Below are 144,179 nucleotides of genomic sequence, written 5' to 3'. Positions count from 1 at the left end.
TCTTGTCAGGGCTGACAAAGACTTTCTCACACAGAGCTCTCCGCACATGAGAAGGAGGAACGATACCTCAGCTTTCATTATAACTTTATACAGTATATATATATACACATACACAATTATAGAGATATATATATATATATATATATATATACACATATCCACACATAGACCCTCCTGTCAGGAACAGCCAGAGTCCCCAGTGACGTCTTTAATGTGCACTACTCATGTACTGAATGCTCTTTTTTTTATTGGCGGATCTAATCAGGAAACATTATGGTCGACATAGGAAACAGTATCCGTGTCGAAATCAGGGAGTAGTAACAGGGCAAAATAAATTTTTTGCGACCCCAAGGGGTCTGAGGCAAATATAGCTATGAACAGTGGCGGAACAAGCAAGCGGTGGGCCCAGGTGCGACAAAATGATTTGGGCCCCCCCCATCCCATCCAAGTCCACCCCATGGGCAGTGCGCGCCGTAGGCACGCGCAAAAATATATACTGGCGTGGCTTCGTGGGGAAGGGGTGTGTCCACAAAATAATACCAATTCATAAAACGGTGCACAGTAGTCTCCATTCTTCAAATTACGCCGCACAGTAGCACCACTACACCAGGTAGAGACCCTTTTACACCTTACAGCGAACAGATTCCCCTTTTTACACATAACGGCAGACAGCGTGCACTTTTTACACATAACGGCAGACAGCGTGCCCTCGTTACACATAGCGGCAGACAGCGTGCACTTTTTACACATTACGGCAGACAGCGTCCCCATTTTACACATTACGGCAGACAGCATACACTTTTTACACATAATGGCAGACAGCGTGCCCTCGTTACACATAGCGGCAGACAGCATCCCCTTTTTACACATTATGGCAGACAGCATACACTTTTTACACATAATGGCAGACAGCGTGCCCTCATTACACATAGCGGCAGACAGCGTGCCCTCGTTACACATAGCGGCAGACAGCGTGCACTTTTTACACATTACGGTAGACAGCGTCCCCATTTTACACATTACGGCAGACAGCATACACTTTTTACACATAACGGCAGACAGCATCCCCATTTTACACATTACGGCAGACAGCATACACTTTTTACACATAACGGCAGACAGCGTGCCCTTTTTACACATTACGGCAGGCAGATTCTACCTTTTTACACATAGCGGCAGGCAGATTCCCCATTTTTATACATAGCGGCAGGCAGATTCCCCATTTTTACACATTGCGGAAGGCAGATTCCCCATTTTTACATTGCGGCAGGCAGATTCCCCCTTTTTACACATTGCGGCAGGCAGATTCCCCATTTTTATACATAGCGGCAGGCAGATTCCCCATTTTTATACATAGCGGCAGGCAGATTCCCCATTTTTATACATAGCGGCAGGCAGTCCCCCCTTTTTACACATTGCGGCAGGCTGATTCCCCCTTTTTACACATTGCGGCAGGCAGTCCCAACAAATAAAAAAAGAAAGAGAAAGAAAGAAAGAAAGAAAGAAAGAAAGAAAGAAAGAAAGAAAGAAAGAAAGAAAGAAAGAAAGAAAGAAAGAAAAATTATACTTACCCTCTCTGTTGGCTCAGGCTCCTTGTGCAGCTTCCCAGGCAGTGGGAGAAGAAGGAGGAGGGAGGTGGAGGAGGGAGCCGGAGCAGCGCTGTGTTATTGGTGGAGGCGCTGCTGCTGCTGCCCCTCTGCTTCACTATAGGCTGTTCTCAGAGACAGCCTATAGTGAAGCAGAGGAGCAGCAGCAGCAGCGCCTCCACCAGTAACAAAGCTCTGCTGCGGCTCCCTCCTTCACCTCCGTCCTCCACCTTACCCCGTACCGCTGCAGTGCGCGCCGCTCCTCTCCTCTCTCTCCGGGCGGCTGTGCGCTGCGGGCAGCGGTTGCCCGCAGCGCACAGCGGCATGTAATGAGTCAGTTGGACTCATTACATGCTTGGGCCCCTGAACAGAGGCGGGCCCCAGTGCAACGCACTGCTTGCACTGCCGGTAGTTCCGCCTCTGGCTATGAACATGACACCCTCCATAGATATTTCTACGTCTGTGTTTGGGACACAGAGTTATGTAGCATTACTATATATATATATATATATATATATATATACACATATATATACCCTTTCTGATATGCAAATTTTTACCCAGTCAGATATTGGTGGTGCCTACATGGCCACCCACACACATCTGTGTCCGCAATATCGTTTTCTCTTGGGAAAAACATTCAGCCACCAACGTGTTGACACACATGTACCAAGTACGACAGGGTCACTCCCACAGCCGTTTGAGGGAGGAGCACTCAGCCTCAGACATGCCGACACACATGTACCAAACACCCTCCGAAACACTGGGCATATAGGGGACAGACTCACAGTAAAGTCTGTCAGAGAGACACAGAGGAAGATTGCAAGCCCACAACCCAGCGCCTAATCACCGGTTCTGAAACACTAAGGAATGTCCCAGACCTGCAGCGCTTTAATTGCACCAATATTTCTGTGCCCCCCCCCCTCCATTTTGCACCCTGATATTTATTCAGAAGTAGAGATGCGCGGGTTCGGTTCCGTGGAACCCGAACCCCCCAAACTTCACCCATTTTACATGGGTCCGAGGCAGACTCGAATCCTCTCGCCTTGCTCTGTTAACCCGAGCGCACCCGAACATCATCATCCTGCTGTCGGATTCTAGCGAGATTCGTATTCTATATAAGGAGCCGCGCGTTGCCGCCATTTTTCACTCGTGCATTGGAGATGATAGTGAGTGGACGTGGCTGGCGTTCTCTCAGTTTCTGTGTTCAGTGTGCTGCAAATATCTGTGCTCAGTGTGCTGCAAATATCTGTGCTCAGTGTGCTGCAAATATCTGTGCTCAGTGTGCTGCAAATATCTACGTTCTCTGCCTGAAAAACGCTCCATATCTGTGCTCAGTGTGCTGCAAATATCTGTGCTCAGTGTGCTTTATTGTGGGGACAGGGGACCACCAGTATTATATAGTAGGAGGACAGTGCAGAGTTTTGCTGACCAGTGACCACCAGTATTATACGTTCTCTGCCTGAAAAACGCTCCAAATCTGTGCTGCATTGTAGTATATAGTAGGAGGACAGTGCATAATTTTGCTGACCAGTGACCACCAGTATATAATATATAGCAGTATGGTACAGTAGGCCACTGCTCTACCTACCTCTGTGTCGTCAAGTATACTATCCATCCATACCTGTGGTGCATTTTAGTTGTTGTGCGCAGTAGTAGGAGGACAGTGCATAATTTTGCTGACCACCAGTATATAATATATAGCAGTACGGTAAAGTTGGCCACTGCTCTACCTACCTCTGTGTCGTCAAGTATACTATCCATCCATACCTGTGGTGCATTTAAGTTGTGCGCAGTATATATATAGTAGTAGGACAGTGCATAATTTTGCTGACCACCAGTATATAATATAAAGCAGTACGGTACAGTAGGCCACTGCTCTACCTACCTCTGTATCATCAAGTATACTATCCATCCATACCTGTGGTGCATTTAAGTTGTGCACAGTATATATATAGCAGTAGGACAGTGCATAATTTTGCTGACCACCAGTATATAATATATAGCAGTACGGTACAGTAGGCCACTGCTCTACCTACCTCTGTGTCATCAAGTATACTATCCATCCATAACTGTGGTGCATTTAAGTTGTGCGCAGTTTATATATAGTAGTAGGACAGTGCATAATTCTGCTGACCACCAGTATATAATATATAGCAGGACGGTACAGTAGGTCACTGCTCTACCTACCTCTGTGTCGTCAAGTATACTATCCATCCATACCTGTGGTGCATTTAAGTTGTGCGCAGTATATATATAGTAGTAGGACAGTGCATAATTTTGCTGACCACCAGTATATAATATACAGCAGTATAGTGCAGTAGGTCACTGCTCTACCTACCTCTGTGTCGTCAAGTAAACTATCCATCCATACCTGTGGTGCATTTAAGTTGTGCGCAGTATATATATAGTAGTAGGACAGTGCATAATTTTGCTGACCACCATTATATTATATATAGCAGTACGGTACAGTAGGCGACTGCTCTACCTACCTCTGTGTCGTCAAGTATACTATCCATCCATACCTGTGGTGCATTTAAGTTGTGCGCAGTATATATATAGTAGTAGGACAGTGCATAATTTTGCTGACCACCAGTATATAATATACAGCAGTACGGTACAGTAGGCCACTGCTCTACCTACCTCTGTGTCGTCAAGTATACTATCCATCCATACCTGTGGTGCATTTAAGTTGTGCGCAGTATATATATAGTAGTAGGACAGTGCATAATTTTGCTGACCACCATTATATTATATATAGCAGTACGGTACAGTAGGCGACTGCTCTACCTACCTCTGTGTCGTCAAGTATACTATCCATCCATACCTGTGGTGCATTTAAGTTGTGCGCAGTATATATATAGTAGTAGGACAGTGCATAATTTTGCTGACCACCAGTATATAATATATAGCAGTACGGTACAGTAGGCCACTGCTCTACCTACCTCTGTGTCGTCAAGTATACTATCCATCCATACCTGTGGTGCATATTCGTTGTACGCAGTATATGTATAGTAGTAGGACAGTGCATAATTTTGCTGACCACCTGTATATAATATATAGCAGTACGGTACAGTAGGCCACTGCTCTACCTACCTCTGTGTCGTCAAGTATACTATCCATCCATACCTGTGGTGCATTTAAGTTGTGCGCAGTATATATATAGTAGTAGGACAGTGCATAATTTTGCTGACCTCCATTATATTATATATAGCAGTACGGTACAGTAGGCCACTGCTCTACCTACCTCTGTGTCGTCAAGTATACTATCCTACCATAACTGTGGTGCATTTAAGTTGTGCGCAGTTTATATATATTAGTAGGACAGTGCATAATTTTGCTGACCACCAGTATATAATATATAGCAGTACGGTACAGTAGGCCACTGCTCTACCTACCTCTGTGTCGTCAAGTATACTATCCATCCATACCTGTGGTGCATATTAGTTGTACGCAGTATATATATAGTAGTAGGACAGTGCATAATTTTGCTGACCACCTGTATATAATATATAGCAGTACGGTACAGTAGGCCACTGCTCTACCTACCTCTGTGTCGTCAAGTATACTATCCATCCATACCTGTGGTGCATTTAAGTTGTGCGCAGTATATATATAGTAGTAGGACAGTGCATAATTTTGCTGACCACCAGTATATAATATATAGCAGTACGGTACAGTAGGCCACTGCTCTACCTACCTCTGTGTCGTCAAGTATACTATCCATCCATACCTGTGGTGCATTTAAGTTGTGCGCAGTATATATATAGTAGTAGGACAGTGCATAATTTTGCTGACCACCAGTATATAATATATAGCAGTACGGTACAGTAGGCCACTGCTCTACCTACCTCTGTGTCGTCAAGTATACTATCCATCCATACCTGTGGTGCATATTAGTTGTGCGCAGTCAGTATATATATAGTAGTAGGAAAGTGCATAATTTTGCTGACCACCAGTATATAATATATAGCAGTACGGTACAGTGGGCCACTGCTCTACCTACCTCTATTTCGTCAAGTATACTATCCATCCATACCTGTGGTGCATTTAAGTTGTGCGCAGTATATATATAGTAGTAGGACAGTGCATAATTTTGCTGACCACCAGTATATAATATATAGCAGTATGGTACAGTAGGCCACTGCTCTACCTACCTCTGTGTCGTCAAGTATACTATCCATCCATACCTGTGGTGCATTTAAGTTTTGAGCAGTATATATAGTATTAGGCCATTGCTATTGATATATTACTGGCATATTATTCCACACATTAAAAAATGGAGAACAAAAATGTGGAGGGTAAAATAGGGAAAGATCAAGATCCACTTCCACCTCGTGCTGAAGCTACTGCCACTAGTCATGGCCGAGATGATGAAATGCCATCAACGTCGTCTGCCAAGGCCGATGCCCAATGTCATAGTAGAGAGCATGTAAAATCCAAAAAACTAAAGTTCAGTAAAATGACCCAAAAATCGAAATTAAAAGCGTCTGAGGAGAAGCGTAAACTTGCCAATATGCCATTTATGACACGGAGTGGCAATGAGTGGCTGAGGCCCTGGCCTATGTCCATGGCTAGTGGTTCAGCTTCACATGAGGATGGAAGCACTCATCCTCCCACTAGAAAAATGAAAAGACTTAAGCTGGCAAAAGCACAACAAAGAACTGTGCATTCTTCTAAATCACAAATCCCCAAGGAGAGTCCAATTGTGTTGGTTGCGATGCCTGCCCATCCCAACACTGGACGGGAAGAGGTGGCGCCTTCCACCATTTGCACGCCCCCTGAAATTGCTGGAAGGAGCACCCGCAGTCCAGTTCCTGATAGTCAAATTGAAGATGTCACTGTTAAAGTACACCAGGATGAGGATATGGGTGTTGCTGGTGCTGAGGAGGAAATTGACAAGAAGGATTCTGATGGTGAGGTGGTTTGTTTAAGTCAGGCACCCGGGGAGACACCTGTTGTCCGTGGGACGAATATGGCCATTGACATGCCTGGTCAATTTACAAAAAAAATCACCTCTTCGGTGTGGAATTATTTCAACAGAAATGCGGACAACAGGTGTCAAGCCGTGTGTTGCCTTTGTCAAGCTGTAATAAGTAGGGGTAAGGACGTTAACCACCTAGGAACATCCTCCCTTATACATCACCTGGAGTGCATTCATCAGAAGTCATTGACAAGTTCAAAAACTTTGGGTGACAGCAGGAGCAGTCCACTGCCAACTAAATCCCTTCCTTTTGTAACCAAGCTCCTGCAAACCACACCACCAACTCCCTCAGTGTCAATTTCCTCCTTAGACTGGAAAGCCAATAGTCCTGCAGGCCATGTCACTGTCAAGTCTGACGAGTCCTCTCCTGCCTGGGATTCCTCCGATGCATCATTGAGTGTAACGCCTACTGCTGCTGGTGCTGCTGTTTTTGCTGCTGGGAGTCGATCGTCATCCCAGAGGGGAAGTCGGAAGACCACTTGTACTACTTCCAGTAAGCAATTGACTGTCCTACAGTCCTTTGCGAGGAAGATGAAATATCACAGCAGTCATCCTGCTGCAAAGCGGATAACTCAGGCCTTGGCAGCCTGGGTTGTGTTAAATGTGTTTCCGGTATCCACCGTTAATTCACAGGAAACTAGAGATTTGCTTAAGGTACTGTGTCCCCGGTACCTAATACCATCTAGGTTCCATTTCTCTAGGCAGGCGATACCGAGAATGTACACAGACCTCAGAAAAAGAGTCACCAGTGTCCTAAAAAATGCAGTTGTACCCAATGTCCACTTAACCACGGACATGTGGACAAGTGGAGCAGGGCAGACTCAGGACTGCCTCCCGCAGCAAGAACAGCAGCGGCGGCACCAGTAGCAGCATCTCGCAAACGCCAACTCGTTCCTAGGCAGGCTACGCTTTGTATCACCGCTTTCCATAAGAGGCACACAGCTGACAACCTCTTACGGAAACTGAGGAACATCATCGCAGAATGGCTAACCCCAATTGGACTCTCCTGGGGATTTGTGACATCGGACAACGCCACCAATATTGTGCGGGCATTACATGTGGGCAAATTCCAGCACGTCCCATGTTTTGCACATACATTGATTTTGGTGGTGCAGAATTATTTAAAAAATGACAGGGGCGTGCAAGAGATGCTGTCGGTGGCCCGAAGAATTGCGGTCCACTTTCGGCATTCCGCCACCGTGTGCCGAAGACTGGAGCACCAGCAAACACTCCTGAACCTGCCCTGCCATCATCTGAAGCAAGAGGTGGTAACGAGGTGGAATTCAACCCTCTATGTGCTTCAGAGGATGGAGGAGCAGCAAAAGGCCATTTAAGCCTATACAGCTACCTACGATATAGGCAAAGGAGGGGGAATGCACCTGACTCAAGCGCAGTGGAGAATGATTTCAACGTTGTGCAAGGTTCTGCAACCCTTTGAACTTGCCACATGTGAAGTCAGTTCAGACACTGCCAGCCTGAGTCAGGTCATTCCCCTCATCAGGCTTTTGCAGAAGAAGCTGGAGAGATTGAAGGAGGAGCTAGAACAGAGAGATTCCGCTAGGCATGTGGGACTTGTGGATGGAGCCCTTAATTCGCTTAACCAGGATTCACGGGTGGTCAATCTGTTGAAATCAGAGCACTGCATTTTGGCCACCGTGCTCGATCCTAGATTTAAAACCTATGTTGGATCTCTCTTTCCGGCAGACACAAGTCTTCAGAGGTTCAAAGACCTGCTGGTGAGAAAATTGTCAAGTCAAGCGGAACGTGATCCGTCAACAGCTCCTCCTTCACATTCTCATGCAACTGGGGCTGCAAGGAAAAGGCTAAGAATTGAAAGCCCACCCGCTGGCGGTGATGCAGGGCAGTCTGGAGCGAGTGCTGACATCTGGTTCGGACTGAAGGACCTGCCAACAATTACTGACATGTCGTCTACTGTCACTGCATATGATTCTGTCACCATTGAAAGAATGGTGGAGAATTATATGAGTGACCGCATCCAAGTAGGCATGTAAGACAGTCCGTACGTATACTGGCAGGAAAAAGAGGCAATTTGGAGGCCCTTGCACAAACTGGCTTTATTTTACCTAAGTTGCCCCCCCTCCAGTGTGTACTCCGAAAGAGAGTTTAGTGCAGCCACTCACCTTGTCAGCAATCGGCGTACGAGGTTACTTCCAGAAAATGTGGAGGTGATGTTCATCAAAATTAATTATAATCAATTCCTCCGTGGAGACATTCACCAGCAATTGCCTCCAGAAAGTACACAGGGACCTGAGATGGTGGATTCCAGTTGGGACGAATTAATAATCTGTGAGGAGGGGATGTAGACAGTGAAAGGGGTAAGGAATCGGACGATGAGGAGGAGGTGGACATCTTGCCTCTGTAGAGCCAGTTTGTGCAAGGAGAGATTGATTGCTTCTTTTTTGGTGGGGGCCCAAACCAACCAGTCATTTCAGTCACAGTTGTGTGGCAGACCCTGTCGCTGAAATGATGGGTTTGTTAAAGTGTGCATGTCCTGTTTATACAACATAAGGGTGGGTGGGAGGGCCCAAGCACAATTCCATCTTGCACCTCTTTTTTCTTTCATTTTTCTTTGCATCATGTGCTGTTTGGGGACTATTTTTTTGAAGTGCCATCCTGCCTGACACTGCAGTGCCACTCCTAGATGGGCCAGGTGTTTGTGTCGGCCACTTGTGTCGCTTAGCTTAGCCATCCAGCGACCTTGGTGCACCTCTTTTTTTCTTTGCCTCATGTGCTGTTTGGGGACTATTTTTTTTAAGTGCCATCCTGTCTGACACTGCAGTGCCACTCCTAGATGGGCCAGGTGTTTGTGTCGGCCACTTGGGTCGCTTAGCTTAGTCACACAGCTACCTCATTGCGCCTCTTTTTTTCTTTGCATCATGTGCTGTTTGGGGACTATTTTTTTGAAGTGCCATCCTGTCTGACACTGCAGTGCCACTCCTAGATGGGCCAGGTGTTTGTGTCGGCCACTTGGGTCGCTTAGCTTAGTCATCCAGCGACCTCGGTGCAAATTTTAGTACTAAAAATAATATTGTGAGGTGTGAGGTTTTCAGAATAGACTGAAAATGAGTGGAAATTAGGGTTATTGAGGTTAATAATACTATGGGATCAAATTCTATGATTTAAGCTGTTTTTGAGGGGTTTTTGTAAAAAAAAACCACCCGAATCCAAAACACACCCGAATTCGACAAATTTTTTTAAACTTGTGTCTGCCGGAAAGAGAGATACAACGTAGGTTTTAAATTTAGGATCGAGCACGGTGGCCAAAAAGTTCAAAGGGTTGCAGAACCTTGCACGACGTTGAAATCATTCTCCACTGCGCTTGAGTCAGGTGCATTCCCCCTCCTTTGCCTATATCGTAGGCAGATGTATAGGCTTGAATGGCCTTTTGCTGCTCCTCCATCCTCTGAAGCATATAGAGTGTTGAATTCCACCTCATTACCACCTCTTGCTTCAGATGATGGCAGGGCAGGTTCAGGACTGTTTGCTGGTGCTCCAGTCTTCGGCACGTGGTGGCTGAATGGTGAAAGTGGCCCGCATTCTTCGGGCCACCGACAGCATCTCTTGCACGCCCCTGTCGTTTTTTAAATAATTCTGCACCACCAAATTCAATGTATGTGCAAAACATGGGACGTGCTGGAATTTGCCCACATGTAATGCACGCACAATATTGCTGGCGTTGTCCAGTGTCACAAATCCCCAGGAGAGTCCATTTGGGGTAAGCCATTCTGCGATGATGTTCCTCAGTTTCCGTAAGAGGTTGTTAGCTGTGTGCCTCTTCTGGAAAGCGGTGATACAAAGCGTAGCCTGCCTAGGAACGAGTTGGCGTTTGCGAGATGCTGCTACTGGTGCCGCCGCTGCTGTTCTTGCTGCGGGAGGCAATACATCTACCCAGTGGGCTGTCACAGTCATATAGTCCTGAGTCTGCCCTGCTCCACTTGTCCACATGTCCGTGGTTAAGTGGACATTGGGTACAACTGCATTTTTTAGGACACTGGTTACTTTTCTGAGGTCTGTGTACATTTTCGGTATCGCCTGCCTAGAGAAATGGAACCTAGATGGTATTTGGTACCGGGGACACAGTACCTTAATCAAGTCTGTAGTTGCCTGTGAATTAACGGAGGATAACGGAAACTCGTTTCTCACCGCCCAGGCTGCCAAGGCCTGAGTTATCCGCTTTGCAGCAGGATGACTGCTGTGATATTTCATCTTCCTCGCAAAGGACTGTTGGACAGTCAATTGCTTACTGGAAGTAGTACAAGTGGTCTTCCGACTTCCCCTCTGGGATGACGATCGACTCCCAGCAGCAACAACAGCAGCATCAGCAGCAGTAGGCGTTACACTCAAGGATGCATCGGAGGAATCCCAGGCAGGAGAGGACTCGTCAGACTTGACAGTGACATGGCCTGCAGGACTATTGGCTTTCCTGTGTAAGGAGGAAATTGACACTGAGGGAGTTGGTGGTGTGGTTTGCAGGAGCTTGGTTACAAGAGGAAGGGTTTTAGTTGTCAGTAGACTGCTTCCGCTGTCATCCAAAGTTTTTGAACTTGTCACTGACTTATGATGAATGCGCTGCAGGTGACGTATAAGGGAGGATGTTCCAAGGTGGTTAATGTCCTTACCCCTACTTATTACAGCTCGACAAAGGTAACACACGGCTTGACACCTGTTGTCCGCATTTCTGTTAAAATAATTCCACACCGAAGAGGTGATTTTTTTTGTAATTTGACCAGACATGTCAATGGCCATATTCGTCCCACGGACAACAGGTGTCTCCCCGGGTGCCTGACTTAAACAAACCACCTCACCATCAGAATCCTCCTTGTCAATTTCCTCCTCAGCGCCAGCAACACCCATATCCTCCTCCTGGTGTACTTCAACATTGACATCTTCAATTTGACTATCAGGAACTGGACTGCGGGTGCTCCTTCCAGCACTTGCAGGAGGCGTGCAAATGGTGGAAGGCACCACCTCTTCCCGTCCAGTGTTGGGAAGGTCAGGCATCGCAGCCGACACAATTGGACTCTCCTTGGGGATTTGTATTTAGAAGAACGCACAGTTCTTTGCTGTGCTTTTGCCAGCTTAAGTCTTTTCCTTTTTCTAGCGAGAGGATGAGTGCTTCCATCCTCATGTGAAGCTGTACCACTAGCCATGAACATAGGCCAGGGCCTCAGCCGTTCCTTGCCACTCCGTGTTGTAAATGGCATATTGGCAAGTTTACGCTTCTCCTCAGACACTTTTAATTTTGATTTTTAGGTAATTTTACTGAACTTTTGTGTTTTGGATTTTAAATGCTCTCTACTATGACATTGGGCATCGGCCTTGGCAGACGACGTTGATAGCATTTCATCGTCTCGGCCATGACTAGTGGCAGCAGCTTCAGCACGAGGTGGAAGTGGATCTTGATCTTTCCCTATTTTACCCTCCACATTTTTGTTCTACATTTTTTAATGTGTGGAATTATATGCCAGTATCAATAGCAATGGCCTACTACTATATATACTGCGCACAACTGAAATGCACCACTTGACGACACAGAGGTAGGTAGAGCAGTGGCCTACTGTACCATACTGCTATATATTATATACTGGTGGTCAGCAAACTGTGCAAAACTGAAATGCACCAGAGGTATGGATGGATAGTATAATTGACGACACAGAGGAAGGTAGAGCAGTGGCCTACTGTACCGTACTGCTATATATTATATACTGGTGGTCAGCAAACTGTGCAAAACTGAAATAAACCACAGGTATGGATGGATATGTCAAAGTCGAAAAATATTGTAATACATATGCCTTGTACTAACCCTATGCACATGCCCGCTGCGCGTGCACTCGCTCTGCCGTGCGTGCGCATATCCGCAATTTGCGTAACGGAGCTTTCCACGGCCATGCGCTTCAGCGCGTGGTATGCGCATTTACGGTAGAGTTTGTGAGCGCATAGAGGGTTATTAGAACATTACGTATTTAACCCAAATAGTGTACATTGTAGATATAGTTCCCCTAGACCATGTCAGCGAGTATTATTATTTTAAACAGTTCCTTGACAGAGAGATTCGCCTTTACATGATAGGAAGGGTCAGGTAAAGGTTGGAGGGTGATGTCTAGTATCCAGCTGTAGGGTATTTTGAGGGTAACATTCCAGTGTTAGTTAGAGAAAGATCGCTTGTTCCTGCGTATAGTTATGTACAAAAGTAGAATATGAACATTAACTGTATTTACTGTATTTTATGTATGCGGCGGGAATCCAGAGGATACCACCCACAAGAGCAGTTGGGGAAAGACATCGCCCACCTATTCAAATCCACCTATGACCTTTTCTGTAATGTGGAGACACATCCCTGTGTCCAATGGACAATGAGATTACAGTGACCATTGTATTGTGTATGCATGTTGTTTATAAAAAGACCATTGTTGCCTGGCCGGTCAGAAGACTCTAAACGCTATCTGTATGACCAGCGGAGGACCGAGCCGGGTTGCGCTTGCGAACATTCTCACGTATGTATATTCTCTGTAGCCATTATTCTGTTTAGATTTACATGTTAGTCTGTAGTGTATGATTTGTATTGTTTTTACCTTTTGGAATTAATCCACTGAGGCCTTAGAACCCTGTGGTTGCAACTACAAATCAGAGTTGTGTTTTCACTTTCCTGCATGGGCTTTTAAAGTAGATTTATCTGTTTAAGGTGTATAGCATTGATAAGGTGTACGCACTGCGGGTACTTTGTATCGCCAGTGCTACATAAGGTTTAAAGGTATAACATCATTGCAGTACTTTACTGTTTAGGGTTTAAAGTGTAAGCATATCATTACATTGTATCATTAACAAAGTTTAAAGGTTATCAATTGTGTGTGCGCTCGCTGTGTACGCCAAGTGCGTACCACGTGCAGGACTCTGTACGCAAATAGCGTACAAAGTGCGTAGCCTGTGCATGCAGTCTAGCGGCCATAGCGGCTCAACGGTAAAAGTGTATTTAGAGGTATAGCTTTGCTGTCTAAGATAATATCAACATTATCAATTGGTAGCTCGTCCGGTTCCTTCTCATACCCGCAGCCTAGGAGAGTTTTCGCAGACTTTATCTATCAGCAAAGGGCGGAGAGGTATCCCCTGTAAACCTTCTCTTGGTCGGGGAATATAATAAGTGCTGATTAGATAAGCGTCTGCCCTGCATGGTTTGAAGGGATGCTGGAGGGATCCGTAAGGTAAGAACGCAAAAGCTATTTTTCTTTTTAAAATCTGTAAATTTCTGTTTTGGCACCAAATGCGCACGCAACACACGCACACACCTGTATTTTGTACTTTGCATATCTGCTCACACTATTGCCATAATCACTGATTACTAGATTTATTTTGACCTGTACTGGAAAATTTGTTGCTATTTAGTTAACATATAGAGTTAATATTTAAGGGAGTAAGTGTAAGACGCACACGCAGCCTGGCCTAGTTGTAAAGGTTTATACAGTAAAAACTGTGTGTGTGTTAAGTAAGTGATTATAGTTAAATATCGCTTACATTTATAGAAGTGTTGGATTTGTAGTACTGCGGACGTACGGCCTTTGTACACGTGTCTCGGACAACGTTCGGGACTGCGTACGCAACGTAAAGGCCTACACACGTGGCGTATTTACGCAACGTGCGTACAGGTACGCCCACTAAATACAAATCACACAATAGCATTGTTCCAGTTTAGGCGATACGGTAGCCACGCGATAATAGCACAAATTTGTTCAGTTTCCAATATTTAGTTTAAAAGAACCTTCTCTTACTGTGTCACCTCTCGGACTAAGGCTATTTTATCTGAATGAAAGTTAATTTTCTGTACAGAAAAACCAAAGTGTATATGAGTGAACGAGCGTGAGTGTGCAAACAATAAAGGTTTTGTGGACCCAGGGAATTCGGGATCACGTAGGAGACCACATCAGGTGAGTGGACACTTGGTGGCGTGGGAGTGGCTTTCTCACGTTAACACTGATTAAGGTATAAAGGAGCAATTAGTATAACAGCAGACCAAGAGGTCAGCAAAGTCAGAAATCCGCTGACAAAGTCAAGCGAAGCTCTGAATACCGTGGCCTAAAAGGTCAGTGGTGAGTTGTATAGAGAGCGCAGCCCCGGGGGTTAGCGTAGTACCCATATAGGCCTGTTCTGAAAAGCTCCGGCTGAGGTTTCGCAGCCTGAAAAACGATTCCATTGGTCATATAGCGGATAAGTAACAGTTACTTATACGCCGTACGATTGTACCGTGCGTTAGTTTGTGCAATATTTAGTTCAACATGATACCCATTACGCCATTTGCGTAAAATCGCGGGATCATAGACGCTAATTGTAGCACACGCAATGTGATTTGTGTAACAGTTTTTTTATTTTAAGGGAGTTTCGCTGGTCACTCAGGAAATCTCCAACGACCAATATTTACTGGAAAGGGTAAGTCACTCCCACACACTCTCAGTAAATAGAGGTTACATAGGGCTCTAGGTTGGGTACGACCGGTGCTGAGGACAGTGCTTAGGTGTATTGGCCAACGTGGGCGTGAGTGGGTGAGAGCGCTCTGAGAACTTTCATCGTTGCCTTACCGCTGAGTATTTTGGTTTTTTGTAGGAATTAGCTGAGAAGGCAATACCTGCAAAAGAATGGGGGCCAGTTGCTCAAGTAAGGGACGATCAACCCAGGGTTCAGGTTGGTATTCCGTGGCCCAAAGGGTCGGCGAGGTACATAATGTGTGAGAAATATGGATCACACGCAGAGGTTTTATGCAATGAATGGGAACGTATGACTGCGTAAGATAGGGAACCATTCCCTAAGGTAGGCAGTTTTAGTCCAGAGGTGTTGCAAAATTTAAGGAGAAGGATATGTCTAATAAAATCCAGTAAAACAAAGGATTAGACATACAGATTGTTTACATTTATGGCAGCAGGAGGGTGATATGCAAAGGGGATTAGCTCAAACAGCTGGTTCCAACCCTAGCAGGAAACTGATAGCAACTGCACCACCACCACCGTACAATACAGGAGAGAAAGTGGCTACAGAGAATGGCATACTAATATATGATAAGAGTAAACTTGATAAATGTATTAATACTAACCCGTGCAAGTTGTATCCCATCTTAAACTTACCTCAGGACTACGACCAAGAAGATGAGCCCGCACGATATCGGCACTCTCTCTAGCAGCCACCATACAAGACACACAAGTAGGCACGGCCCAACCAGTAAGAGCAGTAGCAAAGGCCCCTAGCGGAGGGACAGGTGAGGTCGTGTCCACAGGTAAGTACGGTATGCAGAGTCAATTGCACCTCACATTGTAGAAGCAACCCAGAATGATGTAATTGAACTAAATCCTGTCAGGGTGATCGCAGTCCCCAATGGGAAGACTGACGCTCAGGGAATCACTCCCGTCAGGAACATTGCTATGCATTGTCCCTGGTCCCGGACAGAATTGAGAACAATTATGTCTGAATTTCCCGATCCCAGGAAGGATCTAGCCTCATGTCAGAGGTTTATTAGAGAACTAGGTAACACCACCGAACCCACAAACAAAGATTGGCGGACAGTACTACGGGCATGTTTGCCCTCTAATATTGACCCTGTTAAATTCATTGCTGACTGTAAATTAGACGCAGAGGTACCTCTCACTGATGAATACACTCAGGAGAATGTACGACAGATCAATCTGCAATTAGGAGTATACTTCCCAACTGTTGTCAATTGGAATAAAATTTTCTCCATTAGACAAAAAGAAGGTGAAACTGCTTCTGAATATTTCCATCGAGCACTGCAGGAAATGGCTAGATACACGTGGGTCGAGGATATTAAGGAAAATGTACATCATAGGGAGGTAGCGGTGTCTGTATTAATGGACGGTTTAAAAGAAACGTTGAGAACAAGGGTACAAACCACTCAACCAAATTGGAGAGGTATCTCGGTGGCTGCATTAAGAGAGTCCGCTATTGATCATGATCGGAACATCATTAGGCACAGGGAGTCACAGGTGGATAAGCTGATGACAGTAAGTATAAAAGCCCTGACAACGAAGCCACATCAGCCAAAACCCCAGACCCCTGATGGTAAGTCGTATGTGGTAAAATGGTATAAATGTCAGAGGGAAGGACATTACGCACGGAACTGTAATTTTAAAGACCCACATAAGGTATATCGACCCCCTAGACCAGAACATGACTCACAGTATGACACACGTAATTGGGATCATGGACCGCATAGGAGGAATTACGAGCCACATGCAGGGTAAACAAGGAGGTACCCACCTAGGAAGGACTGGCAGACCTCTGGAAATTCTCAGCCACCCCCCTCACATATTGTAGCTGCCAGCGCGCTGCGGGAGGGTCACAACATACAATAGGGGCTAGGCCACACCTGTAGTTTGCAGCCAGTAAAGTTGATTGCTAGCCTTGGAAATGAACCCGAGGTTACAGTTGATATAGCTGGTAGATCACTACCTTTCCTTGTAGATACATGGGCGGCCAGGTCAGTGTTAAATTCAACGGTAGGTATGAAGACCACGGGTAAAACAATTTCAGCAATGGGGGTAACAGGAGTAGTGCAACAATACCCTTTAAGTAGACCAGCAGAGATTACGATAGGGCCTTTGCAAACCAAGCATTCCTTTTTGCTAGCTGCATTGGCACCGACTAATCTACTTGGGAGAGATTTACTGTGTAAGATGGGGTGTGTCATATATTGTACTCCTGAGGGTGTCTTCTTAGATATACCCGAGAATCATGTTCAGGAAGTGCAGGATATGTTAGACACCCCACAAAGGTTGATGTCACACTCTGCTGTTATAGACAGGTGTCCATCCAAGGTAGAGGAAATGATCTCCCAAATACCGGAATCCCTCTGGACCAAAGATGGACAAGACACTGGATTGATGGCAAACGTAGCTCCTGTAGTAGTGCAAATAAAAGATGGTAGGATAGCTCCAAAAATCCCACAGTATCCTCTGAAGCCAGAGGTGGAATTAGGAGTGTACCCACCCAGTCATAGAGCGCTTGCTACAACAGGGCAGCCTAGTTAGGACGTCCAGCACTGCCAATAGTCCCATCTTCAATGTAAAAAAGAGTGGGGGGAGGGGTTACAGGCTAGTTCAGGATCTAAGGGGGATAAACAAGATAGTTGAGAGCCAATTCCCCGTAGTGCCAAATCCAGCTGTCATCCTCATGCAAATTCCCCCTACTGCGAAGTTTTTCACTGTCATTGACCTCTGTTCTGCTTTCTTTTCGGTCCCCCGCTCCCTGACAGCCAATACTTGTTTGCATTTACATACAGAGGAGTACAGTACACCTGGACTCGCTTACCCCAAGGTTTCATTGACAGCCCAAGTGTTTTCTCCCAGTCTTTGCATGACTGTTTACAATCCTTTCAACCTGAGAGCGGATCAGTACTAATACAGTATGTAGATGACTTACTGCTGTGTTCTGATTCACTCGAATCGTCCTTGAAAGACACGAAACAGCTTCTGTTTCACCTTTCTAATACGGGACACAAGGTTTCAAAGGATAAGTTACAGTTATGCCAGACCAAGGTGAAATATTTGGGACATTGCTTAACACAAGGACTGAGACACCTCACCGCTGATAGAATACAGGCGATTCGCGACATGACTCTGCCACAAACCCAGCAACAGATCTGCACTTTCCTAGGAATGTGTGGGTACTGCCGAAACTGGATCCTAGGGTTCTCCATACTGGCTTTACCTTTGCAAGAGATGGTCTCTTCAAACAAACCAGATCGGATTTCGCACACAGATGAGTCCGAACTGGCATTTGAGAGACTCAAACAGTGCCTATCACTGGCACCTGCATTAGGTATGCCAGATTATGGGAAACCCTTTGAATTATAAGGTACGGAGAGGGCTGGGTGTGCGGCAGCTGTTCTAACCCAGAGACATGGTGATGCCAGCAGGCCGGTAGCTAACTAAAGTGCACAGTTGGACACCGTAGCACGGTCTCTCCCCACATGCTTGCGAAGTGTTGCAGCGATGGCTTTGCTAGTGAGTAAAAGCGAAGATGTAGTGTTAGGACACAACCTGACCATCCATACACCTCATGCAGTGTCAGCCTTACTGAATTCTGCCCAAACCAGACATGTCTCATCAGCACGGTTTACAAGGTGGGAATTAGCACTAATGGCCCCTGTAAACATCACCATAAAGAGATGTAGTGCACTAAATCCTGCAACGTATCTCCCAGGTGTGCCTGGACAGGCACAAAGGGTGGAGGATGAGAGTGATGGTGAAGGAGGATTTAGCACAGACACTGACACACATGATTGTATGGAATATCTGAACCAAACTTTCACTGCAAGACCCGACATTAGTGACAACCCACTGGAAGGCGTAGATTTTATTTTTTACACTGACGGTAGTTGCCAGTCTTAGATGACAAAGGTATCATAGAAGCTGAACCCCTGGGCCCACCGCACTCAGCACAAGTTGCTGAGCTGGTCGCCCTAAACCAGAGCGTGTGAATTGGCTAAGGGTAAATCAGCCAATATCTACACAGATTCTAGGTATGCCTTTGGAGTAGTGCATGATTTCGGGGCCCTATGGCGCCTCAGAAATTTCATGACGGCAGCTGGCACACCCGTGGCGCATGCGACCCACATAAAAAGACTTCTAACAGCGATACAGGAACCTGACAGAGTGGCTGTTATCAAGTGCAAAGCCCACACTTACAGTCAAGACCCAGTGTCACTTGGTAACAGCCGGGCAGACGAAGCTGCTAAATCAGCAGCCAGCACCCCCATGCAGACAGACATCACACAACTGATGGTATTCAATACCGTCAACACACAAAAATTAAGTGAAATGCAAAATTTGTGTTCTCCACAGGAAAAGGCAGTCTGGAGGTCAAAAGGATATGGCCAGGAGTCCTCGGGACTCTGGACAGATGGACAGGGTAAGCCAGTAGCCCCCAGAGCATACCTTCCAAGTTTAGCTGAGGCGGCACACGGTCTGACTCATCTAGGCAAGGAGGGTATGTGTAAGCTGGTGAGAGCCTACTGGTTTGCGCCTGGATTCTCTTCTCATGTGGGTAAGAGAGCAATGACATGTTTTACCTGCCTGAGGAAGAATATTGGAAAGTCAATACCTACAGAACCATCCCATATCCCGCCAACAGACTGCCCTTTTCAGGTAATACAAATTGATTTCATACAGTTGCCACCCTGCAGAAATTTAAAGTATGTGTTAGTTTGTATTGACGTATTTTCAAATTGGGTAGAAGCGTTCCCCGCTGCCACAAATACTGCTACGTTCACTGCAAAGAAGATCGTGCAGGAATTTGTGTGCAGATATGGTATCCCTAGGATAATTGAAAGCGATAGGGGTACCCATTTTACAGGTGAAGTCTTTTAGGTTATGTGCAAATTAATGGGAATTAATAGTAAGCTGCATACTCCGTACCGCCCACAGGCGAGTGCGAAGGTAGAAAGAGTAAACAGCACTATTAAGAACAAGCTGAGCAAAGTGATGGCTGAAACTGGATTGTTGGGGCCAGAAGCTTTGCCACTTGTATTGTACAGCATCAGAACCACTCCCAGGTCCCCCCTTAACCTATCACCCTTTGAGATTCTTTTTGGTTGACAACCCCATGTAATGATTGACCCCCAGGATGATTTGAAATGCAATAATGAAGTAACTGTAAAATATTTGGTTAAGATGAGCAAGCAGTTGAGGAATCAAAACAGCAATCTAAAGCTGGTGATTCCTGACCTACCAAACAGTAATTGTCATGACATTGAACCTGGGGATTATGTAATGATTCAAAATTTTCTACGCTCAGGTTGCCTTATTGACCGGTGGGAAGGACCGTACCAAGTCTTACTAACCAGCACAACAGCATTGAAGGTTGCCGAGAGAGAGACTTGGGTCCACTCGTCCCACTGTAAGAAGGTCGCTGACCCAGAGAAAGCCCGTGACAAAGAGCAGAGTGTGGAGGAAATCGTATCACTGGAGTGTCTGTTCCGGGAAGGTTGAGAGGCAGGACTGTTGTCACGGCACCTGAGCACAGAGAACTACAAGACCAGAGGCGGTTGTCGCACCAAATTTCTTTTTCCTTTTTATTATTTTCTCCATCTCCCATTACTCTCTTTTCCCCCTTCCTTGCTCCTTTTTCTCTCCCCTTAGCAAGATGGACTTACCCCAAGAGACTGCATTCCGGGTTTTCCTGTTGACCCTGTTGTTGACCAGAGCAGTCTGTTTCGGTGAGAGTACCAGAGAGGTCGAGAAAGGATCTGGAATGGGTTCTGATGGCAAGGACGGATTTGTAGAATTCCAAGAGCAACACATTCACCGAGCAAAGGCGAGTATCAGAAAACGATCTGGCAGTCAAGAAACTAGGAGGCACTGTGAAGGGTTATTGGCTGAGGAAAATTGTATTTGTAGAAACTGTGAAAACATAGTTGAGGACGGGTGCATCCAGAGATGTCAGTCCAGTCTTAACATCAACATGGACTGTCATCCATTGAGTGACTATCACTCATTAGTGAGTAAGGTTTTAAACCAAACAGAATGCTGGGTGTGCTCACAAGTACCTCAAGGGCAGAGCAAGTCAGGACTAGTACTGTATCCCTTAACAATAGATGAGGTACTTGAATTAAGGGGTGGGAGACCGGTGGACAAGAAATTTAATATTTCTAGGCCCCCTAGTTTGAAGCTCCACCAATATCATGTGGATAGATCCTTAGTATGTTTCAACATTTCCAATCCCCGAAAGCCGGGAAATTGGGAAGTGACATGGAATAACCAAACCATGGCATTTTCACACAGAGCCGATAGAATTCCTGTAGACACTGAACTTATACGCCAAATAGCCGACGGTGGGAGGTATTTTCGGTACAGGTATACCCTAGGAAGTAGGACCATGCGGGTTGGAGAAGTATCTCCAGGGTACTGTGCGCATATCATACAGCCTAATACGTGTACTGAACGGGTTCACTACGATCTGCCGGCGGCCAGCCTCCCGGCGACCAGCATACCGGCGCCGGGAGGCCGGCCGCCGGCTTACCGACAGTGTGGCGAGCGCAAATGAGCCCCTTGCGGGCTCGCTGCGCTCGCCACGCTAAGGAGAAGGTGGCGTGCTACGCACGCCACACTATTTTATTCTCCCTCCAGGGGGGTCGTGAACCCCCACGAGGGAGAATAAGTGTCGGTATGCCGGCTGTCGGGATCCCGGTGCCGGTATGATGGTCGCCGGGAGCCCGACCGCCGGCATACTGAAGACCACCTGTACTGAACAGATGAGAGAGTTAGGGATAGGATTTTTCACCTGGAAGGTTTGCAATATGGTGATGTCATATTCTGTCCCATGTGTTCTCCCTGATGATGCATATTTCATATGCGGGAGGAAGGCGTATAAGTGGCTTGCCCAAAACTCAGAGGGATTGTGTTACATTGGAAGAGTGTTGCCAGAAGTTATGACCATAACCCATAATAAGATGAAAGACGTTCACCGCAATGCTCAAGCTCCTTACACTCACACTCACTATGAACACATCATTAAGAGACACCTTATAGATAGGACAGAGCACGCAGCCTCTGATTTGATCCACGAATCCACCGGGATTAAATTCCTACTCGCGTTAGATATCACCCGTACCACCAGAGGAATTATAAATTTTAGGTATATTCATGTGCTAGCAAACCTGATAGATAATATCACCGAGATGTATGATGACACCTTCAGGTATACAGGGAGGGAATTGCAAGCTTACAAAACGGAACTGATCCAGCACAGGATGGTTCTCAATTATATCACAGCGGTGACAGGCGGGTACTGTGTCACCTTAGCAACTCAGTACGGTGTAAAGTGCTGCACGTACATTACAAACAGCACTGATGACCCAACCGAGGTCATAGATCAAAAGATGGACGATATCTTGCAATTGAAATGGGAGTTCCGAAACGACACACAACCTTACCCTTACTGCTGTGAGTAATGAACTGACCGGCTGGGTCTCATGGTTGAACCCACGCAATTGGTTCTCAGGTTTAGGAGAATGGGCTCAAAATGTTATTGTGAGTGTAGGAAAGTTTCTCCTTTGTATCCTGGGAGTCATTTAATGATTGGTTTGATATTTAGATGTGTTCGATTTTTAACGCGGCGCAAGCGCAGTACCAAACTGATGAGTTTGAGGAGCGGGGGCATTGTTACAACAACTGATTTAATTTATGACCCATCAATTGAGACAATGTTGTGATAAGACGTGACTCCACGATCCGTTTCTTTCACCCGTTTCTCCTTTGTTTCTCCCTCAAGCAAAAATACATCCATTCGGAAGAAACTTTGATGAACTATACATCCATTCGAAAAAGACTTTGATGGACATTCTAAAGACTTTTATGGACACTCTAAAGACTTTTATGGACACTGACTTTTATGGACACTCTAAAGACTTTGATTAACACCCACAGCAAGAATACACCCATCCGGACAAGACTTCAACCAACACCCAAGAATGATTGCACAAATGTTATGTGAATGTATTTGTGTTACGTGTCTTTTCTTCATCTCTACAACCTTCAGGTAGTATCACACATAGTCGACAGGTGATATCCACATATTAGCATTCACATATGTTCCCCCTCCATGTATCATCAACTAAATGTGCACCCCATTTGTTGGAACAAGAAGCCAAAAAGAGCTCGGTAGTGTTTGTTGGCCCACTTACAGACCCTTAATACGGGATAAGAAGGATTTAATGTATACTTCGCAATACCCCGAAGCTTATCTAGAACATTTACGGCACGATGATACATGCCCCTCAGACATGGATTTCATACATACATGCTTTTACTATCCCACTAGGCCATACATTTCCCACCTACACCTCTCCTCTTACCATCCAATTATTTTATAGATATTGTATTGTATATTTTTCTGTTTAATGTTTAGATAGTGGCAGTTTTTATTGACTGCCAAAGGGTGGACTGTCAAAGTCGAAAAATATTGTAATACATATGCCTTGTACTAACCCCATGCACATGTCTGCTGCGCGTGCACTCGCTCTGCCGTGCGTGCGCATATCCGCAATTTGCGTAACAGAGCTTTCCACGGCCATGCGCCTCAGCGCGTGGTATGTGCATTTACGGTAGAGTTTGTGAGCGCATAGAGGGTTATTAGAACATTATGTATTTAACCCAAATAGTGTACATTGTAGATATAGTTCCCCTAGATCATGTCAGCGAGTATTATTATTTTTAACAGTTCCTGGACAGAGAGATTCGCCTTTACATGATAGGAAGGGTCAGGTAAAGGTTGGAGGGTGATGTCTAGTATCCAGCTGTAGGGTATTTTGAGGGTAACATTCCAGTGTTAGTTAGAGAAAGATCGCTTGTTCCTGCGTATAGTTATGTACAAAAGTAGAATATGAACATTAACTGTATTTACTGTATTTTATGTATGCGGCGGGAATCCAGAGGATACCACCCACAAGAGCAGTTGGGGAAAGACATCGCCCACCTATTCAAATCCACCTATGACCTTTTCTGTAATGTGGAGACACATCCCTGTGTCCAATGGACAATGATATTACAGTGACCATTGTATTGTGTATGCATGTTGTGTATAAAAAGACCATTGTTGCCTGGCCGGTCAGAAGACTCTAAACGCTATCTGTATGACCAGCGGAGGACCGAGCCGGGTTGCGCTTGCGAACATTCTCACGTATGTATATTCTCTGTAGCCATTATTCTGTTTAGATTTACTTGTTAGCCTGTAGTGTATGATTTGTATTGTTTTTACCTTTTGGAATTAATCCACTGAGGCCTTAGAACCCTGTGGTTGCAACTACAAATCAGAGTTGTGTTTTCACTTTCCTGCATGGGCTTTTAAAGTAGATTTATCTGTATAAGGTGTATAGCATTGATAAGGTGTACGCACTGCGGGTACTTTGTATCGCCAGCGCTACATAAGGTTTAAAGGTATAACATCATTGCAGTACTTTACTGTTAAGGGTTTAAAGTGTAAGCATATCATTACATTGTATCAGTAACAAAGTTTAAAGGTTATCAATTGTGTGTGCGCTCGCTGTGTGTACTCCGTACACTCAGCGCGGCGTGTGTACGCCAAGTGCGTGCCACGTGCAGGACTCTGTATGCAAATAGCGTACAAAGTGCGTAGCCCATGCATGCAGTCTAGCGGCCATAGCGGCACAACGGTAAAAGTGTATTTAGAGGTATAGCTTTGCGGTCTAAGATAATATCAACATTATCAGATAGTATACTTGACGACACCGAGGTAGGTAGAGCAGTGGCCTTCTGTACCGTACTCCTATATATTATATACTGGTGGTCAGCAAAATTATGCACTGTACGCCTACTATATACTACAATGCAGCACAGATATGGAGCGTTTTTCAGGCAGAGAACGTATAATACTGGTGGTCACTGGTCAGCAAAACTCTGCACTGTACTCCTCCTATATAATACTGCTGGTCCCCAGTCCCCACAATAAAGCAGTGTGAGCACAGATTTATGCAGCACACTGAGCACAGATATGGAGCATTTTTCAGGCAGAGAACGTATAATACTGGTGGTCACTGGTCAGCAGAACTCTGCACTGTACTCCTCCTATATAATACTGCTGGTCCCCAGTCCCCACAATATAGCAGTGTGAGCACAGATATATGCAGCACAATGAGCACAGATATGGAGCGTTTTTCAGGCAGAGAACGTATAATACTGGTGGTCACTGGTCAGCAAAACTCTGCACTATACTCCTCCTATAATACTGCTGGTCCCCAGAATAAAGATATTTGCAGCCCCCTGAAAGTTCTGAAACAAAGTGAGAGGACGCCAGCCACGTCCTCTCACTATCATTTCCAATGCACGAGTGAAAAATGGTGGCGACGCGCGGCTCCTTGTATAGAATCCGAATCTCTCGAGAATCCGACAACTGGATGATGACGTTCGGGCGCGCTCGGGTCAACCGAGCAATACTGGAGTTTCCGAGTATGCCTCGGACCCGTGTAAAATGGGTGAAGTTCGGGGGGGTTCGGATTCCGAGGAACCGAACCCGCTCATCACTAGATGGCATATCAGCGTTTCACAGCTGGGTTGTTGTTGATCTATGGCAGTCTCTTCCTGAGTGGCATCTATTATTGTCTATGTGTGTTTTGGTGTGCCATCACAAGAATGTCAAAACTTGAATTAGATCAACAAACAAACATTAAGGGGGAATCCAATTGTTTGAAAAGTTAGTTGGGTGCCTGTTTTTTCCTGTCTATTAGATAGGCAAAAACAGACACCAAACTGACTTTTCAAACAATTGAATACCACCCTAAATGTTAAACTTGGTAAGAGTCATTGGCGTTTCTATAATGGGTGCAATGGGTGCGGTGCACATGGGCCCCTGGGTCCAGGGGGAGCCCACACCGCACCCATTGTGCCCATTTTAATACTTTCCTTTCAAGAGTCCAGCACCAGGAGCTGTGATCGCACCGGAAATCACAGCCAAAATGGCCGTCACGCATGCCAAATTGGTCTTCGGATCATGGCAGGCACCATGTTTTTGGAGACCTGCGCATGCGCAGTAGACTCCAGCACAATGCCGGAGTCTATAGCGCCATGCAGAGGATGGGGCCCACCCAGAGATGCACACAGTCCCCCTCCTTTGTAGAAACGCCCCTGGTAAGAGTGGAAGCAAAATCATAGAGAGCTGTTATTGCAAGTTTTCGGGGGTAAAGCTATGAAGAAAACAGCAGTTTATAGGTGGGTTAAATGTTTTTCTGAGTTAAGAGAAAGTGTCCCTGACAATGAGAGATCAGGTCGGGCAGTGTGTGAAAATTGTCGACTGACTGTCAGGAGCATAGCAGAACAATGAACATCAACCAAGTTTCCTATTTGGAATTACTGAAAAGGCTGCGTGAAAAAGTTAGACGGAAATGACCCAAAGTTTTACCGACAACTGATGAATCTTGCATCACGACAGTGGCGGATTTAGGGGGGGGGCACCAAGGCACGTGCCCCCCCTGTCATTTTTAGTGTAGACTGACATGCGGACGAGTGTCCGCATGTCAGTCTGCGGTCTCGTTTCGTCCCCTGTTGTTAGGAGGGACACGGAGGGCACAGTGCGCGCCTCTCCTGTGTCCCTCCTGTGTCTCCGGCGGCCGCTGGTCTCATAAAGGAAGTGCCGTTCGTGAGCACTTCCTTTATTACAGTGGTGTGGATGTTTAGACAATAGATGTACAGGCGCTAACTCTATGTCCTAAATGTATGCTGTGGACTTCCCTTAATTGTTGTATTTCAAAGCGGTGTACAGTTCCTCCAGGGATTTTTCTCAAGGAAATCTTCTATCGGAATCAGCTCCAATGTTCCTCGAGTTCACGTGTAAAGAAAAATGAGAACCATATGGTGTAGTATGCAAAGATAATGGTCAAGAGTTATATGGAGAAATTCCTCTTCCCAAAAGTACACCCGAACAGTGGTATATTAGACAGAATCACTGGCCTAATTACCAGATTTTGTGGACTCAAAGAAACGTATAACAGTTATCCTTTCAGTTGGTTTCGGTGTGTACTCCACACAGACCGAACCTGGTGATTTGGTACTTCAGACCTCTCTCCCAGATATCCCCATAAATATGGCACAAAGGTAGAATTAGCCTAATTACCGGACTCAGATGTGAATTCAGCATATATCCTCGTCCTTTGTGTTGTTAATGGAACAAAATTCATCAACAGACCGACTCCAATGTACCATGGATTCACATAAATAAAAATATAAAAAACCGCATAGCATAATACGTTTTTTTATTTTTTGATTAAAGTTAAAAATAACTAGTGTAAAAATTCCATACTGGAATCCGAATGCAAAATATAAACAATTACCAGATGCAATTTGTATAATAAACAATGTAAACAATGTAAAAACTTAAAAGTCCACTTCTTAGACCAAGCTCATTGGGTGACTTAGGTAACAATAGAATTGGATCAATTACCAGAAACCCAGAGTATGAAAAACTCTGAGGGGTGAGGGGAAAGATGTACTTCCAGTTTGCGCTCCGGATCGCTCCCTGTACTCCTCACCTGTCCTGGCTGTTGAAAGCAAAGACCGTGTCACCGCAGTCGTCCCTCCACCAACGCGTTTCAACCCGCACTCGGGTCTTCCTCAAGGTGATGAGCCTGTCCCCTCCTCGTCCTGTATTTAAACTCCCTTCACCCAATTGGTGGCCATCCTTATCAGCGGAGACTCAGTTCAGCTGTGCATGTCCCTGCCCCTCCCACCCGTTACCATGGAGCCTAACTTCAAACTTCCGGTTGTGTGGGTACTAGAAAATGACTTCCTGTTTTCTAGTTCCCATGGTGATGGCTCTCTGTAGTCTCTGTGCTTCCGGCGCCGATGTCATCAATCCACTCTTTGTTTCCGGGCGGCGATTGTATCTGAGTTTCTTCTTTGCTTCTGTTCGCTTGCCGTAGTCCTCCGATTCGTCACTTCCGGTTTAGCTATCACTATGGTAACCGTCCCGTGTATTGAAAGTAGTTCTCTGTCTTTACTCGCGGTTTCCATGGAGACCATGCGGCGCTGCTTTCTCCTTCATAGTGTATAGCTGTCGGTTCCCGTTTCTTTAGGAATACCGTTCATTTAGCGAGCAGGTTGTCCTTTTTGTGGATTAATTCCGGCGCATATTTCTTCATTTAAACTGTAGTTCTTTTTCATGTGAATTTAACCCTCAAAAGCAAGATGAAAAATAAAAATTAAAATTAGGGTGGAGGGTACAATCTGACAACTGAGTCTATTCTTATATGTAGTGCATATAATCTATATGAAATATCAAGTCTGAAAATGCTGATCTATGAATCAAGTGTCCATGTGATTATATGGAGTCACAAGAACCACTTAAGTTCAAAGTCTAGGTTGAGTCCATGTGGTTTTAATGTGTCCAGTTCATAAATGAGTTTCATCTCCGCTTTGGCGAGTTGTGTACCTATACCCTTTTGCCGTATATGTCCCTCAATAAGTTTGATTCCGACAAACTGTTTAATGTGATTAGTTGAACAGTTATGTGTGTTTTTAAAATGATTTGACAGGGAGTGTGTCTCTAACAGTGACGTGCGGTGAGGTCAATGGCTGGTGAGGCACTGGCAAATAACAGTGTCGGAATTACACCAACGTACAGTGTATGAACTAGAGATGTGCACCGGAAATTTTTCAGGTTTTGTGTTTTGGTTTTGGGTTCGGTTCCGTGGCCGTGTTTTGGGTTCGAACGCGTTTTGGCAAAACCTCACCGAATTTTTTTTGTCGGATTCGGGTGTGTTTTGGATTCGGGTGTTTTTTTCAAAAAACTCTGAAAAACAGCTTAAATCATAGAATTTGGGGGTCATTTTGATCCCAAAGTATTATTAACCTCAATAACCATAATTTCCACTCATTTTCAGTCTATTCTGAACACCTCACACCTCACAATATTATTTTTAGTTCTAAAATTTGCACCGAGGTCGCTGGATGACTAAGCTCAGCGACCCAAGTGGCCGACACAAACACCTGGCCCATCTAGGAGTGGCACTGCAGTGTCACGCAGGATGGCCCTTCCAAAAAACACTCCCAAAACAGCACATGACGCAAATAAAAATGAAAGAAAAAAGAGGTGCAAGATGGAATTGTCCTTGGGCCCTCTCACCCACCCTTATGTTGTATAAACAGGACATGCACACTTTAACCAACCCATCATTTCAGTGACAGGGTCTGCCACACGACTGTGACTGAAATGACGGGTTGGTTTGGACCCCCACCAAAAAAGAAGCAATTAATCTCTCCTTGCACAAACTGGCTCTACAGAGGCAAGATGTCCACCTCATCATCATCCTCCGATTCATCACCGTGTACATCCCCCTCCTCACAGATTATCAATTCGTCCCCACTGGAATCCACCATCACAGCTCCCTGTGTACTTTGTGGAGGCAATTGCTGCTGGTGAATGTCTCCACGGAGGAATTGATTATAATTCATTTTAATGAACATCATCTTCTCCACATTTTCTGGAAGTAACCTCGTACGCCGATTGCTGACAAGGTGAGCGGCGGCACTAAACACTCTTTCGGAGTACACACTTGTGGGAGGGCAACTTAGGTAGAATAAAGCCAGTTTGTGCAAGAGCCTCCAAATTGCCTCTTTTTCCTGCCAGTATACGTACGGACTGTCTGACGTGCCTACTTGGATGCGGTCACTCATATAATCCTCCACCATTCTTTCAAAGGTGAGAGAATCATATGCAGTGACAGTAGACGACATGTCCGTAATCGTTGGCAGGTCCTTCAGTCCGGACCAGATGTCAGCATCAGCAGTCGCTCCAGACTGCCCTGCATCACCGCCAGCGGGTGGGCTCGGAATTCTGAGCCTTTTCCTCGCACCCCCAGTTGCGGGAGAATGTGAAGGAGGAGATGTTGACAGGTCGCGTTCCGCTTGACTTGACAATTTTCTCACCAGCAGTTCTTTGAACCCCTGCAGACTTGTGTCTGCCGGAAAGAGAGATACAACGTAGGTTTTAAATCTAGGATCGAGCACGGTGGCCAAAATGTAGTGCTCTGATTTCAACAGATTGACCACCCGTGAATCCTTGTTAAGCGAATTAAGGGCTCCATCCACAAGTCCCACATGCCTAGCGGAATCGCTCTGTGTTAGCTCCTCCTTCAATGTCTCCAGCTTCTTCTGCAAAAGCCTGATGAGGGGAATGACCTGACTCAGGCTGGTGGTGTCTGAACTGACTTCACGTGTGGCAAGTTCAAAAGGTTGCAGAACCTTGCACAACGTTGAAATCATTCTCCACTGCGCTTGAGACAGGTGCATTCCACCTCCTATATCGTGGTCAGTTGTATAGGCTTGAATGGCCTTTTGCTGCTCCTCCAACCTCTGAAGCATATAGAGGGATGAATTCCACCTCGTTACCACTTCTTGCTTCAGATGATGGCAGGGCATGTTCAGGCGTTTTTGGTGTTGCTCCAGTCTTCTGTACGTGGTGCCTGTACGCCGAAAGTGTCCCGCAATTCTTCTGGCCACCGACAGCATCTCTTGCACGCCCCTGTCGTTTTTTAAATAATTCTGCACCACCAAATTCAAGGTATGTGCAAAACATGGGACGTGCTGGAATTTGCCCAGATTTAATGCACACACAATATTGCTGGCGTTGTCCGATGCCACAAATCCACAGGAGAGTCCAATTGGGGTAAGCCATTCTGCGATGATCTTCCTCAGTTGCCGTAAGAGGTTTTCAGCTGTGTGCGTATTCTGGAAAGCGGTGATACAAAGCGTAGCCTGCCTAGGAAAGAGTTGGCGTTTGCGAGATGCTGCTACTGGTGCCGCCGCTGCTGTTCTTGCGGCGGGAGTCAATACATCTACCCAGTGGGCTGTCACAGTCATATAGTCCTGAGTCTGCCCTGCTCCACTTGTCCACATGTCCGTGGTTAAGTGGACATTGGGTACAACTGCATTTTTTAGGACACTGGTGAGTCTTTTTCTGAGGTCTGTGTACATTTTCGGTATCGCCTGCCTAGAGAAATGGAACCTAGATGGTATTTGGTACCGGGGACACAGTACCTCAAACAAGTCTATAGTTGGCTCTGCAGTAATGATGGATACCGGAACCACGTTTCTCACCGCCCAGGATGCCAAGGCCTCAGTTATCCACTTTGCAGCAGGATGACTGCTGTGATATTTCATCTTCCTCGCAAAGGATTGTTGGACAGTCAATTGCTTGGTGGAAGTAGTAAAAGTGGTCTTACGACTTCCCCTCTGGGATAACCATCGACTCCCAGCAGCAACAACAGCAGCGCCAGCAGCAGTAGGCGTTACACTCAAGGATGCATCGGAGGAATCCCAGGCAGGAGAGGACTCGTCAGAATTGCCAGTGACATGGCCTGCAGGACTATTGGCATTCCTGGGGAAGGAGGAAATTGACACTGAGGGAGTTGGTGGGGTGGTTTGCGTGAGCTTGGTTACAAGAGGAAGGGATTTACTGGTCAGTGGACTGCTTCCGCTGTCGCCCAAAGTTTTTGAACTTGTCACTGACTTATGATGAATGCGCTGCAGGTGACGTATAAGGGAGGATGTTCCGAGGTGGTTAACGTCCTTACCCCTACTTATTACAGCTTGACAAAGGCAACACACGGCTTGACACCTGTTGTCCGCATTTCTGTTGAAATACTTCCACACCGAAGAGCTGATTTTTTTGGTATTTTCACCAGGCATGTCAATGGCCATATTCCTCCCACGGACAACAGGTGTCTCCCCGGGTGCCTGACTTAAACAAACCACCTCACCATCAGAATCCTCCTTGTCAATTTCCTCCCCAGCGCCAGCAACACCCATATCCTCCTCATCCTGGTGTACTTCAACACTGACATCTTCAATCTGACTATCAGGAACTGGACTGCGGGTGCTCCTTCCAGCACTTGCAGGGGGCGTGCAAATGGTGGAAGGCGCATGCTCTTCACGTCCAGTGTTGGGAAGGTCAGGCATCGCAACCGACACAATTGGACTCTCCTTGTGGATTTGTGATTTCGAAGAACGCACAGTTCTTTGCTGTGCTTTTGCCAGCTTAAGTCTTTTCATTTTTCTAGCGAGAGGCTGAGTGCTTCCATCCTCATATGAAGCTGAACCACTAGCCATGAACATAGGCCAGGGCCTCAGCCGTTCCTTGCCACTCCGTGTGGTAAATGGCATATTGGCAAGTTTACGCTTCTCCTCCGACGATTTTATTTTAGATTTTTGAGTCCTTTTTTTACTGATATTTTGTGTTTTGGATTTGACATGCTCTGTACTATGACATTGGGCATCGGCCTTGGCAGACGACGTTGATGGAATGTCATCGTCTCGGCCATGACTAGTGGCAGCAGCTTCAGCACGAGGTGGAAGTGGATCTTGATCTTTCCCTATTTTTGGAACCTCAACATTTTTGTTCTCCATATTTTAATAGGCACAACTAAAAGGCACCTCATGTAAACAATGGAGATGGATGGATACTAGTATACTTATGGATGACGAGTGACTGACGACACAGAGGTAGCTACAGCCGTGGACTACCGTACTGCGTCTGCTAGTATAGAGATGATAATGATATAAAAAATATATATATATCACTACTGCAGGTATATATAATATAATGACGGACCTGCTGGACACTGTCAGCAGACTCCTACTACTAGTATGAAGAAGATAGGAAAAAAAAACCACCACAGGTAGGTATACAATTATGGACGAGCACTGACGACACAGAGGTAGCTACAGCCGTGGACTACCGTACTGCGTCTGCTAGTATAGAGATGATAATGATATAAAAAATATATATATATCACTACTGCAGGTATATATAATATAATGACGGACCTGCTGGACACTGTCAGCAGACTCCTAAACTACTAGTATGAAGAAGATAGAAAAAAAAACCCCACCACAGGTAGGTATACAATTATGGACGAGCACTGACGACACAGAGGTAGCTACAGCCATGGACTACCGTACTGCGTCTGCTAGTATAGAGATGATAATGATATAAAAAATATATATATATCACTACTGCAGGTATATATAATATAATGACGGACCTGCTGGACACTGTCAGCAGATTCCTAAACTACTAGTATGAAGAAGATAGAAAAAAAAACCCCACCACAGGTAGGTATACAATTATGGACGAGCACTGACGACACAGAGGTAGCCACAGCCGTGGACTACCGTACTGCGTCTGCTAATATAGAGATGATAAAGATGATAGAGATGAACAAAAAAAATATAACACTACTGCAGGTAAATATTTATATAATATAATGAATGACGGACCTGCTGGACACTGTCAGCAGAATGCGTTTATAGAATTAAAAAAAAAAACACCACAGGAGTGTTTGTTTAACTTTTTCAGGCAGACAATATACTGGTGGTCACTGGTCAGTCACACTGGCAGCAAAAGTGTGCACTGTACTCCTGCTATAACTGCACCCCAGTCTCCCCCACAATTCAGCTGTGTGAGCAGTGAGCACTCAGCACAGTCAGATATACATAGATGATATTATCATGCAGCACACTGAGGCTTAGCACAGATATGGTATGTGACTGTGTATCGTTTTTTTTCAGGCAGAGAACGGATTATATTAAATAATAAATAAAACTGGTGGTGGTCACTAGTAACTATCAGCAAAACTCTGCACTCTGAGTACACTTAATGCTCCCCAAAATTACTAAGTTAGTAGTAAATCAACTCAAGTGTCTCTATCTATTCTAACGGAGAGGACGCCAGCCACGTCCTCTCCCTATCAATCTCAATGCACGTGTGAAAATGGCGGCGACGCGCGGCTCCTTATATAGAATCCGAGTCTCGCGATAGAATCCGAGCCTCGCGAGAATCCGACAGCGGGATGATGACGTTCGGGCGCGCTCGGGTTAACCGAGCAAGGCGGGAAGATCCGAGTCTGCCTCGGATCCGTGTAAAAAGGCTGAAGTTCGGGGGGGTTCGGATTCCGAGTAACCGAACCCGCTCATCTCTAGTATGAACCCGATGGTTCTGTGGGCATTATATAAAGGTACAACAGTATCTACTGTATACAAAAGCTGTGCCTATGGAGGGCAATCCCAGGCGTATTTTTCAATCCCGGGGTACCCGGGATTGGCTAGGGTAAAAAAAGGAATAAGAAATACTCACTCTCCTCAGGTTCAGCTGTCGGCGAGTCTGGTCGGTGGTGCTGTCAGCAGGTTCGGGTGGCAGTGCTGTCAGCAAGTCTGGGCTGCAGGCGGTGGGTGACTTCTAACATCACTATGCAGTGCGCACAAATGGGGGCAGGGGGAGCTGGGCAGCATCTGAGCCATATGCTGTACCAGCTCAGACACTGCCCAGCATTAAATAAAAGCATTGGCCTGAATCCCGTTATTGGAAGCTCATACCACATGGTATGAGCCGAAATTCACATTATAACCCACAGAATGAGCCAAAACTCACATTATACCACATGGTATGAGCCGAAATTCACATTATACCACATGGTATGAGCCAAAATTCACATTATACCACATGGTATGAGCCAAAATTCACATTATACCACACGGTATGAGCCAAAATTCACATTATAGCACACGGTATGAGCCGAAATTCACATTCTAGCACACGGAATGAGCCGAAATTCATATTATAGCACACAGAATGAGCCGAAATTCATATTGTAGCACACGGTGTGAGCCAAAATTCACATTATAGCACAGAATGAGCCGAAATTCACATTATACCACATGGTATGAGCCAAAATTCACATTATAGCACAAAGAATGAGCCGAAATTCACATTATAGCACACGGTAAGAGCCGAAATTCACATTATAGCACACGGAATGAGCCGAAATTCATATTATAGCACACGGTATGAGACGAAATTCACATTTGAGCACACGGTATGAGCCGAAATTCACACTATGCCACATGGAATGAGACAAAATTCAGGGAGAGTGACAGCAGGGACATAGGGACAGGAAGAGTGACAGAGAGAGAGAAAGCAAGGGCATGCAGCAGGGTTCATCTCTGCACATGCTGAGGGCCGCCCAGCATATGTTTGGCCTCCTCCCAATGCGTCCGCAATTTAATTGCGGACGCATCAGATCTAGGGTGACGTCACGCAGCCGTCCCGAAAATGGTCCCGGTCCACCCCCGTTCGCCTCATTGCTGCTCCAAACGCTCGCCGCTGTTAATCACACGGCATTGTGTATACCTGAGCAGCCACTGTGCAGTCGCTGCGCATGTGCAATTTGTGCCATGAGCAAACTGCGCTGCGAACCGCTATTGCGGCCGGGTCTGAATGACCCCCTATATTTTTTACATTTACATCATACTGGATGGGGAACAACTAGATATATAAACATAGACTATAATTAAAACTTACTGTAGACGTGCATCCAGGAAGACAGTGGGCTGCAGGGGACGTCAGACAACTGAGCATCCATAAACGAGATTCATCTCTGGAAGCAGCAGGGAGTCTTGGATAGTGGAGGGAGGGGAAGTGGAGATCAGAGGGCGCAGCAGCTACAGGACACAGAGCTGCACAAGCCGCAAGTCTTTGGGGAAAGGGGCGGAGCCTAATGTCAAGTGGGCGGGGCTTAAATCTCGGCTGTGGAATGCAGCATGAAAATGCTAGACACCCCCCTGCATGTGACACAGAGGAGGGGCCAGTGTGTGAGCACCCTCATCTCTCCTGTCACACTGGCTGTTGCCACACACTCAGCCTCCTCCTGCACTCCGGGACTCGCACTGTACAGCTGGCCTGTTTCCCACCATAGCAGGCAGAAACAATGTGTAAGCTATATATGAGAACCGAGTATCAACACTGTGACAGCTGGCTGCAGTCACAGCTCAGCACTGCCCAATCACATCTGCTTCCCTGACAGGGGCGTGCCTTGATGTGGGCTGAAGGCACGTCCCTGTCACTGAGAGGCAGATGTGCTAGTGCCGCTTTGCCTCATTTTTTTCAATGGGCTTTTCCAGCCTGCAGCTTGGCCCCGCCTCCTGCCCGCCCCCAGCCTTAGCTAGCTTTGGGTTATCAGCGTGAGGCACGGCTCTCGCTGCCTCCCATCAACTCTTGGTTGTGTTTTCTCAGCAGAAATAGTACTAAAAAATACAAAGCAGAAATCTATAACACAGAATCTGTGTTATAAATAGCTTCTTTGTATTATTTTAATCTCTATGACAGGGGAGGCACTGCCTCCCCTGCCTCCCCTGACTGCACGTCCCTGGTCTCTAATCCCTTCCTTATGTTACGGAGATGCTCCCCCAAACGGGTTTTCAATGGCCTAGTGGTCCTACCCACATAGAATAGATTGCAAGAGCATTCAATTGCATATACTATGTTGCAGCTGTTACATGTAATGAATTCGTCGATTCGGTGCTGAGTCCCATTGATTTTCACCTCTTCTATTTTCCTCTGGTCGCTCTTTATGTTCCTGCATCCCAAACATGTACCGCATCGATGAAATCCTTTGGTGCGGATACTTCTTTTGATTTGTGGACCAGAGTGTAAACTTCTCACCAATTTGGTACCCAAATTAGCTGCTCTTTTGTAGATGAAGACCGGTTTCTCCGGTATTGCTACTCCCAATACTGGGTCCTTTTTCAAAATCTCCCAATGTTTCCGGAAGGTTTTTTCCACTGCTTTATGCTGTGCTGTATAGCTCGTAATGAATGCCCATTGGAATTTGGTCTGTTCTTGTTGTCCATCGTCAATTTGATTTTCCAATAATGTGTTCCTAGGGACGACAGAACCACAAGGACAAGATTAGAGGACACATACACCAATTATAACGGAAGAAATTTCAACAATAGATTTGCTCCCCTAGCCAACTACAGGGAAAGATCTCCTTTTTTAGGGATACGAGACAGAAGACCCCCATACAGGGCCTAAAAACAATAAGGAACAAAACCAAAAGAGGGAAAAGAGGAGGAGTTGAGAATAAAAAGATTAAACAAAAAATGAGGAGGAACCAACATAAAAGGACTCGAGGTAACATTATCCCCATAGAACACGGGACAGCACAGGAGATCCCCAATAAAGGAAAAGTTGAGAGTGTGAAAATCTTCAACATCAGCAAACACGTGTTAACAGAGGTTGAGACCGGCCTGTTGGGTAAAGGACTTAAATATGCACCGACTGCTACTATAAACAAATTCACGTTGTTTGTAGATATTAATAAATACATACGAAAATTGTGCATAAGAAAATTCTTCTTATTAAAAGAGGGGGAATCAACGGATACAGACAACAAGCAGGTCAGCACCTTCAGGCCGAAGTCCATTTTTTATCCCACCCATATAAAGGGAAGTCATATTGACACCTTTTATACCATGGTACATGATGATATTAAAAAAATTGAAAACAAAGGAGTAAAGCAGAATTTATCCAATAGAGAACGGAAAGCCCTTAAAGAACTCCAATCCAACACTGATCTAGTTATCAAGCCGGCCGATAAGGGGGGCGGAGTGGTCTTGATGGATAAAAGTTGGTATGAGGGGGAAGTACTACGGCAATTAAATGACGGGACTACTTACCAAAAATTGAGATGTGACCCCACGAAAAGGATCATGGGAGAATTGCAAAATCTAATTCATAATTACCAACAGAAGGGAATATTGGAAGAGGGAGAGGCAAAATTCCTATGGAACCCGGAACCCACAACACCAGTGATTTATGTTCTCTCAAAAATACATAAAGATCCCTTACAGCCACCAGGGAGACCAATAGTGGCAGGTATTAATTCCATTTCCGCCAACCTTTCTGAGTATATAGACCATCACCTCCAACCTCTAGTACTCACGAATAAATCCCATATAAAGGATACGAGAGATATACTCCAGCTATTATCCAAAGTCTCATGGAAGGAAGAATGGATTTTGGTCACAGGAGATGTTAAATCCCTTTATACGATAATAGACCACACGTCAGGGGTGTCGGCAGTTGGAAAATTCCTGGAGTGCAGTGATATGGAGAAAGGATTACAGGACCTCATCATTGAAGGTATTACCTTCATTCTCAACAACAACTACTTCATGTTTATGGGAGATTTCTTCCTACAGAAGGTAGGCACAGCGATGGGCACCAGGTTCGCCCCAAGCTATGCCAATATATTCATGGGCCAATGGGAATTGGACCATATATGGAACAACAACCCATTTGGGGCGGACCTGGTGACCTGGGTTCGCTACATTGATGATGTGCTTTTCATTTGGAGAGGGGGCAAAGATCGTCTCGACGAATTTCTAGAATATCTGAACACCAATGTGCTGAATATACAGTTCACTTTTGATATCAGTTCACTATCAGTGAATTTTCTAGATCTCACTATCTACATTGAAAGTGGGGTAACAAAAACGAGGACGTACACAAAACCGACGGACTCCCAAGCCTACATCCACTCTACCAGTTGTCATCATAGCAATTGGCTCAGTTCCATACCATGTGGACAACTGAAACGAATTAGACGCAATTGCACAGATGACACTGTTTATCACCAACAAGCAGAGACACTGATACAGAAATTCACTAAAAGTGGTTATGCTCCGAGTGCCATAGAAAAAGCAGTCGATAAAGTGAAGATCATCCCTAGGAACACATTATTGGAAAATCAAATTGACGATGGACAACAAGAACAGACCAAATTCCAATGGGCATTCATTACGAGCTATACAGCACAGCATAAAGCAGTGGAAAAAACCTTCCGGAAACATTGGGAGATTTTGAAAAAGGACCCAGTATTGGGAGGAGCAATACCGGAGAAACCGGTCTTCATCTACAAAAGAGCAGCTAATTTGGGTACCAAATTGGTGAGAAGTTTACACTCTGGTCCACAAATCAAAAGAAGTATCCGCACCAAAGGATTTCATCGATGCGGTACATGTTTGGGATGCAGGAACATAAAGAGCGACCAGAGGAAAATAGAAGAGGTGAAAATCAATGGGACTCAGCACCGAATCGACGAATTCATTACATGTAACAGCTGCAACATAGTATATGCAATTGAATGCTCTTGCAATCTATTCTATGTGGGTAGGACCACTAGGCCATTGAAAACCCGTTTGGGGGAGCATCTCCGTAACATAAGGAAGGGATTAGAGACACACTCCCTGTCAAATCATTTTAAAAACACACATAACTGTTCAACTAATCACATTAAACAGTTTGTCGGAATCAAACTTATTGAGGGACATATACGGCAAAAGGGTATAGGTACACAACTCGCCAAAGCGGAGATGAAACTCATTTATGAACTGGACACATTAAAACCACATGGACTCAACCTAGACTTTGAACTTAAGTGGTTCTTGTGACTCCATATAATCACATGGACACTTGATTCATAGATCAGCATTTTCAGACTTGATATTTCATATAGATTATATGCACTACATATAAGAATAGACTCAGTTGTCAGATTGTACCCTCCACCCTAATTTTAATTTTTATTTTTCATCTTGCTTTTGAGGGTTAAATTCACATGAAAAAGAACTACAGTTTAAATGAAGAAATATGCGCCGGAATTAATCCACAAAAAGGACAACCTGCTCGCTAAATGAACGGTATTCCTAAAGAAACGGGAACCGACAGCTATACACTATGAAGGAGAAAGCAGCGCCGCATGGTCTCCATGGAAACCGCGAGTAAAGACAGAGAACTACTTTCAATACACGGGACGGTTACCATAGTGATAGCTAAACCGGAAGTGACGAATCGGAGGACTACGGCAAGCGAACAGAAGCAAAGAAGAAACTCAGATACAATCGCCGCCCGGAAACAAAGAGTGGATTGATGACATCGGCGCCGGAAGCACAGAGACTACAGAGAGCCATCACCATGGGAACTAGAAAACAGGAAGTCATTTTCTAGTACCCACACAACCGGAAGTTTGAAGTTAGGCTCCATGGTAACGGGTGGGAGGGGCAGGGACATGCACAGCTGAACTGAGTCTCCGCTGATAAGGATGGCCACCAATTGGGTGAAGGGAGTTTAAATACAGGACGAGGAGGGGACAGGCTCATCACCTTGAGGAAGACCCGCAACCCGCACTGGGTTGAAACGCGTTGGTGGAGGGACGACTGCGGTGACACGGTCTTTGCTTTCAACAGCCAGGACAGGTGAGGAGTACAGGGAGCGATCCGGAGCGCAAACTGGAAGTACATCTTTCCCCTCACCCCTCAGAGTTTTTCATACTCTGGGTTTCTGGTAATTGATCCAATTCTATTGTTACCTAAGTCACCCAATGAGCTTGGTCTAAGAAGTGGACTTTTAAGTTTTTACATTGTTTACATTGTTTATTATACAAATTGCATCTGGTAATTGTTTATATTTTGCATTCGGATTCCAGTATGGAATTTTTACACTAGTTATTTTTAACTTTAATCAAAAAATAAAAAAACGTATTATGCTATGCGGTTTTTTATATTTTTATTTATGTGAATCCATGGTACATTGGAGTCGGTCTGTTGATGAATTTTGTTCCATTAACAACACAAAGGACGAGGATATATGCTGAATTCACATCTGAGTCCGGTAATTAGGCTAATTCTACCTTTGTGCCATATTTATGGGGATATCTGGGAGAGAGGTCTGAAGTACCAAATCACCAGGTTCGGTCTGTGTGGAGTACACACCGAAACCAACTGAAAGGATAACTGTTATACGTTTCTTTGAGTCCACAAAATCTGGTAATTAGGCCAGTGATTCTGTCTAATATACCACTGTTCGGGTGTACTTTTGGGAAGAGGAATTTCTCCATATAACTCTTGACCATTATCTTTGCATACTACACCATATGGTTCTCATTTTTCTTTACACGTGAACTCGAGGAACATTGGAGCTGATTCCGATAGAAGATTTCCTTGAGAAAAATCCCTGGAGGAACTGTACACCGCTTTGAAATACAACAATTAAGGGAAGTCCACAGCATACATTTAGGACATAGAGTTAGCGCCTGTACATCTATTGTCTAAACATCCACACAATTCTAAACCCAGGGGTCTTGGAGGGATTCCCCCATCAGTCAATAGAGACGGGCTGCTGACATTAAGCGCTCACTAGGACATTCCAAAATCCAAAACCCACCCTTTATTACAGTGACCCGCGGCCGCCGGAGAACCAGGAGGGACACAGGGAGGCGTGCACTGTGCCCTCCGTGTCCCTCCTAACAGCAGGGGAGCGGGGGGAGCAGCGGCGGCGGCGGAGGAAGGGGGGGGGGGGACGCACTGGGGGGGAATATCTGGCACTGGGGGCATATTTGCAGGGAGGGGGGGGGGGGCGAATATCTGGCACTGGGGACATATATGGCACTGGGGGGAATATCTGGCACTGGGGGCATATCTGGCACTGGGGGGAGGATATCTGGCACTGGGGGCATATATGGCACTGGGGGGGGGGATATCTGGCACTGGGGGGAATAACTGGCAGGGAAGGGATATCTGGCACTGGGGCATTGTCTGGCACTGGGGGCATATGTGGCACTGGGGGGGGATATCTGGCACTGGGGCATATGTGGCAATGGGGGCATATATAGCACTGGGGGCATATGTGGCACTGTCGGGGAATATCTGGCACTGGGGGTATATGTGTACCTGGCACATGGGAGGGGGGCTATATTTGGCACTGGGGGCATGTGAGTACCTGGCACCGTGGGGGAATATCTGGCACTGGGGACACATGTGGCACTGGGAGCACAGCCCTAGCAACAAGGACTACCTCCTAGCAACGAGCATGACACCCAGTGCATGAAACCCCTGGCAACGAGCATGACACCCAGTGCATGAAACCCCTGGCAACGAGCATGACACCCAGTGCATGAAACCCCTGGCAACGAGCATGACACCCAGTGCATGAAACCCCTGGCAACGAGCATGACACCCTGAGCATGAAAACCCCTGGCACCGTGCATGGAACCAAGAGCATGAAACCCCTGGCAACGAGCATGACACCCAGTGCATGAAACCCCTGACAACGAGCAGGTATTTGAAAAGTAATTAGAAGCCTTACTGTAGGACTTAATGTGTAATGGGCATTACGGTGTGTGGCATAATGTATCACGGACATTGCGGTGTGTGTCATAATGTGTCGCAGGCATTACGGTGTATGGTATACTCTATCGCTGGCATTGTGATATGTGGTATAATGTCTCAGGGTCATTGCAGTGTGTGGCATAATGTATCACGGACATTGCGGTGTGTGTCATAATGTGTCAGGCATTACGGTGTGTGGTATACTATATCACAGGCATTGTGGTATGTGGTATAATGTCTCAGGGTTATTACAGTGTGGCATAATATATAACGGGCATTGCGGTGTGTGGCATAGGGTATAACGGGCATTGCGGTATGTGTCACAGGCATTACGGTGTATGGTATACTATATCACGGGCATTGTGGTATAATGTCTCAAGGTCATTGCAGTGTGTGGCATAATGTGTCCCAGACATTGTATGTGCTATAATGTATCAGGGGCAGTGCAGTGTGTAGCATAATGTATAACGGGCATTGCGATTCCTGTCATAATGTGTCACAGGCATTACGGTGTGTGGCATAATGTGTCTGGGGCATTACAGTGTGTGCATATTGTGTCATGTGCATTATTGTGTGTGGAATAATGTCTAAGGGCCATTGCAGTATGTGGAATAATGTATACTGGGCATTACTATAAGGAGGAAAAATGACAAATAATGTAAGGGGCATGAATCAGGATTATTTTTCTTTTCTGTGGTGGCCAACGTCTGGGCGTGCAGGTTGCAAAACTGGGGTATAAGGTAGTCTTTTCCTGCAATACCACGCCCATTCCAACGAAGCCACGCCCATTCCAACGAAGCCACGTCCCTTATGGTGCCCCCCCTGTAATTTTTTTCTGGATCCGCCCCTGCATCACGACAATGCACATGCTCACAGGGCACTGTCTGAGAGGGAGTTTTTAGTAAACAAATAACCCTCCCTATTCACTGGATCTAGCCATCAATTACTTTTTTATGTTATCAAAGATAAAGGAAATATTGAAAGAAAGGCATTTTAATGACATTGATGACATCAGGAGTAATACGACTGCAGCACTGAAGGCTATTCCACAGATCCAGTGGCAAAACTGTTTTAAAGGATGGACTAGGTGCTGGCTTCGGTGCACAGCTTCCCAAGGTAAGTGCTATGAAGGCGACCACATTAATATTCATCAATGAGGTATGTAGCACATTTACTGCAATGAATTTGCAAACTTAATTGTCAGACCTGACATATCTATGCTTCCCCCTCCCCCCTCCTAATTGAAAATGCTATTAGGTAATGCAGTCAATGAGTGAGGTTGAGGGGGGATAATAATGAATATTTTAGGCTTGGGCTTGGAACTTGAGACAATCAGTAAGCCTGGATCAGTTATATAAAATGCAGTCTGTGAGTGAGGGTGTAATAATGGGGTATGGGGACCTGTTACATTCAGTGAGGGAAGCAATGATCTAAAATGCAGTAACTGAGTGGTGTAATAATGAAATTTAGAGTTGAGGGAACATGGTGCAATCAGTGAAGGGGGAAAGTAAAATACTTTACTAGAATATAAGGAGGAATAACAGCAAATAATGTAAGGAGCATAAATCAGAAATGTACGTATAATGCTATGTTTTAGGGAGGGGCCCCTAAATCATATCTTGCTTAGGGCCCCATGAGGTGTAAATCCACCTCTGCCACTCTTCACTTCTCTTCTTTCTCAGAGAGGAAGAGAATACTCCAGTGCACTGCTGCTGTGATCACAAATAGTGTTTTACTATATCAGCAGGGAGCTCAATGAAAGGTAAGCAGGACTTGGTTAGCAGGTAGTCAGAGCCTTTCAGTTGAGATGCTATAATGGCCCCTTTTACCTAGAGATGAGAGGATTTGGATTGACTTGGATATCAAAAATTGCATCTTATTAGCTATTGGCTCTCACGTGTTTTGAATAGCCAAAAAGATTATTTTGGATAAATCCGAACATGCGCTAGTTTGGCAAAAGAAAACGAATAAATACAAACCTGCGCATCTCAACTTTTATCTATAGTAATTCTTCAGATGGAGAAGAGTTCAGAAACAGAAAAGGCAAGGCCATGTCAAGGAGGAGATAATAAAGGACCAAATCAAAAGTGACTGAATCTACTCTGGACAGTTGGTATTTGGCAGCCCAGTGCAGTTCTTTCTTCTCCTCTGCTGTGCCCTTCGCCATCTTTAAAAATGTCAGTTATATGCAAACCTACAGTAACTTCAATAATATATTACAGTATATATTACCATATTGTTTTCTACAAGTAGGTAAATAAGGTTATATCATTTTGTATATGGTCTAAATTTAATATAATATTTTGCATTCATTTAAAATGTAGAAATGTGAAATGTCATAAATATTATTAACTAATACAGTCATTAGAAATGTAAATGAGAATGAAGAGGCTTGCATACAGTATTTCAGTTTTGGCAACACATCTTTCACTGAATTGTGAGTTTTAGCAACATATCCTTGATAGGCTGATAAAGAACCCAGACATTACAGCATTTTAGTGGTCTGTACATATTGGTTCCTGCTAGTAAGATTAAAGGAGATGTTATATTTTAAATACCACTGACGTAAGAAATCCCACTTAATATCAACCACTGTAGAGGATTCAGTTAGCACATTTTCTACAAATGCTAGTACACTTATGTACAGGTAGGTTATATTTTGAATATCACAATATAGTAGCATTAGTCACTTAGCACTATGTACATTCTATTAATAAACATTTAGTACACTTGCTGGCCCTGGTAGTGTAAACCAGTGACATATCTATAATGGCTGCAGTGTGTGCAGTGCACCCAGTCCCTTCGGGTCCCGGGGGGGCACTAATTGCACACGCTGGACCCATTTCTTCAGTACTTACCTCTCCAGAGTTCTGCATCTGCTGCAGCAGCTGTGTAAAATTCCCTACTGTTAATACGCAAAATCCCAGGAAATTGGCCGTCGCAACGGTTTCCCAGTGTTTTGTGCATGCACAGTAGGGGAATTGACAGGCAATGACCGCTACACCATTTTCCCGGAGTCCTGTGCATGCGCAGTAGACACTATTACATACCTAGAGTGCTGCCACTCAGAGACTATGCTGTCTGCTAGAGAGAGAGGAGGGGACCTGGATGGAGAATGCACATGGGCCCCCTCCTCTCTTAATATGCCCCGGGTGTAAGTGTAAAGTTGATAGTGATGACTGCTATGCTGTTAATGAAGACTGTGTCTGACTGGTCAAAAATTTGAAAAACACACCCATTTATTAAATACTGTACATGAAAACAGCATGAAAAGCATTTAATGCACTTTACACGGCAAGTAACCCTCATTTTAAGAACTCAAGATTGATTCATGCACAACTGGGGAAGGAAAAGACTGCACATACTGTAAATGTGTTAAGTGTTGAAATGAAAAAAATTGCATCTACTTCATGGAGCAATTCACATACTTCAAATCACTTGGGTACTTATTAGCTGCACAGTCTGGTCATTAAATTCAATATATTTCCATTGCGTATTGCGCTTTTTAGCATTTTCTATACTGCCTGAGTAGAAGTTTGACTTTTAGTCACAATCCAGTCTTATGTCAGCCAGGTATGACAAGGGGTGGGAGTCACAGATTGAATTTGTAGATGTGACTGCCTGTGAATAGGTCGCAAAAACACGATTTTTTAAAGAAATCTGCATTTGTTTTAAGACTGCCTTTGAATATGGCCCATTGTTGTTATATTGCCCCTTTAATCTAAGACATGTACTTTTCTATTAGTTTGTGGTTTTAAGAACACAGTTACAGCTTGTATCCTCTTTGGCGATGGGTTATCTATGCTTGTACAGGGTGAAACAAAAAACTTCCCAGATTTTAAAGGTTAACAAAAAAAGCATGGTAAATGTTATTCATCATTTTAGTACTTAATCTAAAAGTGCATGGAATACAGTATAAATGATATTTGAAGTCACTTTACTCAAAAGATTATACTTTAAGGCACTGCATACATTTTGAGCTGTCATATGATTAAATAAAATAACCTAATAATACTGATTTCACCATAAGACTATTGCAATCACCTAGAATATATAATTGATGTTTAGGTGTTTTAAGTGTACTTAAATACTCAGCAAAAACAAAATTGTTTTCAAGGAAGTTATATTTCAGCGATGTATGGTTACAAGTTTTGCACAAGTTTAGTAACTAATTGTTGCAATGGTTTGCGTTAGAGAATAAACAAGTCAATGGATTGGAGAAGGCAGAATTATTATTATAATTATTATTATTATAATATCAATCGTTGATTTTTGAGGTTGCAGATGATAACCAGGCATACAAAACAAAACTCATTAAAGAAACCAACAGAGAAATTAATATTCAAACTTTGCTTGTAAAAAGCTTTGTAATTATGAGGATTTTATAAGAATGGCATGCAGAAGAGATGTATTATTACAGATTGTACTGAATTTAAGCAGTAGGGTTAAAATGTTAATGTTATACAGTATAAGAGTGAATGTAAATGTTATACAGTATAAGAGTGTTGAAGTAGTTAGTGTTGACAGTGCACTTGTCATCCATGGATTGTATTGTGACAAATCCTCATAAATTTATTTGTTTGACAATTTCTTATGTTAATATGGATCAAATGCCCCAGCCCAGGGCCATTGCAAAGGTTTTAGGTGCCATAGGCAAAACTTTAGCCTACTGCCACTTCTAGCCCATTACTTACTTTACAGCCCCTGAGATTCTTGTCTTTTCTATTGCCTACTTCTGGCTGGCTGGTTGACAAGGTTGACATCCATACATAATCAATAGTGTTGTCATATTCCACTGCTGTCCAGGAATAATGCAGAGTTTACCAAATGTTAAGTTTCGGTATAAAAAGTAGAAAAAGATCTACAGTAGTTGCCATAACCCAACAGCAGAATTTTTTTGATGATTTATTTAAGTTATTTTTGGCAGATTTCAAAGCAGTGGTTTTATTAAACCACATTGTTAAATCAGCAGAAACCCTCTATTTACAGCAACAAAAATACAAACATAGAAAGAATGGTACAGTAGTTTGAAAAATCGCTACTTGATAATTTAGGTCCTTTGTCTTTTGTATTATGCATTTGCATAAAGGCATCGTGTAATGACTGTATAACTGTATAATCTCCAGCAGCTTTTCATTCACATGCTGATCTATGAATCAGCTCAGAATTTCCCAAACTCTGCCATTACAGTCCAGGTTTTAAGGATATCCATGCTTGAGTACAGATGGCTTAATTAGTACCTCAGTCAATTTGATTTAATCATCTGGACTCAAGCATTGATATCTTAAAAACCTGGACTGTAATGGCAAAGTGATCAGCTCCTCCCTCATATTCCCATATATCCACAAGCTCATCTCTCACATGACATCTTGTCCAGCAGCATTTATGTACAGATGTCCTTATGTCCAACAGCTTTTCCCTTACATTTTCCCTCTGGCAACCAGCTTTTCCTTCACACGACACACCTAACCGTTTGCTTTTTCCTTCTCTCTATATTTACCCACTAGCTTGTATCACACATGACTCCTGTCCAACAGCTTTTCTCACATATACCATAACACTTTTGTCCCTCTCATCCCCCCCTGCACACAAACTTTGGAAAAATGTACTCCTCTGCCCACCAGCTTTTCCTTTATGTATAGGCTGTCATAATATCCCCTAAATACAGAACACCTATGATTTACACAGGTTTTTTGGTAGGGTAAATTCAAGCCTGCATTTCACCTGGTTTTAATCAGCCACAGAACATGTCTAAATTACAGGTATCCTGAATAAAAAGGGATACTATGGAAAAACTACTTACAGTATGTAATATATAAGTTATCTTACCTGCTACTTCTGTAAACTAGATTCTCTCCCAAATGCCTCTAGTCACATGACATTGAGACCATGACAGAGCAGGAGGAAGGACCACCTCATCACTGTAGTCCATACTTGCCTACCTGACCCTCTCCATGAGGGAGAACATGCTCTGTTCCTGGACATTCCTGGTAATGTATGATTGCCATCACCTGTGGTGAGCTAGTTAATTGATAAGAAAGGTGTTTCGCCACAGGTGATGGCAATCATACATTACCAGGAAAGTCCAGGAATAGAGCATTTTCTCCCTCATGGAGAGGGTCAGGTAGACAAGTATGAATTAAATATAGACACATCACCATCTTTTTTGAGGTATATCATTTACAGATACTAGAGGATTGATGAAAAATTTCACAATGATGATAATAACACACAACAGCACTATCTATCAGCTTCTGATTGGCTACTTCTATATTAAACTTTACAGCTGATATTGCTTAAATCATTAGTAATGCAAATATATTATATTGCATTATAGCCATATATTTGTATCCTTTATTTTTCATATCCATTTGGACTGTGGCAGGAAAGAAGATTTTCTTTTGATTTTTGAAGGAATAAATAATGGATGTGTTTTATATTGAAAATACTAGTTTTGCATTTATTAATAACTGTCAATACACTAGTGTCTCTTAAGTATGTTATACAGTATGTCATATATATATTGTAAGCAAATGGGGTGTGATGTGACTTTAGTATTTAATATTAATACTGTAGAGCTGCATCTGTATGCTGTCAATATGCATAAGTATATACACTTGTATAAATGAATACAGCTCTTATTGAGGCCCTGACCGTGAATGTGAAAATGATTGCTAAACTTACAGAAATTAAACATATGTTAATTCAGAATGCAGTTCCCTTTCTTATATAGCTACATTTTATTGCATGGTTTAATATCAACACTTTTTCCCAAACAAGACAGGATATGTGCAATTACTATTCTAGATGAAATCACTAATTCAGTATGTAATTTTTCAACTGATTGCTAATTATTCACTAATGACTTAGATTGTGTAAGATGTGAGACATCTGAAAGTCATTTTCTTAAGTTGTAATAAGCAGTGGTGTGCTTATTATCTACAGCCTTCTGTCATTTTCCATAACATTTAGTTGTCTATTTTAACTTACCATATATATTGTTACTCATGAATGTTAAACTATACCCACTGTATGGCAACATATGAATAAAACATTCAATATTATATTACAGTATGTATCATGTATTGTCAATCTTTATTTCTGTATAGTATAGGACTAATTTGGTTAAAAAAAAATTATAATGGTATTTTGGACCATCATTCGCTGATATGCTAGCCGTTGTGGCTGGTGCTACAGGTTTTTCTCCCTAACATCTGTCATCCCCTATTAGTTGTCTCTCTGTCTCTCTCTTACTGTCTCAGCTGTGCAGCACTTACTGTGTAACCTCCGACTACTGCATCTTATCCCTCAACTGTGGACTACTGTGAGGTGACATTGAGCATCTTGGCCCCCAGAGGTGGACTGCTATGAGGTAATATTGGGCATCTTAGCCTTCAGCCAAGGATAGCTGTGAGGTGACATTGTGCATCTTCTTCAGGTTGTCCAATGTAGCAATGGGAGCCGTTAGCAAGGTGCCAGTCACATAACTACATCCCAATAGGAAGGTGTCTGCTCGCATGGTAGACTTGCGATCCGGCTCCCATTGCACATGACGGAGACAGGACAACATTCAGCATTTTATAATAGGTATAAGTTAGTCAATGAAAGCATGTATCTAATTGGTTTCTATAGTTTAATGTAAATGATCTGGCTAAGAGAAGGGAGGATAAGAGAAGGGAGGCTTGCTGGCTATTTTTAAGTATTTACTATTATTTTTTAGAAGGTTGGACCAAGATGTACTTTTGCTAAGTGCAACTCTAATCACATTTCTAGCTCTCCACCTATTATTGCACACTTTCAATTTATGGAGTGAACTCCCAGAAGCAGAGTTGAGACACTCACTTATACAGATATGTCCTTTGGGTTTGTTGCAGGGATGCATACGTGTGGCATAGCATACTGTAGCATATGCTATGCTATGCATTTACTTTAATGGGCACCACGTGAGCATGCACCCACCTCCCCATTGCAGAGAATTTGAACTGGCCAGCAATGCGTACACGGTGACATGCCACAGTGTGTACACATCGCAGTCCCACTACAGTAAGCTGCTAATAGATAAGGGTAAGACTAACCTAAAGTGTATGCCTGCAAATGCAAGAAGCCTTTTAGGCAAAATGGGGGAATTAGAAATGTTTGTAATGAATAAACAATATGAGATTATAGGTATCATGGAGACATGGTGGGATGATTCTCACGATTAGGCAGCTAACTTGGAGAGTTATACCCTTTTCAGGAGAGACAGGGCTATTAAAATATGTGGTGGTGTATGTCTTTATGTGAAACCATTTCTAAAACCTTACTAAAATGAGGTTATTTACGAGGGAACTGGAGATATTGTGGAGACATTATGGGTTGAAATTTCTATGGGAAGGAAATGTACAAAAAAGCTTTTAATAGGGACATGCTATAAACTGCATGATATTAGTGTGACTGAGGAAGTGCAAGTGTTGATGCAAATCGAAAAAGCTACAAGACTGGGGGCGGTTCTAATCATTGGAAATTTTAATTATCCAGACATAAATTGGGCCAGCGAATCATGTGATACAGCTAGAGGTAAAAGGTTCTTAAATATGCTAAAAGATAACTACTTGTCGCAAATAGTTGAGGAACCAACCAGAGTAAGGACTATACTGGACCTAGTACTAACTAACTAACTAACTAACAATGTGGAGATAATAGCAAATACCACAGTAGGCGAGACCTTAGGTAACAGTCATCATAATATCATAATATGATCACATTCGACATTAGTTTTCAAAAGCAGCATCCTAAGGGTTCAACTAAGACTCTTAACTTTAAAAAAGCTAATTTTAACAGGCTGAAACATGCACTAAAGGACATAGATTGGGAAACTTTGTTTCAGGGAAAGAACACTGCTGAAATGTGGGATGTTTTTAAATCGATGCTAGACAAATATAGCCATAAGTGCTTCCCCATGGGCAGTAAAAATAAGAGTATTAAATTCAAGCCAATATGGCTAAAGAAAATGGTAAAGGAAGCATTCAAAGCTTTTAAATCAAATGGGAAGGCGGACTTATTCCAGTACTACAAGGAATGTAACAAAAAATGCAAATAGCAAATCAGAGCAGCTAAAATAGAAAATGAAAAGCAAATTGCTAAGGAGAGCAAAACTAACCATAAAAAAATTCTTTAAGTACATAAATGGTAAGAGGCTAGAAAAAGTGAACTGGGATTCTTGATAAATGATGACAAAGAAAAAGCTGAAATATTGAACACATTTTTTTTTCATCAGTATTTACGAGAGAGGACAAGATGGTGGGATTAGTGAGTAACATTAATAATAGTAATGTTAAAGGCCCATTGCTTAATACTTATCTGTCTGAGGAAGTAGTACGTGAAATTGTGACTAATAAATCTCCTGGTCCAGATGGAATTCATCCTAGGGTTCTGATGGAGCTAGATGCTTAAATAGCAAGGCCACTGTATCTGATTTTCATTGATTAATTTACATCAGGCATGATACCAAAGTTCTGGTGTATAGCAGAGGTAGTTCCAATATTTAAAAAGGGCATTAAACTCCTTCCTGGTAACTACAGACCGGTTAGTCTGACATCAATAGTGGGGAAACTTTTGGAAAGTATACTAAGGGACAGCATACAGGAGTACTTGGAGAACTCCCATGCTATTAACAAGAACAAGCATGGTTTTGTGAGAAATAGGTTAGGTTATGTCAAACTATATTGATTACCTTCTATGAGAAAGTAAGTGACAATCTTGACAAGGGTAACACATCAGATGTGGTCTACCTGGATTTAGCAAAAGCTTTCGACACAGTACAGGAGGCTGATTTTCAAATTAAGGGAGCTTGGTATAGGAAACACTATTTCTATATGGGTGAGTAAATTTGCTTGATAACAGGAAAGAGCGAGTGGTGGTTAATGGGATGTTTTCATCCTGGGCTAAAGTAATCAGTGGAATACTGCAGGATTCTTGATTGATTGACTACAACCACCAACATATTCTGCTGCACTATATATTTGTATAGGCCAAGCTGATTCTGCTAGGTAACTTGATTGATTGACTACAACCACCAACATATTCTGCTGCACTATATATTTGTATAGGCCAAGCTGATTCTGCTAGGTAACTTGATTGATTGATTGACTACAACCACCAACATATTCTGCTGCACTATATATTTGTATAGGCCAAGCTGATTCTGCTAGGTAATGCAAATTGAAATATTATTGCATAGTATGTGATTCTGAAGTACTTTTTTTTTTAGTTTAGAATGATATAGACCCAGTTTAATCTTTGTGGAATGCCTGGTTGTTTTTCTAAGTTAATTTATTGCCTGGCATTTGAGGGGGTGGGGTGTGGTTACAGATTTCAATTATTGGTTTCACTTGTATTAGTCCTCTACTTAAATCCAATGGTGTAGGCTGTGCAAAGCCGTTTGGCTGTGCATTTATGATCTAAGCGTGCATTTTTATCAAAGCATGATAAAATTGACACACAACTGCAGCGTTCCAACAGCGTGCATACGAAGTGAAAAAGAAGGAAAACAGAACCACACCAATCTAACAAAACAAAGAAACCAGAGGAACTAATAACACATGTGAGTCACTTACTCTTCAGACCACTCACCTCCTGATTGTTGCATCTGATTAAATAGCACAGAACTACCTTACTTGGACATTTCATAAACCATCCATTTTACCAACAAATGCTTGTATCTATATTATGGGAATTTTGTTTTTCATGCACAGCTGCACCAATGCAATCTTACCTACAAACACCTAAAAAATCTTACAGAACCACCATTGCTCCTTAAACCTCACAATCTTTTCATTATATATGGTCCAAATACATTTCAACACCCACTTTATCTACGCTTCTGATTCATTTCGTACTAAATCTACACCCATTGAGCCGACACTGCTTTTCTAATCTGCATTTCTGCAATTCTTCAACTCTGAATTCCTTACAGCATCCAGTCCTACTTCCACTTTCCCTCAACCTATTTACCTACTAAACACTATGTCAAGGCTTTCTTATACTCCCCACATTACTCAGTGTCTACCTAATCATGTGTCTTTATCCTTCCCCCCTAGTCTCCTACACCTCCTCCTCCCTCCCCTCCTCTGTCTCCCCTCCATCTCTCTGTATTCTTTCCCCTCCTTTCCTGTTACCCCACTTTCACTCACGTCTACCCCATGGTTCTGCTACCCCACAACTCAGCCCTGCTCCCTCTCTCCCTTCCTTGTCACCTCCGCACACCCCCATCCACATCACACTGACCTCCCTCCCTGCCCACCTCCTGCAGTTTCCCCTCCTAGCTCTGGCACCCGCACCATCACTACTCTCTCATCATCCCTGCCCTCAAAGTTAATCTCTCCTCATCGCTACAGCAACCCTGATAATCTCATTCACATCTCTCCCACAAACTCATACCCCCTATCCTGTGCCCTGTGGAATGCCAGATCTGTTTGTAACAAACTGGTCCCCACTCATGACCTTTTCATTTCCAACTCCCTACACCTACTAGCCATTACTGAAACTTGGATTACGCCCTCTGACACTACTTCTCCTGCTGCTCTCTCTGCTGGGGGCCTCACATTCACACACACACCCCGACCTGGGGGTCGCCATGGGGGTGGTGTTGGGGTCCTTTTACCTTCTAGTTACTCCTACCAACTCATACCACCAGAACCATCCCTTACATTCTCTACATTTGAGGTCCATACTATATGCCTCATCCAACCAGTCCATCTTAGAGTAGCTGTCATTTACCGCCCCCCTGGCGTTGCTTCCAAATTCATCGACAACTTTGCTTCCTGGCTTCCTCACTTCCTCTCTTCTGACATTCCTTCCATTATCCTAGGCGATTTCAACATCCCTATTGACATACCCACACAATCCCCTGCCTCTAAACTCCTTAACCTCATCTCTTCACTTGGTCTCTCCCAGTGGACCTCCTCACCCTCCCATGTGAATGGGAGCTCACTGGATCTGGTCTTCACTCACCGCTGTGATATTTCTGATTTTTCCAATTCCCCATTTCCCCTCTCTGACCACCACCTGCTCTCCTTTAACCTATCTCTCTCAACTTCCCCATCTCTACCTCCCAAGGCTACCATCACTAAGCGTAACATTGAGGCTATTGACATCACATTCCTTTCCTCCCTGTTTGATTCACTTCTCTCTCCTATTCTATCTCTCTCATGCCCTGAACAAGCCACTTCCATATACAATGCATCCCTTACTTCTGCTCTTGACTCTGTTGCTCCACCAACCACTATTCACCTTCGCAAATTAACACCTCAACCCTGGCACACCAAATGCACCAGATATCTGCAAAAATGCTCACGTACTGCTGAGCGACACTGGAGGAAATCACGCTCTAAGGCAGACTTCCTTCATTTCAAACTTATGCTCTCATTCTTCAGTGCTGCCCTTTCTCTTGCTAAACAGTCATACTTCAAGAACCTCATCTCCTCCCAGTCTTCCAACCCCCGGCGCCTCTTTGCCACTCTCAACTCACTCCTCTGCCCACCTCCACCTCGTCTCCCTTCCTCACTCTCTGCACTTGACTTTGCCACTTACTTCACATCCAAAATTGACTCCATACGTAAGGACATCACATCACACCAGACCATCAGTAACCAGCTTTCCCCCATCCCTTACCACCCCTCCCCATCCCTCCCACCTACTCTGACCTCTTTCTCTTTCTTTCTGACCTCCATGCAACTGGAGAGGAAGTCATGGCCCTCATTCGTTCCTGTCCCCTCACCACCTCTCCACTTGACCCTATCCCCTCCCGCCTCCTCCGCTACCTCTCTCCTTCTGCTTGTTCCCATCTTTCCCACCTTCTCAATCTCTCCCTCTCATCAGGCACTGTCCCCTCTGCCTTCAAGCATGCACTCATCTCTCCTATTCTTAAAAAACCTACCCTTGATCCAAACACTCTCTCCAACTACCGACCCATCTCTATCCTCCCTTTTGCCTCCAAACTCCTTGAGCGTATTGTCTACAACCGTCTTACTTCCTTTCTTTCCTCACACTCACTACTTGACCCATTCCAGTCTGGCTTTCGTCCTCTCCACTCCACTGAAACTGCCCTTACAAAAGTATGCAATGACCTCCATGCTGCTAAATCTAAGGGATACTACTCTCTACTTATTCTACTTGATCTCTCTGCTGCTTTTGACACTGTGGACCATCCTCTCCTACTGCAAATCCTTCACTCCATTGGTCTGCGCGACACTGCCCTCTCTTGGCTGTCTTCCTACCTCTCTGACCATTCATTTTCTGTCTCTTCTCATGACTCCACCTCCCCCTCACTTCCACTAACTGTAGGTGTACCCCAAGGTTCTGTCCTTGGTCCTCTCCTCTTCTCTCTCTATACATCCTCACTAGGTAAGCTCATTAGTTCTTTTGGTTTCCAATATCATCTCTATGCTGATGACACCAAAATCTATCTTTCCTCTCCAGACCTCTCCCCTGCTCTCCTCACTCAGATCTCCAACTGTCTCTCTGCTACCTCTTCCTGGATGCCCCAGCGCTTTCTTAAACTTAACATGTCTAAGACCGAACTGATCATCTTTCCTCCCTCCCGCATAACCTCACCTCCTACAATCTCATTATCTATTGATGGCACTACTATCTCCTCTAGCCCCCAAGTGTGCTGTCTTTGAGTAATCCTTGACTCCTCCCTCTCCTTCAAACCACACATTCAGCACCTCTCACAAACCTGCCATTTTCAGCTAAAAAATATTTCCAGGATCAGACCCTTTCTGACCCAGGATGCTACTAAGACTCTTATCCACTCACTGGTCATCTCCAGACTGGATTACTGTAATCTCCTCCTGACTGGCATTCCTGACAAACACCTCTCTCCACTCCAATCTATCCTCAATGCTGCTGCCCGGCTCATTTTCCTCACCAAACGCACTACGTCTACCTATCCTCTCTTACTAGACCTTCACTGGCTCCCCTTCCCTTTCAGAATCCATTTCAAGTTTCTCACACTCGCTTACAAAGCCCTCACCCACTCCTCTCCTATCTACATCTCTGATCTTATCTCCCTTTACATTCCCACACGTCCTCTTCGCTCTGCTAATGCACGACGACTTTCCTGCCTACAGATAACCTCCTCCCACTCCTACCTCCAAGATTTTTCGCGTGCTGCACCACTTCTCTGGAATTCCCTACCTCTCCCCCTCAGACTCTCCACCTCTTTACAAAACTTCAAACGGGCTCTCAAGACCCACTTCTTCACCAAACCCAGCCAAATCTCATCCTAACCCTCTGTTCTACACTCTCCATGTACCCCATCTGTGTCTCCCATGTCTGTCTACCCCTCCCCTTTAGAATGTAAGCTCTCACGAGCAGGGCCCTCTTCCCTCATGTGCTTATCCTTTCTTACTTTAATAATCTTCAACTGCATCAACTCCAGCAGTCTTTTGCCACCTGATACTTATTCCAGTGTCATCTGCTGATGTAACTATGTTTATTTACCCTGTACTTGTCCTATACTGTCATCAACTGTAAGTTGCTGTTTTCCTGTTTGATTATTTATGTACTCTGTAATTGGGCGCTGCGGACCCCTTGTGGAGCCATATAAATAAAGGATAATAAAAATAATAATAATTCTGTAACATAGTAACATAGTAGCATAGTATCCCATTTGTGGTCTCCTATGCAGGATTATTTGTTATAAAATTTTGGCTGATGCTGATGTCTGCCGTTACGTTTTATCCCTCTTTTTTATAATAACTATAGTGCGTGACTATGCACCATAACCCTGGATATCCTTATCCATTAGGAATTTATCTAACCCATTCTTAAAGGTGTTGACTGAGTCCACCATTACAACTCCCTCAGGCAGGGAATTCCAAACACGTATCGTCCTTACCGTGAAAAAGCCTTTATGCCGTGTTGTGTAGAATCTCCTCTCCTCTAACCTGAGCGAGTGTCCATGAGTTCTCTGTGTTGATCTAACCAAAAACAGGTCCTGCGCAAGATCTGTGTATTGTCCCTTTATATATTTGTAGATGTTGATCATGTCCCCTCTTAGTCTCCTCTTTTCCAATGTAAACATGCAAAGCCTTGCAAGCCTTTCCTCGTATTCCAGCGTCTCCATGCCCTTAATTAGTTTGGTCGCCCGCCTCTGAACCTTTTCTAGCTCCAGGATATCCTTTTTGTAGTATGGTGCCCAGAATTGTACACAGTATTAAAGGTGTGGCCTCACTAGTGATTTATACAACAGGAGTATAACACTCTTTTCCCTAGCATCAATTCCCCGTTTTATGCATGCTAATATCTTATTAGCCTTCCTTGCTGCAATCCTACTTTGGGTACTACTGCTTAGTTTGCTATCTATGAGGACACCTAAGTCCTTTTCCAGTACAGAATCCCCTCATTTTACCTCATTTAGTATGTAGGTGTTATTTTTGTTCTTGTCACCACAGTGCATTACCTTACACTTGTCTGTATTGAAGCGCATTCTCCATTCTGAAGCAACTCAGCATCCCCCTCCATATGTATTACTTTACACAATTTGGTATCATCTGCAAAAATTTACACCATGCTCTCTAGACCTTCTGTTAGGTTGTTAAGGAATATATTGAACAATAGCGGTCCTAATGCTGAGCCTTGTGGCACACCACTTTAACACTTCAGTCCAATTTGAAAAGGATCCATTAACCACAACGAGCTGCTCCCTATTATCTAACCAATTTTTGATCAAAGTGCATATTGTGCTTCCTAGCCCTGTTTCATGTAGCTTGTAGATAAGTCTCATGTATGGTACAGTGTCGAAAGCTTTCGCAAAGTATAAAAAGATTACATCCACCTCTTTACCCTGATCTAAGTTTGCACTTACTGTTTCATAAAAGCCAAGTAAATTGGTTTGACAGGATCTGTCCTTCACAAATCCATGTTGATTCCTTTTAATGACCTTATTGACTTCAAGGAACTTCTGAATGCTATCTCTTAGAATACCTTCCAATACTTTCCCCACTACAGATGTAAGACTAACTGGTCTATAATTTACCTGGTTCAGCTTTACTTCTGTTTTTGAATATAGGCACTACTTCCGCTATACACCAGTCTTTGGGAACCATACCTGATATTACTGAATCCTTAAAGATCAAAAATAGCGGTTTTGCAAGTTCAGAGTGAAGCTCCATTAGAACCAGTGCTTAAAGTGGTCCTAGAGAGGTGGTGGAACTCACCCCCCCCTACCAACGGCATCCATGTAATAAAGGTATTGTGCGCATCGTAGGCGCGCACGGCAAAAAAGGGGTGTGGTCTCAAAAAGAAAGGGGCGTGGTCACACAATAGTAATAATGCCCACAGTAGTAGCACCCAGTGGTCGATGTGGAAATTTTGAAGTAGGGGTATAGACAAGTGAAGGATGTAATAATGTGCGCGCCGAAGGCGCGCACGCTCTGGAAAAGGGGGCATGCCACTCAGAAGGGGGCGTGTCCTTCAGTGTAGTTTACCACACCATATACGCCTTATACACATTATGCACCACAATAGTAGGACCCCTTATTAGTGCCCCTTTCACATTATACCACACAGTATGAGCCGAAATTCACATTATAGCACATAGAATGAGCCGAAATTTACATTATAGCACATGGTATGAGCCGAAATTCACATGATAGCACACGGTATGAGCCAAAATTCACATTATAGCACACGGTATGAGCCGAAATTCACGTTATAGCACACGGTATGAGCCGAAATTCACATTATAGCACATGGGATGAGCCTAAATTCACATTATAGAGTGACAGGAGGGACATGGAAAGTGACAGCAGGAACATGGAAAGTGACAGCAGGGACAGGGAGAGTGACAGCAGGGACAGGGAGAGTGACAGCAGGGACAGGGAGAGTGACAGAGAGAGGGAAAGCAAGGGCATACAGTAGGGACTAGGGAGAGAGAAAGGCAGCAGGGTAAGATTACCTGTTTAGCAGCGGCGGTGGTCTGCGGTGCAATGGATGAGGAGGCTGTGGTAGCCGTAGGGTGGAGGAGGCTGTGGGCCTCGGAGATACTGCGGAGGAGGAGGCTGTGGGCGTGCAGGTGTCTGAGGGTGGCTGCAGCGGTTCTGGGACCAGTCTGGCTTTATTATCCCCCAGTGGTAATGCCCCCGTAGTTATGACCCCAGTAGTTTAACCCCCCCTTTAGTTTAGCAACCCAGTGGTAATGCCCCCAGTAGTTTAGCCCTCATGTTGTTTGCCCCAAGTGATAATGCCCCCAGTAGTATAGCCCCCATGTAGTTTGCCCCAGTAGTTAGCCCCGTTAGTAATGCCCCCAGTAGTTTGCCCACTTGTAGTTTAGCCCCTGTAGTTATGCCCCCTTGTAGTATAGCCCCCAGTAGTTAAGCCCCTGTAGTTATGCCCCCAGTAGTTTAGCCCCCCTGTAGTAATGCCCCCAGTAGCTTGCCCCCCCTGTAGTAATGCCCCCATGTAGCTTGACCCCAGTAGTAAAGCCCCCCCAGTAGTTATCCCCAGTAGACGCGTCGCTACACATGTGAAAAAAAAAACAAAACACCAGGATGCTCACCGTGCCCCGCTCCCACGTCCGACCGCTGCAGTCCTCTGGGCGTCCGCTCTCGGCAATATGGGAGAGACATCATGACGTCTCTTCCATAGCACGAACTGACAGAGGCGGAAGCCGGAGCTCAATTGTGAGCTCCTGCCTCCGGCTGACGCTGTGCAGGGAGAGTCGGGCGCCGCTGGTAAAACAATCTCCAGCGCCGGGCTAACATCGGGTGAGGTGAGTCGTAGGAGGTGGAACTGCGTTCCATCTCCAAGTGGAATTGACGGAACGCAGTTCCGCACCGTTCCGGCTCACTTTAACCCCTGGGTGGAAGAGAGCAATGTATCATCACTCACTCATATATTATATACTGTAGCATTAATCACCAACGGAGTCATGTCAATGTTCTGTCCAAATATCTATGTATTTACATAGACAGCTGACAGTGAAATAAATACATATTGGATTGCAATTGCATGATGTTTTTTTATTTTTTTTATTACATACATGTGTGATTGAGTGAGTCCCCGTCCAAGCCCTCAGCGTCCGCGTGGCAGTGTTCTCAGTCAGGGCGGCTCTTCTCAGTCCTCTCTGCTCCCTGCAGACGCATGATGACGTAAGTCTCTCCCTCCAGCGGCAAAGGTTATGGAGGAGGCGGTGCAGGTTAAATGAATCATTCCCGCTAGCTTCGTCCACCCACCACCACATCATTGTTACACACGGCATCGGTGGGTGGCGCATAGGGAAGCCCGGGCCGGAACTGGAAGCCAGCGAGAGGGGGAGCCGAGCGGGGGTAGCACGGACGTCGCACGGACACTGTGAGTGACAGCTGCAGCAGTATAGATGTTGTGGGCGGGCGGCGGAGGCGGGACAGCAGCAGCAGCAGTCTGATTGCACTCAGATTTCTGACTAGTAATAGGCTGCATGTGTGAAGTTAAGGTGGGCGGGCGGAGGCGGAACTGGTTCCGCCTCCAATTAGAACTGCCGGAACGCAGTTCCGCCCCGTTCCGGCCCACTTTAACCCCTGATTAGAACCCTTGGGTGAATTCCATCAGGACCGAGTGACTTATTAATCTTTAAATGTTTTAATCGGTCACAGACTACCTCCTCGCTTAAATAAGTACCTATCAGTGGGATAGGTACTGTGCTGGGGCCACTATTGTTTAACATATTTTTAAATGATCTAGGAGAAGGACTAAAAAGCACAGTGTCAATTTTTGCAGATGATACTAAAATATGTAGGGTAATTAAATTAGAGGTGGATATGGAGTCTCTTCAGAGCGATTTATTTAAACTGGAAGTTTGGGCAACAAAATGGAGTATGAGTTTTAATGTGGAAAAATGTAAAGTTATGCAATTTGGGACTAAAAATGAACACACAAATTACCAATTATATGGGGAAAATATACAGTAGGGAAAACGGTATTAGAAAAAGATTTGGGGGTGCTCATTAATAGTATATTTAGCAGCAGTACGCAATGTCAAAGTGCAGCAACAAAGACAAATAAGTTGTTAGCATGCATTAAAAGTGGAATTGAGACAAAGGATGAGAGTTTAATCCTGCCACTGTATATATCATTGGTGTGACCGCATCTTGAGTATTGTGTTCTGGGCACCACACTATAAAAGAGTCATGTTAGAACTTGAAAAGGTTCAGAGGCGAACTACCAAACTAATTAAGGGGTTGAAGACTCTGGACTATGAGGAGAGGATTTCTAGGTTAGATGTGTTTACACTAGAAGTGAGATGACTAAAAGGAGAAATGATTACTATTTACAAATATATAAAGGGGCAATGGGCAGATGGGTATAACCATGGTGGTCATTCCGAGTTGATCGCAGCCAGAAACCTTTTGTGCTGCTACAATCAACTAGCCCACTCCTATGGGGGAGTGTATTTTAGCTTTGCAGGGCTGCGACCACTTGTGCTGCCCTGCTAAGCTACAAACATTTAATGCAGAACAAGACTAGCCCTGGACATACTTACCCTGTGCGACGATCTCGGCGATGCTGGGGCCGGATTTGACGTCAGACATCCGCCCTCCATTCTCCTGGACGCACCTGCATTTTCTACACCACTCCCCGAAAACGTCAGGCAACGGTCTGGTGACGCCCAGGAATGTCATCTTTCTGTCAATCTTCTTGCGGTCGCCTCTGCGACTGCTTTCTTTGTTTTCCACGTCAAAACCCAGCGACCCGTCACCGAGCAACGATGCGTGCGTGCGCGGTGCAGCCGCCGTGCATGTGCATTCCAGACCGTTTGCACCACAGCGACAAACCGCTGCATGTGAACGGGTCGGAATGACCCCCTATGTGCACTGCAGGGGGGGGGGGCAGATATAACATGGGCAGAGAGAGTTAGATTTCGGAGGGTTATATTGTTTCTGTGCAGGATAAATACTGGCTGCTTTATTTTTGCACTGCAATTTATATTTCAGTTTTAACACACCCCGCTCAAATCTAAATCTCTCTGCACGTTATATCTGCCCCCCCTGCAGTGCATATGGTTTTACCCATCTGCTAACAAATTTGCTGCTGCGATCAGGTCTGAATTAGGCCCAATATGCGGAGCTATCAAGTGATTTGTTTATTAAGAGACCTCTAATCAAAACGCGAAGACACCCACTAAGGCTTGAGGAGAGGAAATGTCGTACTCAGCGAGGAAAGGGATTCTTCACTGTAATGACAATACAAATATGGAATTCACTGCCAGAGAAGGTTGTAATGACGAACTCAGTCAATGCATTTAAAAATGGGTTAGATAAATTTCTAACAGAAAAAGATACCTGAGGATATAGCCTTTAACCAGAATAGAATAGGGAATATAATATATATTCAGGTTGAACTTGATGGACTACTGGTCATTTTTCAACCTCATCATGTTACTATGTTACCAAATGCAGCAACAATGTAGCAGTACACATTTGTATGTATGCCTAGAGGGAACAGGGAAAAAGATGCAAAGCAAAAACATGAGCACTGTAAATTTGCACATTGGCAAGCCCATGTTGCACTGCATTTTGGGTGGAATACAAATGTGCAGAGATTTAGCTGTGTGTGTGTGTGCAATCTAAATTGCAATGTAAAATTAAAATCATATGAACATGCATTGAAAGAAATATTCAATATCATAATAATCAGAATACGAATACTTATCAAATAGTGTTCACTGTTATATCAGTTGGTGCTGAAGAAAGGAAAGAATACACTTTTTGGGGGGCACGCTTCAAAGAAAATAAAATATTTATGTATCTAAAACTTGATAATTTTATTGGTATGCATTAAAAGTCAGTACAATTTCCAAATATCAGCAGATACTACAAAGAGGTATGTATGGGGAGAAGGGTGACAGCATCAACATACAGAATATATATTACATGGCATAAGTGTTGATTAGGATTATAGATGCCTGATATAAATCTGTAGATAGAGACTTAACAAGGTATAACACCTATTATGGGGTGGTATTCATGTGACCACCGGTCAGCTGACCGACAGTCACATGACCTCCTCCACCAGCCCGACGGGTCACTGTCCCGATGATCGGCATGCCGACCAACAGGGACTATTTCCACTCGTGGGTGTCCACGACACCCATAGAGTGGGAATAGAACCCGTGGCGATCGCAGGTCGTCACTGAGCCCGCAGCTTGGTGAGCGCAGCGAGCCCGCAAGGGGCTTGCTGCACTCGCCCCTCCCCGCCGGGATCCCGGCGTCGGTATGCTGCCGGGATCCCGGCGTCGGTAAGCTGACCGGCGGTCAGGAGTACTACACCCCTATTATGAATAGGGCTGCTGTCTGGATGAGTAAATCTGTGGAAGACTTATTTGGCCTTATCTCTGCATCTACAGCCCACTAGTGCAGTGGTTCTCAAACATTTTTGAATCATGGCGCCCTAGAGTATCAGACTTTTTTTTCACGGCACCCCTAGGCCAAATTTTCTGATTGAGAAATTTAGAAAGAAATATTAATTGAAGCAAATTGTGTTTATTTGGCATCCTTAGGGTCACTTAGGTGGTGAGGGACAGGATATGCTTGTTTTTGTCCACATATTCTATGATTGACAGCCACCAGCACTGGTTTTGCCTATTACATTAATCATAAGTAATTTGAATTGGTCCTGGACCACCAATCCAAGGCACCACTGCCAGTGTCCCGAGGCACCTCAGGGTGCCTAGGCACACAGTTTGGGAACCACTGCACTAGTGTGTTACTATGAACAGTGAACGAGTGGGTGAGATTTCAATAAATCCGGTCAGAGATAAGTGATGGATAGATAAGGGCAGGGGATCTGCTTTTGTGCATGCAATCAGTCTCTCCCCCTGGTGGGGAAAACCAATGCAGGGAAAATGTCCTGGTGCAAGTCATGTGCACTTGGTGATCAAGCCATTTCCTTGGCGAAACATGGGTCCAAGTTGGAGGTTCTGGGTCCTGTACACAGGACCAGAACAGCAATATACAAGTCCCTGATAAGTATAAGATATGTTGCCTTATTTTAAACCTGGTGTCGCTTGGCTGTGATGTTTTGGGGGGTCCCGTGCTCTAGGTTTGAACCCCTATAGTGTTAAGTACTGCAGCAAAGTGGAGTCCCTTGCCGTGGGGCTGTAACTACATGCATTGATCAATACATAACCAAACTCCACTATTAATAATATGCTAAGCTGTATGATATCAGTAATGCTAGAGATAGTGCACCTACAACACCCCCCCTTTTTTCTGTAGAACTACAAGTCTCAGTAGGTAGCACCTCACATTACTGGCAGCTACAGGTGTGCAGTCTAGCAAACTAAAAGTGTCTTATATAGACACACCTAAAGGAGTGAGACACCTTCATTCTTTGGACTTTCATCTGCCCACACTTGACCCTCATTTATTTTAACTAGGGTATCGAGCATGACTGCACTTTTGTATATGGCACAATTCCAGGTAAGTCCAAATATTATATAGTATAAGACAGTAATGGGGTGGCTCCTGGGGTGCGGGGCCTTCAGTACTGCCGTGGCTGGGTGACAACAGGGCATAGCAGCATTACATTTAATTTGGCACTTTCACTGTTTGTTTATTATACATGTCACACCTTTTTCACTTATATTAATTCACCCCATAACACTCTTTTCTCATCTATTCCTTATCCTTCTCACTACACATAATGAGTCCCTGTGATGCCCTGGGGTCGCTTGGCTGTGGTGGTTTGGGAGGTCCCATGCCCTAGGTTTGAACCCCTATAGTGCTAGGTACTGCAGCAGAGTGGAGTACCTTGTCAAGGGGCTATAACTACATGCATTGATCAATACATAACCAAACTCCACTATTTATTATATGCTAAGCTGTATGATAGCAGTAATGCTAGAGAGAGTGCACGTACAACACCCCCCTTTTTTCTGTAGAACTGCAAGTCTCAGTAGGTAGCACCTCACATTAAAGGCAGCTACAGGTGTGCAGTCTTAAGTTCCCTCCCTAGCAAACTAAAAGTGTCTTATATAGACATACCTGAAGGAGTGAGACACGTTCATTCTTTGGATTTGCACCCGCCCACGCGTACTCTCATTTATTTTAACTAGGGTCAGAGGCGTAACTAAGGGGTGTCGAGCAGGGCACGTGCCCTGGGCACCTTGGCAGGCCCAGCAGAGGGGGGTGCCACCGCCGGCCAGGGCATCATGCCCACCCGCCCCCGCTATTGCTCTGCCCCCGTCCCGCTGCAATGTGGGGGAGGAGAGCGCAGCGTCTCTCCTGCCCCTCAATGTGCTCACTGCTCAGTGTGAGTATCTGTCTGGTCTCTGCCAGCGTTAGTCAATCAGAGCTTGCGGACCAGCTCCTGATTGGCTGCCAGTCCGCAAGCTCTGATTGGCTAATGAACCGGCACCACATTTAAGATAGCCGCTGCTGGAGACCGGACTTCATGGAGCATTGAGGGGCAGGAGAGGCGCTGCGCTCTCCTCCCCTCACATAGCAGAGGCCAGCGGCAGTGGTGACAGTGAGCAGGGATCCTGGTTGAAGTAAGCAGCAGCCAGTGGGAGGGGGGGTCATGTATCTGGCACTGTGGGGCAATATGTATCTGGCACTGTTGGGCACTGTGTATCTGGCACTGTGGGGCACTGTGTATCTGGCACTGTGGAGTAATATGTATCTGGCACTGTGGGGCAATATGTATCTGGCACTGTGGGGCACTGTGTATCTGGCACTGTGGGGCACTGTGTATCTGACACTTTGGGGCGATATGTATCTGGCACTGCGGGGCAATATGTATCTGGCACTGTGGGGCAATTGTGTATCTGGCACTGTGGGGCACTGTGTATCTGGCACTGTGGGGCACTGTGTATCTGGCACTGTGAGGCAATATGTATCTGGCACTGTGGGGCAATATGTATCTGGCATTGTGGGGCACTGTGTATCTGGCACTGTGGGGCACTGTGTATCTGGCACTGTGAGACAATATGTATCTGGCACTGTGGGGCACTGTGTATCTGGCACTGTGTATATGGCACTGTGGGGCAATATGTATCTGGCACTGTGGGGCAATTGTGTATCTGGCACTGTGGGGCAATTGTGTATCTGGCACTGTGTACTGTGTAAAAAGGGGACTCAGCATGCATACTGTGTAAAAAGGGGACTCTGCGTGTGTACTGTGTAAAAAGGGGACTCTGCATGCGTACTGTGCAAAAATTGAATGAAGGTGTGCTGAGAGACGACACAAGGGGTAAGTGATAGTGTGCTGAGAGGGGACACAGGGGGTAGGTGATAGTTATGTTGGCATGCCCCATTTTCAGTGGCTATGCCCATTCTGGTATGTAGCCACACCCCTTCTGGTGCATTGCCACACCCATTTTTTTCGGCACACATACTTAATTTTTTTTTTGGGGGGGGGGATTGGGGCATCACTCTTCATCTTGCCCTGGGCTCCGAAAACCCTAGTTATGCCTCTGAATAGGGTACCGAGCATGACTGCACTTTTGTATATGGCACAATTCCAGGTAAGTCCAATTATTCTATACTATAAGTCAGTAATGGGGTGGCTCCTGCGGTGCGGGGCCTTCTGGACTGCCGTGGACGGGTGACAACAGGGTATCGCAGCATTACATTTCATTTGGCACTTTCACTGTTTGTTTATTATACATGTCACACCTTTTTCACTTATATTAATTCACTCCATAACACTCTTTTCTCACCTATTCCTTATCCTTCTCACTACACATAATCATTCCCAGTGATGCCCTGGGATTGCTTGGCTGTGGTGGTTTGGGGGGTCCCGTGCCCTAGGTTTGAACCCCTATAGTGCAAGGTACTGCAACAGAGTGGAGTACCTTGCCGTGGGGCTGCAGCCACATGCATTGATCAATACATAACCAAACTCCATTATTCATTATATGCTAAGCTATATGATATCAGTAATGCTAGAGAGAGTGCACCTACAACACCCCACTTTTTTTATTTTAAACATGTAAGTTTGTAAATTATTACCTACATATTTTATATATATATATATATATATATATATATATATATATATATATATATATATATATATATATCTATATATATGAAAAAAGGGGGGGATGAGGGATATGGTATCCGGACTCCAGGTCGACAGCACAAAGGTCGACACACTTTAGGTCGACGCCAATTTGTCGACACACATTAGGTCGACAGGGTCAAAAGGTCGACAGGGTCAAAAGGTCGACAGGAACAAGGTCGACATGGAAAAAGGTCGACATGAGTTTTTCATGATTTTTTTCTTTTTTTGAACCTTTTCATACTTAACGATCCACGTGGACTACGATTGGAACGGTAAAGTGTGCCGAGCGAAGCGGAGCGGAGCGAAGGCACCATGCCCGAAGCATGGCGAGCGAAGCGAGCCATGCGAGGGGACGCGGTGCACTAATTCGGGTTCCCGGTCACTCTACGAAGAAAACGACACCAAAAAAACATAAAAAACTCATGTCGACCTTTTTCCATGTCGACCTTGTTGCTGTCGACCTTTTGACCCTGTCGACCTTTTGACCCTGTCGACCTAATGTGTGTCGACCAATTGGCGTCGACCTAAAGTGTGTCGACCTTTGTGCTGTCGACCCTGAGTCCCAGACCCGAGGGATATATAGCGACAACGGTGTCAGTGCAATAAGTATAAAATTGCCAATTCTATACAATAAAAGGTATGTATTAACGTACAATTAAGCATAAAAGATACATTTAAAAAAAATGGGACAACAATAAAAGAACAACTGAACTAAAAGCACTTTAATGAATCATATAAAACTACAGTAAAAGCAAGTATTAAGTTTTTTTTTTCCTTATCTTAAATGAGGTAGGTGAAAGTTTCCAACGCGTTTCGTCTGATGAGAATTCTTCTTGAATAAGTCTCATCAGACGAAACGCGTTGGTTTTTATCACAAGTGGCGCAATATCAATCTCTGTTCCATATATATATATATATATATATATATATCACAAAAAATTCCTTAGGTGCGCCAATATACTCAGGATATATTTTAAAATTATCCTCTAAGGACCTAATGTCCCTTTTCTTACAACACCAATGTTGATATATTTTATATTTTTAAACTGTATTCAAATGTACATATAAAACATTTACATAAAACCCAAACAGCATAATACAATTAATAATATCAACAAGACCTGTCTATTAATACAGAGGCTGGATGTTCATGCACTTTGCCCTTACGGGAGTGTGCTCACAAAAAAAGATCCACTGTATATTTTCAGGTCGTTTAAATCACCCAACGCATTTCGTCCTTTAGGTTGGACTTCTTCAGGGGAATATATAGCAATGTTAGGATGTATTTGAGAGTAGATCTACACAATGACATTCATAATGGTCGTGGATTCTGATAGGAAACTCTATGATTCGTTTTGATGTCTTATCTCTAAACGTAAATTATAGGTGAATTACTCCATAGTCAGAAATCGCTGTAGGCTTGATCTCCACTCAGACGTTTCTAGTACTAGGGAATAGTCAGTTTCCTTCCACAGATATAGTAATGTTGTCTTGTAGACACTGTGTCAGAATCTGTCTTTCTGTAAATGTTTTATATGTACATTTCAATAAATTTTTAAAATATATCGAAATTGGTGTTATAAGAAAAGGGACATTAGGTCCATAGAGGATAATTTTAAAATATATCCTGAGTATATTGGCGCACCTAAGGAATTTAGTGTGATTGTTATTGCTTGATCTCCACTAGCAGGTGATCTCTTTTAGGTTGCAGCCTTATTTATCCGAGCGCAACTAAATAGGGTATTTCTTGATAGATATATATATTAGAGATGAGCGGGTTCGGTTTCTCTGAATCTGAACCCGCCCGAACTTCATGGTTTTTTTCACGGGTCCGAGCAGACTCGGATCCTCCCGCCTTGCTCGGTTAACCCGAGCGCGCCCGAACGTCATCATGACGCTGTCGGATTCTCGCGAGACTCGGATTCTATATAAGGAGCCGCGCGTCGCCGCCATTTTCACACGTGCATTGAGATTGATAGTGAGAGGACGTGGCTGGCGTCCTCTCCATTTAGATTATAAGAGAGAGAGATTTACTGGAGCTTAGGACTAGGAGGAGTACTGTAGAAGTGTAGAGAGTGCAGAGAGTTTACTAGTGAGTGACCACCAGACAGTGCAGTTTATTTAATATATCCGTTCTCTGCCTGAAAAAAGCGATACACACAGTGACTCAGTCACATACCATATCTGTGTGCACTGCTCAGGCTCAGCCCAGTGTGCTGCATCATCTATATATATTATATATCTGTCTGACTGCTCAGCTCACACAGCTTATAATTGTGGGGGAGACTGGGGAGCACTGCAGTGCCAGTTATAGGTTATAGCAGGAGCCAGGAGTACATAATATTATATAGTGAGTGACCACCAGACAGTGCAGTTTATTTAATATATCCGTTCTCTGCCTGAAAAAAGCGATACACACAGTGACTCAGTCACATACCATATCTGTGTGCACTGCTCAGGCTCAGCCCAGTGTGCTGCATCATCTATATATATTATATATCTGTCTGACTGCTCAGCTCACACAGCTTATAATTGTGGGGGAGACTGGGGAGCACTGCAGTGCCAGTTATAGGTTATAGCAGGAGCCAGGAGTACATAATATTATATTAAAATTAAACAGTGCACACTTTTGCTGCAGGAGTGCCACTGCCAGTGTGACTGACCAGTGACCTGACCACACTGACCACCAGTATAGTTAGTAGTATACTTATATTGTGATTGCCTGAAAAAGTTAAACACTCGTCGTGTGACTTCACTTGTGTGTTGTTGTTTTTTTTATTCTATAAAAATAAAACTCATTCTGCTGACAGTGTCCAGCAGGTCCGTCATTATATAATATATAATATATACCTGTCCGGCTGCAGTAGTGATATATATATATTTTTTATATCATTTATCATCCAGTCGCAGCAGACACAGTACGGTAGTTCACGGCTGTGGCTACCTCTGTGTCTGCACTCGGCAGGCAGTCCGTCCATAATTGTATACCACCTAACCGTGGTTTTTTTTTCTTCTTTATACATACATACTACTACGACATCTTTTTATCAACCAGTCTATATTAGCAGCAGACACAGTACAGTACGGTAGTTCACGGCTGTGGCTACCTCTGTGTCTGCACTCGGCAGGCAGTCCGTCCATAATTGTATACCACCTAACCTTTTTCTTTGCATCATGTGCTGATTGGGGAGGGTTTTTTGGAAGGGACATCCTGCGTGACACTGCAGTGCCACTCCTAAATGGGCCCGGTGTTTGTGTCGGCCACTAGGGTCGCTAATCTTACTCACACAGTCAGCTACCTCATTGCGCCTCTTTTTTTCTTTGCGTCATGTGCTGTTTGGGGAGGGTTTTTTGGAAGGGACATCCTGCGTGACACTGCAGTGCCACTCCTAGATGGGCCCGGTGTTTGTGTCGGCCACTAGGGTCGCTAATCTTACTCACACAGCTACCTCATTGCGCCTCTTTTTTTCTTTGCGTCATGTGCTGTTTGGGGAGGGTTTTTTGGAAGGGACATCCTGCGTGACACTGCAGTGCCACTCCTAGATGGGCCCGGTGTTTGTGTCGGCCACTAGGGTCGCTAATCTTACTCACACAGCTACCTCATTGCGCCTCTTTTTTTCTTTGCGTCATGTGCTGTTTGGGGAGGGTTTTTTGGAAGGGCCATCCTGCGTGACACTGCAGTGCCACTCCTAGATGGGCCCGGTGTTTGTGTCGGCCACTAGGGTCGCTAATCTTACTCACACAGCTACCTCATTGCGCCTCTTTTTTCTTTGCGTCATGTGCTGTTTGGGGAGGGTTTTTTGGAAGGGACATCCTGCGTGACACTGCAGTGCCACTCCTAGATGGGCCCGGTGTTTGTGTCGGCCACTAGGGTCGCTTATCTTACTCACACAGCGACCTCGGTGCAAATTTTAGGACTAAAAATAATATTGTGAGGTGTGAGGTATTCAGAATAGACAGAAAATGAGTGTAAATTATGGTTTTTGAGGTTAATAATACTTTGGGATCAAAATGACCCCCAAATTCTATGATTTAAGCTGTTTTTTAGTGTTTTTTGAAAAAAACACCCGAATCCAAAACACACCCGAATCCGACAAAAAAAATTCGGTGAGGTTTAGCCAAAACGCGTTCGAACCCAAAACACGGCCGCGGAACCGAACCCAAAACCAAAACACAAAACCCGAAAAATTTCAGGCGCTCATCTCTAATATATATATATATATATATAGCAAGCACAGACAGTATGTATATATATATATATATATATATATATATAGCAAGCACAGACAGTATATATATATATATATATTATTAATATTATATTATTTTTTTTGCACATGCTCAACAAATACAGTCATGAAAAAAGAGTTACTGACACTCACTATTGAAAGTCACCTACAACACTGGCTGTTACACACCATACCATATTTATTAATAATTAATATTTTTTTGTATACTTTGTGTGTCCTACTGTAAGTGGTGATCCACTTTGTGATCGCAGAAACTACCCCATGTAGTAACATATATGGTGCAACACTTATGCCATGTAATATATATTCTGTATGTTGATATCCTCTATTACAGCTGTCACCCTTCCCCCCATACATACCTGTTTGTAGTATCTGCTGACATTTGGAAATCGTACTGACTTTTAATGCATACCAATAAAATTATCCGGTTTTAGATAGAAAAATATCTTTATTTTCTATTAATCATGCCCCCCCAAAAAAAGAGTTTTCTTTCCTTTCTTTGTTGCCTGTTACAAATATATAACTCTAGGGTGCACCACCAACAGAATCACCTTAACCTATTTAGGGATATATTACTAGAATGTTGGTCCTTATTATCTTTTCTGTGATGCCTTTTTGAATTACTGGGTAAGTGTGGAACCCCACCCTTCGGCTCCAATAACATGTAAGAAAACACATGTAAAGCAACACAATAGTGTAATATTTTCTTCTAACAGTGTATTATCACCATTAGGTGAAAGCAGGTGGTATGGAGTGCTCCGTAAAGATGAGTATCCAAAAACCCAGAAGTGTTTCCCCAAAGACCGAGGATTCACACCACGTGAAATTGTTTAATATAATAATGCTTACAGCAGGAGAAGCGCTGGCACAGGAGGAGTTAAGATTAGCCCATGGTCCGGTCATGTGGTCTTGGCGAGTAGAGATGAATGGACAGGGGCAGCTTGGAGAAGCAGGACCTGTTGGGAAGAGGAAGGTGGAGCGAAGGGGTGCTGAAAGGCAGGGGAACGCGAAGCAGAGTGGTAGCTGAGTTCAGGAGACAGCTGCCGGACGCTGGGCGGTGAAAGCAGCAAAGCTGAAGGAGAGTAGCAGGGTGTTGACGGGGAGCCGAGTGCTGGAGAGTGGGCATTGAGATGCCGTAGCCAGAAACTGGACACTGCCAGGCCTGGTGAGTGCTGTGGATGTCGTGGCCATCTTGAGACAGCCAGGAGCCATTTGCAACAGATGAAGACAGCACATAACTCCGTTCCCTGGGTCTGAGTGAGTACTGTAGGAAATTGACAGCCCAGCCACAAGCAAGTGTGCCCTTCAGCCTCCGCCACCCTTGTCACAGACTGAGCAGTGTTTAAAAGGGCACAGCCAGCAGCGCCATAGGTTGCATGTTAAAACCCACACAAGGGGTGCCAAAAGACTGAGTTTAATGCAGGTCCAAGGGAGATATTTGTTCTGAAGTACTGAGTTTTATGCAAGCACACACATTTATTTCTGGAAGGACTAAGTTTCTTATGCAAATACAGATCAAGTCCTCCAACTGAGAGAGACTGAGTTTGTTCTATCCAAAAGCGCCTCATTGTGAGTGAGCTGCCGTTGTTAGAAAACCCTACCATTCATTTGCTAATTAAAAAAGCTCTTTGAAAAAAGAACTGAGTATAATTGACATTTTCCTCACACAGGATTCCCCCAATATTTTTGTGCCCATTCTTCAATTGAAACTCTGTGGCCCAGCAGATTTCAACCAGAGCACCAACGATATTTGCCTGAGAAGATATTTGTTACCTTGGCTAGAGAAAGCTAGACAGTTATTATTTAGTTTTACTGAGTATATTGCTATTATTCTTATTATTATAACATTGGGGTTAATTCTGAGTTGATCGCAGCAGCAAGTTTGTTAGCAATTGGGCAAAACCATGTGCACTGCAGGGGGGGCGATATAACATTTGCAGAGAAAGTTAGATTTGGGTGGGTAATTTTGTTTCTGTGCAGAATAAATACTAGATACTTTATTTTTACACTGCAATTTAGATTTCGGTTTGAATACACCCCACCCAAATCTAACTCTCTCTGCAGATGTTATATCTGTCCCCCTTGCAGTGCACATGGTTTTGCCCAACTGCTAACAAATTTGCTGCTGCGATCAACTCAGAATTAGGCCCATTGTACAGTAGAATGGATTGCACAGTGTCTGATATTATTTTATTACTCCAATGAAAGAATGTTAATTGTCATTCCTATTATTCTTAATCTGTGATTCAATTACTTGTCTTTTGCTTACTAAATGATATTTTGTGGTGTGAATTATAGTGACTTTTATATTCCTGTTCTTCTTGTATGCCAAATTCTTCATTTTGTGACTTTCAACAAAAAGCAATGTCCTTTAATGAATCAATCCTCACAAATCCAGAGTTCATTGCAAATCAATAAAAATGCTTCCTGTTGGAATTGCTGTCTCACTTCTGATTCGTAATACTCTAGCCAACCTCTCTGAGCATGGTACTATGAGACAAGATATGGGTAACAACGTTTCAGGGGAAAGGTCCATCACATGGCCACCCGACACGTGATACCTCTCTCAACCACTTAGACGTATCCTGCCAACCCCAGGGGTGTAACATGATGCTTACATGTAAGCCTGCTGTGTAAATGCACAGAAAGGTATCTTTTTCACCTGCCATCAACCCGCTCTCAAATGTATAGCAGGATCACATACATAGATAGACCAACATGTGATTTACTGTATTGTACACAATAGACCAAAAAGTGAAAGTTATGCTTGAATAGGCAACATTCTGAAGTTTATTGTAACATCTTTAAGAATAAAAAATCAAAAACAATTGAGACATTCAGCTGATTACACTGCAAACAAATTCAAAGCCATTGAACCGGCCAGAATTAGTCGAATTTTGAACCAGTTCCAATTATTCACACATCTCTACTCCAGATGCTCCCAAATGATTAGCATAAGTGCTGTAGATAGAGGTACTGATTAACAGTTTAGTTAGTGGACTGTAAAGCAGAATTACAGAGGTATTCTTGTGTTTACTTGAAAATCTATGGAAGATATGCAGTATAAGGTGTATATCCAACCAGTGTCAGACTGGAGCATGAAGGGCCCATCTGGGGAATACGGTGGTCTAGGCAGTGGGGCCCACTCGGGTTTCCCCTGTACCCCTGTGGGCCAGTCCAACCCTGTGTCCAAACGATCTTTGTCCTAATCATCTTATCATAAACATATGTATACATTTAAACGCTAATATAGATATTTTAGGAATTATTATATCTTTGGGTGGCTCAGGTAGTGCTTGCTCTCAGGCTGATTTGATTCCTGTTATGACCATCACTTTTCTCCACATTGTACCTTGCTGTTCTGCTATTTGATGCTTCATGCTATTGTGTATTTTTGTTCATACAGTATAATATACAGTTTTGCTCTAAGCTCTTTACATGTCATTGCTGACCCATTTTTGCACCTTATAAATAAATGAAAATAATTATCTAAGAACAAAGAAAACACTACAAATCTAGACCCTGGCTAATTGCCATTTAAAAAAAATAATTCTTTGATGATTGTTCCTCATTATGTGTACATCTATGAGCTACAGTACGTGTCACTAAGTGCTTCTTTTGTGTTTTAGTTAATGCAATAAAGCTAATTATCTGAAGTTTCTTGATAGGTACAGTTTATTGTGAGGTGTATTCAAAATCTTGATAAATCATGCTTACATACTTTTTATGACTCCTCTCTGGGAGAAGCCCGGAGAGGAGTCACAGCAAGATACCTGGGGCGGGCAGCACTGTGACATCATTAGGACCCACCCCAAAGATGGGAAATGGGCGGGGCTAAATGGCGCAATTCACATCTTTATCCCCTCTCTCTTCACACAGCCGCTGCGATCTTAGGGGTCTATTTACTAAGCTTGGAATAGAGATAAAATAGACGGAGATAAAGTACCAGCCAATCAGCTCCTAACTACCATGTTACAGTCTGTGTTTGAAAAATGACAGTTAGGAGCTGGTTGGTTGGGACTTTTACTCCAGCCACTTTATCTCCATGCAAGGCTTAGTAAATAGACCCCTTAGGGATTTTATCCCTATCCTGCCCACTTGACCAGTAAGCGGGCAGTATGCGGGAGTCACCTACCCTTCCGGGGCTGCGTTGGACTACCAAAAATTGGGAGGCTTCAGCAGCTTCCGGGAGCGTAGACCCTGAAGATATAGTTTCTACATGAATGGCTGCAGCAATTGTGAGTGTGATGTAAAAACTACATTGTCAGTGTATGGCTAATATGTTGTATCAGGCACCATTAATACATTTTCCTGTATTAGAGTATTTTAAAATACAAAAAAAATAACACAACATTTTTATGAAAGGTCATATATATAGTATATTTACTTGTTAAGTAACGGACCTTTTTTGAGTAATCTCTTTAAATCCTGCAATACTGTGAACTGAACTTTCTAATCATTGCTTTACATGCACAAAGCATGAACGTCAGTTACAAGACTAAATGAAAATGAATGCATACATAGATATTTATGACCACATTCACATTTTCATGTAGACAGCATAATGGGTTGCACTGACTGTTTCTCAGTATGGCATGCTGCATTTTTCATCAATTAATTAATGCTTGTTGTTCCATTTAATTAATCATTTGAATGGAGACTTTTATAATGTACAAAAGACAAAGTAAAAAATGCCTGCTCTATTATAATGCTCTATTTTGATCACTTGGAAACAACAACCACATACTGAAAGTAGCATCAGCCTTGTGCCTATACCAGTGGCATGCAGTGAGGTCAGTGGCTGGTGAGGCACTGCAGTCAAACTGTCCTTTGAGTACCGACGATAACTCCTACTGCCGCTGACTCAATCCCCATTACTGCCGCTGCCCCCACCAATTCCCACAGCCTGCCTGCTCATCAAACTTGTAACGAGTAGGAGGCTAATATATTGTCATTTTTATAAATTTATGGGAAAGAGAGAGGAGGAATATGGGGAGATGGGAGGGAGGAGGAATAGGGGGAGTGACTAGCCGACTCCCGATGCGTCCACAATTACATTGTGGACGCATCAAACTAAGGTTGACCCCTGACAGCGCAGCCTGGCTGCGCTATCAAGTGGTTGGCTGCCATTTTTTTAATCGGTCACGTCATGCCCCTGTTTGGACCGCCCCTCCCAATGCTGCATTGCCGTCCCGCAAATGGCCGCTGCTGTCAATCACACTGCGGCCACATCCTTCCTGCATGGAGCTGCAATGTGTAAGGTCGCGTACTGCGGTCAATATGCATGCGCAGACCACCCGAATGCAGCCGCTGCATACAGATGTACAGCTGCGTTCGGGTCTGAATGACCCCCATAGCCCAAAAAGCTAGTAGCAAGACTCAAATACAAATTACTGTATACAAAAGTCCAGCACCTTCCAGCGGAAACATAGGGCCTAATTCAGACCAGCGATTTCAGGTTAAGCCCTGTTCACACGTGCAGCAGCCGCACTCCACGTGCGCACATGTGAAGACAATTCACTGGTGTGATTGCCTTTATCTGATTGCAGCCAAAAACATGGCGGTTAGCAGGCTGCCATCGCAGCTATGCTGCATAGGCAGGGAGCTACTCGGCAAGTGTGAAAGCAATAAAGCATCACTGCTGTGCGATGCTTTTGCATGTCTACACAAGAGTTAGGGGGGTCTGGCATGCGGGGCGGACTAGCCCTGTGCTGGGCATGTCAGAGAGTTTGGTCGTAGATGTGCTTTTTTTCGCACATCTATAATCAGCTCTGAATTAGGCCCATAGTTACAGGGAAAGTAACAGGAGGATGAGTGGTAATGGGGAGGGGGAGACACAAAAGTGTGTGTGGGGGGGGGTATAAGCAAGGGATCAAAATAAATACTGGGTTACTGGAAATGAAATGATCCATCTGAAGCAGCAGGAGCTTGAGAACAATGAAAGCATGCAGCAGCAGAAACAACAGGAAAGGACATCCGTAGGGAACAGTCCAGACAGGATACGCAGGGACACAGCTACCTGAAGAGCAGCATTAAGAGAAGGTAACAGTCCAGCATGTAACCCCACAGTCTGCTGAGCCCAGTTGAGGAGGGATAAGGCAGCCGCACTAGAGGTGGGATAGCTGTAACGCCGGCCGTACTTCCTTGGCTCCTCACGCCAGAGACATTGTATTCCCCTGAGCATGGCTGGCGCTGTCTGTGAGAAAGTCGGCGGTGGCAAGTGGCCCTGGGAAGGGAGCATGACCTCCGCTGCAGCCCTGCTCTCCTGGTATATGATGAGCCCATTGCGGCTGTAAACTCCAGCTGGGGGCAGTGCCGGTGCAAGGGTGTTCGGCGCCCTCCTGCAAACTATTAAATTGCGCCCTCCCTCCCTTAACTCATAAAGGGACAGCGTGCACCACAAGTGGGATGTGGTCTCAAAAGGAAGGGGTGTGGACAAGCAATATCACCTCACAATAGAACCTCCAATTCAAATTATGCCACACTGTAGCACAATCTTATCCACATAACACTGCACGTAGTCCTCATGATTCATATTACATGACATAGTAGTGTCCCTTATGTACTTATATCCAGCATTACCTGGGTTTAGTTTTTTTTTTTTTAAGCTATTATCCCCAGCACCGAGGCTATTTCTTCTCGCTGTTTCCTCCTCTTTCGGCAACCCCTTTCCCCTCCTATGTTCTATCCCCTCTTTTCACTTCCTACTCCCACTGCTTTGAGAGTTACAGAGAGGGTGAGGGCAGGGACGCTGAGGGGGGAGTTACAGGGAGGGTGAGGGCAGGGATGCTGATGGGGTAGTTACAGGGAGGGTGAGGGTAGGGGCACTCAGAGTGCAGTTACAGGGAGGGTGAGGGCAGGGACACTGACGGAGGATTTAGAGGGAGAGTGAGGGCACACTGAGGAGGGAGCAACATGGAAGGTGAGGGCAGGGACACTGAGAGGGGAGTTACAGGGAGGATGAAGACAGGGATTCTGGGGGAGGAGTTACAGGGAGGGTAAAGACTGGGACTCTGAGGGGGGAGTTACAGGGAGGGTGATGGGAGGGGCACTGAGGTGGGAGTTACATGGAGGGTGAGGGCACACTAAGGAGGGAGTTACATGGAGGGTGATGGGAGGAGCACTGTGGGGGGATTTACAGGGAGGGTGACGGCACAATGAGGGGGGAGCTACATGGAGGGTAAGGGGCACTGAGGGCGGAGTTACAGGGAGGGTGAGGGCTGGGACGCTGAGGGGGGAATTAAAGGGATGGTGAGAGCATGGACGCTGAGGGGGGAGTTAGAGGGAAGGTGAAGGCACCTGAGGGGGAGCTACAGGGAGGGTGGGGATAGGGGCCTAAATAATAGCTAAATTAGAATAAACAAATGCTCTACTGTAAATACCCCCCCCCCCCGACTGTCACTTACCAGATGTTTGCAGTATATAAGCAGTGGCTCCTCACCCACCCACACATGGGTCTCAGCTACTGCACGCTGCAGCTCCCTTTGACCTAAAGCAGCCCACAGGGGAGGCGGAGCTCGAGTCGGGACAGGACTCAGAGGCGGAGCTGTGTTAGGGTGGGCTTCCTGGTTTCACTGGGAGGGGCGGCGCATGCACCACTCTTCATGCTGCTTGTGACGCTGCTGCCTGTGATAAGTGTGACAGGCGCTGGCAGCAGCGGCAGCCGGCCGCAGCAGGCAGGATAGTGCGGCTTCATCAAAGGAGGTAGACAATGCCAGACAGGGTGGAGCTAGTGTTCACTCTGCCGGCACCACTGCTGCCAGTCAGTGTGACAGGCAGCCAGCAGCAGCAGTGCACATCAGCCTCTCCAACCCGATGCCTCCCTGCTTTGCAGATCTTGCTGAGCCGGTAGTGCCGGACCTGGCTGGGGGTGTGCTGGTATAAACTCAGTGGGTAGGGGGTGTCTAATGCTCGCGTCAGCAAGCCGCGGTAGTTGGGTGCTTTGTTGATTGGTAGTTAGTCTGGCCCTGCCCACAGCCCAATCACATCAGCCATAGTGACAGGGGCGTGCTTTCATGTGGGCTGAAAGTACGCCCCTTGTCACAGAGGCACTGCTATTAGGAGCCGCTTATAGGCCTTTTTTCAATGAGCTTTTACTGCCCGATGTTTGGCCCCGCCCCCTATTTCCAGCTCTTCCTTATTGACAGCCAGAGGCCTCCAAACACATTGAAAACTCTTTTTTTTAGCATGCTAAAAATTATTTCAATAATATAAAGGCAAAAGCAGATACTTATGACACAGAATCTGTAACTTCTTTGTATTATTTTAATAAAAAATGACAGAGGAGGCACTGCCTCCCCTGACTGCACGTCCCTGCCCTATACCAGAACAACCTGAGGCAGCTGTCCCAGTTATATTAATAGACAGTAAAATATACTATATATATATATATATATATAGAGAGAGAGAGAGAGAGAGAGAGAAATTAGTATAAGGGATGAAGGGATAAGAGGGGCATAATTTCAGTCACTACCTTAAGCAATTCCTCTGTCACATCCCTGATTTGCCCACAGTACTGTAAAGCCCCGTACAAACGGGGTAGATGTTTGCTGAGCGATCTACTGTAGTACAGACCACTCAGCACACATCTCTCCACACGCCCAGTACTCAGCGCGATGCGTGCTGAGCGAGAGGGACCGGGGGATGCTCATTTCAAATAAGCAATCTCACTAGATTTGGCATGCCAAATCTAGAGCCAGCGTTAGCGACGTGCGGGACCGCGCATCGCTGTCACCAGCACCCTACACACAGAGAGATCCGTGCTTAATTTCTAAGCAATCTAGTCAGATTGCTTAAAGTTTTAGCTGTAGCTTTTATTTATTTTAATAAATTATTACCAGTCATTTATATAGCGCACATATATTCCGCAGTGCTTTACAGAGAATATTTGCCCATTCACATCAGTCCCTGCGACAGAGCTTACTGTATATATATATATATTAGTGATGAGCGGGTTCGGTTCCTCGGAATCCAAACCCGCCCGAACTTCAGCTTTTTTCTCACGGGTCCGAGCGACTCGGATCCTCCCGCCTTGCTCGGTTAACCCGAGCGCGCCCGAACGTCATCATCCCGCTGTCGGATTCTTGCGAGACTCGGATTCTATATAAGGAGCCGCGCGTCGCTGCCATTTTCACACGTGCATTGAGATTGATAGGGAGAGGACGTGGCTGGCGTCCTCTCCGTTTATAGAGAAGAGACTAGAGTAGAGAGAGACACAGTATTTAGTAATTTTGGGGAGCATTAGGAGTACTACTACTTGCTGAAGTGATAGTGTGACTGTATATCTGACTTGTGGGCAAGACAGTGGGGAGCAGTTAGAGTCTGAGAGCAGGAGTACATATTTTAACGTACAGTGCACACTTTGCTGCCAGAGTGCCACACTGCCATTGTGACCACACTGACCACCAGTATATTGTGATTGTCTGCTTAGGAGTACTACTTGCAAGTTGCTGATAGTGTGACCAGTGACCTGACCACCAGTTTAATTAATCACCACCAGTTTAATATATATATATATATATATAATTGTATATATATATAATTGTATACCACCTACCCGTGTTTTTTTTTTTTCTTTCTTCTTGATACATACTATAGTAGCTTACTGTAGCAGTCTGCGGTGCTGAGCTGACAGTGTCCAGCAGGTCCGTCATCAGTCATTACATAATAAATATATATACCTGTCCGGCTGCAGTACTAGTGATATTATATATATATATTAATTTCATCTCATTATCATCCAGTCTATATTAGCAGCAGACACAGTACGGTAGTCCACGGCTGTAGCTACCTCTGTGTCGGCAGTCGCTCGTCCATCCATAATTGTATACCACCTACCCGTGGTTTTTTTTTTTCTTTCTTCTTGATACATACTACTATAGTAGCTTACTGTAGCAGTCTGCGGTGCTGAGCTGACAGTGTCCAGCAGGTCCGTCATCAGTCATTACATAATAAATATATATACCTGTCCGGCTGCAGTACTAGTGATATTATATATATATATATATATATTAATTTCATCTCATTATCATCCAGTCTATATTAGCAGCAGACACAGTACGGTAGTCCACGGCTGTAGCTTACTCTGTGTCGACAGTCGCTCGTCCATCCATAATTGTATACCACCTACCCGTGGTTTTTTTTTTCTTTCTTCTTGATACATACTACTATAGTAGCTTACTGTAGCAGTCTGCGGTGCTGAGCTGACAGTGTCCAGCAGGTCCGTCATCAGTCATTACATAATAAATATATATACCTGTCCGGCTGCAGTACTAGTGATATTATATATATATATATATATATATATATATATTAATTTCATCTCATTATCATCCAGTCTATATTAGCAGCAGACACAGTACGGTAGTCCACGGCTGTAGCTACCTCTGTGTCGGCAGTCGCTCGTCCATCCATAATTGTATACCACCTACCCGTGGTTTTTTTTTTTCTTTCTTCTTGATACATACTACTATAGTAGCTTCATGTAGCAGTCTGCGGTGCTGAGCTGACAGTGTCCAGCAGGTCCGTCATTACATAATAAATATATATACCTGTCCGGCTGCAGTACTAGTGATATTATATATATATATATTAATTTCATCTCATTATCATCCAGTCTATATTAGCAGCAGACACAGTACGGTAGTCCACGGCTGTAGCTACCTCTGTGTCGGCAGTCGCTCGTCCATCCATAATTGTATACCACCTACCCGTGGTTTTTTTTTTCTTTCTTCTTGATACATACTACTATAGTAGCTTACTGTAGCAGTCTGCGGTGCTGAGCTGACAGTGTCCAGCAGGTCCGTCATCAGTCATTACATAATAAATATATATACCTGTCCGGCTGCAGTACTAGTGATATTATATATATATATATATATATATTAATTTCATCTCATTATCATCCAGTCTATATTAGCAGCAGACACAGTACGGTAGTCCACGGCTGTAGCTACCTCTGTGTCGGCAGTCGCTCGTCCATCCATAAGTATACTAGTATCCATCCATCTCCATTGTTTACCTGAGGTGCCTTTTAGTTGTGCCTATTAAAATATGGAGAACAAAAATGTTGAGGTTCCAAAAATAGGGAAAGATCAAGATCCACTTCCACCTCGTGCTGAAGCTGCTGCCACTAGTCATGGCCGAGACGATGAAATGCCATCAACGTCGTCTGCCAAGGCCGATGCCCAATGTCTTAGTACAGAGCATGTAAAATCCAAAACACCAAATATCAGTAAAAAAAGGACTCCAAAATCTAAAATAAAATTGTCGGAGGAGAAGCGTAAACTTGCCAATATGCCATTTACCACACGGAGTGGCAAGGAATGGCTGAGGCCCTGGCCTATGTTCATGGCTAGTGGTTCAGCTTCACATGAGGATGGAAGCACTCAGCCTCTCGCTAGAAAAATGAAACGACTCAAGCTGGCAAAAGCACAGCAAAGAACTGTGCGTTCTTCGAAATCCCAAATCCACAAGGAGAGTCCAATTGTGTCGGTTGCGATGCCTGACCTTCCCAACACTGGACGTGAAGAGCATGCGCCTTCCACCATTTGCACGCCCCCTGCAAGTGCTGGAAGGGGCACCCGCAGTCCAGTTCCTGATAGTCAGATTGAAGATGTCAGTGTTGAAGTACACCAGGATGAGGAGGATATGGGTGTTGCTGGCGCTGGGGAGGAAATTGACCAGGAGGATTCTGATGGTGAGGTGGTTTGTTTAAGTCAGGCACCCGAGGAGACACCTGTTGTCCATGGGAGGAATATGGCCGTTGACATGCCTGGTGAAAATACCAAAAAAATCAGCTCTTCGGTGTGGAAGTATTTCAACAGAAATGCGGACAACAGGTGTCAAGCCGTGTGTTGCCTTTGTCAAGCTGTAATAAGTAGGGGTAAGCACGTTAACCACCTCGGAACATCCTCCCTTATACGTCACCTGCAGCGCATTCATCATAAGTCAGTAACAAGTTCAAAAACTTTGGGCGACAGCGGAAGCAGTCCACTGACCAGTAAATCCCTTCCTCTTGTAACCAAGCTCAAGCAAACCACCCCACCAACTCCCTCAGTGTCAATTTCCTCCTTCCCCAGGAATGCCAATAGTCCTGCAGGCCATGTCACTGGCAATTCTGACGAGTCCTCTCCTGCCTGGGATTCCTCCGATGCATCCTTGAGTGTAACGCCTACTGCTGATGGCGCTGCTGTTGTTGCTGCTGGGAGTCGATCGTCATCCCAGAGGGGAAGTCGTAAGCCCACTTTTACTACTTCCACCAAGCAATTGACTGTCCAACAGTCCTTTGCGAGGAAGATGAAATATCACAGCAGTCATCCTGTTGCAAAGCGGATAACTGAGGCCTTGACAACTATGTTGGTGTTAGACGTGCGTCCGGTATCCGCCGTTAGTTCACAGGGAACTAGACAATTTCTTGAGGTAGTGTGCCCCCGTTACCAAATATCATCTAGGTTCCACTACTCTAGGCAGGCGATACCGAGAATGTACACGGACTTCAGAAAAAGACTCACCAGTGTCCTAAAAAATGCAGTTGTACCCAATGTCCACTTAACCACGGACATGTGGACAAGTGGAGCAGGGCAGGGTCAGGACTATATGACTGTGACAGCCCACTGGGTAGATGTATGGACTCCCGCCGCAAGAACAGCAGCGGCGGCACCAGTAGCAGCATCTCGCAAACGCCAACTCTTTCCTAGGCAGGCTACGCTTTGTATCACCGGTTTCCAGAATACGCACATAGCTGAAAACCTCTTACGGCAACTGAGGAAGATCATCGCGGAATGGCTTACCCCAATTGGACTCTCCTGTGGATTTGTGGCATCGGACAACGCCAGCAATATTGTGTGTGCATTAAATATGGGCAAATTCCAGCACGTCCCATGTTTTGCACATACCTTGAATTTGGTGGTGCAGAATTTTTTAAAAAACGACAGGGGCGTGCAAGAGATGCTGTCGGTGGCCAGAAGAATTGCGGGACACTTTCGGCGTACAGGCACCACGTACAGAAGACTGGAGCAACACCAAAAACGCCTGAACCTGCCCTGCCATCATCTGAAGCAAGAAGTGGTAACGAGGTGGAATTCAACCCTATATATGCTTCAGAGGTTGGAGGAGCAGCAAAATTCCATTCAAGCCTATACAATTCAGCACGATATAGGAGGTGGAATGCACCTGTCTCAAGCGCAGTGGAGAATGATTTCAACGTTGTGCAAGGTTCTGCTGCCCTTTGAACTTGCCACACGTGAAGTCAGTTCAGACACTGCCAGCCTGAGTCAGGTCATTCCCCTCATCAGGCTTTTGCAGAAGAAGCTGGAGACATTGAAGGAGGAGCTAACACGGAGCGATTCCGCTAGGCATGTGGGACTTGTGGATGGAGCCCTTAATTCGCTTAACAAGGATTCACGGGTGGTCAATCTATTGAGATCAGAGCACTACATTTTGGCCACCGTGCTCGATCCTAGATTTAAAACCTACCTTGGATCTCTCTTTCTGGCACACACAAGTCTGCTGGGGTTCAAAGACCTGCTGGTGAGAAAATTGTCAAGTCAAGCGGAACGCAACCTGTCAACATCTCCTCCTTCACATTCTCCCGCAACTGGGGGTGCGAGGAAAAGGCTCAGAATTCCGAGCCCACCCGCTGGCGGTGATGCAGGGCAGTCTGGAGCGACTGATTCTCTCACCATTGAAAGAATGGTGGAGGATTATATGAGTGACCGCATCCAAGTAGGCACGTCACACAGTCCATACTAATACTGGCAGGAAAAAGAGGCAATTTGGAGGCCATTGCACAAACTGGCTTTATTCTACCTATGTTGCCCTCCCACAAGTGTGTACTCCGAAAGAGTGTTTAGTGCCGCCGCTCACCTTGTCAGCAATCGGCGTACAAGGTTACATCCAGAAAATGTGGAGAAGATGATGTTCATTAAAATGAATTATAATCAATTCCTCCGTGGAGACATTGACCAGCAGCAATTGCCTCCACAAAGTACACAGGGAGCTGAGATGGTGGATTCCAGTGGGGACGAATTGATAATCTGTGAGGAGGGGGATGTACACGGTGATATATCGGAGGATGATGATGAGGTGGACATCTTGCCTCTGTAGAGCCAGTTTGTGCAAGGAAAGATTAATTGCTTCTTTTTTGGTGGGGGTCCAAACCAACCCGTCATTTCAGTCACAGTCGTGTGGCAGACCCTGTCACTGAAATGATGGGTTGGTTAAAGTGTGCATGTCCTGTTTATACAACATAAGGGTGGGTGGGAGGGCCCAAGGACAATTCCATCTTGCACCTCTTTTTTCTTTAATTTTTCTTTGCGTCATGTGCTGTTTGGGGAGTGTTTTTTGGAAGGGCCATCCTGCGTGACACTGCAGTGCCACTCCTAGATAGGCCAGGTGTTTGTGTCGGCCACTAGGGTTGCTTATCTTACTCACACAGCTACCTCATTGCGCCTCTTTTTTTCTTTGCGTCATGTGCTGTTTGGGGAGTGTTTTTTGGAAGGGCCATCCTGCGTGACACTGCAGTGCCACTCCTAGATGGGCCAGGTGTTTGTGTCGGCCACTAGGGTCGCTTAGCTTAGTCATCCAGCGACCTCGATGCAAATTTTAGGACTAAAAATAATATTGTGAGGTGTGAGGTATTCAGAATAGACTGAAAATGAGTGGAAATTATGGTTTTTGAGGTTAATAATAGAGATGAGCGGGTTCGGTTTCTCTGAATCCGAACCCGCACGAACTTCATGTTTTTTTTCACGGGTCCGAGCGACTCGGATCTTCCCGCCTTGCTCGGTTAACCCGAGCGCGCCCGAACGTCATCATGACGCTGTCGGATTCTCGCGAGGCTCGGATTCTATCGCGAGACTCGGATTCTATATAAGGAGCCGCGCGTCGCCGCCATTTTCACACGTGCATTGAGATTGATAGGGAGAGAACGTGGCTGGCGTCCTCTCCATTTAGATTAGGAGAGAGAGAGATTGACCTGAGGCTGATACTGTAGAAGAGAGTGCAGAGTTTAGTGACTGACCACAGTGACCACCAGCAGTGCAGTTGTTTTATTTAATATATCCGTTCTCTGCCTGAAAAAAACGGTACACACAGTGACTCAGTCACATACCATATCTGTGTGCACTGCTCAGCCCAGTGTGCTGCATGCCTGCATCATCTATGTATATATTATATATCTGACTGTGCTCAGCTCACACAGCTTATAATTGTGGGGGAGACTGGGGAGCACTGCAGTGCCAGTTATAGGTTATAGCAGGAGCCAGGAGTACAAGACAGTCACATACCATATCTGTGTGCACTGCTCAGCCCAGTGTGCTGCATCATCTATGTATATATTATATATCTGACTGTGCTCAGCTCACACAGCTTATAATTGTGGGGGAGACTGGGGAGCACTGCAGTGCCAGTTATAGGTTATAGCAGGAGCCAGGAGTACATATTATATTAAAATTAAACAGTGCACACTTTTGCTGCAGGAGTGCCACTGCCAGTGTGACTGACCAGTGACCTGACCACACTGACCACCAGTATAGTTAGTAGTATACTATATTGTGATTGCCTGAAAAAGTTAAACACTCGTCGTGTGACTTCACTTGTGTGGTGTTTTTTTTTTTATTCTATAAAAAACTCAATCTGCTGACAGACAGTGTCCAGCAGGTCCGTCATTATATAATATATATACCTGTCCGGCTGCAGTAGTGATATATATATATTTTTTATATCATTATTTATCATCCAGTCGCAGCAGACACAGTACGGTAGTTCACGGCTGTAGCTACCTCTGTGTCGGCACTCGGCAGTCCATCCATAATTGTATACCACCTACCCGTGTTTTTTTTTCTTTCTTCTTTATACATACATACTACTACATCTCTTTATCAACCAGTCTATATTAGCAGCAGACACAGTACAGTACGGTAGTTCACGGCTGTGGCTACCTCTGTGTCGGCACTCGGCAGTCCGTCCATAATTGTATACCACCTAACCGTGGTTTTTTTTTCTTTCTTCTTTATACATACATACTACGACATCTCTTTATCAACCAGTCTATATTAGCAGCAGACACAGTACAGTACGGTAGTTCACGGCTGTGGCTACCTCTGTGTCGGCACTCGGCAGTCCGTCCATAATTGTATACCACCTAACCGTGGTTTTTTTTTCTTTCTTCTTCATACATACATACTACGACATCTCTTTATCAACCAGTCTATATTAGCAGCAGACACAGTACAGTACGGTAGTTCACGGCTGTGGCTACCTCTGTGTCGGCACTCGGCAGTCCGCCCATAATTGTATACCACCTAACCGTGTTTTTTTTTTCTTTCTTCTTTATACATACATACTACGACATCTCTTTATCAACCAGTCTATATTAGCAGCAGACACAGTACAGTACGGTAGTTCACGGCTGTGGCTACCTCTGTGTCGGCACTCGGCAGTCCGTCCATAATTGTATACCACCTAACCGTGGTTTTTTTTTCTTTCTTCTTCATACATACATACTACGACATCTCTTTATCAACCAGTCTATATTAGCAGCAGACACAGTACAGTACGGTAGTTCACGGCTGTGGCTACCTCTGTGTCGGCACTCGGCAGTCCGTCCATAATTGTATACCACCTACCCGTGGTTTTTTTTTCTTTCTTCTTTATACATACATACTACTACATCTCTTTATCAACCAGTCTATATTAGCAGCAGACACAGTACAGTACGGTAGTTCACGGCTGTGGCTACCTCTGTGTCGGCACTCGGCAGTCCGTCCATAATTGTATTTTACCTACCCGTGGTTTTTTTTTCTTTCTTCTTCATACATACATACTACGACATCTCTTTATCAACCAGTCTATATTAGCAGCAGACACAGTACAGTACGGTAGTTCACGGCTGTGGCTACCTCTGTGTCGGCACTCGGCAGTCCGTCCATAATTGTATACCACCTAACCGTGGTTTTTTTTTCTTTCTTCTTCATACATACATACTACGACATCTCTTTATCAACCAGTCTATATTAGCAGCAGACACAGTACGGTAGTTCACGGCTGTAGCTACCTCTGTGTCGGCACTCGGCAGTCCGTCCATAATTGTATACTAGTATCCATCCATCTCCATTGTTTACCTGAGGTGCCTTTTAGTTGTGCCTATTAAAATATGGAGAACAAAAATGTTGAGGTTCCAAAATTAGGGAAAGATCAAGATCCACTTCCACCTCGTGCTGAAGCTGCTGCCACTAGTCATGGCCGAGACGATGAAATGCCAGCAACGTCGTCTGCCAAGGCCGATGCCCAATGTCATAGTACAGAGCATGTCAAATCCAAAACACCAAATATCAGTAAAAAAAGGACTCCAAAACCTAAAATAAAATTGTCGGAGGAGAAGCGTAAACTTGCCAATATGCCATTTACCACACGGAGTGGCAAGGAACGGCTGAGGCCCTGGCCTATGTTCATGGCTAGTGGTTCAGCTTCACATGAGGATGGAGGCACTCAGCCTCTCGCTAGAAAAATGAAAAGACTCAAGCTGGCAAAAGCAGTAGCACCGCAAAGAACTGTGCGTTCTTCGAAATCCCAAATCCACAAGGAGAGTCCAATTGTGTCGGTTGCGATGCCTGACCTTCCCAACACTGGACGTGAAGAGCATGCGCCTTCCACCATTTGCACGCCCCCTGCAAGTGCTGGAAGGAGCACCCGCAGTCCAGTTCCTGATAGTCAGATTGAAGATGTCAGTGTTGAAGTACACCAGGATGAGGAGGATATGGGTGTTGCTGGCGCTGGGGAGGAAATTGACCAGGAGGATTCTGATGGTGAGGTGGTTTGTTTAAGTCAGGCACCCAGGGAGACACCTGTTGTCCGTGGGAGGAATATGGCCGTTGACATGCCTGGTGAAAATACCCAAAAAATCAGCTCTTCGGTGTGGAACTATTTCAACAGAAATGCGGACAACAGGTGTCAAGCCGTGTGTTCCCTTTGTCAAGCTGTAATAAGTAGGGGTAAGGACGTTAACCACCTCGGAACATCCTCCCTTATACGTCACCTGCAGCGCATTCATAATAAGTCAGTGACAAGTTCAAAAACTTTGGGTGACAGCGGAAGCAGTCCACTGACCAGTAAATCCCTTCCTCTTGTAACCAAGCTCACGCAAACCACCCCACCAACTCCCTCAGTGTCAATTTCCTCCTTCCCCAGGAATGCCAATAGTCCTGCAGGCAATGTCACTGGCAATTCTGACGAGTCCTCTCCTGCCTGGGATTCCTCCGATGCATCCTTGCGTGTAACGCCTACTGCTGCTGGCGCTGCTGTTGTTGCTGCTGGGAGTCGATCGTCATCCCAGAGGGGAAGTCGTAAGACCACTTTTACTACTTCCACCAAGCAATTGACTGTCCAACAGTCCTTTGCGAGGAAGATGAAATATCACAGCAGTCATCCTACTGCAAAGCGGATAACTGAGGCCTTGGCATCCTGGGTGGTGAGAACCGTGGTTCCGGTATCCATCATTACTGCAGAGCCAACTAGAGACTTGTTGGAGGTACTGTGTCCCCGGTACCAAATACCATCTAGGTTCCATTTCTCTAGGCAGGCGATACCGAAAATTTACACAGACCTCAGAAAAAGAGTCACCAGTGTCCTAAAAAATGCAGCTGTACCCAATGTCCACTTAACCACGGACATGTGGACAAGTGGAGCAGGGCAGGGTCAGGACTATATGACTGTGACAGCCCACTGGGTAGATGTATGGACTCCCGCCGCAAGAACAGCAGCGGCGGCACCAGTAGCAGCATCTCGCAAACGCCAACTCTTTCCTAGGCAGGCTACGCTTTGTATCACCGCTTTACAGAATACGCACACAGCTGAAAACCTCTTACGGCAACTGAGGAAGATCATCGCGGAATGGCTTACCCCAATTGGACTCTCCTGTGGATTTGTGGCATCGGACAACGCCAGCAATATTGTGTGTGCATTAAATATGGGCAAATTCCAGCACGTCCCATGTTTTGCACATACCTTGAATTTGGTGGTGCAGAATTTTTTAAAAAACGACAGGGGCGTGCAAGAGATGCTGTCGGTGGCCAGAAAAATTGCGGGACACTTTCGGCATACAGGCACCACGTACAGAAGACTGGAGCACCACCAAAAACTACTGAACCTGCCCTGCCATCATCTGAAGCAAGAAGTGGTAACGAGGTGGAATTCAACCCTCTATATGCTTCAGAGGTTGGAGGAGCAGCAAAAGGCCATTCAAGCCTATACAATTGAGCACGATATAGGAGGTGGAATGCACCTGTCTCAAGCGCAGTGGAGAATGATTTCAACGTTGTGCAAGGTTCTGATGCCCTTTGAACTTGCCACACGTGAAGTCAGTTCAGACACTGCCAGCCTGAGTCAGGTCATTCCCCTCATCAGGCTTTTGCAGAAGAAGCTGGAGACATTGAAGGAGGAGCTAACACGGAGCGATTCCGCTAGGCATGTGGGACTTGTGGATGGAGCCCTTAATTCGCTTAACAAGGATTCACGGGTGGTCAATCTGTTGAAATCAGAGCACTACATTTTGGCCACCGTGCTCGATCCTAGATTTAAAGCCTACCTTGGATCTCTCTTTCCGGCAGACACAAGTCTGCTGGGGTTGAAAGACCTGCTGGTGAGAAAATTGTCAAGTCAAGCGGAACGCGACCTGTCAACATCTCCTCCTTCACATTCTCCCGCAACTGGGGGTGCGAGGAAAAGGCTCAGAATTCCGAGCCCACCCGCTGGCGGTGATGCAGGGCAGTCTGGAGCGACTGCTGATGCTGACATCTGGTCCGGACTGAAGGACCTGACAACGATTACGGACATGTCGTCTACTGTCACTGCATATGATTCTCTCACCATTGAAAGAATGGTGGAGGATTATATGAGTGACCGCATCCAAGTAGGCACGTCACACAGTCCATACTAATACTGGCAGGAAAAAGAGGCAATTTGGAGGCCATTGCACAAACTGGCTTTATTCTACCTATGTTGCCCTCCCACAAGTGTGTACTCCGAAAGAGTGTTTAGTGCCGCCGCTCACCTTGTCAGCAATCGGCGTACGAGGTTACATCCAGAAAATGTGGAGAAGATGATGTTCATTAAAATGAATTATAATCAATTCCTCCGCGGAGACATTGACCAGCAGCAATTGCCTCCACAAAGTACACAGGGAGCTGAGATGGTGGATTCCAGTGGGGACGAATTGATAATCTGTGAGGAGGGGGATGTACACGGTGATATATCGGAGGGTGATGATGAGGTGGACATCTTGCCTCTGTAGAGCCAGTTTGTGCAAGGAGAGATTAATTGCTTCTTTTTTGGGGGGGGTCCAAACCAACCCGTCATATCAGTCACAGTCGTGTGGCAGACCCTGTCACTGAAATGATGGGTTGGTTAAAGTGTGCATGTCCTGTTTTGTTTATACAACATAAGGGTGGGTGGGAGGGCCCAAGGACAATTCCATCTTGCACCTCTTTTTTCTTTTATTTTTCTTTGCGTCATGTGCTGTTTGGGGGGGGTTTTTTGGAAGGGACATCCTGCGTGACACTGCAGTGACACTCCTAAATGGGCCCGGTGTTTGTGTCGGCCACTAGGGTCGCTAATCTTACTCACACAGTCAGCTACCTCATTGCGCCTCTTTTTTTCTTTGCGTCATGTGCTGATTGGGGAGGGTTTTTTGGAAGGGACATCCTGCGTGACACTGCAGTGCCACTCCTAAATGGGCCCTGTGTTTGTGTCGGCCACTAGGGTCGCTAATCTTACTCACACAGTCAGCTACCTCATTGCGCCTCTTTTTTTCTTTGCGTCATGTGCTGATTGGGGAGGGTTTTTTGGAAGGGACATCCTGCGTGACACTGCAGTGCCACTCCTAAATGGGCCCGGTGTTTGTGTCGGCCACTAGGGTCGCTAATCTTACTCACACAGTCAGCTACCTCATTGCGCCTCTTTTTTTCTTTGCGTCATGTGCTGATTGGGGAGGGTTTTTTGGAAGGGACATCCTGCGTGACACTGCAGTGCCACTCCTAAATGGGCCCGGTGTTTGTGTCGGCCACTAGGGTCGCTAATCTTACTCACACAGTCAGCTACCTCATTGCGCCTCTTTTTTTCTTTGCGTCATGTGCTGATTGGGGAGGGTTTTTTGGAAGGGACATCCTGCGTGACACTGCAGTGCCACTCCTAAATGGGCCTGGTGTTTGTGTCGGCCACTAGGGTCGCTTATCTTACTCACACAGTCAGCTACCTCATTGCGCCTCTTTTTTTCTTTGCGTCATGTGCTGATTGGGGAGGGTTTTTTGGAAGGGACATCCTGCGTGACACTGCAGTGCCACTCCTAGATGGGCCAGGTGTTTGTGTCGGCCACTAGTGTCGCTTAGCTTAGTCATCCAGCGACCTTGGTGCAAATTTTAGGACTAAAAATAATATTGTGAGGTGTGAGGTATTCAGAATAGACTGAAAATGAGTGGAAATTATGGTTTTTGAGGTTAATAATAATATGGGATCAAAATGACCCCCAAATTCTATGATTTAAGCTGTTTTTTAGTGTTTTTTTAAAAAAACACCCGAATCCAAAACACACCCGAATCCGACAAAAAAATTCGGTGAGGTTTTGCCAAAACGCGGTCGAACCCAAAACACGGCCGCGGAACCGAACCCAAAACCAAAACACAAAACCCGAAAAATTTCAGGCGCTCATCTCTAGTTAATAATACTTTGGGATCAAAATGACCCCCAAATTCTATGATTTAAGCTGTTTTTTAGTGTTTTTTAAAAAAAACACCCGAATCCAAAACACACCCGAATCCGACAAAAAAAATTTGGTGAGGTTTTGCCAAAACGCGGTCGAACCCAAAACACGGCCGCGGAACCGAACCCAAAACCAAAACACAAAACCCGAAAAATTTCAAGTGAACATCTCTAATATATATACATATATATATTGTTGGGAGCCAATTAACCTACCAGTATATTTTGGGATTGTGGGAGGAAATCGGAGTACCCAGAGGAAACCCACGCAAGTACAGGGAGAATATACAAACTCTGCACAGTTAGGGCCATGGTGGGAACCGAACCCATGACCTCAATGCTGTGAGGCAGTAATGCTAACTATTACACCATCCATACTGCCCAGCTTTTGGGAGGTCGTCCATTTTAGCACATATTTGGAAATGCATTATGCGTTTGATGAGAGTTGGAAGCAAAATGGAAGTAAACTACTCAAAATAAATGTTATCATATTAATACCCATGAGATACACAAATATGCATTACCGTTGATATAGGCAGCATAGCATATCCAGCTGTTTTCTGTCAAATCGCCCTAAGGAGGACATATTCTCTACATATACATACTCTATAGCAGGTGCAAAAGATACTACTCCTAACAGGCTCATTTGCAGGTCTACATGGCCAGAATTTGCGTGAACACTGTGTACTAATTTGTGAATTATACAGTTAAACAATAGTAGACAACAGTAATAGAATCCTAATAGACTTTACCAGAAGCTTGGAGTTATTGTAGGGCACAGTTTCAGTACAGCCATACTCAAAATTACACAGACAAGCAGCGGAGATTGGGGGTAATTCCAAGTTGATCGCAGCAGGAATTTTGTTAGCAGTTGGGCAAAACCATGGGGGTCATTCCGAGTTGTTCGCTCGTTGCCGATTTTTGCTATACTGCGATTAGTCGCTTACTGCGCATGCGCAAGGTTCGCAGAGTGCATGCGCTTAGTTATTTTACACAAAAGTTAGGTCTTTTACTCACGGCATAACGAGGATTTTTCATCGTTCTGGTGATCGTAGTGTGATTGACAGGAAGTGGGTGTTTCTGGGCGGAAACTGGACGTTTTCTCGGAGTTTGCGAAAAAACGCTGGCGTTTCTGGGAAAAACGCGGGAGTGTCTGAAGAAACGGGGGAGTGTCTGGGCGAACGCTGGGTGTGTTTGTGACGTCAAACCAGGAACAAAACTGACTGAACTGATCGCAATGTAGGAGTAATTCTCGAGCTACTCAGAAACTGCTAAGAAATTTCTATTCGCAATTCTGCTAATCTTTCGTTCGCAATTCTGCTAAGCTAAGATACACTCCCAGAGGGCGGTGGCTTAGCGTGTGCAATGCTGCTAAAAGCAGCTAGCGAGCGAACAACTCGGAATGAGGGCCTATGTGCACTGCAGGGGAGGCAGATTTAACATGTGCAGAGAGAGTTAGATTTGGGTGTGGTGTATTCAATCTGCAATCTAATTTGCAGTGTAAAAATAAAGCAGTCAGTATTTACCCTGCACAAAAATAAAATAACCCACCCAAATCTAACTCTTTCTGCACATGTTATATCTGCCTCCCCTGCAGTGCACATGGTTTTGCCCAACTGCTAACAAAATTCCTGCTGCGATCAACTTGGAATTACCCCCATTGAGTGGAGCATACAGCAGAGCAGCCGATCATGCAGCGTATATTACAGAATATTGCAGGATCCCCACAGAGCTGAGTACTCCAAGATGGGACCATATATGCGCAGACTAACGAACGGTGATCATCTTATGGAGCATCATGGAAGATGTGCAGCTCCATAATGCACTCCATATACTAACACCTCCCCTCACTGAAAGCTCTCTCCATGTTACAAAAACATAATAGTATAACATTTTGTTACAGCATACTGGCCTAGCAAGTAGTGTGCAGGACCTAGAACCTTCATCTTGAATTGTTGTCTTAACAGCTGCTTGATATCTTGAGCAGCACGGACAATGTAATGGTTAGCATTACTGCCTCACAGATCTGAGGTCATGGGTTCTATTCTCACTATGAAGTTTGTATATTCTCCCTGTGTTTGCTTGGGTTTCCTCCGGGTACTCTGGTTTCATCCCACAATCCAAAAATATACTGGTAGGTTAATTGGCTCCAAACAAAATGTGATAGGGAATATAGATTGTTAGCTCTACTGGGACAGGGACTGATGTGAATGGCCAATATTTTCTGTAAAGCGCTGCAGTATATGTGTGCACTATATTAATAACTGTAACTGGTAATAAATAATGTTAATAAATGTACAGTTCTTCTCCTGCTACTAATATATCATCCACATGCACAACAAAAATACAGAATTTCTATTCTAGGTACTAGGTACAGTATTTATGGTAAAGACAACGATGAGTCTTTTAATGCACAAAGTTAATTTCTTGTAGTACAGCATGTAGTTTGATGTTCCAAAAAAGCCCACACTCTGTTGCAATATAAAATTTACGGTGATAGGCTTTTTTTTAACCTTATAAGATTTCTTTGAGGAAAAATAATCGTTTTTCACATAAATTAAATAGGAATGGGAATAAAAGGGAAAAAAATTAAATTTTGAATCAATAAACAGGGCTTACATCAATTTTTCTGGAGAAACCGGATAAAAGTATCAGTCTCTTCATGGCATGAAATAAAGTCCATCGTTTTGATATGTCTTTAACAGTTTAGGCAGCATAAGCCAAGAAAGCGCTCGGAGAGCCCTTTTGTCTTTGATTTGCTTCACAAAAATTGTCACTGCTTGGGTCCCTTTTGTCATAGATTAATGTTTGATATACCTACATTTTCCTCAACAAATGCTCTATAGAATTGTGAACATCACATCAAAATCCATCCAGTGTTTCATGAGATTAGCCCGAACAAATAGAGATGCCTGCTGGGGACTTTATTTTAAATGATGTAGAGCTAAAGCTTTCTTTAAGATACAGACTTCTCCTTCTTGGAACATGTTCTCACAGTATGTTCTGGGGGTTCCATGTATATCTCTGATAATTCTCCATTTAAGAATACTGAGTCAAAGTCCAATTGGTATAACAGCATGTTGTACAAGGTAGCTATAGCAATGAACATCCGTAGTGCACTGTAGCTTGGTACATGAGAGTAAGTTTCCCTGTAGTCAAAACCAGATTTCTGTGCACAGTATAGCCTTTTTTTACCAAATTAGTTTTGTAATGGGTGATAGTCCTATCTAGTTTTGTCTTTCTGCATAAAATTCACTTACTCTTGACTGTTTTGTGGGGACTTAGGTGGTCATTCCGAGTTGTTCGCTAGCTGCATTAGTTCGCTGTACAGCGATGAGGCAAAAAAAGGCACTTCTGCGCATGCGTATGCGGTGCAATGTGCACGTGCGAAGTACTATTACAATAACCGATGTAGTTTCACACAGGGTCTAGCAAAGCTTTTCAGTCACACTGCTGGCCACAGATTGATTGACATGAAGTTGGCGTTTCTGGGCGTCAACTGACCGTTTTCAGGGAGCGTTCGGAAAAATGCAGGCGTGCCAGGAAAAACGCAGGCGTGGCTGGACGAACGCAGGGCGTGTTTGTGACGTCAAAACAGGAACTAAACAGTCTGAAGTGATCGCAAGTGCTGAGTAGGTTTAGAGCTACTCAGAAACTGCACAAATGTTGTAGCCGCTCTGCGATCCTTTCGTTCGCACTTCTGCTAAGCTAAAATACACTCCCAGTGGGAGGCGGCATAGCGTTTGCACGGCTGCTAAAAACTGCTAGCGAGCGAACAACTCGGAATGACCACCTTGGCCTGTCAACTACTATCCATATAGTGTCTGCTTGTCAATTACAGATTTCCACTCACACCACAATTTATTTTTAAAGCATGTCTCCAGCTGCTGGCATATCCAATGACACATGCTTGTTCTGCAACTCCATTTCCAACCTTGTTTTAAGTTTTGATGTTACTTGGAATATACAGTAACATCTCTTGATTTTATAAGCTTTCTCCTTTTTGAGTCTAAGTCCTTTACTCTCTTAGCAGTATCCAAGCATGATACTTTTCTGGAATTTTGGATCCAGCTGATGTCTTTTCCTTGAGGATACGTATATACGTAATGCACTCAAAGACTCTGAGATGAGTGATACTTGGCTTTCTTACAGACCACACCTCTATCTGTGTTTTGTCTTTTAAACAAGCTATGGAAGAACAATTATTACAGCTTCTTCCCAAAAACATTTGTTCAGGCCAGTATCTTTTAGCATAGATCAAGCTTTCTCCACAATGGTACTATTTTCACCTTCACTTACACCATTCTGCATTGGCATATATACAGTATAATGGTCAGTTGATTGTCATGCTTCTTTAAGAAGGTTTCAACATCTTTGTTTAGATATTATCCTCCATTGTCAGACCTTAAAATTTTGATTTTTGACCAGTTTGAGTTTCTACTGATCTTTTGTAGTCTGAAATTTTGCTCATCACTTCATTCTCTTCTATTATAAAATACATGTGTGTCATTCTGGTGAAGTCATCAAGAAATGTTATGAAGTATCTGCATCTACTTTTAGAATGAGCTTCCATTGAACCACACACATCTGTATGCACCAAGTCCAGGGGTGCCTCAGTTCTGTTAGCTGATCTTGGGCAGGGGCAATGGCTTTGCTTGCCTGCTATACAGTTCTCACACATTAGTATTTCAGTGTTTTTCACAGATATATGTGTGACCTTTCAGTCTAGATGTTTCTGGATGCTGTCATATCCAAGATGATATAACCTTCTGTGCCAGAGTTCTATATACTGTGAGTAAGAAGTCATCATCACATAACACTCTGTCTTGGATATATAGTTATTGGCACCAGGTACCACTTGCTATTACAGTCCCTCTCATGTTGCACTACACACTTTCTTTCTGTGAATTGGACTTTATATCCTTTATACTCTAGGACACTTTTGACTATGAGGTTTGTTCGCATGTCTGGTACTTTATTACACATCTTGGATTTATGTGACTTTAATTTCCCCTCCTATTTTCAGGTACAGTAGGCCATCATTTTTTTTAATTTTGTAGCTGTTAGTAATTTATATACTCTTCCGAAGACTGTGATAGGATCACCATGCTCAGTGTGTATCTTGATTATAACTGAAATGTCTTGTGGCACGTGAGTCAAAATACCAGCAATCTCTTTTACGATTGTCTGTGACACTAAGAAATGATCCTTTTTGCTATTACACTTCTTTTTTTGTGTAGCATTCAGATTTTTTAGTGTACATTCAGACACTTTGTGATCTGTCTTAAGGTACTTGTACTTATATTTTCAGGGTCATGCATCTTAAGTGTGTAATTTATAGTGATGAGCGGGTTCGGTTTCTCGGAAACCGAACCCCCCCGAACTTCAGCCTTTTTACACGGGTCCGAGCCGTGCTCGGATTCTCCCGTGTGGCTCGGGTAAACAGAGCGCGCCCGAACGTCATCATCCCGCTGTCGGATTCTCGCGAGACTCGGATTCTATATAAGCAGCCGCGCGTCGCCGCCATTTTCACACGTGCATTGAGATTGATAGGGAGAGGACGTGGCTGGCGTCCTCTCCGTTATAGTAGAAAAGAGTGACTTAGTTATAATTGTGTGGAGGATTGGGGACGGGGAGCAGCTGTTAGGGAGTACAGTGCAGGGTTTTGATTATAATACCACCAGTGAGTTTAATCCGTTGTTTCTATGCCTGAAAAAAACGCTCCACCATATCTGTGCTCAGTGTGCTGCACTGCTGCATGATATATCTGTGCTGAGTGCACTGCTGCTCACACTGCTTAATTGTGGGGACTGGGGAGCAGTTATAGCAGGAGTACAGTGCATAGTTTTGCTGACAGTGACCACCAGTCCAGTATACGTTTGTCTGCCTGAAAAACACTCCTGTGGTGGCTTTTTTTTTCTTCATACTAGTTTAGCAGTATGCTGACAGTGTCCACCAGGTCCGTTATTATTATACAGTATATTATATATATATAGCAGTACGGTAGGCCACAGCTGTACCTACCTCTGTGTCGTCAGTCGTCGTCCATAAGTAATATAATACTATACTATCCATCCATCTACATTGTATACCTGTGGTGGCTTTTTTTTTCTTCATACTAGTTTAGCAGTCTGCTGACAGTGTCCACCAGGTCCGTTATTATTATACAGTATATTATATATATATATATATATAGCAGTACGGTAGGCCACGGCTGTACCTACCTCTGTGTCGTCAGTCGTCGTCCATAAGTAATATAATACTATACTATCCATCCATCTACATTGTATACCTGTGGTGGCTTTTTTTTCCTTCATACTAGTGTAGCAGTCTGCTGACAGTGTCCACCAGGTCTGTTATTATTATACAGAATATTATATATATATATATATATAGCAGTACGGTAGGCCACGGCTGTACCTACCTCTGTGTCGTCACTCGTCCTCCATAAGTAATATAATACTATACTATCCATCCATCTACATTGTATACCTGTGGTGGCTTTTTTTTTCTTCATACTAGTTTAGCAGTCTGCTGACAGTGTCCACCAGGTCCGTTATTATATTATACAGTATAATATATATATATAGCAGTACGGTAGGCCACGGCTGTACCTACCTCTGTGTCATCAGTCACTCGTCGTCCATAAGTAATATAATACTATACTATCCATCCATCTACATTGTATACCTGTGGTGGCTTTTTTTTTCTTCATACTAGTTTAGCAGTCTGCTGACAGTGTCCACCTGGTCCATTATTATTATACAGTATATTATATATATATATATATATATAGCAGTACGGTAGGCCACGGCTGTACCTACCTCTGTGTCGTCACTCGTCCTCCATAAGTAATATAATACTATACTATCCATCCATCTACATTGTATACTTGTGGTGGCTTTTTTTTTCTTCATACTAGTTTAGCAGTCTGCTGACAGTGTCCACCAGGTCCGTTATTATATTATACAGTATATTATATATATAAAGCAGTACGGTAGGCCACGGCTGTACCTACCTCTGTGTCGTCAGTCGTCATCCATAAGTAATATAACTATACTATCCATCCATCTACATTGTATACCTGTGGTGGCTTTTTTTTTCTTCATACTAGTTTAGCAGTCTGCTGACAGTGTCCACCAGGTCCGTTATTATTATACAGTATATTATATATATATATATATATAGCAGTACGGTAGGCCACGGCTGTACCTACCTCTGTGTCGTCACTCGTCCTCCATAAGTAATATAATACTATACTGTCCATCCATCTACATTGTATACCTGTGGTGGCTTTTTTTTTCTTCATACTAGTTTAGCAGTCTGCTGACAGTGTCCACCAGGTCCGTTATTATATTATACAGTATAATATATATATATAGCAATACGGTAGGCCACGGCTGTACCTACCTCTGTGTCGTCAGTCACTCGTCGTCCTTAAGTAATATAATACTATACTATCCATCCATCTACATTGTATACCTGTGGTGGCTTTTTTTTCCATCATACTAGTTTAGCAGTCTGCTGACAGTGTCCACCAGGTCCGTTATTATTATACAGTATATTATATATATATATAGCAGTACGGTAGGCCACGGCTGTACCTACCTCTGTGTCGTCAGTCATCGTCCATAAGTAATATAATACTATACTATCCATCCATCTACATTGTATACCTGTGGTGGCTTTTTTTTTTCTTCATACTAGTTCAGCAGTCTGCTGACAGTGTCCACCAGGTCCGTTATTATATTATACAGTATAATATATATATATAGCAGTACGGTAGGCCATGGCTGTACCTACCTCTGTGTTGTCAGTCACTCGTCGTCCATAAGTAATATAATACTATACTATCCATCCATCTACATTGTATACCTGTGGTGGCTTTTTTTTCCTTCATACTAGTTTAGCAGTCTGCTGACAGTGTCCACCAGGTCTGTTATTATTATACAGTATATTATATATATATATATATATATATATAGCAGTACGGTAGGCCACGTCTGTACCTACCTCTGTGTCGTCAGTCGTCGTCCATAAGTAATATAATACTATAGTATCCATCCATCTACATTGTATACCTGTGGTGGCTTTTTTTTCTTCATACTAGTTTAGCAGTCTGCTGACAGTGTCCACCAGGTCCGTTATTATTATACAGTATATTATATATATATAGCAGTACGGTAGGCCACGGCTGTACCTACCTCTGTGTCGTCAGTCGTCGTCCATAAGTAATATAATGCTATACTATCCATCTACATTGTATACCTGTGGTGGCTTTTTTTTTCTTTATACTAGTTTAGCAGTCTGCTGACAGTGTCCACCAGGTCCGTTATTATTATACAGTATATTATATATATATATATATATATATATATATATAGCAGTACGGTAGGCCACGGCTGTACCTACCTCTGTGTCGTCACTCATCCTCCATAAGTAATATAATACTATACTATCCATCCATCTACATTGTATACCTGTGGTGGCTTTTTTTTTCTTCATACTAGTTTAGCAGTCTGCTGACAGTGTCCACCTGGTCCGTTATATTATACAGTATATTATATATATATATATAGCAGTACGGTAGGCCACGGCTGTACCTACCTCTGTGTCGTCACTCGTCCTCCATAAGTAATATAATACTATACTATCCATCCATCTACATTGTATACCTGTGGTGGCTTTTTTTTTCTTCATACTAGTTTAGCAGTCTGCTGACAGTGTCCACCAGGTCCGTTATTATATTATACAGTATAATATATATATATAGCAGTACGGTAGGCCACGGCTGTACCTACCTCTGTGTTGTCAGTCACTCGTCGTCCATAAGTAATATAATACTATACTATCCATCCATCTACATTGTATACCTGTGGTGGCTTTTTTTTCCTTCATACTAGTTTAGCAGTCTGCTGACAGTGTCCACCAGGTCTGTTATTATTATACAGTATATTATATATATATATATATATATATATATAGCAGTACGGTAGGCCACGTCTGTACCTACCTCTGTGTCGTCAGTCGTCGTCCATAAGTAATATAATACTATAGTATCCATCCATCTACATTGTATACCTGTGGTGGCTTTTTTTTTTCTTCATACTAGTTTAGCAGTCTGCTGACAGTGTCCACCAGGTCCGTTATTATTATACAGTATATTATATATATATAGCAGTACGGTAGGCCACGGCTGTACCCACCTCTGTGTCGTCAGTCGTCGTCCATAAGTAATATAATGCTATACTATCCATCTACATTGTATACCTGTGGTGGCTTTTTTTTTCTTTATACTAGTTTAGCAGTCTGCTGACAGTGTCCACCAGGTCCGTTATTATTATACAGTATATTATATATATATATATATATATAGCAGTACGGTAGGCCACGGCTGTACCTACCTCTGTGTCGTCACTCGTCCTCCATAAGTAATATAATACTATACTATCCATCCATCTACATTGTATACCTGTGGTGGCTTTTTTTTTCTTCATACTAGTTTAGCAGTCTGCTGACAGTGTCCACCAGGTCCGTTATATTATACAGTATATTATATATATATATAGCAGTACGGTAGGCCACGGCTGTACCTACCTCTGTGTCGTCACTCGTCCTCCATAAGTAATATAATACTATACTATCCATCCATCTACATTGTATACCTGTGGTGGCTTTTTTTTTCTTCATACTAGTTTAGCAGTCTGCTGACAGTGTCCACCAGGTCCGTTATTATATTATACAGTATAATATATATATATAGCAGTACGGTAGGCCACGGCTGTACCTACCTCTGTGTCGTCAGTCACTCGTCGTCCTTAAGTAATATAATACTATACTATCCATCCATCTACATTGTATAGCTGTGGTTTTTTTTTTCCTTCATACTAGTTTAGCAGTCTGCTGACAGTGTCCACCAGGTCCGTTATTATTATACAGTATATTATATATATATATATATAGCAGTACGGTAGGCCATGGCTGTACCTACCTCTATGTTGTCACTCGTCCTCCATTAGTAATATAACACTATACTATCCATCCATCTACATTGTATACCTGTGGTGTTTTTTTTTCTTTCTTTATACTAGTTTAGCAGTCTGCTGACAGTGTCCACCAGGTCCGTTATTATATTATACAGTATAATATATATATATAGCAGTACGGTAGGCCACGGCTGTACCTACCTCTGTGTCGTCAGTCACTCGTCGTCCATAAGTAATATAATACTATACTATCCATCCATCTACATTGTATACCTGTGGTGGCTTTTTTTTCCTTCATACTAGTTTAGCAGTCTGCTGACAGTGTCCACCAGGTCCGTTATTATTATACAGTATATTATATATATATATATATAGCAGTACGGTAGGCCACGGCTGTACCTACTTCTGTGTCGTCAGTCGTCGTCCATAAGTAATATAATACTATACTATCCATCCATCTACATTGTATACCTGTGGTGGCTTTTTTTTTCTTCATACTTCTTTAGCAGTCTGCTGACAGTGTCCACCAGGTCCGTTATTATTATACAGTATATTATATATATATAGCAGTACGGTAGGCCATGGCTGTACCTACCTCTGTGTCGTCAGTCATCGTCCATAAGTAATATAATGCTATACTATCCATCTACATTGTATACCTGTGGTGGCTTTTTTTTTCTTCATACTAGTTTAGCAGTCTGCTGACAGTGTCCACCAGGTCTGTTATTATTATACAGTATATTATATATATATATAGCAGTATGGTAGGCCACGGCTGTACCTACCTCTGTGTCATCAGTCGTCCTCCATAAGTAATATAATACTATACTATCCATCCATCTACATTGTATACCTGTGGTGGCTTTTTTTTCTTCATACTAGTTTAGCAGTCTGCTGACAGTGTCCACCAGGTCCGTTATTATATTATACAGTATAATATATATATATAGCAGTACGGTAGGCCACGGCTGTACCTACCTCTGTGTCGTCAGTCACTCGTCGTCCATAAGTAATATAATACTATACTATCCATCCATCTACATTGTATACCTGTGGTGGCTTTTTTTTTCTTCATACTAGTTTAGCAGTCATCTGACAGTGTCCACGAGGTCCGTTATTATTATACAGTATATTATATATATATATATATATATATAGCAGTACGGTAGGCCACGGCTGTACCTACCTCTGTGTCGTCAGTCGTCCTCCATAAGTAATATAATACTATACTATCCATCCATCTACATTGTATACCTGTGGTGGCTTTTAGTTGTGCGCATTAAAATATGGAGAACAAAAATGTGGAGGTTAAAAAATAGGGAAAAATCAAGATCCACTTCCACCTCGTGCTGAAGCTGCTGCCACTAGTCATGGCCGAGACGATGAAATGCCATTAACTTCGTCTGCCAAGGCCGATGCTCAATATCATAGTACAGAGCATGGAAAATCCAAAACACAAAAGATCAGTAAAAAAATGACCCAAAAATCTAAATTAAAAGCGTCTGAGGAGAAGCGTAAACTTGCCAATATGCCATTTACAACACGGAGTGGCAAGGAACGGCTGAGGCCCTGGCCTATGTTCATGGCTAGTGGTTCAGCTTCACATGAGGATGGAAGCACTCATCCTCTCGCTAGAAAAAAGAAAAGACTTATGGTGGCAAAAGCACAGCAAAGAACTGTGCGTTCTTCGAAATCACAAATCCTCAAGGAGAGTCCAATTGTGTCGGTTGCGATGCCTGACCTTCCCAACACTGGACGGGAAGAGCTTGCGCCTTCCACCATTTGCACGACCCCTACAAGTGCTGGAAGGAGCACCCGCAGTCCAGTTCCTGATAGTCAAATTGAAGATGTCAGTGTTGAAGTACACCAGGATGAGGATATGGGTGTTGCTGGTGCTGGGGAGGAAATTGACAAGGAGGATTCTGATGGTGAGGTGGTTTGTTTAAGTCAGGCACCCGGGGAGACACCTGTTGTCCGTGGGACGAATATGGCCATTGACATGCCTGGTCAAAATACAAAAAAAATCAGCTATTCGGTGTGGAATTATTTCAACACAAATGCGGACAACAGGTGTCAAGCCGTGTGTTGCCTTTGTCAAGCTGTAATAAGTAGGGGTAAGGACGTTAACCACCTCGGAACATCCTCCCTTATACGTCACCTGCAGCGCATTCATCATAAGTCAGTGACAAGTTCAAAAACTTTGGGCGTCAGCGGAAGCAGTCCACTGACCAGTAAATCCCTTCCTCTTGTAACCAAGCTCCCGCAAACTACACCACTAACTCCCTCAGTGTCAATTTCCTCCTTACCCAGGAATGCCAATAGTCCTGCAGGCCATGTCACTGGCAAGTCTGACGAGTCCTCTCCTGCCTGGGATTCCTCCGATGCATCCTTGAGTGTAACGCCTACTGCTGCTGGCGCTGATGTTATTGCTGCTGGGAGTCGATCGTCATCCCAGAGGGGAAGTCGGAAGACCACTTGTACTACTTCCAGTAAGCAATTGACTGTCCAACAGTCCTTTGCGAGGAAGATGAAATATCACAGCAGTCATCACAGCAGTCATCCTGCTGCAAAGCGGATAACTGAGGCCTTGGCAGCCTGGGCGGTGAGAAACGTGGTTCCGGTATCCATCGTTACTTCAGATCCAACTATAGACTTGATTGAGGTACTGTGTCCCCGGTACCAAATACCATCTAGGTTCCATTTCTCTAGGCAGGCGATACCGAAAAATGTACACAGACCTCAGAAAAAGAGTCACCAGTGTCCTAAAAAATGCAGTTGTACCCAATGTCCACTTAACCACGGACATGTTGACAAGTGGAGCAGGGCAGACTCAGGACTACATGACTGTGACAGCCCACTGGGTAGATGTATTGCCTCCCGCTGCAAGAACAGCAGCGGCGGCACCAGTAGCAGCATCTCGCAAACGCCAACTCGTTCCTAGGCAGGCTATGCTTTGTATCACCGCTTTCCAGAATACGCACACAGCTGAAAACCTCTTACGGCAACTGAGGAAGATCATCGCAGAATGGCTTACCCCAATTGGACTCTCCGGGAGATTTGTGGCATCGGACAACGCCAGCAATATTGTGCGTGCATTACATCTGGGCAAATTCCAGCACGTCCCATGTTTTGCACATACCTTGAATTTGGTGGTGCAGAATTATTTAAAAATCGACATGGGCGTGCAAGAGATGCTGTCGTTGGCCAGAAGAATTGTGGGCCACTTTCGGCGTACAGGCACCGCGTACAGAAGACAGGAGCACCACCAAAAACGCCTGAACCTGCCCTGCCATCATCTGAAGCAAGAGGTGGTAACGAGGTGGAATTCAACCCTCTATATGCTTCAGAGGATGGAGGAGCAGCAAAAGGCCATTCAAGCCTATACATCTGCCCACGATATAGGCAAAGGAGGTGGAATGCACCTGTCTCAAGCGCAGTGGAGAATGATTTCAATGTTGTGCAAGGTTCTGCAACCTTTTGAACTTGCCACACGTGAAGTCAGTTCAGACACTGCCAGCCTGAGTCAGGTCATTCCCCTCATAAGGCTTTTGCAGAAGAAGCTGGAGACATTGAAGAAGGAGCTAAAACAGAGCGATTCCGCTAGGCATGTGGGACTTGTGGATGGAGCCCTTAATTCGCTTAACCAGAATTCACGGGTGGTCAATCTGTTGAAATCAGAGCACTACATTTTGGACACCGTGCTCGATCCTAGATTTAAAACCTACGTTGGATCTCTCTTTCCAGCAGACACAAGTCTGCAGGGGTGCAAAGACCTGCTGGTTAGAAAATTGTCAAGTCAAGCGGAACGTGACCCGTCAACAGCTCCTCCTTCACATTCTCCCGCAACTGGGGGTGCGAGGAAAAGGCTACGAATTCCGAGCCCACCCGCTGGCGGTGATACAGGGCAGTCTGGAGCGAGTGCTGACATCTGGTCCGGACTGAAGGACCTGCCAACGATTACTGACATGTCGTCTACTGTCACTGGATATGATTCTCTCACCATTGAAAGAATGGTGGAGGATTATATGAGTGACCGCATCCAAGTAGGCACGTCAGACAGTCCGTACGTATACTGGCAGGAAAAAGAGGCAATTTGGAGGCCCTTGCACAAACTGGCTTTATTCTACCTAAGTTGCCCTCCCTCCAGTGTGTACTCCGAAAGAGTGTTTAGTGCCGCCGCTCACCTTGTCAGCAATCAGCGTACGAGGTTACTTCCAGAAAATGTGGAGAAGATGATGTTCATTAAAATGAATTATAATCAATTCCTCCGTGGAGACATTCACCAGCAGCAATTGCCTCCAGAAAGTACACGGGGACCTGAGATGGTGGATTCCAGTGGGGACGAATTAATAATCTGTGAGGAGGGGCTGTACACAGTGAAAGGGGTGATGAATCGGACGATGATGATGAGGTGGACATCTTGCCTCTGTAGAGCCAGTTTGTGCAAGGAGAGATTGATTGCTTCTTTTTTGGTGGGGGGCCCAAACCAACCAGTCATTTCAGTCACAGTCGTGTGGCAGACCCTGTCGCTGAAATGATGGGTTTGTTAAAGTGTGCATGTCCTGTTTATACAACATAAGGGTGGGTGGGAGGGCCCAAGGACAATTCCATCTTGCACCTCTTTTTTCTTTCATTTTTCTTTGCGTCATGTGCTGTTTGGGGAGTATTTTTTTGAAGGGTCATGTGCTGTTTGGGGAGTATTTTTTTGAAGGGCCATCCTGTCTGACACTGCAGTGCCACTCCTAGATGGGCCAGGTGTTTGTGTCGGCCACTAGGGTCGCTGAGCTTAGTCACACAGCTACCTCATTGCGCCTCTTTTTTTCTTTGCGTCATGTGCTGTTTGGGGAGTATTTTTTTGAAGGGCCATCCTGCGTGACACTGCAGTGCCACTCCTAGATGGGCCAGGTGTTTGTGTCGGCCACTAGGGTCGCTTAGCTTAGTCACACAGCTACCTCATTGCGCCTCTTTTTTTCTTTGCGTCATGTGCTGTTTGGGGAGTATTTTTTTGAAGGGCCATCCTGTCTGACACTGCAGTGCCACTCCTAGATGGGCCAGGTGTTTGTGTCGGCCACTTGTGTCGCTTAGCTTAGCCATCCAGCGACCTCGGTGCAAATTTTAGGACTAAAAATAATATTGTGAGGTGTGAGGTGTTCAGAATAGACTGAAAATGAGTGGAACTTATGGTTATTGAGGTTAATAATACTATGGGATCAAAATGACCCCCAAATTCTATGATTTAAGCTGTTTTTTAGGGTTTTTTGAAAAAAACACCCGAATCCAAAACACACCCGAATCCGACAAAAAAAATTCGGTGAGGTTTTGCCAAAACGCGTTCGAACCCAAAACACGGCCGCGGAACCGAACCCAAAACCAAAACACAAAACCCGAAAAATGTCCGGTGCACATCACTAGTAATGTGATCTCAGCAGTTAATTCAAGTTACACATGTTCTTGGAACTGTAGCAGTTTTGCCTAATGATCTCTGTAGATAGCTTGGCTGTATTAACTTCTAGAGCTACGACTGGAAAATCAAATTCAGATTTTAAGTTCTGTAGCATCACCATAGTGATGTCCTTGTCATCAACTTGGACTACTACAGACATTATTTCCTGAGATATGGACATCATCTTATCTTTGTAGTCACTTCTACCTGTGCATTCACTGAAATTATTATACAGTATTCACCTCAAATTAATTATTCTCTTGAGACCTTTATACTCATAAGCTGCCTGCAGTGCTGTCCACATGTCAAGAGCTGAGATGTCCCCATGTATGATAGAATAAACATATTTTTCAAAAAATTAGCCTTTGTTCCATGTCTTTACCTACAGTATATCATTAGGACTTGGACTGCCATTTGGATTAATAGTAACTTTCTCATGCTTAAATTGAATTTTCATTGAACTTCCATGAGGCATAGATCTATGAGCCTTTTAAGTTTAATAAGGCCCACCATGGATGTAGCTACTGTACGCTGTATGCTTGTTTTTGCACTGATACACTCTGCAGCTTTACTGTTTTAAGGTGTCTGGGTGCCTGAGACCATAACCTGTTGATACGTGTTTACTATTTTGGTGATGTACTGTAGACAGCCAGAATTGGTCTGCCGGGACAATGTTTAGAAGCACTTTACACCCGCTACCTGAATCGCAGGTGATTGCAGATACAAGTGCAGAGAACTGAATGCCTCTAAACATTGTCCTGGCATGAATGGACCAGCAGCGGATCCCCAGTGAACTAACCCGATGAAGTAGACAGCTATGAAATAGTAGCTTCAGCGGAAAGAAGTGTTGTAAACACAACAGTCGGATAATAATAATAATAATAATAATAATAATAAACATAATTATAATCATAACATTAATCCTAATAATCCTATAGCACTTTTCTCCCAATAGGACTCAAAGTACTTTATATTTGCCTCTACAACACAAAAGACAAAAAAGCTTAACAAAGGACATTAGTGAAATGCTTGAGTAAACAGGTACATTAGGTCTGTTTTTAGGATTCTAGAGTGGAGGCCTCCAGAATTGTGTGGGGAAGCACGTTCCATAATCGGAGCTGCAAAGCTGAAAGCTCAACCCACAGATGTATTCAACTAGATTCTAGGTATTGGTAATAGTCCTTTAGCTACAGATCGCAATAATCAAGAGTGGCAGTAAGGGATCAGAAGCTCCTTTAGGTACCTTGGTCCCTTGTCATATAGGACTTTGAAAGTCAGTAATCAATCTTGAAAATGATTTGCTATCTTACAGTCAGCCAGTGAAGTGAGTAGAGAATGCGTGTTATGTGGCTGGAACTGGGCTGGTTAGTTAATAACTAAAAAAGGGGGAAGGGCGCCTCCCTGAGCCTATGTTGAAACGCTGCCCGCTGCTCTCAAAGGAATAGGGTATTAGCGATCCCTAAACAAATGGAAACAGAAGAAACTAAACAAGAGAGCGCAGGCAGACTTAACAAAATTTCACAATTTATTAAAACAGTGATCACAGAATATAATATTAATATTAAGATAAATATGAATTAATTCCGTACTACAACTCCATATATTCCACACATTCCAGTGCACTAGTATACTGGTATAATGACAATATGAAGTAATCCTAGAAATTTTAGGCAGCTGGTGTTTTAAGTGCTGAGAATCTGGATATTATCCATGTAACAGTCTCATACTTGTATTGATTTGTTCAAAGTAAAAGTCACATGTATGCAAAGTCAGTGCACTGTTGATTATGGATTAAATATCTGTGAGTTACCTCCAATGGACATAGCACCAGTTCCGTTTGGTTTAGTATATCCTCATATAGGAAATTGACGCTTACCGCTTCCTTGATGTAAATCTAGCACTCCCGAGTACTCGGGTGTCTGCTTGTTCCAGCGGCTGTATCCACTGCTCTCTCCTTACTAGGTCGTGTCAGACTCCTGACTGCTCACCGCTCCTACAGATCATCTTACGGTGCTGCATTATAACCCTCTGAGGAAACGACCAGACTGTGCCGGTCGAGAAACGCGTCAGGGCTGCTATAGGATCCGACTACCTTTCATCCAACCACTTCCACCTCTCACGGATTTCATCTGTTCCAGCTCTACTCCACTGTCGGGTAAAAATCTGCCCGAGTTTAGCCTCCTGCACTGGTCCCTTTTGAATCACGGGGACCGTGGCTGCTAGCTCACCTCCACTGTCGGGTCTAAATCTGCCCGAATAAAGCCACCTGCACTGGTCCCTTCTGCAAACACGGGGACCGTGGCTGTCAGCTTATCTCCTTGGATCAACGGCACTTCGGTTAATCACAGCACCGTAAGATGATCCGTTGGAGCGGTGAGCAGTCAGGAGTCTGACACGACCTAGTAAGGAGAGAGCAGTGGATACAGCCGCTGGAACAAGCAGACACCCGAGTACTCGGGAGTGCTAGATTCACATCAAGGAAGCGGTAAGCGTCAATTTCCTATATGAGGATATACTAAACCAAACGGAACTGGTGCTATGTCCATTGGAGGTAACTCACAGATATTTAATCCATAATCAACAGTGCACTGACTTTGCATACATGTGACTTTTACTTTGAACAAATCAATACAAGTATGAGACTGTTACATGGATAATATCCAGATTCTCAGCACTTAAAACACCAGCTGCCTAAAATTTCTAGGATTACTTCATATTGTCATTATACCAGTATACTAGTGCACTGGAATGTGTGGAATATATGGAGTTGTAGTACGGAATTAATTCATAATTATCTTAATATTAATATTATATTCTGTGATCACTGTTTTAATAAATTGTGAAATTTTGTTAAGTCTGCCTGCGCTCTCTTGTTTAGTTTCTTCTGGTTAGTTAATAGCCTGGCAGCTGCATTATGTACCATATATTAGCAGTGCAATCCTTTTGCTGGGAGACCAAGGTAGAGGGAATTGCCGTAATCTAAACATGATGGTACAAATACACAGAGGTGGATTGGGTTGCCAGAATGCCGGACCAGTAACAGTTTAGCCAGTCTCAGCATCCCCTCTGCGGCCTTCAGTCCCCCATATGCCAGGACAGCCAGCTGCCGCGATCGGAGCTCAGCTTTGCTCGGACAGCGCTGGGAGGCAGCTTCTGACAGCCTCTACAAAGTGGCTCAGTTGTGTGCGCTACCTGCACTCTCACTGCGGAAGTGTAGGCCGCGTCTACCATCGCGTAAAAGCCCCCATGGACAACGCAGTGTGAGACGGTGTGAGCTGCTGGAGGAGTGGGAACCGTCACTCAGGCTTTCCTTCTCTTGTGAGCCTGATGTCAGAGCTTATCTAACTATTCTCAATGAGTCCCTTCCACTCCCATCCTGCCCACTTCTTCCCACCACTACTCCCACCCTGGCCCCCAGCTACCCACTTCTATTACTCCCGGCCAGCCCCCTGCACTCCACCACTACTACTCCCAGCCTGCCCCCTGCACTCCACCACTACTACTTCCAGCCTGCATTCCACCACTGCTCCCAGCCTGCCCCTGCACTCCGCCACTACTACTACCATCCTGCCCACTTCTTCCTACCACTACTCCCATCCTGCCCCCCTACTACCCCCTTCTTTTACTCCTAGCCTGCCCCCTGCACTCCACCACTACCACTCCCATCCTGCCCACTTCTTCCCACCACTACTCCTATCCTGCCCCCTGCTACCCCCTTCTATTACTCCCAGCCTGCCCCCTTCACTCCACCACTACTATGCCCATCCTGCCCACTTCTTCCCACCACTACTCCCATCCTGCGCCCTTGCTCCTCCTACTTTTAGTCCCAGCCTGACCTTTGCTCTACACCACTACTTCTCCCAGCCTGACCCTTGCTCTCCACCACTACTACTCCCTGCCTTCCACCTGATCTCCACCACTACTACTCCCCACCTGCCCCCTGATCTCCACCACAATTCCAAAGTCTGCCCCCACACTACTACTACTCCCATTCTCCCCCATGCTCCTACCTCCTGCTCTGCACTTCTACTACTCGCATCCTGCCCACTGCTTCCCACTATTACTCCCACCCTGCCCATAGATACTGAAAGTGGGCATCTCAGTCCTTGAATATTCAGATTCAGTGACGTAACCGCAGAAAAAGACGTAAGGGGGACTACAACTCCATCCAACTCTGAATCAAGCACTGTAAGGAGGATCCTGCCCCCAACAGACCCCACCCCTCAACAGACCATGCCCCCATTAGGACTGCTTCCATAAGTTTCCTGGGCTGGTTTTCCATCCCAGTCCGCCCCTGCATATGCATGTATGACTTTAGGCAGATCTTCTGATGGAATTAAGTGCTTGATTCTGGCTATGTTCCTCAGATGAAAGAATGAGGATTTGATTGTTGCTGATACCAGATGTTTGAGTATAAAGCCTCTATCAAGTATAGACTTAAAGGAAGCTTGGATTTATTGTAGTGCACAGTTTTAGAACAGCTGTACTCACAGTTATGTATATAAATAGCGGAGATGGAGCATAGCATACAGTGGGATTACACAGTCCCCCACGGAGCTGAAATCTACACATCCATGTAACATTCTGGTGCTCAAACACAGTGACAAAATGGCACAACGAATGTGCAGTCTAAAGAATTATGGGCATCTGTGTAAAGAAGTAGATGCTTCAGTTACAGAACATAATGTAGGTAGCTCCACAGTGCACTCCTTACACCAACAAACATGCACTCACTTACCTTTTTCTATGTGAGAGTGCCCCATTTTTTTAGCATGCCCATTGTATATTCGTGCAAGATACACATCCACTACATTCACATCAGAACTATCCCCTATGTAATTTTTAAGAAAAAAACTTGCTTGTGGTTTAGCTATTTTATCACTGAGGCAAATAGAAATGTTTGGAATGGACACATATGGCAATGTGGAAATGTTTCTAACATGCTGCCACAGGCGCTGAATGTAAATATGGGAGCAATTACTTGGTGGATGGTCTCTTCCTATCTGGATTTAGCGCTAAACATCTTTGAACTGATTAACAAAACCCTCTAATGACATTTATTTATATTATTTTTCTATGAGCACATACTGTAGATTAAATCTTACACTCACTTTCACTGATGTCTTTGATACAAATATTCCATTACAATTCATTAAGGTGTATTTAGATGCAGTGTTCATGTTCATTAAATCTGTAAAATTAGAATAATTCATGCACTTATAGGGGGTCATTCCGAGTTGTTCGCTCGCTAGCAGATTTTAGCAGCATTGCACACGCTAGGCCGCCACCCTCTGGGAGTGTATCTTAGCTTAGCAGAATACCGAACGAAAGATTAGCAGAATTGCGCATAGAAAATTCTTAGCAGTTTCTGAGTAGCTCCAGACCTACTCACAGATTGCGATCAGCTCAGGCCGTTTCGTTCCTGGTTTGATGTCACACACATGCCCAGCGTTCGGCCAGCCACTCCCCCGTTTCTCAAGACACTCCCGCGTTTTTGCCTGACACGCTTGCGTTTTTCCGCACACTCCCAGAAAACGTCCAGTTTCCGCCCAGAAACACCCACTTCCTGTCAATCACACTCCGATCACTTCAACGATGAAATTTCTACGTTCGGACGTGAGTAAATTTACTAAGTTTTGTGCTAAAATACTTACCGCATGCGCACTGCGAACCATGCGCATGAGCATTTTTTCCTTAATCGCTCCGTTGCGAAAATCGGCAACGAGCGAACAACTCGGAATGACCCCCTTAGTGCGGGTATAATGCTTCTTGCTTCACCTCTTTACCAAGACAAAGCAGGAAGCAGCAGCGCCAAGATGTATTTCCATCTTAGATGCCGAAGTAATGGAGTGAAAACTCACCCGATCGCTGCCTGTGCACATCTTCATGGGCTGCACTGAAAATGGCTGCTAAAGACTCTGAATATAGGAGACAAGTGTGGCAAATACTTACGTGTCTCTGTAAAAACAAGGTGCATGCTAAAAGAGAGAAATTTAAATTTAAGGTTTCTGAAATTCTCTTTTTATGTCACATCATTTCTGATTATGGTTTTTGAATGAATCCAGCAAAGGTTGAAGCATTTTGTGGATTGTGAAATACCTATTAATCTTAAAGCTGAACAAAGATTTGTAGATTTTGCTAACATTATAGAACGTTTATCCCTGTATTTTATTCTATTGTGTTACAAATCACTGCTCTAACCAAGAAAGGAACAGATCTGTGTAATTAATCTTTATTTGTTAAATAGGAATTTGAAATGTTAAAGAACGGACTTTCTGCACTTGTCCTCTGGTGCCCAGATCCAGAAATTCCATTTATTATGGAGCTCAATGTCTCTAATGTTAGGAGCTGTTTTGCATATTTTACCTGAACAATCTCCTTAGTCAAGCATAATTATGATGATGGAAATCTTTACTTTGTAGCTGTTCCTTGAAGAATGGTGTCAAGCTACAGGATGCTAAACCTATTTTACTATTTTTATATTACTATTCTCACAGATCACAAAATCCAGAGTAAATTGGCATTGCTACGAGGCTTTCACCTCAACAAGCTAGGTGGTCACTGTTCTTTACAAATTTTTATTTTGTAAAATCATTTTGCGATGGCTATACAAATGGGTGAACATGAGTACATTATTGATGACTCTCCAATATTTCCTTCTTCTGTCATTTCTGCTGCATTGTCTCCTGGCCTTTCTGAATCTCTGCAGCAATCTAAGAGTTCTGCGCCACCTAAGGTCCCTAGTGGGTTGCTTGTCCCTGTTTCATTTAAACAAAAAAAGTACTATGTGAATTATGTGGACATAGGTTAGCAGGTCACCCTGATATCAGGAATATGCCAGCTGCTTTAAGGTTGGTCTAGTTGCCAATGTGGAGACAGGATGTTCATGAATTGGGTTGCCCTGTTCCACTTGCTCTAGGAAGATGATGCCGCATAATGTTCCTTATGGTTTACTTCAACCACTTTCCATTCCTAAAAGGCCTTGGAGACACGTATCTATGAATTTTGAAGGATAGTTATATGAGTCCAAGGGACATACTGTTATCTGAGTGGTGGTTGACAGATCTAGCAAAATGGCTAACTTTGTTTGGGTTACCACAATTTCCATCTGCAGAAGCTTTGGCCTCACTATTTATATAACATATAGGCCTGGCTTCATGATATTCCTGGAGATATTGTTTCTGAGGAATACATACCTATTACCGATGGCCAGGATCCCGGCTGGCATGATCCCGACAGCGGGATCCCAGCCACCAGTATGCCGGCAGCAGGCCCAGCACTAGAAAGTCCCTTGCGCTCACCACGTTGCACTCACCACAGGATCTATTATCCCTCTATGGGTGTCATGGACACCCATAAAGGGAGAAAAGCCTGTGGCACCAGTATTCTGGCAGCGGCATTTCAATGCCTGTTGGGATTCCGGCATCAGCATTGTGACCGCAGGGATCCCAACATGCAGTCTCATGATTGCCTCCCATTTATGATTGGGTGGTGTAGTTTAATTTACCTACAATGCCATCTCAATGCTACCAAAAACCCAGAATACCCATTCAACCATGTGCTTCCAGATTTCACTAAGCGGCGGCTGCCACTCCTACTGCTGCGCTGGCTGATGTTTGTCTGGGGTCCTGGTGAAGCTGGTGCTTGCGGCTAGCGTCTCCGGAGCTGGGAAGATGGTGGGGTCCTGTCACTTGGGTCCTGCGGTTGCCGCCATTGTCTGTGATGTCACCAGACAGAAATCTCCAATGGCGGTCAGGCCGTGGGTTATGTGACCTCCCCCTTCAGCAGGAAGGTGGCAGGAGGTATAAAATAAAGCACCAGGCAGACACCCAGTGCCTGAATATCATCGCTGCTAGCGTCACCTATCAGATTCCCCCTGTCTTCCTGACTGCTGTTGCACCAGTCCGGTTCATCATACCAGTACCAGCACCTGTCAGGAACATTGCACCAGTACCAGTCCGGATCATTGTCATTGTACCAGTACCAGCCCGGAATCTTGATACGAACTCAGTTATATTCGTTACCAGCCCAGAATCTTGTTGCGAACCCAGTTATATCCGGTACCAGCCCGGAATCTTGTTGCAAACCTAGGTATATCCAGTACCATCCTGGAATCTTGTTGCAAACCCAGTTATATCCGGAACCAGCCAGTAATCTTGTTGCAAACCCAGTTATATCCGGTACTAGCTCAGAATCTTGTTGTGAACCCAGTTATATCCGGTACTAGCTCGGAATCTTGTTGTGAACCCAGTTATATCCGGTACCACCCCAGAATCTTTTTGCAAACCCAGTCATATCCAGCGCTAGCCTGGAATCTTGTTGTGAATCCAGTTATATCCGGTACCAGCACAGATCATCAACTACTCCCGACGACACCCCAAGTCATCATCTCACTGACAGTGATATTCTGTTTCTGTTCTGCACCTCGCTAATTGGCTCTGCTCAAACTTCTGCCTTGTCTGTTCCGACACTGCCGCAGTTCCTCTTCACGACCATCGGAAGCATCCCCAAGTACCCAAACTTTCAAGCCTTGTGGCAACAGATCTCTACCTTCTTATCTGAGCAAGGGCCTTTGGTAGATGTTAGTATCTAGGTATTTATTTAACTTCCCTTTATTCCCCTTTTCTTCCTCCTTACAAATATCCATCAATGTATAGTTCATTAATTTTAACCGACAGAGGTATGTCTTTAATATCTACATTTAATAATTGATCGGGAGAAATCAAACATATAATAAAGAAAAACTATAAAGTATTTAGAGGACTTTTTATTAACATTATTTTTAGTAAAATAATGTGAAAAGGGGTATTTTCACACCCATTTCACATTATTTCAGTATCACCTATTTAAAGGGCATTAGGAGCAGTTTTCATGAAAAACTTCTCCAAACCCTTTCATTCACTTTTTTTTTAGTAAGCCACATCGCATTCCCCATACTTATAATGGGAAATGCGATGTGACCAGATTTACTAAAAAAAAAATTTGAAAAAAATCCGCAGTGTGCCCTGTGATAATCTCGCCAGCATCACAGGGCAGCACTGCGATAGGGAGGCATTTGCCCAGCTTTCACTGCGAGGGGCGGGACTCGGCTCCAATGATCAGCTACGTGTGTCCGATGGAAACACAAGCTGATTAAAGTGTAAAAAAAAAAGAAAAAAAGTAAAAACAAAAGAAGACATACTCCCCTGTCCAGGGAGCCAATGTCCGCTGCTCCGCTGAGCGCTGCCGAGCGCCGAGTCCCCCATGTGCTGCAATGTGACCCAGTGCTGTAAAGTGACACTGCAAGGCGGTAGCACACTTTATAGCACCAGGGTCATCGCAGCGCACAGGATCTGGCACCTGGCAGCCCAGCAGAAGCAGCTCGGACCAGTGAGTATATTATCCTGCTGGGGGGATAGTCGCGATTGGGGGAGTCGACCGGACAGCGGTGGTAGCAGCGATGGCAGCGGGGACGGCGCATGCGCAGCAGGACTTTGGGGTATTTTTTATGAAAAATACCCTGATGATGCTGAGAAGAGGCATTGCAGGGACAGAGCTTGACCTCAAGCTCTGTCCCTGCATGCAATAATTGATACATCCCTGTGATGTAATCAATTATCGCAGTGCGAGTTCGGGCGATTTTATCACATGACATCCGCATCCAAGATGCGGATGGTAATAAGTAGGCCCCTTAGATATGATATGGTTATCCCATAAGCAAAAAGGCTATTACAAATGCGGAAAAATTAAATGTACCACTTGTCATCATGTAGTGAATAAAACATTAAAATTACCCTTAGCTCTTGTGGATAAAGAATATGCTATTACCAGCTTTAAAAACTGTGATTCCAGTTGGATAATTTATTTGCTTATCTGTGGATGTAACATGAAATATGTAGGTAGGACGACTAGACCACTAAAATCTTGCTTTATGGAACACCAGAGGAACATTGGGCCTAATTCAGACCTGATCGCTAGCAAGCGATTTTTGCACTGCTGCAATCAGATAGTTGCCGCCTACAGGGGGAGGGTATTTTAGCTGTGCAAGTGTGCAAACGCATGTGTAGCTGAGCTGTACAAACAGATTTTGTGCAGTCTCTGTGCAGCCCAGGACTTACTCAGATGCTGCGATCACATCAGCCTGTCCAGGACCGGAACTGACATCAGGTACTCTCCCTGCTAATGCGTTTTTCCAGACACTCCCTGAAAATGGTCAGTTGACACCCACAAATGACTTTTTCCTATCAATCTCCTTGCGAACGCCAGTGCGAACAGAACGGATCCAACGCACAAACCCATCGTTGAGCGGCGATCCGATTTGTACCGTGCGATGCGCCTGCAAATTGCAGTGCAAACGCAGTTTGTGCCTGATTGTCAACTGTGCAAAAAGGCACAGCAGTAATCAGGTCTGAATTACCCCCATTATCAAAAAAGTTTCAAACCATAGTGTCCCAAGACAGTTCTGTAAATATCATAACGGGGACCCTAATTTCCAACAAATTATTGGTTTAAAACATATTTCGTTAACCAAATGGGGAGGAGATAGGTTTGCTAGACTTTGTAGGCAGAAAATTTACTGGACCTTTCATTTAAACTCCTTCCTAGGAGGACAGTGTAGAATTTTGCTGACCACCAGTATATATATAGCAGTACGGTACAGTAGTCCATTGCTCTACCTCTGTGTCGTCAAGTATACTATCCATCCATACCTGTGCTGCATTGTAGTTGTGCGCAGTATATAGTAGGAGGACAGTGCAGAATTTTGCTGACCACCAGTACATATATAGCAGTACGGTACAGTAGTCCATTGCTCTACCTCTGTGTTGTCAAGTATACTATCCATCCATACCTGTGCTGCATTTTAGTTGTGTGCAGTATATAGTAGGAGGACAGTGCAGAATTTTGCTGACCACCAGTATATATATAGCAGTACGGTACAGTAGGCCATTGCTCTACCTCTGTGTCGTCAAGTATACTATCCATCTATACCTGTGGTGCATTTTAGTTGTGCGCAGTATATAGTAGGAGGACAGTGAAGAATTTTGCTGACCACCAGTATATATATAGCAGTACGGTACAGTAGGCCATTGCTATTGATATATTACTGGCATATAATTCCACACATTAAAAAATGGAGAACAAAAATGTGGAGGGTAAAATAGGGAAAGATCAAGATCCACTTCCACATCGTGCTGAAGCTGCTGCCACTAGTCATGGCCGAGACGATGAAATGCCATCAACGTCATCTGCCAAGGCCGATGCCCACTGTCATAGTAGAGAGCATGTAAAATCCAAAAAACAAAAGTTCAGTAAAATGACCCAAAAATCAAAATTAAAAGTGTCTGATGAGAAGCATAAACTTGCCAGTATGCCATTTACGACACGGAGTGGCAAGGAACGGCTGAGGCCCTGGCCTATGTTCATGGCTAGTTGTTCAGATTCACATGAGGATGGAAGCACTCATCCTCTCGCTAGAAAAATGAAAAGACTTAAGCTGGCAAAAGCACAGCAAAGAACTGTGCGTTCTTCTAAATCACAAATACCCAAGGAGAGTCCAATTGTGTCGGTTGCGATGCCTGACCTTCCCAACACTGGACGGGAAGAGGTGGCGCCTTCCACCATTTGCACGCCCCCTGCAAGTGCTGGAAGGAGCACCTGCAGTCCAGTTCCTGATAGTCAAATTGAAGATGTCACTGTTGAAGTACTCCAGGATGAGGATATGGGAGTTGCTGGCACTGAGGAGGAAATTGACAAGAAGGATTCTGATGGTGAGGTGGTTTGTTTAAGTCAGGCACCCGGGGAGACACCTGTTGTCCATGGGAAGAATATGGCCATTGACATGCCTGGTCAAATTCCAAAAAAAATTACCTCTTTGGTGTGGAATTATTTTAACAGAAATGCGGACAACAGGTGTCAAGCAGTGTGTTGCCTTTGTCAAGCTGTAATAAGTAAGGACATTAACCACCTAGGAACATCCTCCCTTATACGTCACCTGGAGCGCATTCATCAGAAGTCATTGACAAGTTCAAAAACTTTGGGTGACAGCGGAAGCAGTCCACTGACAACTAAATCCCTTCCTCTTGTAACCAAGCTCCTGCAATCCACACCACCAACTCCCTCAGTGTCAATTTCCTCCTTAGACAGGAAAGCCAATAGTCCTGCAGGCCATGTCACTGGTAATTCTGACGAGTCCTCTCCTGCCTGGGATTCCTCCGATGCATCCTTGAGTGTAACGCCTACTGCTGCTGGCGCTGCTGTTGTTGCTGCTGGGAGTCGATCGTCATCCCAGAGGGGAAGTCGGAAGACCACTTGTACTACTTCCAGTAAGCAATTGACTGTCCAACAGTCCTTTGCGAGGAAGATGAAATATCACAGCAGTCATCCTGCTGCAAAGCGGATAACTAAGGCCTTGGCAGCTGCGGTGGTGTTAAACGTGTGTCCGGTATCCACCATTAATTCACAGGGAATTAGAGAATTGATTGAGGTGCTGTGTTCCCGGTACCAAATACCATCTAGTTTCCATTTCTCTAGGCAGGCAATTCCGAGAATGTACACAGATGTCAGAAAAAGAGTCACCAGTGTCCTAAAAAATGCAGTTGTACCCAATGTCCACTTAACCACGGACATGTGGACAAGTGGAGCAGGACAGACTCAGGACTATATGACTGTGACAGCCCACTGGGTAGATGTATTGCCTCCCGCAGCAAGAACAGTAGCGGCGGCACCAGTAGCAGCATATCGCAAATGCCAACTCGTTCCTAGGCAGGCTACGCTTTGTATCACCGCTTTCCATAAGAGGCACACAGCTGACAACCTCTTACGGAAACTGAGGAACATCATCGCAGAATGGCTTACCCCAATTGGACTCTCCTGGGGATTTGTGACATCAGACAACGCCAGCAATATTGTGCGTGCATTACATCTGGGCAAATTCCAGCACGTCCCATGTTTTGCACATACATTGAATTTGGTGGTGCAGAATTATTTAAAAAATGACAGGGGCGTGCAAGAGATGCTGTCGGTGGCCCGAAGAATTGCGGGCCACTTTCGGCATTCAGCCACCGCGTGCCGAAGACTGGAGCACCACCAAACATTCCTGAACCTGCCCTGCCATCATCTGAAGCAAGAGGTGGTAACGAGGTGGAATTCAACCCTCTATATGCTTCAGAGGATGGAGGAGCAGCAAAAGGCCATTCAAGCCTATACATCTGCCCACGATATATGCAAAGGAGGGGGAATGCACCTGACTCAAGCACAGTGGAGAATGATTTCAACGTTGTGCAAGGTTCTGCAACCCTTTGAACTTGCCACACATGAAGTCAGTTCAGACACTGCCAGTCTGAGTCAGGTCATTCCCCTCATCAGGCTTTTGCAGAAGAAGCTGGAGAGATTGAAGCAGGAGCTAAAACAGAGCGATTCCGCTAGGCATGTGGGACTTGTGGATGGAGCCCCTAATTCGCTTAACCAGGATTCACGGGTGGTCAATCTGTTGAAATCAGAGCACTACATGTTGGCCACCGTTCCCGATCCTAGGTTTAAAGCCTACATTGTATCTCTCTTTCCGGCAGACACAAGTCTGCAGAGGTGCAAAGACCTGCTGGTGAGACACTTGTCAAGTCAAGTGGAACGTGACCCATCAACAGCTCCTCCTTCACATTCTCCCGCAACTGGGGCTGCAAGGAAAAGGCTAAGAATTCTGAGCCCACCCGCTGGCGGTGATGCAGGGCATTCTGCAGCGAGTGCTGACATCTGGTCCGGACTGAAGGACCTGCCAACGATTACTGACATGTCGTCTACTGTCACTGCATATGATTCTGTCACCATTGAAAGAATGATGGAGGATTATATGAGTGACTGCATCCAAGTAGGCACGTCAGACAGTCCATACGTATACTGGCAGGAAAAAGAGGCAATTTGGAGGCCCTTGCACAAACCAGCTTTATTTTACATAAGTTGCCCCCCCTCCAGTGTGTACTCCGAAAGAGTGTTTAGTGCAGCCGCTCACCTTGTCAGCAATCGGCGTACAAGGTTACTTCCAGAAAATGTGGAGAAGATGATGTTCATCAAAATGAATTATAATCAATTCCTCCATGGAGACATTCACCAGCAATTGCCTCGAGAAAGTACACAGGGACCTGAGATGGTGGATTCCAGAGGGGATGAATTAATAATCTGTGAGGAGGTGGATGTACACATTGAAAGGGGTGAGGAATCAGAGGATGAGGAGGAGTTGGACATCTTGCCTCTGTAGAGCCAGTTTGTGCAAGGAGAGATTGATTGCTTCTTTTTTGGTGGGGGCCCAAACCAACCAGTCATTTCAGTCACAGTCGTGTGGCAGGCCCTGTCGCTGAAATGATGGGTTTGTTAAAGTGTGCATGTCCTGTTTATACAACATAAGGGTGGGTGGGAGGGCCCAAGGACAATTCCATCTTGCACCTCTTTTTTCTTTAATTTATCTTTGCATCATGTGCTGTTTGGGGACTATTTTTTGAAGTGCCATCCTGTCTGACACTGCAGTGCCACTCCTAGATGGGCCAAGTGTTTGTGTCGGCTACTTGGGTCGCTTAGCAGAGCCATCCAGTGACCTTGCTGCACCTCTTTTTTTCTTTGCATCATGTGCTGTTTGGGGACTATTTTTTGAAGTGCCATCCTGTCTGACACTGCAGTGCCACTCCTAGATGGGCCAGGTGTTTGTGTCAGCCAATTGGGTCGCTTAGCTTAGCCATCCAGCGACCTTGGTGCACCTCTTTTTTCTTTGCATCATGTGCTGTTTGGGGACTATTTTTTAAATCAGCCATCCTGTCTGACACTGCAGTGCCACTCCTAGATGGGCCAGGTGTTTGTGTTGGCCACTTGGGTCGCTAAGCTTAGTCATCCAGCGACCTCGGTGCAAATTTTAGGACTAAAAATAATATTGTGAGGTGTGAGGTGTTCAGAATAGACTAGAAATTAGTGGAAATTATGGTTATTGAGGTTAATAATACTATGGGATCAAAATGACCCCCAAATTCTATAAGCTGTTTTTGAGGGTTTTTTGTAAAAAAAACACCCGAATCCAAAACACACCCGAATCCGACAAAAAAATTTCAGGGAGGTTTTGCCAAAACGTGTCCGAATCCAAAACACGGCCACGGAACCGAATCCAAAACCACAACACAAAACCCGAAAAATTTCCGGTGCACATCACTAGTAGATGTTTGTATCTAGGTATTTCTTTCACTTCCCTTTATTCCCCTTTTCTTCCTCCTTATGAATATCCATCAATATATAGTTCATTATTTGGGCGTCTTTTCTATATTAAATGAATTGCTTATAAATTGTTTTTATATAAAACAGATCCTTCACCTACTGCACAGTAATATTGGAAAATAACTAATTTAAACTGAGAATCTATATAATGTATAGCATTGTTATATGCTTCTTGTGCAATACCAATCTACATATGTGGTGATTGTATTCTTCTTTTTTATCATTCTTTTTTTCAAGTTCACCACCTTCAAATAGTGTCGATATATAGTGTCATTATTTAGCCACCTGGTCATAATAATGTTATTATGAATAAGTCTTTTTAAAATATAATACTGTATCAGCAAAAAGGTGTATGTTTATTTTGCTTCACATGATGTATATGACATCAATTGGTTAAAGCCTCCATTTAATGCAAAAGAAAAAGAGGGGTGTTCCGCACTAGTAAAAAATAGCAGACAAAACCTTATTACAAGGTAAAATGTCCGTAACCGACCTTGGAAATTTAACACTAATGTGTAGATGAAACCGTCGGTAGTGCTCCCAGAGTCAGTGGGGTTACACTGAAAAAATCAAGAAGGGAAAAGAAAGACTCTATGCTGGGGCACTCTTATTGAAAAAATTAGACAGTAAAATTTAACCTTTATTATGAATCATTTAAAATATAGTGTGACAGACACAAATATAAAAACCCAGGTAATTTCAAATTAATAAACAGTAAATACCGCAAAAGATGAAAATGTATTATATAATCGCAGGAGTAGCTTAGCATATGTCCACTATCAACAGGTGGATAGCTGGAGTCTCCTGTGATGATATCCCGTGTGTTAATCTAAGCACCATTGGATTGAAAGGTTTGTTGCCTAGTATGTTGTTGAACCACCTTCTGTATCAATGTCTGACAGTAGTGTCACCATAGGCATTTTAATGCAGCGGATTAGACAAGAGTGTATAATCTGCTGAGTTAATGAAAAATTAATTAATGATAACCAACAGATAGTGGATTGAATAATAAAGAAGTGATTTTAAAGACACAGCAGATTTGTGAAAAGATATGGACATTCATATGTGAAGCATATAATAATAAACCAGTTCTTTCTATTGAAAGAGGAGAAAAAGAAAATTAGAGGAATGTTCCTGCTGCTTGGAAAGGTTAAATTTTACTGTCTCATTTTTTCAATAAGAGTGCCCCGGCATAGTCTTTCTTTTCCCTTCTTGATTTTTTTAAAGCCTCCATTTGCAAAGTATCTTCCAGGCCACATGATCGTAACTATAATCACATGTCCGGAACTAAATGGGCACTTTAACACCGAAGAGTAGAACTTTTCCCCTTCTTACTGGTCACATGACCGCAGCTCCCAGTCATGCGACTAGTGCCGAGGATTGGCAGACGACTGCTCTATTAACTATGCAGCTTGCTTTATCATGTAAACACATAGTCACATGACGATTATCCTGATCATGTGACCAGAACCCATTAAGGTAAACAATAGCTTGTACCTGTCTCCGATCTTAGCTTTTAATAATTCTATTCTGAATTTTATTATTCCTTAACTGTCCTTTTATTTATAAGAGTTTAACTACTGTTTCTATTTCAAAATTATCATAAAATTATTGTATATATGGACTATTGTTTAATAATTAGTTACCAGTGGATTCTAATTAATGATATAATTTCCGCAATAAAAGGGGAGTCAATTGAGTAGCACATTACCTTTGCCTGGAGCAGTGAAACTTGTCAGGGACTGAAAACACCAGGTCGCTGGACTACTCCTTAAAGCACATTTACTCCCAGGGACATCACCAAGGAAAACCCAACCGACTTCACTTCGCAAACTGTGAACCAGGATCCATTAGTAGACATACTGCCTTTACTACTGTAATTCACTAACCAATCTATCCCCCTCTGCAGTCCATCCTAAATGCAGTGACATGATTAAGCATCATTTTTCATCTCCACATCCAATATACCACTCTGCACATCACTGTTGCCCCACATCTACATATATGGTTTGGTCCATATTCAAAGCTATTTTGTTTCCCTCCAAAGTCAGAATCATCTCCAAATTGTATCAATTATAACTACTGTACTGGAAAGAATATTTTTCATTAAACATCTACAGTCTAATGCTTGTATGTATTTCAGTATTTGGCTTCAGATTAAAAATAAAATAATAAAAATGTTCATGCACATTTAACTCCAAATCAACCTCGCTCTAAAAATGTTCCAAGTATTACATCACTTGGACAGCAGACAAGTAAAAACGTTTTCAAATAGGATGCCTACAGCAAATGTATTTAATAAAGCCACAATTTCAACATAACATTCATCATGCATTTGCTTGTATTGAGCATTTATATATTATATTTGTTCAGTAACAGATGTAAAATAGATCACCCTTGCTATATAATACAGAAGGAAATGGTGTAGCTAACAATTTATTTAGTTTTACTTTTACCTGTATTTTCAAACGCTACAGTATTTTACTTTTCATTTTAGAATATTTCTGTATAAACACAACATAATGCTCAGGAATTGTTTGCACTATATTTATTTAAAACATATGAAACGTTATATATATTATCTTTTTTTTCAAAAGTATGTATAAAACAATAGATTACATCCACCGGCAGGTTAGCCATATTAGCAAATTAATAACAGGAATTTCACAACAATAATGTAAAAGTAGAGAATGTAGCAGAAAGGAGCTCTACTCTGTTTTAATGTAGCTTACTCAAATATGTATCAACAATATATCTATTTAGTATCCAATAATTTTCACTTTCAAAATTGATTTTTAAACTGTGGGTTTTCTTATCATTGTTTTTTTTTATCTGGAAGTGAATGTAGCATTTAGAATAGCTCACACAAATTATTGGATACTAAATAGATATATTGTTGATACATATTTGAGTAAGCTACAATAAAACAGAGTAGAGCTCCTTTCTGCCACATTCTCTTGTTTTACATTATTGTTGTGAAATTCATGTTATTAAATAAATAAAGTGCAATCAATTCCTGAGCGCTGTAATAGTGTTGTGTTTTAGTGTTTTGGATATCCATAGGGTTGAGTAACCCCTATATTTTACTAGCTGTGCAGGAATTGTGTTTGATAAGCGCTAGGTCAATTTGTATATATTTCTGTATAAAACAGAAGGTCCAGACAGGTATCTTTACGTTTAAACTTCACTTGTCTTCATGGGCCTAATTCAGACCTGATTGTAGATGTGCTAAATTTAGCACATCTACGATCAGTCACACAGACATGCGGGGGAACTCCCAGCACAGGGCTAGTCCACCCCACATGTCAGGCCCGGCCCCACCGCAAAAGTAAAAAATCATCACACAGCAGCAATGCTTTTGTACTTTAGGAGTAGCTCCCTGGCAGCGCAGCTCCTGCAAACTGGCAGGAGCTACTCATCGCTGTGAGGGTCGCAGCGGCTGCGTGTGACGTCACACAGTCATCGTGCCCCCCCCCCAACGGTCTGGGCACACCTGCGTTGCCCGGACCGCGCCACCTAAATGGCAGCCAAGCACCGGCGGCCTGCCCAGCGACCGCCTCTGTCTGTCAATCAGGCAGAGGCGATTGCAGGGCTGAGATAGCCGTCGTGCCCTGGCGCATGCGCAGTTCAGACCTGATTGGCTGCAGCGATCAGGTCTGAATTAGGCCCCATATACAGTATATTGGACCAAAATCAAAGTCATACTAGATGCAAATATACATTTTTATGACGACACTAATTATTTATTTGTGTAAAAAATGTTGTAGCAGTTTTACAGTATTTGCATAAATGGGTGTGTTTGAGACTTTTTCACCCAATCAGATATAGGATGGGTCTGAAATCATCAGTGTGAAACTTACACCAGGGTTTTAGCACCTGTACGTCAAGCCCTTTAAGCAAATGCGATCAGGGCTGTTTGCAATATTTTTTGTTGCAGTGTACAACTACACACCCACACCATGTCCTTACTGTAGTTTAGATGCTACTGAATGCTTCATGCCAATGTTTCATGGCATGACTTAAATGCTTTGCCATTGATATGTTTCCCGGCCTTTTGTATGTTTTCCTAAATTTAGCATTATATTTGAAGCATAGTCACTTGCAAAGATGCGCATAGTGCACTAGGCACATCTGGATTAAAAACAGCACTGTCAGGGTGGTTGACCAGGGGTTTCCACACACTAGTTGCCCCCCACATATAGCTAAATCACCATTGTGGAGCCTCAGAGACCTCACCATAGAAGGAAAAACACTTGTGCTGTGCAACAAAATCCTTCCCATTCAGCAGTACATGGCACAGTCATGGCCATCTCTGGTCACAATATGCAGGGCCATCACAAGGGCAGTGGTACTCTTCATCTGGGGCTCCAAGATGGATGGCGTTTAATGGTCAGTTACAGTATATACAAGGAGCCCCTCAAAGGTAGACATCCCCACGATACTGCAAGCCTTGTTCATTTTTAAATGCATCTGCATGACTCTTTATGAAAAATACAACAGTTTTGCAGGGACTTGCTTTTTCCTACTACTCTTTTGGAGGAAACTCAGCTGGGAAAAGTGACAGCTCCTTTCCTTGCAAGTGGGACACTCCCTAGCTCTTCCTGAAAGTGGCCAAATTTGTGAGGGTGCACCAACTAGGAGGCCTTGAACCTGCCTTATGGAAACCTAAGACAATCCACAAGGTCATCAGAGCTAGGGACATAATGGAGTGTTTTCCAGGGCTCCCATCTGCAACAGCAAAGCACGTTTTGGATTATGTAGCCTCCATGAGGCTCACAAATATACACAAAGACTTCTCATGGATGGCCATCCAAGGTGGTCTGCCCCTGAAATCGTTCATGCCATCCCATTGCCTGTGCAGATACAGACATTTCCCCTGGTGCATCATCCATGAGGAAACATCTATGCACATGTTTTGGGACTGTACTAATTCACAGCTATTGTTGGATGCCTTGGAACATGAACTCAGAAACAGTGTGCCAATGAATAGCCTTTCGTACCACTCAGTACTTTATAGCCTATTTCCTGGCACATATACCTATGGGGCAATCAAGGAGGCCTGGTACCTTGTGAAATAATATAAGAAAGTTGTGTCTTGCCAGTAACTGAGAAGGGAGAAGATGTCTATCCAGGACTGTCATAGGCTGATCCACAGCCTGCTAAGAGATCACTCTATCAAAGTTCAGAAAACTGAAGAAATCTATGTTCACTTACTCTTCATATCGTTCACCTCCTCATTTTTTTATCTGGTCACCTAGCACTGAACTCTCTGTTTTGAAAATTTTGAAAACTTTCCATTTCACTGGGAAATGTTTTTTTTTTTTTAAAGTACATCTGTGCAACTTCACCTTCAAACACTTAAAAGTGCTGTCTAAATTACTTTTTTGCAATCACTCACATCCTCTCATTTCTTACACAGTCAAAATCTATTTTAACACCAATATTATATACGTTTTCTTTTTCATATCAAACTAAATTTGCTACAATTGAGCTTACACTGTTGCCTACACTGCATTTGTCACCTGCATTTCTGCTAATCTACTACTCTGATTCTCTTACAACCTGTACTCTTATTACCAGTTTTCATCCCCCTATTTACCTACTCCACACTATGTCCAGGGTTTTTTCAACTCTCCCATCACTCAGTGTCTAGCTAAACATGTATCTTGCCCCCTGTTCCGACCTTTATATTTCAGCTAGTCTACTATACCTCCTCCTCTTTTCTCTGCTCTGTCTCCCCTCCAACTCTCTGTTTCCTTTCCCCTCCACTCCTGTTACTCCACTTTCTTTAACCTCTGTCCATCCATGGTCCTACTACCCCACCACTAGCCCTGCTCCGTCCCTCCTCTCCCTGTTATCTTATCACACCCTTATCCACACCACACTGAACTCACTCCCTGACCACCTCCTGCAATTTCCCTTCCTAGCTCAGGCACCCGCACCATCGCTGCTCTCTCATCATCCCTGCCCTCCAAGTTAATCCCACCTCAACACTACAGCAACTCTGATAATCTCATTCACATCTCTCACACAAACTGTCTCCATCTCTGCTGTGCCCTCTGGAATGCCAGATCTGTCTGTAATAAATTGGTTTCAACTCATGACCTTTTTATCTCAAACTATCTGAATCTCCTATCTATTACTGAAACCTGGGTTTCCCCTCTGACATCACATCTCCCATTGCTCTTTCCGCTGGGAGCCTAATACACATACCCCCACCCCAAGGGTCAACATGGTGGTGGTGTTGGGGTACTTCTATCCTCCAGTTACTCCTACCAACTCAAACCCCCAGAACTTCCTTTACATTATCTATGTTCAAGGACAATGCTATATGCCTTTTCCAACCTGTTCCCCTTCTAATAGCTGTCACTTACCCTGCCATTCCCACCAAATTCATTGATCACTTTGCTTCCTGGCTCACTCACTTCCTCAGACATTCCCTCCATTATAATCTGATTTCAACATCCCAATCTATATCCAAACAGAATCCTCAGCCAATAAACTCCTTAACTTCACATCATTGCTTGGTCTCTCCCAGTGGACCTCATCATCCTCCCATGTGAATGGAAACTCACTTGATCTGGTCTTCACTCACCATTGTGATATTTCTGATTTTTCTAACTCCCCAGAACCCCTCCCTGACATGACCTGCTCTCTTTTAACTTATCCCTCTCTGCTTTTCCATCTCTACTGCCTAAGGCCACCATCGCTAAGCATAACATTGAGGACATTGACAGTGTCCTTATCCTCCCTGCTTGACTCACTTATCTCTCCAATTCTCTCTCTCTCCTGTCTTGAACAAGCCACTTCCCTATATAATGTTCCCATAATTCTGCTCTTGACTCTGTTTCTCCAGCAACCACTATTCACTCTCAAAGATCAACACCTCAACCCTGGCAATCCAAATTCAACAGATATCTGCAAAAATGGTCATGTAATGCCAAGAGACAGTGGAGGAAATTACGCTCTAAAGCAGACTTCTTCCATTTGAAATGTCTTTTCTCATCTTACAGTACTGCCCTTACCATCTCTAAATAGTCATACTTAAAGAACCTCATCTCCTCTCAAACTTCAAACTCCCGGCATCTCCCGGCCACTGTCAACTCCCTCCTCTACCCACCCCCACTTTGACCCCCTTCTTCACTCTGTTCCCTTGACTTTGCCACCTACTTCACATCCAAAATTAACTCCATACATCTGGGCATCACATCCCAACAGACCCTCAGCAACCTGCAAGCTCCTCCTCCACTACCTCTCTCCATCTGTCTGTTCCTATCCTGCCCATCTTGTCAATATCTCCCTCTCATTGACACTGGTGGTAATTAGATCTGATTGCAGCAGCAAATTTGATAGCTAATGGGCAAAACCATGTGCACTGCAGGTGGGGCAGATGTAACAGTTGCAGAGAGAGTTAGATTTCGGTGGGTTATATTGTTTCTGTGCAGGGTAAATACTGACTGCTTTATTTTTAGGCTGCAATTTAGATTTCAGTTTGAACACACCCCACCCAAATCTAACTCTCTCTGCACGTGTTATATCTGCCCAACCTGCAGTGCACATGGTTTTGCACATTAGCTAACAAATTTGCTGCTGCGATCAGATCTGAATTAAGCCCACTGTCCCCCCTGTCTTCAAGCATGCCCTTGTCTCTTCTATTGTTAAAAAAAACCTGTGTTTGATCCTAACATTCTCTCCAACTATCGACCCATCTCTCTCCTCCCTTTTGCCTCCAAACTCCTTGAGTATATTGTCTACAACCACCTTACTGCATTTCTTTCTCCCCCTCCCTGCTTGACCCATTTTTAATCTGGCTTCTGTCCTCTTCATTCTACTGAAACTGACTTTACGAAAGACTGCAATGATTTCCATGCTGCCAAATCCAAGGGACACTACTCTATGCTAATTCTTCTTTACCTCTGAGCTGCTTTTCACACTGTGGACCACCCACTCCTCCCGCAAATCCTTCACTCCATTGATTTGCATGATACTGCCTTCTACTAGCTGTTCTCCTTCCTCTCTGACCGCTCCTTCTCTGTCTGCTTTCATGACTCCACATCTCCCACACTCCCCAAACAGTAGGAGTCCAAATAGGTTCTGTTCTTGGACCTCTCCTATTTCCTCTTTATAGAGCCTCATTAGGTGAGCTCATTCGCTCTTTCAACTTCCAATATCTTCTCTGTGCCATTGACAATCAATCTACCTTTCCTCCCCTGACTTCTCCTCCTCTTTCCTTGCTCATATGTCCAGCTGTCTCTCTGCTATCTCTTCTTGGATGTCTTAGCACTTTCTTAAACTTAACATGTCTAAGAATGAGATGATCTTCCCACCCTTTCACATAACCTTGCCTCCTACAATTTCATTATCTATTGATGGCACAACTATCTCTTCTAGCCCTCAAGTATGCTGGTTTTGAGTTATCTTGATTCCTCCCTATCCTTCAAACCACACATTCAGTACCTCCCCTGCAGTCCTGCCATTTCCATTACTACTTTTGTTTGTAGTTTTAAGTCTTTGGCTCTAACAATGAAAACATATTATAATCCAATTGCAAAAAATAACACAAAGCAGAAATGACAACCAAGGAATATCAAACTCAGGAAGACATGTGGCATTAAGTAGAGTAGAAGAAAGAAAATGTATTCTCAGATGGGGCACTCACATATAGCAGCATACATGTTAAAATGTAACCTTTATAATTTTTGTGGAAATCTAAAAACCGAAAGTGATTTGGTTATGGAGTGTGAGGTTAATTCAAAATGACTTTTAAAAGGCAAGCCATGCAGCTATGTTTTATTACAGTCTAATGCTGGATTATTGTTTCTACTTAGGTGATGTGGATATCTTTTATGCAATTTTTATGAATTTTGGATTATAGTTACTTGTTACCATATGTACACTAATTAAATGATGTTGTAAAATTGATGCAATACTGTATATTCTGCTAGACAAGTGGCAAATTGATAAACAAGGTGTACAAAAGCAGACACCCACATAATATAATAGACACCATGAAATGTTCACTCTGCTATATATCTGTTCTATACAGGACAATATATATTGTGTTGTTCTGGTCTGAAATTATAATAATGCAACAGTAATGATAGCCAAAGCATAGACACTTCAAATGGGTCCTGTGCAGGGGAGGTTTAAGAGGGGAGGGCTCCCGAGTGCTGTCTAATTCAGAGTTTATCACAGCAGCAAATTTGTTAGCAGTTGGGCAAAACCATGGGGGTCATTCCAAGTTGATCGCACTTAGCAACTTTTTGCTGCTCATGCGATCAACTAGACGCTGCTTATGGGGGAGTGTTTTCTTGCATAGCAAGGCTGCGAACGCTTGTGCAGCCCTGCTATGCAAAAAAAGTTTTGTGTAAAACAAGACCAGGGTAAGACTTACTTACCCTGTGCGATGAATCCAGCATTGCAGGTCCCGGAAATGACGTCAGACATCCGCCCTCCAAACGCCTTGACATGCCTGCGTTCGGATCTTCACTCCCAGAAAACGCTGATTTGACGCCCTGGAACACCTTCCTTCCATCAATCTTCTTGCGGTCACCGCTGCGACCACTTTCTTCGCTAGCGGCATCGCTGCGGGCAACGACATGCCTGCACAATGTGGGCGCAGCGCATGCGCAGATCCGACCCGATCGCACGGCTGCAACGAAGCGCAGCATGCGATCGGGTCTGAATGACCCCCCATGTGCACTGTAGGGGGGGCAGATATAACATGTGCAGAGAGAGTCAGATTTGGATGCGTTATTTTGTTTCTGTGCAGGGTAACTGCTGGCTCCTTTATTTTTATGCTGCAATTTATATTTCAGTTTGAAGACACCCCACCCAAATCTAACTCTGTCTACACATGTTATATCTGCCCCTCTGCAGTGCACATGGTTTTGCCCATCTGCTGACAAATTTGCTGCTGTAATCAACTCTGAATTACCCCCACTATGCGGAGCCCCCTCTTGCTGCCACAGATGCAGTTGCCCATTTTCATTGTAATTTCTGCAGAGCCGCTGCTGGACTCCTATGCATGGCCAGTACAAAATAATAGGATTTTGGTACTTACCAGATAAATCCTTTTCTTTGAATCCACTGGGGGCACTGGAGTACTCTTGGGATATGGACGGGGCGTTAGCAAGGGATAGGCACATTTAAATATTTAAATTAGTAACCCTCCTCTCCCTCCATACTCCCAAGGTACCTCAGTGTTTTTTACTGAGCCGAACAGGAGCGATAGAGAGGATGAACAATGGAGAAGAATTACATATAACATTATAACATAATGGACAACTATAAAGTGGACACGACAATAGATAACAATCACCTTAACATTTGAACAAGTCAGTGAGAAAGCGTTACCATAAGATCTACTGAACTTACCACAAACCAGGTGAAACTGCTCTGGGTGGGCATCCAGTGCCCCCTGTGTATTTAAAAAAAAAAAGGATTTATCTGGTAAGTACCAAAATCCTATTTTCTTTTTCATCCACTAGGGGTCATTAGAGTACTCTTGGGATGTACCAAAGCTTCCCTCTTGGGCGGGAGAGCTGTTTGGCACCTGTAACACTAGACGGCCAAAGCTAAATGATGATGCCACAAACGTATCAAACTTGTAAAAGAGCACAAATGTGTGCACTGATGACCATGTAGTTTCACGACAAAGCTGCGTCGTAGAAGCTCCATGACCTGCTGCCCATGACGTTCCCACAGAATGCGTGGAATGTGCTGAAACAGATGCAGGCAGTTGTAGACTAGCATGAAAATAAGCCTGACGAATAATCAGCTTAATTCATCTGGCCAAGGTTTGCTTGGAAGATGGCCACCCTCTCTTGACTGCATCATAGAGAACAAACAATTTATCTGTTTTACATAATGATGATGTTCGGGCTACATAAACGCGAAGTGCGCATACCACATCCAAATGAGCTGGAGTTCCTGAACCTTCTGAAAAACAGGAACTACGATTGGTTGATTAATCGGGATTCGTCTGAAGTTCCGCTTTGTTATCATGAAATGTCAGATATGGTGGCTTGCATGACAAGGCACTCAATTCTGAAACACGCCTTGCCGAAGCTAAGGCTAGGAGAAAAACAGTTAGAAACATAACATACACGTGTTGTAAGGGTTCAAAAATTGAAGACTAAAAAATCTAAAACCAGACTCAAGTCCCATGGCGCTGTAGGTGGTATAAACGGAGGTTGAACTCTAAGGACACCTTGCAGGAAAGTATGAACTGTTGGCAAAAGGGCCAAATGCCTTTGAAAGAAATTTGACAAGGCAGAGACCTGCACCTTTAGTGTAGCTAAATATTAATTGTCAGTGTTCTCCCTTTCTGGCGATAGCAGGTAGCGGATCCCCATGAGGGACCCGGGATGCTGGGAGTGCCCAGCGACGGCAGCATGGCTGACTGTGGCTGGGCTGGGGCAGACATGTATACAGCCCTTCGATACACTTATAGAAACATGTAAAGTCCCCACATGGCGGGGCGGCAGCATGAGCTGTCCGCCCCGCTCCCCCAGTAATAATAGGTACAAGTGAGCGGTGGCAGTGTGAGCTGCCTCTTACCTGAATCCAGTGGAGGCCATGATGGGGCTTCTCTCTAAGCACTGTCCAGCTCCACTTCGCAGCCTAAGGCTGGAATCTGCTAATGCTGAGTTTGGTCTATGGCGGGGCTCCTCTGCTGAGCACCGACAAGCCAATTGCTGCCCTCAGCAGCCTCCACAATCCCGGGCCCAAGCTTCTTAGTTAGCTGTGAAGGGATTGAGTGTAATAATAAAAATCTTTTCAAAAATAGAAGTAAAGTGTGGAGTACTCTCCACGTGTGCCATCCTGGCTGAGGCACAAAAAAACAAAGAGGTACCTTGGAAGTATGGAGGGGATGGAGGGTTACTAATTTAAATATTTAAATGTGCTTATCCCTGCTAACGCCCCGTCCATATCCCAAGAGTACTCCAGTGACCCCTAGTGGATGAAAAAGAAATGTTGGATATCTGTGCATGCATTGGCACAGCGTCCACCTCTGCAATCAGGCCCCCCGTTACCATGTTAGAATCTTAGCAGCAGGAGACGATAGTCATTGTTATAAGATCACAATAAAACTGCAGTAAATTTGGGAAATCTGACAATTACAGAGAAGGCTGAGTACACTGCATCATTACTGCAGAAAAACATTACTGCCATACAGTAGTTTAGTGATCTGCTGAAGGAAGAGTTCATGTCTTGTCATAGGTATGACTTTTTAATAAAAGGACTACTATAGTTAAAAGTTCCATGATAGCTATTGTACTTTATCTTTGCATTCATCCACCATAAATTTTATTTTAAATCTAAATGACACTGAAATTATTTACAGATGGAGACTCGCTCATCTAGCCTTCTCTGTTGCGCCTAGGTGCACCAGGGTTTATTAGCATAAGCCTTTTTATCTATTGTTCTCAGCTGCAATACAATACAGAGAGAACAATATAGCAGGGGATTAAGTCATTACAGCAGGGGATTAAGTCTGACAGCACTGACTCAATTAATCCTATTAAAGGGATAGATGAGCAGGGTTCCATCTGTTTTGGAATGGCTTTCACTTAAATCTGCACTACTACGTAACTGTAACATTTTACTAACACTCTCCTTCACTGGGAAAAACGTCTCACAGTCCTGGACAGATTAGTATAGCACTTCGGGGGGGAGGGAGATGAGTAGGTGGATGAATAAGAAGCCACTAACAAGATATTGGGCTTCAGAATGGTCCCGGGAAAACAACTTCATGGAGCGGGAACGGTGTCTGGCTGGCAGAATTACCAAGTTCGTAAAATAGATCGGGGTCTGGCTAGCATAATTACCATGTTAGTACAGTAGATAGTAGCTGTGCTATAAGTTGTTAATATGCACACAAGGGGGCATGGGTGACGCTAGACTTTTCGTCACCTGGAGCAAAGATTCATCTCGACTTCACCTTAATCTCTCCATATTCCAGCCAAGTAGATAGTAGTCACCCTCTGTCTATATGACCTCCATTTAACACAGACAGCATTAGTGACTGCCATTTTATACAGACAGCATCACTACAGACAGCATTAGTGACTGCCATATACAACAGACAGCATTAGTGACAACCATATACTACAGACAGCATCAGTGGTGTATCTAAAATGGGTGTAGTCCACATCGCACACCCTTGCTCCCATTTTCAATATTTAACTCTACAGAGTTCCACGTTGCTGGCAGCAGAGCTGTACAAGTCACAGGGAAAATGGAACAGAATCCATTTTCCTGGCATTTTGCACAGTTGACTTTGGTGCTCCTAGTGCTCAGAGTCTACTGCACTGCCAGCTAGAGAGGAAGGGGTCCCGGATGGAGATCACACACACGGGCCCTCTTCTCTCTTAATATGCCCTTGGACAGAATTAATAACTGACATATAATACAGATAGAATTAGTGACCACCATGTACTATAGACAGCATTAGTGACCACCACATGCTACAGGCAGCATTAGCACTCAACATACAGTGGGGTATATTTACTAAGATTCGTATTTTCCCGTTTGAGGTCAAAGTTCAATCACGAATGACATCGAAAGTGTAAAGTTGCAACTTTTTGAATTTAGTACGACTAATTTACTAAGCTGCCGTATTCTGCATTTTCGGATTTACCGATGTCGATGTCATTCGTTTTTTTAGGCAGTGTTTTACGTGAGTGACTTGTAAAACACTGCCGACTTTAATACAATGAATCTCGGCTGGATCTGATAGATCCATGCTGGGCTTCATTGTGCACCTTTTAAAAAATTGTAATCAGTGTTAAAATAAAATAAAAATTGCGTGGGGTCCCCCCTCCTAAGCCAAATCAGCCTCGGGCTCTTTGAGCCGGTCCTGGTTGAAAAAAAATGGGAAAAAAAAATATAGGGGTTCCCCCATATTTAAACAACCAGCACCGGGCTCTGCACCTGGTCCTGGTTCCAAAAATACGGGGGACAAAAAGCGTAGGGGTCCCCCGTATTTCTGAAACCAGCACTGGGCTCCACTAGCCAGATACATAATGCCACAGCCAGGGGACACTTTTATATAGGTCCCGGCGGCCCTGGCATTACATAACCAACTAGTCACCCCTGGCCGGGGTACCCTGGAGGATTGGGGACCCCTTCAATCAAGGGGTCCACCCCCTCCAGCCACCCGAGGACCAGGGGTGAAGCCCGAGGCTGTCCCCCCCATCCAAGGGCTGCGGATGGGAGGCTGATAGCCGTTTTGTCAAAAAATGAATATTGTTTTTAGTAGCAGTACTACAAGTCCCAGCAAGCCTCCCCCACAAGCTGGTACTTGGAGAACCACAAGTACCAGCATGCGGAGGAAAACCGGGCCCGCTGGTACCTGTAGTGCTACTACTAAAAAAATACCCCAATAAAAACATAAGACACACACCTTGAAAGTATAACTTTAATGCATACATCCACACCTCCATATACACATACTTACCTATGTTCACACGAGGGTCGGTCCTCTTCTCCATGTAGAATCCATGGTGTACCTGTTAAAAAAATTATACTCACAAAATCCAGGGTAGATGGCTCCTCTTTTAATCCATTTGTAATCCAGGTACTTTGCAAAATAAAAAAACGGATACCCGACCTCGCATTGAAAGGGGCTCCATGTTTTCACATGGGACCCCTTTCCCCGAATGCCAGGAACACCCTCTGACTTATGTCTAAGACGGTTCCATCAGCCAATCAGGGAACGCCACATTGTGGCATCCTCCTGATTGGATGTGTGCTCCTGTACTGTATGACAGGCAGCACACGGCAGTGTTACAATGTAGCGCCTCTGCGCTCCATTGTAACCAATGGTGGGAACTTTGTGGACAGCGGTTGACCGAAAGTAACCTCACCGCTTACCACAAAGTTCCCACCATTGGTTACAATGGAGCGCATAGGCGCTACATTGTAACAGTGCCGTGTGCTGCCTGTCATACAGTACAGGAGCACACAGCCAATCAGGAGGATGCCACAATGTGGCGTTCCCTGATTGGCTGATGGAACCCTCTTAGACATAAGTCAGAGGGGGTTTCTGGCATTCGGGGAAAGGGGTCCCATGTGAAAACATGGGGCCCCTTTCAATGCGAGGTCGGGTATCCATTTTTTTATTTTGCAAAGTACCTGGATTACAAATGGATTAAAAGAGGAGCCATCTACCCTGGATTTTGTAAGTATAATTTTTTCAACAGGTACACCATGGATTCTACATGGAGAAGAGGACTGACTCTCATGTGAACATAGGTAAGTATGTGTATATGGAGGTGTGGATGTATGCATTAAAGTTATACTTTCAAGGTGTGTGTCTTATGTTTTTATTGGGGTATTTTTTTAGTAGTAGTACTACAGGTACCAGCGAGCCTGGTTTTCCTCTGCATGCTGGTACTTGTGGTTCTCCAAGTACCAGCTTGCGGGGGAGGCTTGCTGGGACTTGTAGTACTGCTACTACAAACAATATTCATTTTTTGACAAAACGGCTATCAGCCTCCCATCCGCAGCCCTTGGATGGGGGGGACAGCCTCGGGCTTCACCCCTGGTCCTTGGGTGGCTGGAGGGGGGGACCCCTTGATTGAAGGGGTCCCCACTCCTCCAGGGTACCCCGGCCAGGGGTGACTAGTTGGTTATGTAATGCCAGGGCCGCCGGGACCTATATAAAAGTGTCCCCCGGCTGTGGCATTATGTATCTGGCTAGTGGAGCCCGGTGCTGGTTTCAGAAATACGGGGGACCCCTACGCTTTTTGTCCCCCGTAGTTTTGGGACCAGGACCAGGCGCAGAGCCCGGTGCTGGTTGTTTAAATATGGGGGAACCCCTATCATTTTTTTCCCCATATTTTTTCAACCAGGGCCGGCTCAAAGAGCCCGAGGCTGGTTTTGCTTAGGAGGCGGGACCCCACGCAATTTAAAAAAAAAAAAAACACTTTCCCATCCCCTTCCCACTGATAAACATGCACGGATCTCATGGATCTGTGCATGCCTATCCAAACACGGGGGAAAAAAGCAGGTCTGTTTTTTTTAGCACTTTTTCCACGAATTGTATTTCAGCACGGCAGTGTTTGGCTATTGTCGGCAGTGTTTGTGATTTGCACTTTTTAGTAAATGACCGATTTCTACCAAATTGCAGGCGTATTTGACCGATGGTGTATTGATTTGTGATTTTTTCCTAGGACTTCCAAAATATTACGAATGCCCTCATCACTGCCGAGATTTTTGCTTAGTAAATTCCCGAAATGACACTTTGAAGAAAAAACCTCATCTCGGTCAAAATCGGGACCTTAGTAAATATACCCCAGTATATCACAAAAGCATTAGCAACTGTCAGCAATAGTGACTGCCATATACTATGGACAGCATTAGTGACCCCCATATAAAGTACTACAGACCGAATCAGTGACCACCATAAACTACATACAGCATTAGAGACCACCACATGCTAACTGCTGCATTAGCAACAAACATATACTACAGACAGCATTAACAACCCTCATAATACAGACAGCATTAGCAACTGGGCATAATACAGACAGCATTAGTGACTGCCATACACCACAGACAGCAATAGTGACTGCCATATACTAGCAGCAACCATATAGTACAGACAGTATTAGCAACCACTGTATAAAACAGACAGCATTATCTATTGCCATATACTACAGACATCATTAGTGATGGGCATGTACTATAGACAGCATTAGTTGCCTACACATAATACAAACTGCTTTAATGACTATTATTTAAGTCAGAATTAAAATTCCTCAGGCTAATAAAAAACATAAACCCTAATTAACTCCATTATCATTAACTGTCTACCTTAGTATTACCTACCATAAACTACCCCCTAATACATACCCTAACATCAGGGGTGTATCTAGGTGTCCGAGCACCCCTTGCAAAGTAAAGGACTGATGCCCCCACCCCCGCACATACACACACTTAAAATAGGGAAGGCACGTGTGCTAAAAAGGGGCATGGTCACACAATAGTACCCCCAATTCAAATTACACCACACAGTAGTGTCCCTTACTCACATTACACCACACAGTAATGTCCATTTTTCATGTTATGCTACACAGTAGTACTCCTTATATACATTATGCCATATGCTAGAGCCCCTTATTAACATTACGCTACACAGTAGTAACCCTTATTAACATTATGCCATGTTAGAGCCCATTACACGCATTACACCACAGTACAGCAGACCCCTTATACACTTTGTGCTGGGTAGAGCCCCTTATACACACTGCGCCAGGTAGAGACCCTTATACACACTGTGCCAATTAGAGATCCTTATACACACTGCACCAGGTACAGCTCCTTATACACACTGCGCCAGGTAGCCCTTTATACACACTGTGCCAGCTAGAGCACCTTATACACACTGTGCCAGGTAGCCCCTTATACACACTGTGCCAGGTAGCCCATGATACACACTGCGCCAGGTAGCCCATTATACACACGGTACCAGGTAGCCACTTATACACACAGTGCCAGGTAGCGCATTATACACACTGCACCAGGTAGCCCATTATGCACACTGTGCGAGGTAGCCACTTATACACATTGCGCCAGGTAGCCCTTTATGCATACTGCGCCAGGAAGAGCCTCTTAGGAAAGAGAGAGAGAGTGTGTGTGTCTATCTGTGTGTCTGAGTGTGTGCATCTGTCTTTTTGTCTGTTACTCACCAGTACATAGTCACTAGTGGGACAGCGCTGTGCAGGAGGGGAACAGTACCACACGGGGACCGGGAGGCTTGAGGTGTGTGGTGCAGTGCAGACAGTGGGAGGCAAATCAGAGGCCCCCCCAGACAGTGCCTCTCTCGCAGGGTCGCCCGGCAATGTGTAGAGCTGGTAGCAGCCACAGGTGTCTGGCACTGCACCGCACTAAAATCAAGAAAATCTACATAAACTACAGCTCACAGCAGCCCTTGCTGCCAGGAGCTCCCGAGCTCTCAGGGGCTGCTGGGAGCTGTAGTTTATTAGCATTTCTTGATTTTAGTGGGGACACCGGACACTGCCGCCAGGAACTGTGGCTGCTGCTGCTGCCAGCTCTGCATGTTGCCGGGCATCACTGCGTGGGAGAGGCACACATAGGTACTGCCTCTAAAAATGTACCCCCTGGCCATGGGTGGCACCACCAAGCAGTGCCCCTCCTTTGCTGGCACCCCTGGCATGTGCCATCCTTGCCAAAGGGTAGATATGCCCCTGCCTAACGTATCTGTCTGAGATTTCTTCTGCTTAATCTGCTCCTCTCCTGTTATAGCTACACAGCACAGAAGAGAAAAGGAAGCAGAAAAAAGCTGTCTGTCAGGCAGGTCCCACCGAGGATGCTGTTTATCAGTGAGGAGGAAGAGGAGGAGGAGGGGCCATACAGAGACAGACAGGGGAGAATTGTGAAGTGCAGCCTATTGCTGCAGAGAATGGCCCCTGGAGGAGATAACTGTGTGTTGGCCTGCCCTCCCTGCTCTCTTATTCTGCAGCTGTGCAAATTGGAACTACAGATTCCCTCGCTCTCTCTGTCACAAAGGGGAACATGCCCCACCTGGATTCCCATACCCTTAGCATGGACAGCTTTACAAACTGGCAAAAACTGGGCAGACTGCTAATGAGCACTTATGCAATGGCATACAACTCCCATTGCATACAGCCCACAGATTATAGTTTCCTGTGCATGAATATGACTAAATCATAGAAATCCTTATTTGTCTCAGACATAACTAATCTCCTCATCTCTGATTTCTCTGTGTTAAAATAGATGTACTGTATTCTGGAAATGTGATGTGACTCACATGAAATAAGTATACTTGGCCCCCAAACAACATAGCACAGGATTTCATAAAAACACCATCTGCCAGAACATTGCCTTTCTTTGTCCAGAAGGGACAGTTCTTATAAATCAAAGCTGTGAAGGGAAGATTACAAACCAGAGGTAAAAAAATATAATAAAGACAAATATGTTAGCAGGGGTTATAAGAGACTGTCTATTTTAGTGGTCTACAGATCACATCTTACAGTGATAAAGTTATTACATTTTATGCTGCAGTTGCCATTGAGTGAATGTACCATATAAATTGATGATCATCCACCTTGTACTTATGATTCTCTACCCAACACCCTAGATTGTATACTTTAAATACAATAGGTGATTAGATAAGATCAAATACTTACAGAAGGAAACAGAAAGTGAAAATAAAACCAACATAAAATTGTTTTTCCTTTACAGGTGAACTACATGTTCCAGCATACTCAAACACTTTAAATATGGCAGAGCTTTCTAGGGACTGTAGCTCACCAAACTAAATAAACGAAAAACTTTCATCTGTTGTTAACACGTTCATTACCCCTGTACCCACCTCACCAGATATGAGGGATGAGCCATAGCATTTCAGCAGGTAAGTGTTTTCTCTCAAGGGGAGTGCTGCATTCTTTTTGCAGGTCTGACTTTCCTAGGGTACTGTATTCAGCCACAGGTTACTTAAGGATATAGGGCCTGATTCATGTTTGTAAAGCAAATTATCAAGCAACTGGGCAAACCCATGTTGCACTGCAGGTGGGGAAGATGTAACATGCAGAGAGATTTAGATTTGGGTGGATTATATTTTTTTGTGTGCAGGGTAAATACTGGCTGCTTTTGCATGTAGCCCACAATGTTATTTTTTATTTTTTACACTGCAAATTAGATTTCAGTTTGATCACACCCCACCCTAATCTAAATCTCTGTACATGGTTTTGTCCAGTTACTTGATAATTTGCTTTACTTACAAACATGAATCATGCCCTTAATGTAAAGGGATCCAATGGTGCACGTTTCCCTGTTACAGTGTACCTAAGCTCTTTTTCCCTCAAATTTTGCGATTACCAGCTTAGGCTATGAGCACTGGAGCTGACAACACTTTGGCATATCTGTAGTGCTACAGTACATGAGCTACACAAGTATATCTCTTCCCTTCCCCTTGTCACCTCCCCAGGTTTAAGGAAGTGCATGTTTCAAATGTGAACTACTCTGCATTTTTGCATGTGTTAGTGTCCTGTTTCTGAGCATACAAAGAGTGAATACAGACATGTTGTATCTTTATTCAAACTTGGGGACCTCATGTGTTCTTTTTCATTCTTAGCAGTTCCCCAATGAACTTTAAACTCCTATAGAGCCTGGAGCATCACTTATGAGACCCAACTAGCATTACATTTTTTGATTGTGACTAACATTTAAGAAACATATAAATAAATCAACATCATGTCAAGATAAAATCTAAAAAAAACATCAATTAAACAGATTAGACCTATTTCTACTACAACTGGTAGATACATACTGTCCATCTAGAGGGAACACTATCCCTGGGCTAGCCATCTGACCGTGCTGTGACCATTAATGGTAAGTA

Source organism: Pseudophryne corroboree, chromosome 2 (genome assembly GCF_028390025.1).
Source record: "Pseudophryne corroboree isolate aPseCor3 chromosome 2, aPseCor3.hap2, whole genome shotgun sequence".
NCBI lineage: Eukaryota > Metazoa > Chordata > Amphibia > Anura > Myobatrachidae > Pseudophryne > Pseudophryne corroboree.
Note: the sequence above shows the minus strand (reverse complement) of the source record.